This window comes from Epargyreus clarus, unplaced genomic scaffold (assembly GCF_041222505.1).
Source record: "Epargyreus clarus isolate Ecla_fem2 unplaced genomic scaffold, WU_Ecla_fem_2.2 ptg000007l, whole genome shotgun sequence".
NCBI classification, from domain to species: Eukaryota; Metazoa; Arthropoda; class Insecta; order Lepidoptera; family Hesperiidae; genus Epargyreus; species Epargyreus clarus.
In genome coordinates this window covers 17,701,941-17,811,722 of record NW_027332215.1, presented here as the reverse complement: position 1 = coordinate 17,811,722, position 109,782 = coordinate 17,701,941, and the positions used below count along the sequence as shown (strand labels likewise).

At 37.4% G+C, this 109,782-nt stretch overlaps 5 protein-coding genes and 1 long non-coding RNA gene across 8 annotated transcripts; 4 read left to right on the top strand and 2 right to left on the bottom strand.

The window, feature by feature from the left end:
• Window positions 1–679: 679 nt before the first annotated feature.
• Window positions 680–37,843, bottom strand: AcCoAS (acetyl coenzyme A synthase). Its single transcript, XM_073074956.1, has 9 exons — window positions 37,444–37,843; window positions 24,993–25,188; window positions 24,212–24,451; window positions 23,558–23,673; window positions 23,086–23,278; window positions 19,926–20,059; window positions 5,700–5,889; window positions 3,577–3,766; window positions 680–3,351 (listed from the first exon to the last, which is right to left on the bottom strand). Exons 1-9 carry the CDS (start codon window positions 37,743–37,745, stop codon window positions 2,915–2,917), a joined length of 1,998 nt encoding a protein of 665 aa, XP_072931057.1. The 5' UTR covers window positions 37,746–37,843; the 3' UTR covers window positions 680–2,914.
• LOC140743568 (uncharacterized) lies at window positions 8,728–9,188 on the top strand. Its single transcript, XR_012102474.1, has 2 exons — window positions 8,728–8,810; window positions 8,894–9,188. It is a non-coding gene; the product is annotated as an uncharacterized LOC140743568 (long non-coding RNA).
• A 2,978-nt stretch (window positions 37,844–40,821) lies between the features above and the next one.
• On the bottom strand, window positions 40,822–72,105 carry S1P (membrane-bound transcription factor site-1 protease). The gene is made up of 20 exons (XM_073074950.1): window positions 71,629–72,105; window positions 68,192–68,371; window positions 67,680–67,766; window positions 66,984–67,077; window positions 65,005–65,225; window positions 64,394–64,534; window positions 63,702–63,860; window positions 62,798–62,885; window positions 61,870–62,051; window positions 59,544–59,708; window positions 58,154–58,303; window positions 57,456–57,538; window positions 56,702–56,907; window positions 55,545–55,743; window positions 54,071–54,134; window positions 53,505–53,645; window positions 52,953–53,090; window positions 51,182–51,356; window positions 43,400–43,585; window positions 40,822–42,499 (listed from the first exon to the last, which is right to left on the bottom strand). Exons 1-20 carry the CDS (start codon window positions 71,857–71,859, stop codon window positions 42,279–42,281), a joined length of 3,111 nt encoding a protein of 1,036 aa, XP_072931051.1. The 5' UTR covers window positions 71,860–72,105; the 3' UTR covers window positions 40,822–42,278.
• Window positions 72,106–75,359: 3,254 nt separating this feature from the next.
• On the top strand, window positions 75,360–77,473 carry LOC140743565 (uncharacterized). The gene has a single exon (XM_073074951.1). The coding sequence runs from the start codon at window positions 75,496–75,498 to the stop codon at window positions 77,140–77,142; it is 1,647 nt and encodes a 548-aa protein (XP_072931052.1). The 5' UTR covers window positions 75,360–75,495; the 3' UTR covers window positions 77,143–77,473.
• A 40-nt stretch (window positions 77,474–77,513) lies between these two features.
• Window positions 77,514–84,745, top strand: LOC140743566 (lysophospholipase-like protein 1). 3 transcript variants are annotated; one of them, XM_073074953.1, is made up of 5 exons: window positions 77,514–77,604; window positions 82,136–82,295; window positions 82,906–83,172; window positions 83,419–83,559; window positions 83,668–84,745. In XM_073074953.1, the coding sequence occupies exons 2-5, from the start codon at window positions 82,214–82,216 to the stop codon at window positions 83,862–83,864; spliced, it is 687 nt and encodes a 228-aa protein (XP_072931054.1). In that variant the 5' UTR covers window positions 77,514–77,604; window positions 82,136–82,213; the 3' UTR covers window positions 83,865–84,745. The 3 variants fall into 3 exon arrangements, with proteins under 3 accessions (XP_072931054.1, XP_072931056.1, XP_072931055.1); XM_073074955.1 differs by lacking the exon at window positions 82,136–82,295 and having other exon boundaries at window positions 77,514–77,587; XM_073074954.1 differs by lacking the exon at window positions 77,514–77,604 and having other exon boundaries at window positions 82,134–82,295.
• Window positions 84,746–87,286: 2,541 nt separating this feature from the next.
• On the top strand, window positions 87,287–99,511 carry LOC140743562 (uncharacterized). The gene is made up of 7 exons (XM_073074949.1): window positions 87,287–91,670; window positions 91,742–91,901; window positions 92,467–92,645; window positions 93,882–94,073; window positions 94,588–94,706; window positions 97,736–97,877; window positions 99,276–99,511. The coding sequence occupies exons 1-7, from the start codon at window positions 87,343–87,345 to the stop codon at window positions 99,433–99,435; spliced, it is 5,280 nt and encodes a 1,759-aa protein (XP_072931050.1). The 5' UTR covers window positions 87,287–87,342; the 3' UTR covers window positions 99,436–99,511.
• The last annotated feature ends 10,271 nt before the right edge of the window (window positions 99,512–109,782 follow it).

Below are 109,782 nucleotides of genomic sequence, written 5' to 3'. Positions count from 1 at the left end.
CGCCGCTACCCTTGAGGACTAAGCTGGAACGCCTCGGAAAAGTATGTCTCCCTTACCACACCCTTCAAACCGGAACACAGCAACGCCTAACACTGCTGTTACTAGGCAGAAATAGTTGTGGCGGTGGTGCCGCCAGAGTCGAACCACAAAGGGTTCTACCACCTTCAAAATGTTGTAGCATTGAGGTATTTCTGCACGATATTAATACTCGTATAATGAATACGATACAACATACAGGCATACATTACATAAATCCGATACAAAATTAATTAGTAAATGGCTGCATTTTTTATTTTACGTATTTCAAGTACCTATTCCAAATTATATGTTTCAGTTTATATTTATCCACAGATATTATAAAAAATATGGTCAAATCGTATCTCTGAATATATGCTACTTCTACTTATGTGTGCACCGTGTAGGTACTTACTTAAAGCTCCTCGAGGGACCATAATAAATAATCTACAACCAATTGGAATAGTGTACTTTAATGATATGTTTGTTTTGACATACAATCACAATAATATAATGCTTAACATCTAAAGATTATTACTCGTTAATAGTAGTGCCATTATGAATCTAATGGAAATCTACGTGAATAAACTAGAAATCAGGGGAACATTAGCATTTATTTTGATTGCAAACAAACCTTATGATACGAGATAAATTTAAACACAGATTCGAATGTTAATACTTGAACTTTAATCATACATTTCTGTTTATGTCATATTGTTTACATCAACACTCACAAGCATTAGGAAGGTATAATATTTTCGGTAATGATGCTCCTAAGTTTAGTGTGCATTAGCAAAATGAAATGCTGCAAATTATACAACGCAAAAACATTTTCTAAATGGTAAATGAATTAATATAATAATAATATAATCTAATTATAATTAAATTATATCAAATTGACAAATAATATTTTGTTCTTAGGTCAACTTATATCCAGACAGGTATATTGTGAAGACAAATCACTTAATCTTAAATATAAACTTATTTTAAAATAAAAATACATATTCCAAACTATACTAAAGCTGCTGTGTTTGTTTACATTTATATCCTACGAAATCTAAGATTCAAACCAGAGAGTTCCTAACACTAGATCGAAATTAATTAGTTGTGCATCACAAATAGGTGCGCATCGAGTACTACTTCGATAGCCATTTAAAACTACTCGGTTACAATATTAAATCCTATATCGATTGTAAACGTCAATATCATTTCACATTTAACTCTAAACATGTGCAGAATTAGAATAATGAAAAATAATATCACAAAACAACACATCACAACCGCAAAAATATAGTAGCAAAAGTAAAATAAATAGGTACTCACGTCAGTAAACTAAATAAACACACACTTAACTAACAAAAGTCTTCCTGCCCTTCAGGTCATATCAAATCAAATTCGAATTGAAGGAGATACATATTTAAGAAAACTAAACTTCAAGACGTCGAAAGAGTGAGTTTTATATTAATAGGTAACATTTACTTTCCCGTAGGATTTTTTAAAATAAATTCACGACATCACATACACTATATCTACGTCAAGAAATACAATGATTGTATCTGGTATGGAATGACAAATAAAGTCTTGCGCAAAATGTTGTCCTTACAAATTAGGAAATAAATTATTAGAATAAATATTAAGTTATACTCGCTCACTACACGCATCATTGAATGATACCATTTAGTAAAGTTGTATAAGAAATAGACAATCATCATATGAATATCCAGAAATTTTTTAATCAAACTATACGTTGGCTTTACGTAAATATTTAAGAATATCAATGGGAATATCGCTACTACCCACCGTAACACCTTTGAAATTTCATACTCGAAATACAATACAACTTACAAGCGGAAATAGAAATGACGGATGAATGTTTAATATCATTTCTTAGCTAGGAATGCCATTGATTAAGAAAAATGCATCGAAGATACGTATTTGATGTCAAGATGATAAGTTGAATGTTATAATTTTGTATTACGACGGTTTTTTGTGAAAGCGTTGGCCTAAAAACGGACGGATAGAAAAGCCCTTTATTCTTAATGAAAGCTAACAGTTTTTAAATAGGGACGTTATGTAGGAGTAATGTGTGATGATTTTATGTTCTAGGTATAGTGGAAATGGGAGCAAAGGTGACCATGTGTGACCATTGAATTGTTGATTAATGAATATTAAGGTTCCCTCAAGTTTGTGTTAAGTACCTTATATTTCTTTGCGGCAATAGAAATTGAAGGTAAATATGCCTTAGTACCTAAAATGTTCCCAATGCCACACATGACATGCGATTATTTAAGCATGCTTGCAAATTTTGGTAACCTATTTGGAATAAGCATGTAAATATTTGCTTGCATTAGGATTGTTGTAAGACACTTAGATACGGAATATACTAAGAAGGAAAATATAAAAATTCAGACAATTCCTTATTAGAAAGTAAATGTAAGAAATCAAGCAGAAATTGCGCAAAATATAAACGGATTCCGTAAAGATTGTTTACATTTGTCACTTTAGGTGTTTATTGTAGATTATTTAACTTCTACATGTTTCTTTCCATTTTTGTTTCATACAAAGAGAACGAAGACGTTGAATGAGAAAAAAAAACCTCTCTGAATACCTCTGTAACCAATGATTCAGTCATAATTAATCAAGACTAATGTATTCCGGTCATTGTCGTCGCATTTAAACGGCGACCTATCGTAATTATTTCGAACTTGAAATTTTTTCAAATTAATATTTTGAATTTCTACGTATGTAGATACATACACAAACGAATAAAAGTAAAGAAGAAAATCTCTCTTTGGATCACGTGACACGGTGTTATGTATGTTTGAAGTATTCTTCCAGAATCCAAAACTTATCTAGGAACAAAACTTATGGCCATTCGATAGATGATTGTGAAACAGATTTAAGGCTTGCTCTGGAGAAGCTTATCCACCACGGTGGGGTCAGCGAGAGTGGAGGTATCGCCGATGTCCGTGTCCCCCATAGCGATCTTCCTCAGGATCCGCCTCATAATCTTGCCGGAGCGAGTCTTGGGCAGACCGGATGCATTGTGAATGACGTCAGGAGCTGCGAAAGCGCCAATACGGGAGCGCACCCTCTTCTTCAGGCTATCAATCAGCTCCATATCGAATTTCACCCCCTCGTTGAGAATGATGAAGCAGTAGAGAGATTCTCCCTTTATCGGGTGCGGTTTGGAGACCACGGCGGCCTCGGACACCCTTGGCTCCTCGGTCAGCACTCCCTCCACTTCGGATGTGGACATCAAGTGGCCAGACACATTCAACATGTCGTCGATGCGGCCAGTCACCCACAAGAATCCGTCTTCATCACGCTTGGCGCCTATAAAAAATGATCTTAATTAGAATATATCTTCAAAAACTCTGGGATTTAGCTAGGATTTCAAAATTTTACAGATAAAAAAGTCAAAATTGTCTATACTCTGGTTTTGATTTGATTGTATTTAGATAGTCTGAATTTAATTTAACGTAATTACATTCTCAAACAGATGAAATCATTATTCAGCTTCTGAATTTTCAAGATGAGTTGTTTAGTTACAAAACTCACCATCCCCGGTGCAGTAATATCCCGGGAACTTTTCAAAGTAGACCCTCTCGTAGCGTCGGTGGTCACCGAAGAGGGTGCGCATCATGCCAGGCCAGGGTCGCGCGAACACCAAGTTCCCTTCGCCGGGACCTTCGATCTTCCTACCGTTGTCATCCAGGATCCTGGGCTCCACGCCGAAGAATGGGAAACCCTGTTAAAAAAAGGAACGTATATGTAGCTTCAAAAGATCTATATGTACATTTAAGTTGATCAAAAAGTCAATTATTTCAAAATATTAGCAATTCTCTTAATTCAGACTGCGTTACTTTCCATCGTCATACATTTTACAATTAAGTTTGCTTGTATGTATATATGTAGGTAGGTATATGATGAATAAATCTGTTTTAGTCATCTGTTTAGTAGTTTTGTCTGTCTGTCTGACTGTTATTTAAATTTATCTTCGGTTCGGTAAACGGTTGGAACGGAATGTGTAAAGTTACAAAATCTTTAATATTTTGATTGAAAAATCATGGAAAAATCAGGATTATTAAAAATGAAATCTGTACCATTTCTTATTCTTACGTAAAAATCAAGGCATTTTATACGTAGATAACGTTTTCCTTGAAATTCGACGCAAATGTACAGTTTTAAAAGACTCGACCTTCAAGCGGAGAAGTTAAAAAGTATTCTAATCATTGCTATAAATCAATAAGAACATGGAAGAAAATTGGATCAATAGGTCAAAAATATAAATCCTCAAGCCTCATTCAATAGATTGCGAAACGTCTTGCTCAGAGCCGACCTCTGACCTACTTGCTGTTCTAGATTCTACGATAATATTGTATTAATACGTAACAGGCGACAGATCTCGAAGAAAGAATATTTGGTGCCAAATTTTCGAAATGTGAGGTGGAAAAATTTAATGTGTATCTGTTAGCATCATTGAGGCTTATTTAAGAAATTCAAACTGTAGAATTATATTTTTAGTGTAAAAAGTTTAAAAGCTATTGTGTTGTTGTATAGTCTCTGCAAATTCTGAAACAAAGTTTCGCTCCGGCTCTAGAAAGGTCAGTTTTAAATGAACCAAGTCAGTGCATTTGAGTACTTCTTTTTATTTTCCCCGATTTCTTCCAGAGATTTTAAAATATACAAATTTTAAATGTCGGCAAAGTAGGAGGACCAACGCCAACAGTCATTATTCGCCAACACTTCCTGATGATCAAACAAATGTGTTGAACGGTTGAATTATGATGAAAAGCTAAACTTTTGCTCTTGTTAATCATATATTTAAGGATTTTGGGATTTTTGTCATTTAGAAGTTGAATCCACTTAAACTGAATATTTTTTGCTTTACAAGTTTAACTTTACTATGAAAAAGTAAATAATAGATACTTTTGTTATTCAAAGACGCAATCATATACGGTCCATTGGGCTCGTTCTTAGCCTAAGTTTAGCCTTGGTTCATAGTCACGTAGTGACCGTTACGACAATTCTTCTATTTTTTCCCTTAAAACTTGTTTCCGGAAATATTGTAATCTCAAATGTTAGCACTTCTGTTAATAGAAGTCGTCGGCAACCGATTACTGTCCCACAGCTGGGCGCCAGTCTCCTCTCAGAAAGTTTTAGGCCATAATCCATCACGCTTGCCAGGTGCGGTCTGATAGATTTCACACATCTTTGATAACTTTTATAAGGACTCCCAGGTTTCCTCACGATGTTTCCTTCGCTGTTTAAGCAAGTGATAATTAATCGTACTCGTATATCTTGAATTCGGAGCCCTCCTCCCCCTTGACAGTACAAGCTACCTCCACCAAGTTATCACAGCTTTTTATAAGTTATGTACCTAAATACCTGCCTATTTCAAATAATCTTGCTGCTGTATTCTGATTCGATGAATGTAGGTGTGATATGTATACGAGTGATGGATCTGTCATTGACGTCACGTAGGGTAACTATCCTATTTGGTGTTGGTGACAGATGTCCATCTGCGGATGTGACAACACCAGTTGCATATCAAATTCATAATAAACAATAATATTTAGCGAAGCGAAACAAGAATTACCTTCCAGAAATTCGCGTGGTATTGTGGGGAGGTCCATGTCTAACAGCGGGGCATAAAAAGGGCGGAGGGTATGTATACTTACAGCGGCCCCGGGTTTCATCGGGGTTGCGCCGGGGAGGGAGGTCAGCACGTGGCCTCCAGTCTCGGTCTGCCAAAAGGTGTCCACGATGGAGCAGTTGCCCTTCCCAATCAGGTTGTAGTACCACAGCCAAGCCTCCGAATTGATGGGTTCGCCCACGCTGCCCAAGATACGCAGGGACTGCAGCTCGTGCCTGTAAACAAATTTTAATGTAGCTATTAGTAGTAGTAGTAGCAAACGTATGCAGTGGATTTGTTGGTAATTGCGCCCGTTTGTAAATAGGGTTGAAGTACGATTTGTGATCGGCCAAAAGAGACATTTTTCGTAGGCCTCAGAGGCAGCAGTCTGAGCTCTGCCTTAAATGTATTGCTACCATTATCAATTGTCAAATTTTTAAACACGGTAGACAAAAATTGGCTTTACGAGCGTAAGTTTTAGATTATGCCTCGTGTAAAGTACACACAGACGCATTTGCCACTCAATGATGCTTAAGTATATTAAACAAATAGGAAAAGTGAGGACTTGACATGATACAACAAATAATACGAGAAAATAGAGATGGCTAGGATCTTCACCTTACAAGAATTGAGATATTATTTTTGTTTGATACGTTTTAATACTATTATTATAGATAATAAAACTATTTGTCCTACTACCTACTATCTTATTAAAACAGCTTTTATTCTGACACAATAACTTGTTTTTATACATTCATTATATAAAAACATTCATAGTTCTTATGAAGTTCCTGTTGTTGTTCCTGTCGATAACAATGGGCCACCTTCCTGATGGTAGCGCTAATAGAAAGCTTATTGATAGTAATATTGAATTACTAAACTGTAACCTTATACTATTCTAAGGTTCCCATTATCTTATCCATTTCACACGTTGCGTCAAGTGTGATACATTATAAAATTGTATAAGGTGATAGAATCAGTATACTCCGCGCCAAAATTTCTAGTCCGATTTCTATATCTGCAATTTGCTATTGCGACGCGTCTCGTTTCTATATTCCGAGCGGACTAGCAGTTTAGCGCGGACTATACCTTCAAAACAATTTCTACCGTGAACCAGTTCTTGCGTTTCAGTGGAAGGATGTGGATGTCGGCTGATTTACATAGGAGGCGACCATTAAGATGGTCCTCCTAAGGACTAAGGACTAAGGTCCGTTCGTCGTTCGCTGGGACGTCTTACCCTCCGGGCGCACATATATTGCGGCAATGGCAACATAAGGGCGGTGGGCAGGAATTTCGGGTCTCGAGGGTACCCTCTTTGCCCGGGCAGATTCTCAGGTGGTCAAATGCCCCCTGGATTTTTGATATTTATTCATAATAGTATAATGTTATTTAAAACATTATAATATAACGAACAAGTATAAAAATGGACCAACCCCACTGTTTAGTGGGTGGTTCGGTACTTATCGCGTCGTTATACCGAGCGGACGGTCGGCCCCCTGATGGTCGGGGGTCGCCAGCCCTGGGAACTCCCGCGGGAGCGGGCTAAGGTCCATAGGAGTGTATTGTTGATTGGTTACATACTCGTAATTACATATCGTAGAATACGTTTTATTTTCACTTCATTCGAGGCTCCGAAGCGATCAATACTAAGTACTTGTAGGCACAATATCTCTGCACATTTTCCATATCACTGTTATGTCGCATGATAGTTAAAGTCCAGTGATTCGGGTTAACTGAAAACCATACATATACAATGAGTTTTGACAAAGAAACGTTGTAAATTTGTACGTAGGCAACTATTATACAAACCAACATGTTTGAGGGTTCACGGTCATTACTAATAAATAATAAAATAATTATAGTTTTAAAACTAAAAACCACGCTAAAATCGCACAAGAGTAATCGTTAATCCTGATTCTTGACGATCCTGATGAGGAGAAAAATTTAAATTATTTGGACCGTTCCAAGTGGGTAAAAATTGAGTTCAACGATTCCGTTACATACATACATACATACAGATCAAGCTAATAAAAGGGTGGTAATAATTAATTAATCAAATCCGATTAATAATTGTCAGATTTCTAAGTCAGGCATAAATTCCATGCCCTCCAACGTTTGAAATTTGCCAATAATTCTAGGCAGTAATTGTCAAACTTAGATCTTGGGTAGGCAAACATTCATTAAAATTGATTATTAGGTACTACAATCGCCGCACCTGTCTACTGAGGCTGGAAAGAGATCATAGCTATGTCAGCAACGAGTCTTCCCACCTGGCCCCATATAGCTATTTAGCCCATCCAGGCTTCGATAAAATTTGATGGAAGCATCCGGGCAAAGTAATCTTTGCCGAACGTTATGATTTAAAAATTTTACTTGTAGAATGAAATTTCTTAATTTAATGCGAGAATTTAAAAATGTTACTTGTAGAATGAAATTTCTTAATTTAATGCTTTGTAGAGACAAGGAACCATAGTTATCAAATTGTAATTATAGTAATTTAGTAATATTAATTTTAAAACCTTTCTTTATTTACCTAGTAACCGGATTCAATACATCTACAAAATACGAAGATATTGAGATACATGTATGCATAAACAGTTATATAATCCAATAACAATGTAATTTATGTTAGAATTGATAAGGTATTCAGAATATTGATTGGTAATTGTCGTAATTAGAACTGAAGTACCTACTTTACATTGTTGGAAATAAAATTAATTAATTGTATTTACTCACTGTACGTCGTATCGTAATATGAGAAAATGTAAAAACCTAAAGTTATTTAAGTAATAAAATAATGTCAACTTATAAATTTAAATTAATTATTTGCACTTTTTCAAATGCCATTTTAATATATTAAGCAATTATTTTGTTACATATCAGCTTTAGTTGTGATTGTCTAGATGCACGGCAGTGCATAGGTACATTTTCGGAATTTACATTACGGAATACTTTTTTGACAATATTTTTTTAAAAGAAAAGTCAGCGATGTTATGTTATGTATAAGCATGTCATCGTATTTAGAATGCCAAACAATTTTATCAATTATTTGCGGGACATAATTTTGGGAGAGGTACCTATGTGTCGTACCCGTGGGAATAGTGGGAGTATATTTGCAATCGGTTTACGGTTGGAATACGTCCATTTTGGGATATAAGTATGTATTGTACCCGTGGGGATATTGGAATAATGTTTGCAATCGATTTAGGATCAGCGGATAATGGTGGATTTTTAAACTAGGTAAAATTCGAGGAAAACCCGGACGGCAGACTTAGTGTTACACTTAGTCATTCTGTTTGGAAAGTTGCACGTGAACGCCACTCATCAGTGTTAGTAGAACGTGGCGTGCTCGAGATACCTTGACTTGACCTCGTGTGGTCATGAATTCGCACATTACTAGTGCAGTGACGTAACTTGCCGGATTACTTTTAAGGCTTAATCTCGGATTAAGATGCCAATTAGAAAAGACTTGCATTGTATTGGTTTCCTTGGAATCAGCTTGGAGCAATATCAAATTGTATTAGAACCTTAAATATCTAAGGTCTGCCAAATAAATTTGTTTTTGTTGGCAGTAAATGTTGGGAATAGGCCACAGGAGAACGAGAAAATAAACTATGAAATATAATAAAATAAAATTCACTCCAAAAAGATACTTTTTATTATATCGAAACATTGACAGAATGACAAATTAGAAGAAGTAAAATTATATGTTTTTCAGCTGCCAGCTTTATCATATATAACCTACTTGAATATTATACATTATAAGAGGCTTGAGTTTTTGCTATATTCCAACAGCCTCCCTCAAAAATTCAAGTATAAAACAATTTATAAATACGTTCTTTGCAGAACACTTCTTGAATGTCATTACATCTACCACCACTTCACTAGGTGTTTCGTTATGGAGAAGAAGCGGCGAAAGAAACTCCATAACACACATCTTTTTACAATAAATATAAATGTTTTTACAATGGCAAACTTAACCATGGCACATGTGGAGCTGAAGATACTTCAGACCACATCGATTTATCAGTCAAATATACAAAGAAAACTTCAAACAAAACCTTATACTCGTACTCTGCTTTAGCTGATGAGACTGCGACAGTGTCTACATTGTTTTCGTGTGTTTCACGAAATTATGCAGTTTTAATTACTTTGAACAAATAGTTTCTAATACTATGTTTGTGCGTCTCGTCGCGTTCTCAGTTTCTCATTCAGAGTCCACATAAGCAATAATTAACTACTTATAATTACAGCTTTCATTGATTAGGTTTAACTATTTATATCTTTTATATAACATTAAAAGATATATTAAATATTTACACATTTAAGACAAAAAATCTGGATGCTTAAGTACATTTACTTTTACATTTCTATACAATACTACTTTAATTTAACTCTACAATGTGCACCATGGCATAAGTTAGTATTTAATACTGAATAATTTATAAGGAAAGTGATTAGGATAAATTACACTTATAGAATATTTTTAACACATTTTGCACATTAGTAGACTGATTAAGTGATATTGTATTTGCTATTCTTTCAACATCTATATCAAGAAATTATGTTATTTATTTTGTATTTGTAATATAAATTATTTGCATTAAAATGTTTTTGCAAATTTATAATGCTTGTTTTGTTGAAATTATTAAACCATATACATACGTGTGGGACTATACATATATCTTATTATATACATATATATATTCTTATCCGTATTAATTTATCTTATATAGGTATATTTAAACATTTATCTACATGCATCTGCATGAGAATGTACCTTTAAGAGTTTTTAAACCCTATATTTAAGTATAACATGAAGACGTTCAAACCAAAGCCGAGATGTCTGCTTTAAGCCGTTAAAGCTTTTATTTAATTTACTTACTTTATTATCTTTAGGCAACCTTCTTTATCTTTAGCAACCTTTACCTTCTGGTACTACCATATAAATATTCTCTGTATGAAAACCATTATAATATATTTTTCTAATTGTATCAAATGAAATTTACAAAGGTAGTATTTTCGTCCATATGGTGTACATTTAAATCTATCTAAATGTAGTAAATCTGGCTATTGGTGCGAACGTTACATCTTAATCCTGTAAAATTTCTTACTGAAACTGAATTTCTTAGTGAAACTTCGAGCAACTAAACGAGCTTTGTTATTTTTTCTGATTTACCTACTTAGTTCATTATTATTTGTGGTAAATACCCACTTGCAACTAATAATGTTAACATATTTAGGTCTGTAAACAAAATATCAGATTTGATTGCTCCTTTGTGGCTTAATTTCACTTTGTACTGCTTTTCACCATTTAATAGGCACCTTAAAATACCTTTAAATTATTTAGGTAATTATTGCAAAGTACTTAATAAAGATCAGCTATCAGGATTGTGCATCCGTATATAATAATTCAGGGATTGATCAAGTATTTAATAGTTATTGTTGACGCATTATCATTTAAGGAATGTTGTTGTTAGCTTTCAATTAGTTTCGCCGAATCAGAGTCAGGCTTTCTAAATTTTATATTGATATGTAATGCTCAATGTTTGTTGTCATTATTTTCAATATTTAATTCATCAACTACATGATCTGCTTAGCAGCTATGGACATTTCATTACTTTTAATATTTAATAATGTATATCCATTAAAATCTTTACCAACTAGGCTGGATCTAAAATATTTTTATCTTTAATCTTGCTAACTGTGTTACGAACGTAGCAGTAGCACCAAAACATTTTCATATGATCGATTTTGTTTTTACCTTGCCACAATTTACATGGTGTTTTATTTATTTATTATCAGAGCTTTAGTGGGGAATATGTATATTTTTATAAATATAAGTAGGTATATGACTGTTGTAACAGCTTCACCCCAAAAGCTTTATTTAATTTCGCATTTACAACCATTTCGGTTAATATACGATTCATTTGCTCCGTTTCACCATTTTATTGTGTTTTATAAGGTAAATTTTAATGATACATAATTATCTTGCCAACAAAAATTCCTTAAGTTCATTATTTCAGAAATATATTCTCGATCAATATCATAATGTAAATGAATAATGTTACTATAGGATACATTTTCACTTTTAGACTTTTAAAATGATACTATTATTATTTATTACTTATTTCCCATTTAAAATACATGTAACATAAAGACAATTTTTGTCATCAAAGGAAGTCGACGTTATCGAATCGCAAACATCACAGTGAATAATAAAAAAAAATGTTTTTTTTTTACCACTAGCTGGTCAGTCTTGACTTTCAGAAATTCAAGATCACAGATTACATATAAGTATTCAAGATTGTCACATGACGGTCAATAATAAAATCTTTAAAAATATTCAAATTTCATCAACCCATTTATTGTCCCACTGCTGGGCATGAGTCTCCTATCAGAATGAGAAGGTTTAGGTCATAATCCATCGCGTTAGCCAAGTGAGTATTGGTAGACTCACATACCTTTCAGATTTTTTATTATATAAATCTTTCAGGTGTAGAAGATTTCTTCACGATGTTTTCCTTTACCTTTTAAGCAAGTAATAATTAATTTCTAATACACACATAACTTTGAAAAAATTCAGAGGTGATTGCCTGGGATTTGAACCTCGGACCCTTCGTTAGACAGGTTGAGTTTCTTAACCATTAGGCTATCACTGCTATTCAAATTTAATTTCTGTTTATTCAAATGACCGTTTGTGCCATAACGCCCATAACTAATACGATTTCTAACTTTGAATTAAGTTTATTTTATACTGTGATCTATCATTTTATGAAAAAATAATGATACTATCATCCTTTATACTACATATTAGACATTTACTATTTTTATAAATATGCCCTTCATTTTTTAATAACCGGCACATACCTTTTATTATTCAATTCGATTTACTAAGAAGCTGCATAGGTACAGCTTAAGTTCCATAGAACTAAAGTTCCACAGAACTTTTGGTGAACAGTATAGAATTTTAAATTCTTTGTTTTTGACCTTTACCAAATCTTTAGCTCCTCCAATTTTAAACGTAGTCTGTCATTTGACACATATTAATCCTTTGTATTTTCAAAGTGATCAGAGTTTTCAAATCTAAAAGAAAAACAAGTGTCAGGGTTAGAATTGGAACAAAAATCAAATAAATTTCATTTTTAAGACATAAAAGCGAAACTGTCCTTATTTTTATTTGCAGTGTCCAATGCATTTACAGTTATATAGCTACTACTGTCTCCATTTTGTTGCAATTAGGTACTTGATATAATGACAGTTAGCATCAGTAATAGCGACGGGTTCAGATCGCAAAAAATATAATTTTTACACCAACAGTTTCCATGATAAAAATTCATATTAGCTTGTGTATCTGCATGATGTAGTAAGTATTCTTGTAGTAGTTTACACATTTTTCTATATTAAAATTTATATTTTTACAAGCGTGTGATATTTGAAGTTCAGTTGTTTCAGGTCTCAATTTTACTTTGAACATTTTGAATGTATTCATTGAATCTAAAAGATGAGACATTGAATTATATGCATTCCGTCGATTCGTTTCATCCTTTGATCCATAATCCGTCGATCCATTTCATCCATTGATCCATTTAATCAAGTTTAGCACCAAGTTAGTGATCATATTACTCAATCATTAAAATAAGTTGTATCAGCGTTTGATATCTGGTCGCAATTCCAAATTAAGTTGTTTCTTACGCAGTCAAAATAATTGTGTAGCCAAAAAAATTCTCCATTCGTAATTTTATTTAAGTCATCCATTATTGTTTTCGCCGTAGACGGTATTGGTTTAGACACTTATATATTATTGTTTGCCATCGCCGTTCGCCATCAAACATTTTTCATGTGTCTTTTTCTTCCGCGACTCCATGTTTGAAATATTACATAAATTTTATACTTAGTAGATAACTATATTTTTCAATATTTTACGATAGCGTAGCCTGGGCCCATAACCTGTTGGGAATAGGCCACAGGAGAACGAGAAAATAAACTATGAAATATAATAAAATAAAATTCACTCCAAAAAGATACTTTTTATTATATCGAAACATTGACAGAATGACAAATTAGAAGAAGTAAAATTATATGTTTTTCAGCTGCCAGCTTTATCATATATAACCTACTTGAATATTATACATTATAAGAGGCTTGAGTTTTTGCTATATTCCAACAGTAAATATTTGAAAAAAGAAAGTAAAACGTTGCTTGTAATTCAGAAAATAGCAGGGACCTCCACTCGTTCGTTGCCTCAGAGCCACCACATTTGTAAAGATTTGAAGATATCCAACGTATTGCCACCCTACCAAAGACCGGAATTTGTCAATTTTTGCGTACTAGAAATTGTGTAAAATTTCGATTTAAGGCAAAAATTGAATGGATGATATGACTTTATTAATAAAGGGTATATTATTCAGTCCTTCCTAATTAGTAACAAATTGAAGCGTTGAGGTCACACTGACGCGTTATAACTGTTATGCGTGACAAGTAGTTAGATTGGTAGGTACGTATACTGGCTAATTCTATTAGAATCATAATGAAGGTATTCGCTTAGGTCTAATCTTGTTACGCTTATCGGTTTCGTCAATTAAATCTTATTAAAAACTATATCTACCAACATATAATACGAATGTAAGCTTTGCGTGTCTGTCATGGATTAGTAAAGATACTTCGCCGCCTTGAAATTGAATGAAGCCACAAATAGCTTATTATCGTAAGTTCTTTTTTTGATTTCTTGACAAATAAAAACATTTTTAGAGAAAATTTACGAATAAATAACGAATACTGCGTAATTTACATGAATTTACATAATAAATAAATAATTATTTCAAATATTTTAGGGATATTTTAGCACGGAGACGTGGCAAAACTTTTTTACGCAAGTATTTCAATTCTCAAAACTGGGCACATTTTCTAGTTAGGAATGAGTAATCTTTACTAATCTATGGTGTCTGTGCATAGATTATAATCGTAAAAAAAGTAGTAATAAGAAGTGCTAGTAAGTAATAATAGCAATTTCTATCATTTTTATAGTCCGCGTAAAACTGCTAGTCCGCTCTGAATATAGAAATGAATCGCGTCGCCATAGCAAATTGTATGTAGGTACACCTGCTCGCAACAACTTCAGAGCGGACTAGCAGTTTGGCGCGGACTATACCTATCGGAAATCTCACAAGTACGGAATGTACCTAACATTCCATACTTGTGAGGTTCTTAATAGAATAGATAATTTTGCATAGCCAATACAATGATAATGATAATAAGTACACCATAATATCACATTGAATAACGCGATAAATTTATGACAAATATACAAATACTATCTATGTGCGGACAGTAACGACACGCGGTTAATCAGTAGAGATGATATTTCATATTTACATAGTCATAGTGGAATAAGTTTGTGTACACTACATTTAATGTTATAACTAATGCCTCTCATACACACTACGGTGCACCGGAGAAGTCTACCTGCAAATTGTAGGAAAAATGCTATTTTTCGGGATAAAAGATACCCTGAGATACTACTGAACCCCTCATGACGTCAGAACTCACAAAAACTTGACTTTCACATTTATAATATAGTTAGGAAGTTAGGATACTGTACTTACAACTACTTAAAAAATGTCTGCGTTTCTTTTTGTTTTAGTATTTGTTCATTCGCGCACACTAACGAAACTGTTAACCCAGTTTCCATTCTACAAAAATTAGATTGTAAAAGTTATATTGTACAATGAACACACTAAAATATACGTAAAAATTGCAGTAATTACCTACTTCTAATTAAACATCGCTAAAGTTTTGAAGTAACTGTGTAGATGATTGTTATGGTACAATAATGGTACGAATTATATTTCCATGCGCTTGATTCGATAATTTGTATGTAACTTTAAAATGATATTAATTTACTGTTTGTAAAACAGCGTTGACATCTGTAATCAATCCCAGGTAACAAGTCTTACATGAGGTGGGCAGCAAATGCAGAAGCTATCCCTGAGGACTCGAAAACGCCTCTGAAGTAGGTATCTACGCCTCCATTACGACACCCTTCAAACCCAAACAAAGCAGCGCTCAACTCTGCTACTTACTAAAAATAGATGTCTGTCTGTCTGTCGTAACCAAGACGTGACAAAGAAAGTACCAACTTTATTCAAAAAATATCTTCGGACCGATCGATAAGCATAAAAATACATATGGAAGCCTTTCCTTTCAAAGACGAAAATAATTATCGTAGGAACTTCTGCCTACATTGGTACACCTTTTTGGCTGAAAGGAACAAGAAAATAATATTGAATATTTATTATCATTTTATGTAATGACTATTTTTATCACCACTGTACTGATGCCTTCAGCAAACTTAGAGATTACGGTTACAGCATGATGATATAATCACAATAGGGTAATTATGCCTCTTATACAACAAAATCTAAAAGGTCCCTATGATAGATAGATTGTGTGAAAGCAAGCGAGTTCAGTTTTATTTTTTTAAACTGTTCATAAAACGCTAGTCGCCATTTTGATGCCCATGTTACGTCACTTCGGTAATAAACAAAATAATTCTGTGTCTGTGCGTTAATATCTTTATATCACGGCGTGCGTAAATTGACGTTTTACGCACGCTTCGCGTGCGCAAAACCCCCATTTCCGACCCCGTAATATAAAATTTTATACAACACGCGGACGAAAAATGTTTTTCTGACTCGTGTGATTGCAGTCCTCGCCTGCGGCTCGGCCTGCAAACTCACACTTGTCAGAAAAAAATTTTTCGTCCTCGTATCGTAATGTACTATTGGGACACAGACAAAGTAACACGACACATACCTGTGGTAGATACATGACAAATTAAATAAAAAAGAAATCAAATCAAAATGGTTCACCGGGGTAGGTACCACCGCTACACCTATTTTAGGCGTGAAATGATTTGCGTTCCGATGTAAGTGTAACACACACTTGTGTGTGACCTACATATGAGGCGACCTCCTAAGTGCTCAGGAGGAGCCACGCGTCCTTCAGCTTCAGGTAGAACGTTTCCATTTGAAGCATGTTGATCAGGCAGTCCGGGGGTTACAATGATTCAGGTTAACAATATGGTAATTTCCTTTTGAATATATATTATAAAAAAATCAAATGTGAATGTTTTATTCGTAGAACATTCTTGACAGAAGTATGTTTGCACATAGTGACGTACCGCCGTTTTTCAAAGTGTTTCATTCACGAAGAAGAATGACAAAGAGATGGATGGAAACTCCATAAAATAGGAATGAGAGATGGTAATGGGTGTAGATGACATCATAACATTTGTGCCACGTAGTTACATCAATCAATGACAAATGCAAATCTAATGTGTACTATGAAAACATTGCGTTGTTGACAGTTGTAAAGTTATTGATATTCATTAATGTAAGTATGCATACCTATGTTTCAATGAACACAATGATAGCGTTTTAAGCGAACATAATGAACTGGGTGTATTCTCAGTAGATATTGTTAATCAGTACCCTCAGTTTGAGTTCTTACGTGTGCTCGAAAACGGTTAACGGTTACGAATTCGTTCATACAGTGCCCCCGTGAAACGTATTGGAACTATAATTTCGCATTAAAAGTTTAAAAAAACTGAAGGGTCAATTGTAAGGACATTAAATTTTACAAATATAAATAGAACGCATTTATTTTTACATTTTCAATTTAATTTTGATAGCGTTATAGTTCCGTTTTTGAAACTGCGTTATAGTTCCGTTTCTGATACTGCGGAATTTAAATTCCGATACAGTCCACGGGGCGCTGTATGAGCGTATTCGTAAACGACAAAAGTTTTCGGGCAAACGTAAAAACTAAGGGTAGAGGTAGATGAATTACGTTAGGAAACTACTTAAGATTTGATTCTTAGAAGTTATTTGTGTGTAAGAAATTATTTATCTCTCGTTTTGACAAACAAGCGCAACTTGGTGTGGAATCCTTCAAGTGCGTGTGTGTGTGTGTGTGTGTGAACTCTACCAATCCTCACTTGGTCAGCATGGTGGACGCTAGCCTAAACCCTTCTCATTTTGAGAGAAGACCTGTACCTAGAAATGGAACAATAATGGATTAATGATGAGTGACCTAATCTTGATTCATAGCTATTCTTCAACACTGTTCTGTAATAACTTATTAGGATCTTCCTCACACATAGAGTCATCGGGTCATATGTATGTCAATTAGATGATATTTCTAAAAATAATTGTTTCGCCAAACTGGAAACACGTGAAGCAATAAATATCTAAGAATAGACATTCATGATAAAATACTAAAATTGACCGCAACGGGAGAGACATTCGACAAATCGGGATTAATAATTTAGTCCCACGGGAATTTGGGGATGAAAAAGTATAAAATCACTCTTAAAGAGAAATGTAATAACGCAGTTAATGCTTCGAGTTATTTTTCAGTTTGGCGAACAAGCATAGGGGCCGAATTTTTATTACAACGATGGCTCTAAAGCTGCTGCCACACCGAAACATTTAGCTGTAACGTAACAAACGAAAATTCGCTTTTAAGAATTATAATACTGCCTCACTAGTTCATGAACAATTGGTTGTAATGGAAAGTTTAAAAACAATCGACCAAATGTATAACAGATTTTCTCTCGTATATGCAGTGTACACAAATTGCAACATTAGGTACAAGTTATAATACAGTCATACCTCGACTTAGGCTATCCCTACTTACGCGAAACCGGAGTTACGCGATTTTGAAATCTCTTCGATTTGTCTTTTTTCAGGTACATGGTACTCTCGATTACCGATTAACCGATGATAGACTTACTGCTCCCACACTATTGCTTAATTAATGTAAATGTTCGCATCACATGTTAAAACCATACCATACCCCGACTTCGCGAATTCAACTTACGGAGTTAACGCTCGCTTTGATGTAACGGTCAACTCGAAACTGATTATTACAGGCAAATGTTTAGTAAAGGATCACCCTCGGGTACGGTCGTATACATATTGTTTGTGTAGTCTGGACATATTTCATAGGTAGATGAGAACCCCTCGCTTTGAGCACCCCAACAGGGGTGCTTGGCTACAAAACATGTCTAGACGACCAATTAATACTGCGCAAACAAGAATCGATTGATGAGAGCAACGTACCAGGCGATTTAACTAGGCACAGCGTCCCAGACTAAATTGAAATTTGAAATATTATAGCGCATTTGGTTGAAATTCTCCTCATTATTCTGGGGATCTATATTAAAAATTGCTTTAAAGCTGAAGGAAAATATCGTATTGAAACCTGTAGAGTCCTTAAAATGATATCAAAGGTGTATTAAGTCTATACTAACCCAATAAAATATAAAGATTTACAATAATTTAACTAACATCAGACTTTCGTTTTTATAACAAACGAGTTACGTACATATAAAGTAAGTTAGGTAATATAAACAGTAATTAAATAAGAGTGTAAAAGCGTTATTATTATTTTCTGAACTTAATTATTTCTATAACTATAAAAATATTATTTCTTGTGACATTCTATCATTCCACGTTAATTGTAATTGCATAGTAAGTTTCCGATGAGTTTACTTGAGATGGTTACTTAGGTTCTTACTTATCAAGATCACGTGGTCATGTTACATTAGATACGGACCTACATACGTTGTTAAGATAGGTACTCCACTCGGAAATAAATGTATAGGTGTAATATGGTTTATATGCGTGGAGATAACATTGTGAATAATATGTTGTCTTTAGGGGGATTTTTTGCATATTTTGCATTCTCTCGAAGTCCTCTTATTACGTCCATTTCAGTTTTGGCCAATTCGCTGGCCAAGGAAATATATGCCAAGACATCCTTGAAAATATTTTTTTCGAACTCTTTAATCAAGTGATAATTAATTTCTAATACGCACATAACTTTGGAAAATCAGAGGTCATTGATTGATTAGAACCTCGGGCTCCCGGAATGAGAGGCCGAATTTGTGTGGATACAACCACCGCATCGCACTCACAACTCAACCCGTAACGACACTGAGCATGAGAGGTCACTCTATCGGAAAGACATGTTCTAGTAGTTACCACAACGCAAAGACAAGAAGCCACCACGAATTTTCACCCACAACCACGTGTGACGTGGCTAAGATAAATGCAAACAGTTACTTAATCTAATTTTCTAATATATAACGGGTACTCACGGTACGCGGATTTAGTCACATGTTTGTTGATATTAAAAATATAAACCGCGTATATAAGTCCCCATTACATCAAATTGAAAATAAAATATCAAATTGAATACTACTTACTGCTTGATGTGCTCTTCACCAAACTTCATGAGCGACCTGATGGCGGTGGGGGCGGTGTAGAACTGGTTCACCTTGTACTTCTCCACCGTGGACCAGTACCGGCCGTTGTCAGGGTAGAACGGTGTTCCCTCGAACTGTGGAAAGAATATTACGTAAAACCGACGGTCGAAAGTGGCCTTCATATATTTTTACTACAGGAAAAAATGTCTTGGAATGTAGCAACGCTGAATATGTTCAAATTAAACTAGCTTGTTACTAACTCGTTATTCGGTTAATTTTTTAAACTATGCATTCATTTTAATCAGACTTGACGACAGATGGCGATAGAAGATTCACGGCTGAATGAGTCACTTATACTCCGCGTAAAACTGCTAGTCCGCTCTGAATATAGAAATGCATTGCGTCGCTATAGTACATTGTATGACTACACCTGCTCACAACAACGTCAGAGCGGACTAGCAGTTTGGCGCGAACTATACCTATATGCTAATTCATTCACTCTAAATCCTAGTTCTTTTCATTTCGTGCTAAAACCGTTATTCTTTGAATGACACCTTAATAAAATATTCGTCTCCAATTACAAGTTTATTCTTATGTATAAATAAAATACACACGATGAACCTTAAAACAATATAAAATAAGTATTTATAGTGTCCAACGTCCTACATATCATTATTTTAGAATGCCACAAAAAGATAAAAACAGATTTTATAACAGAGCACAAAGTGTTAATATTATCACAGTAGATAATAATTGCGCTTTCGTCCCAGACCCACTTATTTGCACACTTATTGCAAGTCTCTAAGTTACCGCTTAGAATGCTTTAAAAGCCATACTTTTTTGTAATGTGTATGTTATGCGCATAACAAAAAATAATATTGTGAACCTGTGGCCTGGAATAAAATTTCTTTTTATGTCGTCCGGGAATCCTATTTGACTTTTTTTAGGAAATTCTGGAACCTATAGCCCTTTTTATATTTGAAGTCTACTTGAAAGAAGTTACTTTTACGCTTGATAAACCCAACGCACCAATCTTAAAAGTGTACATTTAAGAATCATTTTAAAACTGCTAAATATAACAAGATATTTTTAATAACTTTGTTCTACATTTTAAAAAGTGAAATACATTATTTATTCTGTTAGGAAGTAACGCCAGTTATAATTATGTTAAAAAATATAATACCCATAGACTTATACAACATTTTTTTACTACAGCTACATCAAGGTTGTTAGGAGAATGAATTGAATGTAAGTGAGTAAATTTCCGTGATTCCACTTCATTTCCATTCATTCACTTTTTATTAAATTAACTATTTACTTTTTTGTGTATGTTTGAAACTACTTAAATCGCTTAAAGAAAATAAAAAGTGTGATAAAAAGTTTATGATAAATTAAATTACTGTGAGGACGTAAAATGTTAACGATCACCACATAAACATTCATTAATCTGTCAAAATTACTGTTATTTAGATATTATGTAGGTGGAGGCTGCTAATGACCTTATCACAATATGTAATCACAGTAATATCTCAAATGGTAAACTTGGGAGATAACCAAATCTCGTTACTATGCAGAGATATAAAGTAGGGCACTAAAACGAAAAATATATTAGAAGAGAAATTACTTTTTACATAATAAGTAGAACTACCAAACAGCCATGCAGTCCACCAGACCATCTGGTGGATGTGCAATTATCGGCCATAGACATTTATAATCAACCTACCTACAACTTCTTTGCTAAATCCTAAGCTTTGACACAGCAGCGCCTAAAATTATTATAATAAAGCAGGTAGTGTGGCAACGGCTTTGTCGTTGACCAACTTTCTCGTGAATAATGAACATTTAATGCAGTTATAACATAACTTGTGGATTGTTTTAGTTACTATGAAAGCTTTGTTCGAACAAGGTCAGAGATAAAGCCATATTAATTGTACTAAGGACGCATTTGTTATATTGCATGACAAATGCGTTCTACATTAACCTACAAAAATGTAAATAAACAGAGGAAATGTTTAGTTTACAAAGAACAATTTATTATAAGTATTGCCATCTATCAATTTCATCAACATTTTGAAGTTTAATGGAAGTTTTGAGAATAGGTCAGCAAAAAACACAGGTCTATCCATATACAGTGCAACCTCGATATAACAAATCGGAGGGGAACAAGAAAATATTCGTAATATCAAGTAATTCGTTGAACTGAGGTTTGTTATGTTGAGGTTAGATTGGTCTAAAATTCGTTACAAAGTCTCGGCACTGTTTTAACCACTTTAACACACATTCCTCTACGTCCTTGAACTCGCATGATTTTAATCTTTTACTGTTTACATTCACACCACTTTCTTCTGAAAACTTATATTTAAATTTTAAAATTGTAGCCAATGTACTTGCGGGAATCCCGAACTTATTAGCTATGTCAAATTTTTTCGTCATGGGATTTTGGTCAACATAATTAATGATGTTTCGCTTTTCTGCGACCGATAAGGAACACCTTTTACGTTTCTGAGCCATTTTAACTTAAATCTTTAACAATAGTGACGAGCAGAGGTGTTTACATTACTTTCCATCAAAACAACAATTATTACTTTACAAACAAAAGCGTGTCGAAACATGTCGAGACATGAATCACATTATAAGATTAAGAGTTATATTATTGGTGGAAACTTTATATAAAGGTTTTGGGTTGGCAAAATTCGTTAATTAGAGGTATGAATACTTTTTCTTGATAGTTGAAAATTCGTTATTAAGAGGTTGTACGCAAAGAATGTTCGCAATGTAAAGGTATATTTTATATTGACTCTTATGGACAATTCAAGGGGATTACGAAGAATTTGTTAAATCGAGGAAATCGTTATATTGAGGTACGTTATATTAAGGTTGCACTGTAATATGAAAAAGTCGAAACGTACAATTTGTAAAATTCTCCGAAATAAAGGGTGATAAAGAAGGTTTATTAAAATCATATTATATTAATGGAATTTTGCCGCCCTCAAAATGTGCTGATCGTGGCGCAGGTTAACTTTACCGTCTAAGAAATTAGGTTCCAAAAAAACAAGGGTATCTTTGGCAAAAACAAGTAATAGATTTCAAAAAGCTGATAATTGTAAAACTCCGGAGTCGAATCAAGAAGGGTTCTACCTTTAGACATATTATTACTTACCATGACACAAGTGGCGGCATTGAGAAGGGGCCCGTACACGACGTAGGTGTGTCCAGTGATCCAGCCGACGTCAGCAGTGCACCAGTAGATGTCCTTCTCGCGGTAGTCGAACACGTAGCGGAAGGTGGTGCTGGCGTAGATCATGTAGCCAGCGGTGGTGTGCATCACACCCTTCGGCTTGCCGGTGGAACCGCTAAATATAATACGTAGAATTTTAATGAATATGATGGCAGTGATAGCCTAGTGGTTAAGAAACTCGACCTCTCGATCGAGGAGTCTCAGGTTCAAAGCCTAGACACGCACCTCTGATTTTTATAGTTTCGGATTTAATCCTAATCTAATTCTTATAGTTTCGGATTTGGCCCTGAAAGCTTATTTGAAAAATTCACCCTGTATACTATATACACAAAAAGGGCAACAAATATTACATTAATCTAAAATCTAATTAATAAGTAGTAAATCTATTTCTTACCTGGTATACAACATGAACAGTGGCTCTTCAGCCTCCATCCATTCCGGAGTGCAACAAGTAGATTGCACTTCCATGAGATCATGCCACCACAGGTCTACGCTGTCATTCCAGCGGTACTGCAACAAAATATTACCTAAATTATTTGCCGCCCCACAAAAAAATACGCGACAAAAGCACAGGATGAATTTGCCGCAGGTCGGCTAAAAAATAATCATCTCATATAGGAAATATATTTTTATAAATAATACGATTTATTTAATATGATATTATAATTGCATAGTAGAAAAATGCTGTAATTTATGCAAATAAAAACATGTAAAAAGCGCTGCACCACGGCTTGTGCTCTGCAATTCAATTTTATTTTTTAATTTTATTTATGGCATGTCGGCTTGTTGTTGTTAATAGTCGAACAGAAACACGTACCTAGGACTAAACTTTACCTAAAGGTTTGGTATTTTACCATCAGCATACGGATCCTTAAAAATCCAAGGTATGTATATAGCAAACCTCATTATATTTTAATATCGCTCTGTAGGTAACAGAATGGTACTTGTGGAATATTTTAACCTGTTGTACTGCAGTAAGCTCGTCAATTATAACACATTTAGTAGTGGATATATCTGAACAATACTATTAATAATCGGCCTAACTTACGAGAGATTTGTGATCATCAGGCAGAGTGCCGCAAGGCGTCACCCGGGAGAGGTGGGACACGACGATGCACTTTTCAACCGTGTGCTTGTACTTGATCTTAGCCTTCAACATGGCATCCTCGCAAGTTTTCTTCAGGAGCAGCAGCTTCTCCCCGCGCCAGGCGCCATCAGCGGTCACCAGCACTTTAGCCTCACAGTTGGCAACACGCTCCGCGAGCGAGTCCGATGAGAATCCCGCAAACTAAACAAGGAAAATATGTATAGACGTAATTTTACAGATGAAAAAACAGGAAATAAAGAACGAATATGCAAAAAGTGTGTTAAACTTTGCGAGTGTATCAATTATTCATATGTAAGATTCACGGGTAAGATAGGTCCGGGTATTTAAACTCGATTGTTAATCTGCATCGCTATTAAAGCCACTTGATAGGCGCCAGACTACGACTTATGACGTAGGACGCATCAAAGTTCGTTTCTGTAAACTGGCTTGAATGCTGTGACAAGGTAGATACTTACACGAGGCATTCAGCTTGATCCGCAAAGGAAGCTACGCGTCCGTGGGCCACAGATGCGTTCCTATCGTGTCAGATATGACTCTAATCCTATTTGGGGCTTACTAGAGATGTCCATATGCGGCGTTGATCATGATCATTTTTTTATAATTTAACCTTTTCCTAAGGCAATCGCACTATTTATATTATACTAGCTGAAGAAGAAGAAAAGAAGGTGGACCGCGTATTCGCTTACAATTATCATACTTAACATAATAAATAAAAACTTACAACAACGGAATGTATAGCGCCGATCCTAGCGCACGCCAGCATGCAGACGACAGTCTCCAAAATCATGGGCATGTAGACGGAGACTCGGTCGCCCTTGACCACGCCGATGTCGCGGAGGGCGTTGGAGAACTGGCACACCTCGTCCAGCAGCTTCCTGTACGTGATGCGGCTGTAGTCGTCGGGGTGGTTGCCCTCCCTAAAAAAAACATTGGTTGAGACCAAACAATTTTACAATTACTTATTCCTAAAACGAATTACTGAATGGAGAAAGGTTGATCCGTTTGAACATTTTTTTTATAATTTACTGCATTTTGTATAATCAATCTTATAATTCTACTATAATTCAATCAGGGATTGAATCCAGAAACATTTGGACATAAACTTCTGGTAACCTCATACGGAAAAAATGTGCTTTCTAAAACACGATCAGTCTTTCTTATAATTCTACTAAGTGTAATTCAATCAGGGATTGAATCTAAAAACAATTCGACATAAACATCTGGCAACCCCGTACGGAAAAACGTGATTTCTAAAAAATTACCTGTTCTTTTAGTTTATCCCGGATTTTTTCCCAGAATTTGTACTACTAAATACTATGTAATATTATGATTATGTGTATTGTAGGTATAGGTACAGACTGAAGTCATAAGATCACGCATTGATAACCAGCTCATTGACTTTTACCATTATATAATGTCCTGTGTCATTAGATAACTAGTGCACTACTATTAACTAAACTAAATTAGTGCACAATTTCCAGGCATTCCAATTTAGTCCTTAAATATGATATGTAACTTTTTGGAGAACATAGTTACCACCAGGTAAGAGCTGTGCTAGATATCTCAAGGGAGTGTCCAGAAATGGTGGAATACTTGAGGTCGGCTATGGCCATTGAATAATTGGCCAAGTGCGAGTCGAACTCACACACGGAGGGTTCCGTATCACCAGTTATTTACTATTTAGTTAAGTATTTGTTAACACAGCTGCCTTAAAAATTAATTGTGGACATTTTCAACTGTCTTCCTATTACAGTTCAATAAATAAAGCGAAAAACGCCGAAAAATAGCGGAAATCCTAGAAATGATCCTTCTCTTAGAAGATTTTTTTCTCGTCTTTGCTAAGCGGTGGTTTACCGTCAGGGGGCGTTTGCTTGCTCGCTTGCTAGTTCAATCATATAATAAAGCAAATGTTCTCGTAACGTAATACGATTTTTCGAACAATAATATATAGGTACCTACATATTACTTTTTGTTACCTAATCCTTGTAATGAAACTAAGTGGAAGGCAGGAAAACAATATTTTCCCTCTCAAAACAATTCCGTTTTCTTAATATAGGTTACGAGGAAGGTAAATCAGTCTGCATTGTGTCGAGGTTAGCGACACTCCGTAGACCGTACCTACTACTTGACCTTGTCGATAAGTGTTTAATATTAATTAGAACCAGTTCAAATGTAATAAGATATATCCGTGATATATATGTAATTATTTTGTATTATTTTTATGTCATTTTTATAATAATAATTTCCCATTTATATTGACACTGGCTGGTATGAGTTAGCATAAAAAATAACGCTCTTGACGTTGGAGTTGTATTTTGCGCGGGAATAATAAAGTTTTAAATTGAAACGAGCAATAGTTTCATTCTTTCTTTCTTTGTGTACGAGTATGTAAGTATGTAATTAATTAATTTGATTTGCATAAATATTAAGTAACGATGTCTTGATGACATGTCTGATCTGGCCTGGCTGTAGAGCCAGGAGCTGGCCAGTCGATTTTTTTAGTAGCTACTCGATGACAGTTCTTCGTAGTGTTGAAATTTTGATTAAAATAAATAAGAAAAGATTACCTGTCGTAATAATTATTTCGTTTCATTGTCGAGTACCTACCTATAAGTACCTACTTATTACAAAAACTTCGAAAATTTTAAAGAAGTAGGCATTATCAATCAAAAATGTATACGTGTAACATCTTGTAATGAAATATAATATTATAAGTATATGTAATATAATATAATATAGTTAATAAATTTGTACAAAAGTATCCGGCAGTAGTTTAGTTTCTTACATTTTGTAAAAAAGAACGGATCTGTTATCGTGTTACGTTTATCGTTATAGCTCCTATAGTAATCATTATATGTAGTACATCACTACCTGTCCATGAAGTACAGTATCTGTGTGACATTTTAACGTAAACAACACAAAATTACATGGGCGTCGATCTGTCATCGAGAAAATAAAGAAATGGAAATAGTATAGTAAACTTCTCGAGTTTGGACTCATGTGATTCGTTTTGTCTAGTCTATTAGATTTTGCTTGGTACCAAATGACTGAAAACGGAGCCAAAATGTGGATAGTAGAACACTTCAATGACTAATAAGTAATAAACATTTTTAAAACAAGTCATTTAAAAAATCTCAATTATTCCGTGGCGAGATTCTACACAATAAATATTCTAGATCTAGAGACTAGAGGTAATTATATTATTGTCTAGACAATTACAATAATATAAGAGTTTTATAAGTATATATTGACTTGCAGTTAAGCAGGAACTTAAGTTTATCACAATAACCACACAATGAAATGCGAATAAAAGGGTCTAGTGCCATTTCTGGCTGCGACTGCCATCCAACAATGAAATGTACGTATCACTTTAGTAAGTTGATTGGAAGACACAGAATTGAGTGCTGCATAAGTAGGTACTCGGCAGCACAAATTCTGCTTCATAAGTGACACCTAGTTAAGCACAATAAGCTATTTGATGTTGAGCTTTTTTTTTTATATAATATAGGAGTAGCAGACGAGCATGCAGTCCACCTGATGGTAAGCGGCTACTGCCCCCCCTGGACATCTGCAATCAACCCCAGATAGGATTAGATATTCCTACCTGAGGTCGGCCTCAGATGCGCCGCTACCCCTGAGGACTAAGCTGGAACGCCTCGGAAAAGTCTGTCTCCCTTACCACACCCTTCAAACCGGAACACAGCAGCGCCTAACACTGCTGTTATTAGGTAGAAATAGGTGTGGCGGTGGTGCCGCCGGAGTCGAACCACAAAGTATTCTACCACCATCAGAGCTTTGAATAATTCCGATGTATTTTCAGTTCTCAGGTGGTAGAACTATTTGTCGTTGTACTCCGGAGGGAGCACCACCACATCTATTTCTGCTTTACAGTTATGTACCTATGTGTCAAGTACTGCTATGTTTTAGTTTGAACGATGTGGTAAATGAAAGTCATTTAGACTGGGAATTCTAACTTAGTCTTCAGGGGTAGTAACGCATCTGTAACCGACCTCAGTACGTCCCTAGTCATATCTAGGGCTGATAATACCGAGATGTCCATCGACGAAAGTGACCCCATAGCATACATGTTCATTCTCTTACTTTAATAAAAAAATACACGGTGTTTTCAAAACATCATTTAGATATGTCGACATATCGCCTAAAGGCTAGACGGATAGTATTTGGGGTTCCCTCGAAGCGCCCTTCCCGTCTGGCCCTTTTCGATATTTTTTTCTGTCTATGGGGTAGCAAAATTGGATGGGGTTAGCATGAATTCATGATGGTAGATATCTATATTTATGTTTAACTCTTTTTAGCTTTAGGGGCTTTAGGGAATAGCCGACTGTCGAATGAGGGTAGCTATATAGGTAAGTATTTAGGTATAGTCCGCGTCAAACTGCTAGTCCACTCCCAATATAGAAACGAGTCGCGTCGAAATAGCAAATTGCAGATATTAGCGGGATGAAGACAGCGCGGGTCACTCCCGGTACCGCCCGCTGCACACTCTCGCCCGCGGGTACATACTCTTAGCGGCGTTAGTGTGCCCTTACGTTACCGAGCATAAACTAACTAAACCTGCGCGCAACAACTTCAGAACGGATTAGCAGTTTGGCGCGGACTATACCTAAGTACTAACCTAGCTACCCTCATTCAACAGTCGGCTAGTTTAAAGGCGAAGGAAAATCCGTAAGGCAACCTACATGCTGAAAGTTATTTAAAAAGTGTAAAGTCTACAAATTCTCACTTGTGGAACGCGGTCGACTATGCCCTAATCTGCTCTCACTCTGAGATGAGGCCCGTGCCTAGCAGTAATGGGTCGATGGTAACTCTCGTTCGATAGATGTAAGGAGTTTCGTCGTAAAGAATGGAAACTAAATATTACATACGTGTATATTTAACTACTAGATTGTATTGTACTTAGGAACATCGAGATAAGCACGCCGTCACAGTAACACACAGTACCTGTCATTGAAAAATCAATGCGTAAATTATGCTTACACCCACAAATAGGAACGTTATTGTTTTGTAGGTCGAGTATGTGTACGTAATGCTACTTGAGACTAATACTATAATGCAGCAAGAATATATTTCAAGATAAATGGTGATATTTGACTAGTAATCTATTACTTAAGTAGGGTTTTAAAAGATTTCTGCTTATTTTGCACTTCCTATTAATAGATAGGTAATAGTTGCCTACCTAATATAATGTAACATAATAATTATGTAGATATAGTATTTTTATTCTGTAAACTATTAGTATCAATAGTAACATGTTCGTACGTACATATTATTGTTTTTTACTCGTAACGGTAAAAAATAATAGGGCCGGTCGTGTAAGTACTAGTGCATAAACATGACGTCATTGCTTCCTATTTGACTGACCTGTACCTTTAACTAACATACATAATAAATAAACAGCAGGTTGCCTACCTTGACAAAAAATCGATTGTACTTACATAATTCAAACCCGTAAGCCGATATTTCCGATACAAAAAAGGTTTCTAATGTTTTAGTTAACTAGTCATAATAGCGAGTAAAAATATAGAATTCTCTAAATTACTTTTGCTATTCGATTTGGGAAAACTATCTAAAGGTGGTTTACAATTACATAACATTAAATAACACGTCCGATTTTTTATTATTATTTTGTTTATTTTCCTCAAAATCATAAAAAGTAGATACCTACCTAATTAATAGCGCAAAAATCTAAGCTTTTTGTCTAAATATAAGCTGCTATTTGATACCTTTAACTTAGAAAACTTTTTTTTGTATAAGTAAACGGCCTCAATTTTACAATTTACCACATTTATAAATTTATAAATTACCGTATGTTGAATGAACTTTGATCAGTCTGTTTCAAATGAGACCTTAACAAAATCAATATGTAAATTAAATTAAACGCATAACTACTTATGTAGTTATTTATGTCATTTGAATAATGTTTTAACGTGAACGCATACCCAGATATCACTCAAATATTTATTATTCAAAACTGGTCGGAAATTTTAAATATGTCGTATTTAATCCTTTCTATGATACGACCCCGTTTGATGTAACCTATATATTTTTACGTTATGTTGGCAACACCAACAGGCGCCATCGCAGCATAAGATTTGAGAGGGGGGATTCACATGAGAATTATTTATTTTTAATTTAAAGTGGGATTTTTTCGCTGGGCGAACAGATCATCCCGTACAAACATACTATTAAGCAATTCATCTCATAACATTGTATAATACGAGTATATACTTTTAAAAGATTTTAAATTGCGCACATACGGAGTTTCTTTCGCCACTTCCTCTCCATAACGAACCACTTCCCAAAAGGGTAATAGTTTGTTGATGTATTATTATAACATGAGAACTAGACCTTTTTATTTATTGTAAAGTCCGGCATATTTTTCCGCTAACCCTGTGGCAGATAGGAATCCATGCTGGGTTTCCCTACGAAAAAAAACTGACCAAGTGCGAGTCGGACTCGACGGTTTTGGAGGGAGGACTTCTGAGACCCCTTCCCCCCCTCCCTGGGACGCCGCCTGAACTCCAAGTAATTGGTGATTAGGGACCACCGAGTGAAAATACAAAGTTTGGCATCTGTCAGAAATACGCGGACATGAACTTGTATTCCTGATTGTTATTTAAATATTGAGAAGTTTTTAATTATTGTATAATACGACAGAAGTTATCAGATAACTTCTGTCGTATTATACTAATATATTAGATTCTAATAGTCGTACAATTAAATAGAGAATAAAAGACGGTTAATTACTTAGAATTTATCATTAACACCGGTGGATATGGAAGCTGACAAATACAAAATATGAAATCCGTATAATATCTACTTTTACTTAGGTATATTATTAATAAGCTGGCCGTTTCAAACGCGGTCGTTTATCATCAAACGTTTTAAACAACTGTATTAATTCGTTCAAAGCCACGACTTTATATGGATGTTATATGGATGCATGTAACAAGTTTTTACCACTAAAATGTATAATTTATTTTCATAACAATTGGAAAATAATGAAATAACGCAAATGCATGCGAGACTTGTCAAGAGGCGGTGCTCATGTAATAACAATTTGTATTTAACGACAAATTTTACACAACATTACACTGTCGTGAAATTGCTTGTTTGCGTGTCACTTTTAATTATATTTCTTGTAAGTAATAATTGGCCAAGTTCGAGTCGAACTTGCACACAAAGGGATCCGTACCATCCAAATTTAATTTTTTCAGCAGCCATAGAAAGAAATGTAATAAATTGAGGATTCGACTCGAACTAGGTCAATTATTACATCTCATCTAACAGTTAATAATGATATGATGTTCATTGAAACCCTTTTCTTCTTTTATAGGAAGTCATTTATAGTCTCGTTTTATAGTCTTCTTTTTTATTTAACGATTTTTCATACTTTAGATAGTTAATCGACTCATCTATCTACCTATCGGAACACGCAACATTAACTTAATCCCTTTTCAAGCACCTAGGTCCTATGTACTCTTAATTTGCCAGTTCTTATCGCTTTATCGATTATTGAAGAACTCCGTAAAATCAAATAGCACAGAGTGCGTCGCCGAATTTGAGCCGAAAGCACGCAGTATCTATTGTGATGAAATATGCAAAAATCCGTGAGATATGAAACTTCGGATCTCGATATAATTCTGGATTTATTAATAATATTATTTTGGATTATCGAATACATTCGTTATGGATATTTAGATTACAAGGATTTTATTTTTATAATAGAGGTAGCATGCAGTCCACCTGATGGTGGTTACCGCCGCCAACGTACATCTGTGATTAACTCTTAATACATAAGTGAGGCGGTGGTGCCACCGGAGTCGAATCACGAAATGCTCTACAACCTTAAAGTATCAATAATAAAACTGAATAAAATAACAATAGATGTTGATTTGATTTTATTTGTAATACTGAACAGCGTCAGTTTGGTCAGGCGAAAACGTTAATAATAGTGTGTCATTTACGAGTAGACTCCGCTCTTATCCGCATTTTTCGAAACTTACATCGGATTTGGCTACGGTTTTGAATTTTTTTTTTGCATATCCGAAAATTTCGATTACGGTTACGAAGTACCGCAATTTCCCTAATCAATTACCGTGTGGAAAATCTGACTAGAATCCTAGCGTGTGGGTAATAGGACTGGAAAATTATCATACAAATGAAAATAAAACTACGTAAGTACGCACAAGATTTTTATGCACATCACGAAACATACGAGAATATGTGCATTGTACGCAACTAAACTAGAATTTATTTATGGTGTGGTGGATTCAGGACCTTGGAGAAGGACTACACCTATAAGAGAGTATGCTTCTTCAAATCTTTTTCGCCCTCCATCGGAGTACGACAACGTAAAAGAGTATAAATTTAGAGTATAAATATTATAAGAATGTATGCAGCCACCAAAAGACATAAGACATAGATCTCGTGGATCTCGACTGCAGTTGAATAAACTCAAGGATATAGTGTATTGATTAAAATAAATTTAAAAGTGATGAGATTCCATGTCTGTAAAGACATTTAAAGTTAGGACCTGATACGGGAAATTACCTACAAGTCGTAGTGCAAATCAGACTTCATTGTTCGGGAAGAATATGACCCGTTTAGCATTAGTAGTTTTGGTTCATGCTACGATAAGCATCAAGGTGTTAAATCAGTAACGGAACAAATAACACGTTTAACCTCCTAACCCTTGTATGCAAAATAGCTGTCTTTTGTATGTACCTACTTATGTCATCGATGTCTACAATTCATTATTGTAAAATCATCTACACACGCCGACAAAATTTGAGGAACGTTGTATAAAAGTTAATAATTTTCATTTTTTATTTTGAAGTTGATACGAAAATTATTTAATTACAATATTTTAGACCATTTAAATCGAAGACGTTCAACTAGGTATAGGTACAGTACATAATCATCATCAACCCATTAATGTCCCACTGCTGGGCACAGGTCTCCTCTCAGAATGTGAAGGATTAGTGAGTATTGGTAGACTTCACAAAGTATGTGAAGTCTACCAATACGCACTAATCCTTGCGATTTTTTTTATAAATCTCTCAGGTTTCCTCAGGATGTTTTCCGTCACCGTTTAAGCAAGTGATAATTAATTTTTAATACGCACATAATTTTGAAAAATAGAAAGAGGTGCGTGCGAGGGATTTGAACCGCGGACCCCTCGATCGAGAGGCCCAGTTTATTAACCACTAGACTATCACTGCCTACAGTACATAGTAATAGGACGAACATAGGGAGGAACAGTATCATATATTAAGTATTGTCAATTGGAAATAAGTTGTTCTGAAAAATACATTAAGCGTCAATGAAGTATAGATATACAGGGTGAATCTCCATAAAGTGCACATATTGAAACAGGTAAAATTAAACCGCATTTTGTCGACAAAAAAAATATAAAAAATAATGAAAAAAATTTGTTTTGGGTTTTACGACCTTTTGAAGTTTTTTTTTTGGAATTGTGCACCTAAAGTAAATAAATCGCTATAACTTTTGAACTAAAAGAGTTATCATGTTCAAACAAAAATTACAATGAATGCCAATTATAGGCCGTACTGATCCATGAAAAAAACAAAACAAAAAAGCTTATCTTCCCAGAAAAAAATAGTCAGATTAGTGTGAAAAAAGCCATTTTTTTAGGTTAAATTTCAGTAATCGTGAATTTCCTCAAAATAATCTAGGCTTTTTATTTTATTTTTATTATTTAATGTAATTCTACGTCGTATTAGCTTTCAAACACTAAAAAAAGCATGCCTCTAACTTAAGTATAAAGTTTCCTACGAGCGCTTAAACAAAGGCAGTTTTTAAGGGTGTTGGTAATAAATAACATTTTTAATACAAACTAGTGATTTTTTTTTAATTATTAAAGATTTATTTTATTACAGTTTTATCACTTTAATATCGTCAAAAATAAGAAACTACCATGAATTTACCATTGAAACATATTTTTGATAGTTTTCTTTGTTTATATTTTGGACATCTAATTATGGGTCGGACTATACCAGTTTTATTAGGGCGCACGTGCGTCGCGTCATGAGTATCTTTTTTGAAACGTTCCTAGCAAACTTTATACTTGAGTTAGAGGCGTGGTTTTTTTAGTGTTTGAAAGCTAATACGACGTAGAATTGCATTAAACAATAATAAAAAAATAAAATGCCTAGATTATTTTGAGGAAATTGATGATTACTGAAAGTTTTACCTAAAAAAAGTGCTTTTTTGCACTAATCTGACATTTTTTTCCTGGGAAGATGATTTTTTTTTTGTTTTTTTTTTTCATGGATCAGTACGGCCTATCATTAGCAATCATTGTTATTTTTGTTTGAACCTGATAACCCTCTTAGTTTAAAAGTTATAGCGATTTATTTACTTCAGGTGCACAATTCCCAAAAAAAAATTCAAACGGTCGTAAAACCCAAAAAAAATTTTTTTTAATTTTTTTTATATTTTTTTTGTCGACAAAATGCGGTTTAATTTTACCTGTTTCAATATGTGCACTTTATGGAGATTCACCCTGTATATGATCTAGGTGCGAAGCGCGATGCTTGTTTTAGTATGAAATCTTAACAATGTTTGATCTGTAGTCCTGATGATGATGATGATTAAAATATACCACTTATTGTCCGGTCGAACAAGACAGGCTCTACCATTTCTGTAGTTGGGCTCGTATGAAATAGGTAGGTATCACCGCTACATCTATTTCTAAGGGCTATGAAGAACTTCTGCGTTTCGGTGAAAAACTGTGGCCGAATGACTTACACATAAGGTGACCCGTTCAGTTCTCAGACGTGGCAACGCATCTGTCATCAGCTTCTGATACATTCTCTCTTATATGGATTTGGTCATAAAAACATAAACGCAGTGACCGCTGGCCTTCAGGGGGACTATTCTTGCTTGCCAATACAATCTTATAAAAAGTAGGTATACGAGTACTAATAGTATATAGCAAATTGTCTACTTATAATGTTTTTAACACGCTTTTATGGGTATTATACTTGACCTTCTGCTGTCCGATCGGTCGAAAGTTTTGTTTCAAGAAAATAGGTAGGTAAAATACCTAACTACTTCGTTGTTTTATTTCCCCATGAACGAAACCGCAACAAATGTTTAATTCTGCTTGTAGATACGTGCAGCCAGATTTTTACTCATGAATTTGAGATTTTTATTTTTATTTTGTTTCATGACTTCGGCGAGACTTAGGCCTCATTTATACGTGTCTTGTCAAACAACGTCATATTTTCAATTCTACATATAATATTTTGACTTGACACAGAAGATCCGTGTAGGTATGTGTGGTCGGGTTTCGGAAGAATATATATAAGTTCATGCTCATTATATAGAATTATATTATTTTATCGTGCGATGTCTGTAGGTATAAATGCACCTTACTTTCGCCAATTACTTTCGCAATTTTTGGCTTCCAACTTGAACTTTCCGCTTTCAATTGTTCCTTTCCCATTTTTTCTGTCAGGTATCATAAGCTCATTGGTGTGAACTAAGCTTTATATATTTATTACCATTGCGTCATGCAGTGGCGGGTCCAGGAATTTCGTTTGGAGGCTTAACCCAGCCAAATAAAGGTGTTATTAAAAACAGTTGATGAAAAAATGTCTACCTACCTACGAGGACATAATATATAATTGTGTGGTTTCCTTAACAAGTGGAAAGTCAGATAAAAAAGGTCCTCGTATTTGTGAAAGGCCCGTAAAAGGTTACGGATAATACATGATTGTAGATTTTGTGGGAGAGAGGATTGAGTCTATTATAACCCCCCACTTTCCCCATTGATCCGCCAAAGGCCTCACGACTCATTCCTGTCTGGCTATAAAGATATGTTGATATCGATCTCTAAAAGTTAAAAAAAATATATGATTGTACACGAATAGCACCTTTTTACTTGAGAGTTTGTTAAATAAATTTAATTTTATTATTATTCGAATGTAATAAGAGAAATGAGGCCACGTCTACATCTAAGTAGAGCTGCCCCTTGCGATGTGCCGCATGCAGGTAAAAGGGGTTACATAATGAGAGGGTCCGCGCAGCGAGGTCAAGGTTTTATCTCGATTTAGATGAACATACGAGATTTGGTGGCATGCACATTTTAATACGAATAAAAATTTACTCGAGAATAAGCAAATATTCAACGTAAGTACTTCTGTAATTACGTAAAGACTTGTCTTGATTTAACCTGCCCTGAATCCTTCTCCGACTTATAAATAAGTTATTCGAATGAATTATAATTAATCTTCAAAATTGTATAAAAGTAACAATATATTGTTACGTAACTATTTGGAAGGTATATAATTCAATAAGTATAATGTTGTATTATTCCATTTTATAAATTTAAAATGTTAAAATTATTAACCATTTTCCCTTTATTGAGGTTTAGTAAAATGAGGTTCTTTATTTGACCTGATAGAAGTATAATAAAAATAAGTAGACCAGTCTAGTTTCGAATAATACAAAAAGACACGAGCAATAGGCAAGTTAAGATATTAGTTGACCACCACCGAACGTATTACTGCTGCTCAGACTTTCTTTTTTGATGTCATTCCCAGACTGACCTGTACGAACACATAGCTAGACAATAGGCAAGCCTAATCAATACTCAAGGCTAATGAATGATCTATGACCTGGAAGTATGTCACATACGTGCCTTACCTAAAATAAAAAAGAAAATAAATGAACTCGTAATTCAATGATGATGAAGAAAACCTAATGCCAGCTAACAATACATCCAAAATGATATGAAAAACAAGAACAAAATCATTCGCTATATAACAGAAATAATGTTGCAAAAAAAAAACATAATATTAAAAAATGAGTTTTCCTTAAACATGATTTTTTATGAAAATGCGGTGCAAAACTGCGAAGAAGCGTGTATTATTTTGTATGCACAAGCGACGCTCAGTCATAACGCTCATTTCAGTTGATTAAGTTTATCAAATAAGATGAAGGTTGCTTTGTGCTGTAATATAATATTACGTAATGTATCTAGGTATCTCTCATGTTAGCTGCATCCGGAAAATTGGTATCGGCGGAAAATCAATAAATTCGCGCGCCGTCTCAGAACGGAGCGATGCATCGCCCAGCCGCCTATTGATTCCGTAACACCTAAAACGAGACAAAATTCTTACCAATAAAAGGCGACTTTCTCCCCGTGACCGTTCATCACGTTGCGGTCCAGGATGTTGAAGCAGATGTTGGTGACGGCTCCTTCCATCCATTTCGCAAAAACTTCCCCTTGAGAGCTGTCGAAATTATACGACACGAAGTTGCCCGGCTCGTAAGGGACTTGCCAAAAGAATTCGTTGGCTATTTCGGACCAGAACTCTTCGGGATTCTCGATAGATTTTTTATGCATCTCCTTGTACTTCGCGAAAGATGGCAGACGAGATTTGTCGACGACAAGGGCGGGTGGCTGATAAACGCGCGACATTCTGGCTGCGCTAGATATCGCGCTGCGACTGAAAACGATGTCCTCTCTCTGACGACTTCGCGGCTACTGACTGAACAAATTGTATGGACAGAATAGATTGACTTTTCTGTGTATACTCTGTGCTACAGCGGCGCAGCGCTCGCGAGTGGAATGACGCACGCATGAAACGCGCATGCGCACAGCCGCTTTACACTAACCGCCAATTTTTAATGTTAATTAACCTTAACGTAATATTCCGATCATAAGACATCCTATAATCAGAAGTGTTTTTTTCATTTTATATTAAGTACATTCGAATCAAATATATACGAAATAAAATCTATAAACGTATAAACAGCATTTATCTATTAAATTACTTTTAAAATAAATAGAAGTGACATGATTGACAAGAAGGCTTAATTAGGAGCCTTAACTTTTATGTTTTTACGTTTTCTCGTACGTGATAATTTGGAACATTTATAATTTATCCCTACTACTTTACTTGTAAAATAATAGCTTAAGTTCAAATATGGGCTTTATCGTCTCCCTTTCTTACCTTTCTTAGTGTGGTGAAAAGATTCGTATATTTATCATTGAATCCATTCGCAGGGGCTGAAGCCCTCTGCCAAATATTATGTCATCAGTCTTTAACGAATAAAGTGACATTAATTATAAAAAAATGCGTAATGGATGTATCGAAGAATTTGTTAAGGGTTAGTATGAAGATGTATGAAAGTTTCTTTCATACATCTATTCTATTTCATACATTTTATATTCTTCAAAATGAGTCTTTTCCTGTAGCAGTGTAGTTTGTCATTCATAATTACTTCCTAGAATTTGATCTGAAACTGCTAGTCCGCTTTGAAGTTGTTGCGAGCAAGTGTAGTTATACAATTAGTAGTTTTACGCGGACTATACCGCAGTATGACGTCAACTGACAGAAGGGTTCATCCATACATTACGCCACACGTTAAGGGGGAAAGGTGGGAGTCGACGAAGTGTGACATTGTCGACAAGGGGTGAACAAATTTTCGTGATGTCATTTCAACACGTAATATATCTACAATTATATCACAGGTAAACATAATTTAATTGGAAACAAAAATAAATTCGGAAGTGCTGGTGTAAAATAATAATCTCTACACTAGATGTAGAATTGCAAAATATGTGACGTCGCACTGAGGAGGGGTCCCACAAAATGTTACAAGAAGGGGGAAGGATGAAAGGATTAAGAAATTCATGTAGACGTAATTTATGGATGGTCCCTAAGCAATCGGATGGTCGTCACGCAATGGTTTTATTACGACCAATTTTCCTTATGGACATATACGAGGGTGCGTTTTTAAGTCTGCGGAATGGTGAGGTTGGAGGAAGGATAGCGGGCTCGTTAAGGGCGGTACGTGTTAAGTGACTCATAAATAGTATAGATATAAAGTTTTGTCACAATTGCATCATTACTTTTAAAACTATCGACAATTAAACAAGTCAATGCGGAAGAAAATTTGAAGTATGGAGAAAAGTCTGTGCAAATCATAATGGAAAAATGTCATCGGTTTACGGGGACTCTTGCCCTGGAAAAACGAAGGTTTACAAGTGGAACAACCTTTTTAAGCTAGGCAGGGATTCACTTGAAGACGACCCAAGACGGTCTGTTGAGGTGACCACCGGAAACGATGGCGAAAGTCGAAAAATTAGTACTGGAAGATGCTCGGCTAAGAAGGAACTTCAGCAGAAATGGTTGGAGTATCCGACACAACCATTTTTAAATTTCTGCATGACTTAGGTCAGCGCGCGGTGGGTGCCGAGAATGCTCACGCCGCCTCAAAAACAACAGCGCGTTGAATGTTCCCGTGCGTTTTTGGACCTCTGTGGAGAAGACAAGGGTATTGTACTGAATCGAATTGTTACTGGAGATTAAACTTGGGTTCACCATTATGAACCTGAGTCTAAACAAGACTCCATGCAGTGGCATAAAAAGGGTACAGCACCTCATAAAAAGTTTAAGGTGTCACAATCGGTCGGAAAACTCATGGCGACAGTCTTTTAGGATTCAGAAGGAATTTTGTTAATAGATTATAAACATAAAAGTGTCTCTATAACCGGAGAATATTACGCAACTATCCTGGAGCGGTTAAAAGAAGCCGTCAAAGAAAAAAGGTGAGGAAAATTAACCAGGTGTCCTGCTGTTGCATGACAATGCGCCCGTACACAAGAGCCGTATTGCACTGGCTGCCCTGCATAAGGTGAACTTAGATATTTTAAATCCACCCTATAGGCCAGACCTGGCTCCCAGAGATTACTATCTCTTTCCAAAAATGAAAAAAGAGCTTCGTGGAAATAAATTTTCTACAGACGAAGAAGTTAAGGACGCAATTTTTTCGACAAGGACAAAACATTTTTTATGAGGGTTTAAATAAGTTAATGCAAAGATCTTAAAAATGTATTCGTCTTGCAGGAGAATATGTAGAAAAAGAAAAATAATTTTAACATTTTATTTTCCCTCCTTCTCCCTCATTCCGCGAACTTAAAAACGCCCCCTCGTACATATTAAATTTAACATATCGGTAACGATAACACCATATCCGGTATTCTTTTACCCGGTTATAGAAACTATAATCTATAATATGTAATAATAATAACAATACAAAATCCAGTATATTTAACTTCTATATAGAAAGCTAAAAAAAAAGTGAATTTTGTGAAAGTATAAGGAGTATTATAAAATAAAATGTACTAATAAGTGTATAAATAAATTTTATTATTATTTTTATTATTTCCTAGTAATAGGATATAATGCATAATAAATAACAATGTAAAGTTACGCCAAAGTGAATGCGGGCAGTCTTTTATAATTTGATTATAAAAAGTACAAACTAATATTACCGTAAAAAAATACAGAGTCGATAGTAATAATACACCAATATTAACAGTACGATAATCGGAGATATTTTACGTTTACCTAACGTACTCAAACAGGTCATTAAAAACATTTGTGAAGAACTGTAAATGTTACTGTGCAATCCTTAAAGATGTCAATTTTAAAGTTCATTTTAACATAATTTTAATTAGGGATTGAACCACAGATCTATATGATTGAACAATAACCAAAATCACATCTGGATAATTAAAAAATTGACAATAATAATTAATTTATTATACATATATTTATCGAGTATAGCCGAGTAGGCGCGAGTACGAGTATGTAAATAACTCAGTTGCGGTTACTCGGCACTTGCCGCGACACTCGCCCGTTCTCCTCGAGTTGTAGGTTTTTTAATGCGGCGTTTACATTCTCGTCATTGACCATCGACATACTTGACCGATTATTTGCGAGTATCTAATACCAGAATAAAACTTAATGTTTACTTTTTTGTATTTACAGTAACAAAAACAGTTTTACATAGTTCATTTTATTTCTTAGTGAAAATATTACGGATGTAATAACAATATAAGTGTTCTTTTAGTAACTGAATTGTTCGTAGAAAACTCAAAAACTCACATAACTCAATGAACGGGACTTCCGTCTGAATAATATATTATGCACGATTAACTAAAATTTAAATATAAATATACAATAATATTTAATTTATAAATTATTATGTGAATAAAACTTTTCAATGGAATTGATTCAAAATTAATGACTTAAAATGGAAGTTTATATTTAGCATCAATTTATTGCAATTTGGCAAAAATTAAGCATGTCATATACCATTGAAATCAAGGCAATTGGAGTAGAATAAAGTACCGAGAAGATTGAGGATAATTAGACCCCGCATTGTCGTTTGAAAGCCCAAAACAATAGTAAGTTTGCTGTAGTATGGATGTTGAGTGTGCATAACTACAATCGATGGATGATTTCAGTCTGGTTTGGCGAAATATTCGTACGGGATACCGGAATCCACGCTCTTTATACTTTATGAATCAGACCTGGTCAGCTAAGAAGTTAATCACATAAATCCGAAAATAGACGGTAACTAACTTTAACATACTTAGACGATATTGAACATTCATTTATCAACCTATTAACTACCCCTCCATTCAATGCTAAATTGTTAGCGACGTTCTATCTTAAGACTATTTGTTAATATGAGCCAATTTAATAATTTGTATAAGTTACGCATAATAGGTAAATTGAGGTAACATAAGTACTTTCTACATAACAATTTGGTAAGGACCTAATGATATACATAAATAGTCACTAATATTTATGTAATTATTAATAGATATCGTTGTTGCTGAGTATTTCTTTTTAAACTTAAGAAATTTTTCGAAGCAACCTCGTTCATTAAACATTACTTAGAATGCGTGTCGCTTACAGTCAGGAACGAAGTGCACTTGCACGAATTTACGTAGATAAAACTTGAATGTATATAGTGTTTCGTTCACTTTTTTCACTAGCGCACGTATCGCAGTTATTATTAAGTTCGATACGATCATTCGTTTGTGCCCGCAGACTAGGTCCAGCGTCCGCATGGGCAGCGGTTGCGTATTGTTCTCGCGTCAATATCTATTTTTGCGCGTGTCGGGCCCCGGACGAGGGTCCGGGATCCATCGCTAGGTGGCGAGGGGCATGAGCCGGCGTCTGCGCAGCTTGCGCCCCCAGCGCTTCCAGAAGGTGGCGAGGCAGTAGAGCAGCGCGGCGAGCGCGAGCAGCGTGAGCGCGCGGCTGGCGGTGCTGGCGGGCGCGTCCGCGTCGAGGTGCGAGCGCGAGGGCGCCGCGCCCGCCCCGCGCCACGCGCGCGGCGCCGGCTCCGTCATGTCTATGTCGGGACCACCTGGATTCGTTCAACACATTTGTATATTTATTATCATTTCCTATTCTCTATACATATGGTAGCACGTCATAGAAATGATCGTGATTTCGCTTTTTACCACTACCCTCTTTTAATGAATACCAAACCATTAATGACATCATTACGTAACACGGAGCACTGGAGGGGTCGCCGGATAGTTCTGCTAGCAGTTAAATCGTAGCCTCTTAGTGTTGTGCTGTGAGTACTAAAAGTGTCTAGCGCCGGACAGGTGGGCGGGTGCCGCTCCATGGACCCGTGCCACGTGTGCAGTAAGTGTCATTTGCACATACCGATGCTTCACGGTGCTACGTCATAATACCTACGGCTCATAGTGTGTGAGTGCAGTAAGCATCATATTCTCATATATGAGCATCAGTAATGCTCTTTAGATCGGTAAGCGGGTCGTAGTGGCGTTACATGGCACTCACGACACCTAGTGTGTGCAGAAAGCGTCATGAGCACATACTGATGCTCCTCAAGTCAGCGCGTAAGTCGCGGTGGCGTTCCATGGCACCCACAACACTTAGTGTATGCAGTAAGCATCATACGCACATACCGATGCTCCTGGGGTCGGTGGGCGGATGCCACTCCATGGCGCCATGTCACCTAGCATGGGTATGTGTCTGACCCTCACGACACCTAGTGTGCGTGCAATAAGCGTCATATACAGTACTAGCTGACCCGGCAAACTTTGTACCGCCTCAAAATCTATTTATCAAATATATTTCATATAAAATATAGCCTATGTTACTCGTGGATAATGTAGCTCTCGAACGGTGAAAGAACTTTTAAAATCGGTCCAGTAATTTTTGAACCTATTCATTACAATCAAACAAACAAACAAAGTTTTCCTCTTTATAATATTAGTATAGATACACATACCGATGCTCCTCGGGTCGGTGGGCGGGTGTCGGGGCGCGAGCGTGCGCGCGGGCGGCGCGTGCACGGCGCGGGGCGGCAGCGGCGCGGGCGACGGGCACGCGGGCGCCGGCCGCGGCCCGCTGCCGTCCGCGGCGAGCACGCGCGAGTACGCGTGCAGACGACCGCCCTCGGCGCGCTTCGGTAGATCTGCATGGACGTACAATTACTATGATGACAGTATTAAATAGCGAAAAATAAATGATTTATAGTCGTCACAATTTAATAGGCCCATTTTGACACATGCCATCGCTAGGCTCTAAGCATGTGACACAAATCGATAACCAAATAAAACGATTTTTACTTCAAATCGATTACAACCCCACATCGTATTGTATAGATTACTGAATATTTTATAAACACAATATTTATTTAATATATTTCAAAATCATTTAAATATTTAATAAAAAGGGAAAAAGAAAATAAATTCTAGTATAATTTAAAAATTTAATCATGTTTAGAAGAATATATAAAGCTTCGCTCGTAAACTGTATTTTTTTTTTATTTTATCATTCACTGAGAAACAAACTCTTGATTACTTTATTGTTGTTATGATGAAAAAGGGATAAATAAATAATTATTGGTAAGTCTGAGTTTCGATTATTTGAAAGTTAATCGATTATGATTTCTTTCGAATGCTTTGAAGCCGCAAACTCTAGCCGTCACGTGGTTGTAAACTGCCTACTACTTGAGGACTTGACATTTGGCTGTCAATGTTATCGCGTCTCTCGAACACCCGCGCAAGTTCTAAAATCGCAAAAACTTAGTACCGAGTGTTACAAAGAGTGTCAATCATCAGGATTGCAGAGTTTGGATACCCTTCTATTGGATTGCAGTGCAAACAAGGATTGCAGTGCCCAATTAGAAGTGGAACCAGCCTGCTAAGCCGGACGAAAAGCCTCCGGGGGGTACCCGGGACAACTTTTTGTAAGTACACTCCTAAAGTCTCACTTCGGGGACCGAGCGAAAGAGCACCATAGTGTGTCTCCGTACACCCGTCCCTTTCGTGTGTGAAAGGGTGCGAGTGCCGGAGTGACCGCGCCTATATACAACTGCCGTCATCGCTGGCGCCTTACTGGGCTCCGCACAAGCGCGTTTCCCCCGGTAGGGATGGCCGCACGACGGGAGAAGAGCAAGGAGGGAGCGCGTCGGTCCTCTGGCGCGAACCCGCGAAGCCTCGAAAGGGACGAGGGTAGACGCCTCATGGTGCGCGACATATTTGCGCCCCGGAGTGAACTACCTCGACCAGCAGAGGAACCCCTGCACTCCATGATTGTGGTGAGCAGGGACCAAAGGGGGGCTCGGAGAGGCTCTGCCGTCGCTACCACCAGCCGAGCAAGTTTCCGGCAGGAGGAGGAAGACGACGTGCCCTTGCCCCTAGGACCCAGACAGGACATGCTGGTCCTAGATCTCGACGAGCCGACACCCGTGGCACCACCAACGCCGCCTCGAAGGGCGAGTAAGATGCCCAGACGGGTCTCGCCCTCGGACTCACCCCAAGAGCCACCCGCGAAGTTGTCGGCCGTAGAAGAGAAGATGCCCGCTTCTTCTTCAGAAGAGTTTGAGGATAGCGTGAAGGAAGTGGAGGCCTCGGCGGACACTGCTACTGCTGTCAAGCAGATATCTAGGTCCCCCCGCGCTCCCCCTCCCTATCCCCTCCGCCCCCGAGGGTGCCTTCCGTCGAGACCGGCCTCGACAGCACGTCATACGCGGCGATAGCGTTGCGATCGCTGTCGTCGCCGGGCAACGACGAGATCCCCGTGAACCCAGCCATTCCCGCAACGACCTCACACCCTCCTTCCCCTGTAGGGCACAACTTGCTAGCAGACGGGGACAGGGTTAGTGGCAGCCCAGTCTCACCAGGATCAGTGAGACGGGAACACTCATATGCCGCGGCAGCGTCGATGCAGGCGCCACAGAGAGCCGCTCCTACCCCACCCCGAACGGCGACTGCTGGAGCAGCGCCGCCCTCATCCGTCGTCGGTGAGTCCCGCGGGAATCGAGTCGACGACAGACCCTAAGGGTATCCGCCCATAGTAGTGGAGCGGCTACCCAATTGGGTGCAGCATTTTGAAGAGCTGCACACCCGATTGGGCCGGGCACCTAGCGCTCGGCCCTATGGAAGGGGATACGCTTTTTCCCCTCAACCCCGGAAGAATACAGGATAATCCAGGCCTACCTGACCGCCCTCTCGGAGACTGAGCCGGACCTCTCCTGGTTCTGCTACACCCTGAGGGAATCCCGCCCCACTAAGGTGGCCGTGCGTGGATTACCCGGGGATACGAACCCGGAGAGAGTGTGTGAGGCGCTCAGGGGGCTTGGGTTCCCTGTACGCTTTGGAACCCACATCCCACCACAGAAGGGTATGCCCGGGTGTGTGTTCAACGTACAACTGGACCACATGGGGCAGGAGGAGCTCGCTAGGCTCTATAGGGTCAACGAGCTACTCCACATGCCGGGGGTGGTTGTTGAGGCGTGGACGGGCCGAAGCGGCTTGGCGCAATGCCACAGGTGCCAAGGCTTCAGTCACTCCTCATACAATTGCTTCCGGCGCCTTAAGTGTGTCCGGTGCGCGGAGGCACACGCAACCCGGGAGTGCCCTCTCTCGCGAGACGCTCCAGACAAGTGTGCCAACTGTCAGGGGCCGCATAACGCCAACGATAGGCGATGCCCGGTCCTGAGGAAGGTGGCGCGAGCCAGGAGCGTACAACTACGGTACCCCCATCCCCGGCATACGCCAAGCGCGGAACGCCGCTCCCCCTCCCCAGGTACCCCCTGCCAGAGGACGAGCGTCCACCGCTGCTATAGGACACCAAGTGCGCGTCGTGGAGGATCATGCTGGCACGACTGGGGCCTCTCTGATGGCACCCGCAAACGCGCCAACGCCTGGGCGGCATGCCGCTTTTAACAGGCGCCGTCGCGAAAAGCGTAAGAGATTGAGGGCGGCGGCCCGGCAGGTTCCATTTCCCGAGTCGACCCCCCAGCACATGGAGGCCGACTCAATACCTGAGACGCATCCAGCCGTGGCAGTGGCCCCCACGCCGGCGGAACGGCCGGCGCCGCCGCAGACGCAGCAGTCCGCGGTGGCGCCGGGGCGTCAGCCCGCACCACGCCCCGTCCGTGCCCATCCCCCAGCCCAGGCTGTCGTCGTGGAGGGCACTAGCCGACAGGGACCGCAGAGGCGGCCAAGGGTCGAGGTAACAGAACCCCCTACCCCCCCTGCCCCCGCCACTCCCAGACTCCTATCCCCGCCGCACGGCCCTTTCGGGCTCTCGGGCTGGACACGCCCGCAGATGTGTTCATCACAGCCGCACAGGCAATCTGCGAGGCAGTGGCCCAGCACCCGGACCTTGTTACGGCCGTGCGTCGGATTGTGTCCGACCTCCTTGGGGTCCAGTGCAGCGTCTCTCAGGGCGCTGTAGTGGAATCCAGGGGGGATTCAATCCCACCTGAGCGCGCTGCGACGTCTCGCACAGGAGCAGGACATACATGTCGTGCTCTTTGGCGAGCCTCGATCTGAAACTACCCAACTACTACGTTTACCAGCGAGACGAAACCACATCAGAGGGGCTCCCCTACAGGGGCACCTTGGTGGCGGTCCGTCACAACGTGATACACGAGGAGTTGTCACTACCGCCCTTTAAGTTTACGCGCTCTATAGGGGTTGCACTTAAAGTGGCGGAAAGAGAGCTGCGTCTCTATGCGGCATATCGCCCACCAGGTCCCCAATTTGACCTGCAGGACATCCACAACATCCTGGACGGTGGTGTTCCGACCTTGGTGGCTGGTGACCTCAACGCAAAACATCTGGCGTGGGGTTCTAGAGTCATCAGCCCCGCGGGACGGAAACTGTACTTAGACGCCGAGGCTAAAGGATATGAGGTGCAGGGGCTCGAAGCTCCCACACATATCCTCTCGGTAGAGTCGCACCGTCCCGATGTCCTGGTCATAGTATTTCACAAGAACCTCCCGTGTCCAGTTCACGTGGAGGTGTTGTATGACCTAGACACACAACACCTGCTCATCTTGGTCACGCTTGGTATAGGGCCGTGTGTAGAGCCCCCCAGAACCCACAGTAAAACGGACTGGGAGAAATTTAAGAACTTTTTAGCAACTATTAAATTCAGCGGCCCACTCTCCTCACCCGAGGGGATCGAGGCCGCCACCGAGGTATTACAAACCTCTATACAGAATGCCCTGGCGGCCTCGACCACCCAGATCCCTGTGGAGGCGGGTCGCTACTCAACACCTCTCCCAGCTCGTCTGAGCGAGGCTCTCGCTAAAAAGCGTAGACTGCGTGAGCTCTGGGCGCGCACCCGATGCCCCCGGGTCAAGCGTGACCTCAATGCGATGGCCGAGCGGCTGTCTGTTGAGATGGCGAGGTGCCGCCTGGGAGATGAGGATCGATCAGGCGAGCGAGACGCAGACGTCACTTCACCATTTGAACAGACAGCTGACTCGAGCTAAGGTCCCCGTCACCCTCTTCCTAGATGGCGAGGGGCGGCGGGTCCACGCAGCTAAGGACCGCGCGGAGGTGCTTACGGAGTACATGCAAGTGCAATTCTCACCGCACCCACCCGCACCGTACGTCTCCGCGCACCATGAGCAGGTAGAGGGTAGAGTAAGGGATTTCCTCAGGGGTCCGACATCGGCACTCGAAGGGGTCTACCCAGCCATTTCCCGACTATCTGGAAACTTGGGAAGGTAATTGTCCTCCCGAAACCGGGGAAAGACCGCCATCTCCCGGGTAGCTACCGCCCCATAACCCTACTGTCAACCACAGCCAAGCTGTTTGAGAGGCTGGCGTTGAAACGACTGCGCCCGTTCCTTAATATAAGGGACGAGCAGTTCGGGTTCCGCGCTGGCCACTCTACAACGCTACAGCTTACGCAGGTTATCCATCACTTGGCATCCGAGCTTAATTACGGCCGTCACACCGTCGGCGTCTTTCTCGATATCGAGAAGGCGTTCGACCGTGTAATACACCTGCCCCGGCGGGGCTGACACGGTTGATAGCATCGTTTCTAAGTGAGCGGCAGTTCTATATTTCGGTCGAGGACGTCGCCTCAAACCCTAGGCCCATAAGTGCGGGGGTGCCGCAGGGAAGCTGCCTCTCGCCGTGGCTCTACTCGTTATACACCAACGACGTTCTCACCCTTCACGGTCATCTGGAGGAGTGGGAACGGGACATTATGCTCGCATTGTTCGCAGACGACAGTGCTTGTGCACAGTGTACTTCGCATCATCCCACCGAGCTGAACTAACTGCCGCCAGGATGCAGTGCCTGCTCGACCTACTACCTTTGTGGCTGGATAAGTGGCGCATGGCTGTCAATGTTGGTAAGACAGTCGCAATACTTTTCAGCCGCAAGCGTATTATGCTGTCGCCGCTACGTCTCCGGGGAACGGAAGAAGCTTGGCAGACGCATGTTAAATACCTAGGATGTAACATCGATCGCTCGTTGCGTATGACCCCGCAGGTGAAGCACTCGATCCACCAGGCCCGAGTGGCCCGAGCGATGCTCCGACCGGTGCTTACATCCAGGTTACCGTTACGAACGAAACTAGGTATCTACAAGACCTACATTCGTTCCCGACTCACCTACGCGAAGCCGGCATGGTACACGTTGGTCTCTAGGTCGAATCGGCAGCGTCGCCAGGCGCAGCAGAACCTGGCCTTGCGAGTGATCGTGGGGGCTGGTCGCTACGTCAGGAACGACGTGTTGGAGCGCGACCTTAAAATGCAGTCCGTGGAGGAATTTGTGGTTCGCCTCGCTCGCTCGATGTACGAGCGGGCTGAGGCCGGACCACACTCCCACCTAAAGGGGTTCGCGCCCCTTCACGATCGACCACCTGAGGGGCGGCCGCTTCCGCGGGAGCTCCCAGGGTTGGTTCCTCCCTCCGACCATCAGGAGGGGGACTGCCAGCTTGGTAATTTGACCGAGTCCCGTACCCCCCGCTAAACAGCGGGTTTGGTATAATTTTAATGTTGTCTCATTATATTATGATATTATTATTAATATTATATTATTATGAAAGAATATTAAAAAATCCGGGGGGTATTCACCCCCTTGAGAATTTGTCCGGGCAAAGAGGGTACCCTCGAGACCCTAATAATCCCTACCCACCCCCATATTGCAAACGCAGACGCGGCATATGAGAGACCGGTGGGTATGAAGTCCCATCTTGCTTGGCTACTAAAAAGATAGCTTAAGACATTAATGACGTTAGGATGGCATGTGTCAAAATGGGCCTATTAAATTGTAACAACTGTAAGTAAAAATAATATTGTTCAGTATTTAGGACTGGTTGAAATACTGATATTAAAAAGTAAATTCATAATTTAAAATGCTGACGTTTTTGTCATTACATACAAAATCAGGCTGTCACAATTTAATTCGGAGTTCGTCACAGGACGAGATATAATTATATTTTATAACGGAGATCCTGAGGACCTATTCGGGTGTCGCGGGAGTGAGTATGTTGTAACAAGGACAACCAAAGGGTGCAGAGTACTACTTATCGGCATCTATTTATTACTAGTTTTTGCCCGCGGCTTCGCCCGCGTTTAAAAGAAAATATACCATACTAACATACATAAAACTGGAAATTGGTACCTTCAACTTTGCTAAAGATCATCACATGTACAAATGCATAGTTTACGATTCTCAATCCTTACTAATATCGATTAAAATAATCGAGGTTTTGGGTCCAAAAGATCGATTGTCCCATTAATCGATCTTAGATTCCCATTCCTAGTTCCCGTGGGATTTCCGGGATAAAAACTATTCTATGTCCTTTCTCGGGTCTCAGACTATATTTATACAAAATTTCATTAAAATCGGTTCAGTGGTTTGGGCGTGAAGAAGAGACAACCAGACAGACAGACAGACAGACAGAGTTACTTTCGGATTTATAATATTAGTAAGGAATAAGGATTTACATCTGCTCTTATTGGCAGTAGCGCACAAAGATTCTAAATTACATCGGATTAAAAACCAGCGATCTAAAATTCATTCAAATATGTTGAAAGGATTCTCAAAACTGACCCATGTTTAAGATAAACTTTAAGATGTATTATATTTTCAATAAAATAAAAATATAAAATACAGCAGTCTGCCATCTTGTCTGAAACGTTAATTGGAGCAAAATTACGTTATTTTTTTAGCGTGTCACCGTAATGCTTGAACTTTTCTATGGGATATCGAAGCGTGAAGTCACTTACGGACGCCATGACCTTTTTTTTTCGGAGCATTTTTGAGCTGATTTCGAAATTTGTTTTAAAAATGCTATTATATTCGTAAATACTGAATTTATTACCGAAATAATACGATTTCTGGAATCAGTAGACATGTACCTACATTATAGAAGAGTAGGTTTTCAAAATTTGTCATCATGCCCAGTATCAACTTTGTTATTCTAGTAAATAATAATTGGTCAAGTGCAAGACGCACTCGAACCACGTGTGTGTACCACCAAATTTTGATTTTTTAACAGACTCCAAAAAAGGAGGTTCTGTATTCGACTGCTATTCATGTATGTATGTATGTTTCTATTTAAACTTCTTTATCAACGATTTCTTCCAAAACGACTTATTCAATTCGAACGGGATTTTGGTTATTTTTGACAGCTCTATAAATGTATTTAAAGAAAAATCACTCTGAGGTTGACGCCGTAAAAATCCTCCTAAATTGGATACCCATTAAAAGTTTCCCCCTCATCACTCATACTTTTACTCCTTAATTACCTGAGGGTATGATATGCACATCCCTTCTTTTCCTGGGGGCGGCTGCTTCCTTTAGAGTAGAGGGCAGGTGGCCGACCAGAGCGTACTGCAACGCAGCCAACAGCAACCAATGACAGGGTCGAACTGAACCACCTTCGAGGCACGACGAATCCCCGTACACCACCAGACGCCCCGCCTGGAATCATAATGATTAAATTACGTAATTAAAGGGAAAACACACTGCAACGTTTCGAGCACATCACGTGCGTCCCCGGAATTTGTGCGTGCGTGACTGCGTGTACATAATGGTCTAAATCAGGGGTTCCCAACCAGTGGTCCGTGGACCACCAGTGGTCCACAGAAGCCAAATTATGACCCGCGAACGATTCTAAATTTACCGGACAATGAACCGTTTGAAAGTAAGTGATGATTTGCGTGTAACTTTGAGTAACAATGTTAGTCCAATCAAGTCAATGTTTTATTGTACCTATATAGTGGTCCCTGACCAAGAAAAGGTTGGGAACCTCTGGTCTTAATAATTTACAAGAAAGTAACGCAGTTAATTTAACCAATTTTGTGTACATTCATTGATAGTTGTGCAGTTTTAATTTTTGTTATCCGTAGTGATTTCTGTTGAAATAGAATGTTCCGAAATAAGAAATACAATGTTTGTTGAGATATTCGGTATTGAAAATTTGCATCCTTTAGTAACAGCCTATTTGTGCTCGATTTTGTGTGACAACCATGACTGTTTGTAAACGAGGTATATTGAAAACATATCTTTATCTACGGCTGAATGTAGTAATACTTACATAACTACACTTTTGTAAATCTTAAGTAATATTAAAAATGCAAATGTGAGTTTGTGTGTTTGTTTGCGATACTTACACGTCTTAGGTACACAACCGTTGTCAGGGGTTCAGAAAATGACTTACCCTCCCACAAAAACAACCCTTAAGCTGCCACTCACCAATCATGTCATCGACCTCGGACGGTGAGCGAAACCGCTGATAAAAGCTAGTATTTATAAAGTTAATTCACAAGAAACCATGCAAAATGGCAATAAAACCACTGGATACTAAAACAGTATTAATTTTACAGCATTTGATAGTAACGAATACAATTACTATTCAGAGTAATGGGTAATACAAGGTTGTTCCAATGTTTGCATACTTTGTAATGTAACGAAAACGGATGCACACTCATTTATTGCACAACAACTGTAACTGTACTGTAACTAATTACTCATAGAAATACAGTTAATAGAAATATGTCTATTTCTATTCATAGAATTTGAAAACAATGTGTATATTTTGAGCTATCACGCAAAGATTATTGCAGAACGTTTGAATATTACACCGCTGTTTATAAATGCGAATGTCAGTTTGTTTGTTTGCTACATTTTCGAACCTTAATACATAACATTGTCATGAAATTTTGTACACACTTTGTTAGGGATTCAGATAACAACTTAGGGTACCTTTCATCTCGAAAAAGTATCGTTCCCAAGTTATAAGATAAAACCCTCTGACCGCGAGCGAAACCGCGGGTAAAAGCTAGTTAATTACACCGCTTCGGTAGTTATTTTATGGACAATTTTCACATAGAGTTTGAATTTACCTTACCTCTTACGTCTTACCCTTTGATTTTCTTATTGACGCATGTATTTTATTACAGTTCGACGAAGAAAGATGTTTCAATCTTCAATTTGCTTTCTAAAACGCGGTCCGGATTTTAAGATAAGTAGATATAGTCTAAACCATCCTTATTCTGAAAAAATACTGAAAGTGACCTTAGGCATAGAATCCATGGTGTCGTTGGTGTAGTCGCGCGTTTCGCCATCAGTTTGCAGTAGCCCCAGTATGGGCACGTCGACCGTTTCGCCCTGATCCCCATCTTTATATACCACCGGTTTGTCGCCTGCCATTATCTGAAAATAAAAAATATTAATATTAAAATAATAGTAGTGGTCGAAATTTGACCATACTCAAATAAAAAATAACAATAGTCTTATAAAATAACAATATTTGACATTTACAAGAGTATAAAATAATTGTTTTCAATTCTAATCTTATTTTTAGTAAAATTCGAAAATTGTTTGGATCTATTATGTGTTACAAGTGTATTTATCTTTATTATTTTTATATGATGCATGACTTGTAAACTACAAACAATAAACAACGCCAGGATTCGTCGTTCGTATTATTCATATAATATGAATGTGTTACATCGCACGCATTTAAGACCCAACATTATGTGTTACACCGGTTCGCACATCCACGCTCCACGCTAAAAACACGCTTTAATCTGTTTTCAAATACGAGCCATAAGAAAAGATACATACCTGTTCTCCCTGGTCGGATAGTTTCGCAGTAACTAGAACGCCGTGCTCCGGGAAGCTGTGGATGTGGGTGCCGCTCGCGTAGTACATTTGGTGGCCACCCAACTTGAAGCTACCTTCGAACACTCTGTCACCAAGCGCAACCTAGACAACACGAACAATTTGTCGATTATGTAATACTAGCTGTACCCCGCGGTTTCACTCGCGTTAAAAAGAAATAACGCGGCTAGCTACCTGTCAATAAAAGTCCCGTCAAAACCGGTTCAGCCATTTCAGAGATTAGCCAGAACAAACAGACAGACAGACAAAAATTGTAAAAAATGTTATTTTGTGTATGTACCGGATGTATATTCATATGCATGAAGTAAAAAGCGGTTATTTCAATATTAAAAACAGACACTCCAATTTTAATAATATGTATAGATAATTTACAATCGTTTGTCTTATTAAAGACACTCTTGACTCATTTTCGATCATTGATAAAAGCCTTCTTGTGTAATAGCTATAGGCATATGTATGTAAGTATGTGTGTGTGTGTGAATGTAGAAAATATTTCAATGGATACTCACTTGATACATGCCGAGTAAATCATTTAACGCGGGCACATTGCTTCCACCGGTTTCCGGTATCCACCTGCAGGTAAGGTTCAAAGTAGAAAATAAAGTTAATTCAAAAATAATATATTTGGACGCAAAACTGCAGTAGCATTAGAAATTTCGCGTGTCAGGACAAATTTATCGCATGTGCATGATTATAATGATTTTGTAATGATAAAGCGACACTATAAATAATGAACTTATGTATAATGCATAGAGCTATAGCATAATAGTATTTTTTTTTGATGTGAAACATCTATAGCCGGACGTAAAACCGATTTCTGGCGTGGCGACGCATGCCGTGGCGCCACGCTATACGATGGTATATATATAGTCACAGTCACACTACTGCATACAGTATATGCAGTAGTGTGTACGATGTGGCGACGCGTCGCCATGCGCAATCGAATTCAATAAATAGTCATCGTTATCTGGAAAAAAATCGTAATATTTTATTATTATGACATATTTAGTTTCTATCACAATATGTTCTTTTCTGCATATTACTTATACAAAATAATGTCGATGTTTCACATCTGCCAGGCGTCCCGTGACGACTCACATTTTTTTTTATGATTATACCTAAACGATGAGGCAGACGGCAGCCAGAAAGTAGTCACCGTCGCCTATAGACATTTGCAACACCAGGGGAGTGTGTCGAATCGAACCACTGAGAGCTCAACCACTTTTAAAACCACTTTACACTTACACACTTTACAAGTAAATCTAGTCTATAAAGGTGGTAGAACCCGTTGTCGTTCGACTCCGGCAACACCACCGCCACACCTATTTCTGCCTCATAACAGCAGCGTTAAGCGCTGCTGTGTTCTGGTTTGGAGGATGTAATAAGGGAGACATAGTTTTTCGAAGCGTCCCACCTTAGTCCTCAGGGGTAGCGGCGCATCTGTGGCCGACTTCAGGTACGAATATCTAATCCTATCTGGGGTTGATTACAAATGTCCATGGGCGGCAGTAGCCACTTACCATCAGGTGGACTGCATACTCGTCTCCTACTCCCTATATTACATAAAAACAAACTTTTCACTTTACTAGTAAACCATAGATATCTAGATAATAAATCATAGATAGTATAGATATCTCACTGCCTTGTAATTGAAGGAAGCCATTAAAAGCCTTAAACGGCTGAAAATTCTGTCAGCCGTTTAATGGCTGTCATGGTGTAATTTACGCGGAACAATGCCGACATGCGCAGTTAAGTAGTGCAAAAACACGAAATCGAAGTAAAAGTGCGGAGAAATATCGTTTCATTCGTAAATGATCTAAAAACTACATTTTTTAATATTTTTCAAACACGAAAATAGATGACAGTAACAATTTCAATTGTCAAAACTGGTTACATTTTGTTTTTAGGAGTGAGTAATCTTTACTAATCTATGACTTTACTAGTAAACCTATAAGTATAATCAGCCATTACGTGTCACATTACCATTGCCTGGTGTTTTCATCGTAGAACTTGACGTGTCTGAGCAGCGTGGCGTTGTACCACTCCGCGAACACGATGAGGGACATTCCACCGTCGATAGCCTTCTTCAGCGTCGCCATCTCCTCAGGGAAATACTCGTCCTCAGGGTCCACTAGCAACAGTGCGCCGTACAGGGACGTGTTGATGCAAGTTAGGGGTGTACCTAGAGGTGGGGGATGATGTTCTTATTTTAAACAATTTTATCTTAAGTTGTATTTGGGTAGCAGAACGTAGGTGCACGTCAGAGGTGTACCTAGAGGTGGGGGATGATATTCTGTTTAAACAATTTTATCGTAAGTTGCATTTGGGTAGCAGAACGTAGAGGCACGTCAGAGGTGTACCTAGAGGTGGGGGATGATATGCCTCGTTTAAACGATTTTATCGTAAGTTACATTTGGGTAGTAGGATATATGCGAAAACGTCTGACAATCAACACAGAGTCCATTATAAAAATATATGTTATTAATTGTCAGAATGGTCAAAAATTGTACAGCGTACTGCATAATGTGAAGTGTATTATTTCAGCCTCATTTAAGTTCGTTCAAAAATAGATCCATAGGTGTTGGAAAGTGCGTTATTTTAGAAAACAAATTATAAGACAGCATGTATAATTATCAATGTCATCCTATGACCAAATTATTTAGTGCTTCGATGAAAACTAGTTTTCCAATATCTATACACTCTGATTAATGGTGGTTAATCTAAACCACTTAAACATAACTTTGAATAGAACGAGTAGGGGGGTATTCAAGTATTACATAAGCGCAAGAGGGGGATAGCAGTCTTAGATTTGGAACCAGAAGGTCAGGATGATGATAGCATCTCCAATATTTATTAATTTTATCTGTGTCTGTTTCTGTTTTGTTGCAAATTTTTGTAATTAATTATTCTATAGATTACAAGACTGCACCACTACTTATGTAAGACTTAAAACAACCTTTAAATTCGAACACAATAACGCATCCACACCCACTACGAGGTTTATACCGTTGCAGATCCCCGCCCCCCTTTGTTAATCTCATACTAAGCCTATTAATTCGGGAGGTAATTAGAAGTTTAGCGAACCTAAACTCCCCTCCCGACACCAGCCCGTTGCACCCACGTACAACAAACCCACTCACCCATAACCTCCAGGTAGAAGCCGTGTTCGCGCAGCCGGCGGTACATGTCGCGGAAGTTGGTGTGCACGTGGTCCGCGTGCCAGTCGAGCGGGTCGTGCTTGGCGCGCAGGTCGTCCCGCGGGAAGTAGCCGCCGGGGTACCGCAGGCTGTGGAACTGGTCCCACAGGAGGCGGCGGGAGCGCACGGGTACGGGGATCACGCGCGCGCTGCAAAACATCGACAACACGTTATAGTCCGCGTGAAACTGCTAGTCCGCTCTGATTATAGAAATGAATCGCGTCGGCATAGCAAACTGTACGACTACACCTGCTCGCAACTAGTTTAGAGCGGACTAGCAGTTTGGCGCGGACTATACTTTGCTATTGCTAGGCATGAGTCTCCTTTCAGAATGAAAAAGTCCAGTGCGCTGGCCAAGTGCATAACATAACTTTCAGAAATCTGAGGTGCCGGGGATTTGAACCTTGGACCTCGAACCCTTTGTGGTCCAACTCCGGAGGTACTACCGCTACACCTATTTCTGCTAAATTACACAGAAGTGTTCAGAGCTTTTGTGTTCCGATCTGAAGGATTAAGAATCTCCCTTATCAATATGAGACATTTCAACTTAGTCCACAAAGCTAGCAACTCATTTGTGACCGATCTCAGAAAGAATTATCTAGGGTTGATTACAGATACAGATGCGGAGGACAGAGGCAAACGAGCATGTACTAATTCACAGTTTTATTGAACCCTATCATCTACAATAAACACTCACCGTATAGGCAACATCAGTGTTGCATTCCGCATTGCCCCATCGCCGTTCTCTTGGTGACTTTCAATCGTGACGTTAACGTGACCCTGTCGACAAAATTATTTATTCAACATGATCCACAGAATAATAGAGTCATAGACCGTAGATAACCATAGATAAAGCATAGAAATATAATGCTAATGTACAAATAAACCATTGCGACATGTGGAGTCAGATCTTCATTATTACAATAATATTCATAAGCCGAAATTACAAAAGATCTATTTGACTGTTTTAGAATAATAATAAAATATGACATTTAATACATTTATTTAGTTTTCCCAATCTTGGGCATAGGTTTAAGTAAAGCTTAAGGTTAAGCGGAATCTTAACGATGAAAATAAAGTATACATTCAAAATTTCAAATGTTGACGTTAGAAAAAGTGCAGTCATAACTCAGAAGTCGTCACGGGATGACTTATTTATTGTTATATACTAACGGAGGTCACGGAAGACCTTTTTGGAAGTGTGGTGGAGGTTGCATCACGGCTGAGCGGCCGTCAAGGGAAGCATACGGCACCATTCCACGGTATTTATATGTTTCACCTGCATTATTAGTACTAGTACACAAGGGTACAACATTATTATTCGGGCTAAAATCAACAACTTAAAATCATACAATATTGTTCTAAGAATTCTATATATTTTTGTGCAGGTCATACCTCAATAACCCCATCGAAATCAGCACCTTCCTCGAGCACAATGATACTAAGGGCCAGCCATCCGGACCACGGCCATAGCACTTGGCTGTAGTCCGCTGTGACGGCCATCAAAGGTCCGTGGGGTAGATGCGGGTGCCACGTGACTGATTTCTGAAAGAGATTTCAATTTAGTTCATATTTTTAGAATAAGTGTAAAACATGTCAAATTTAGTGCCATAACCTTTGTAGATCGACAAAGTTCATATGCGTGTTGTGGTTTTCGGAAACTCAACCATTTGTTGTTAGATGAGTGATTTTTTTCAATTACGCCAAGAAGTTTTTTACTTTTTACGCTAATTTCATATAATTACGATCTTAAAAACTAGAACTAACGTTATTTGACATTAAAATGACTAGTTTTTGACATTATTATAAGGGATTTGTGATATGTTAAATATTGAAATATATGTATAACCGTTAAAATTTTCCACTACTTGCGTAGTTTTGCCAACCTAGCAACAATATGGATAGTGGCACCCCTGCCACAGAACATTTTTACGGGCCAAGGCATAGCACCCACTACGATTAAACGTACGCGTTTACCCGCAAGACTGAAACCACAATAAAAGTGTAACACATTGCTTTCTATACAAGTGAACGCATTAGTGACTTTTTTCAGTGACTGATTTAAAAAACGTAAATTGTTATATTTCAATCGCGGCTTGTTTAAGCGCGGCTGTGTCCCATAGTAATAGTAATCCATGATGTACTGAAAGAAAATTAAGCCGAAAGCTAACTGCGGTGCGTGTTCGTAAGCGTTTTGGCGTTTTCAGCCATTTATATTTCGCTCGCGTTTATTAATCGTAGAGCGTGCCTCTAGCGGCTTAAGGGGGGGGGGGGGAGGGCGGAAATGGCGGTTCGCCCCGGGCTTCCGATCCTGTGATCCTGTCATCAACCAAATAATCTATGAAATGTGTATCACTCAGCGATAAAAAACTTTTTACTATTTTGGGGGCCTGCATTAAACTTTCCGCCCCGGGTCTTTATCGACCTTAGTCCGCCACTGGTGCATGCTAATTCTATAGATTAGTAAACATTACTCACTCCTAACAAGAAAATGTAACCATTTTTGACAATTGCAATTGTCACTGTCATCTATTTTCGTGTTTGAAAAGTATTGTAGTTTTTAGAGCATTTACGAATGAAACGATATTTCTCCGCACTTTTTCTTTGATTTCGCACCACTTAAATGCGCATATCGGCATTGTTTCGCGTAAATTACACCATGACGGTCATTAAACGGCTGACAGAATTGTCAGCCGTTTAAGCCATTTAATGGCTTCCTTCAATTACAAGGCAGTGAGATATCTATACTTATCTATGGCTAAGCGTAAAATAATGCGTCACTCACCACGTCCCCAACGACGCCGAGCCCGTTAATGACGGTGACGTTCGCGATGGTCGGCTGCCCGCTGTAGTAGATCGGCTGCGTACAGTACGGCCACATGTACTGGCACTCCGTCAGGTCGATGTACGGCGGGCTCAGGCTCGCTTGAGGTTCGTACTCCTTCAGGTACTGTGGCAAACATTATATTCTACTTTAGAATTGTGCAAGAACGGCGACTTCACTTATAGGGGGCTGAGAGTCACTTCCGGGCAATGAGCTTACCGAGTAAGTATTGGATATTACGAAGATTGAACTCGTTATCTATGTCCAAACTTGTAAATGGTTTCTTTGTTAGCCCAAACTTATTTATCATTTGTCATTTAAATTTTTCATTGTGACTACCAAAATCTTCAAAATTTAAACTTTTTTCGTAGTACCATGAATCAAATCTCAGGCCGCAAGCGCCTATTTACAGGTTCAATAACATAGGTCAACAATTTTTTATTTTTTTTTTGTGCATGAGTTTTACTTAATATATTCTGATTATATAAGCAAATACATATAAAAAAATGAAATTACAAATCGATAATATTTGCTTTTATAGAAATTAGAGCAATTTAACATTTTTTTTATTTTCGAGTCCAATAAAGTCAGTCTTCTTGGCGCACTAACGTTGACAAAAGAGTGGCAAGGGGGCGGAGTGTAGTGTTTCTTGCATCGCTCCTTGTGTACAAAAGTAAGTGATTGCTTATTTCAGTGGAATAACGTAATTCATTTTTTTTTTCGTTGTATCAGTCTGTACAAAATGACTTCGAGAAGTTGTAAACGAGACGCCGACTCATTTTATTATATTTGCGGCGAATTTATGAAAGTAAGAGAGAAATAGGACGATTTATGTACAAATTTAAAGATTTCCAAGGCATACCAACTTACTTCCATCTGTATACTGTATACCTGTTAAAAATCAAGATAAAAAATGGGCCTCACATATTGTGTCAGGTAACACTTGCAGAAATATTCTGGACGGTGAGTTTATATTCATTTTTTTATCTTTATAACTATTTTATAATTACGTTATGTAGTTATAATACGGTACGTTTTATTGTAGGTTGGTACCGAGGTGAAAAAAGAGCAATGAAGTTTGCAGTTCCAAGAATTTGGAGGATAGGTACTCAGTAATCATCGCATAGATTGTTATTTTTGTATTGTGAATCCACTCAAAGATAAAAAATCAAAGAAAACATATTATCCGGATCTACCAACGACTGTTTAGTGTTCATTAATAAATACTTGCATTCTATTTTGAAATTTCTATTATAAGAATGTATCATTAATTAATGTTTGTGTATCTTTTAATAAATGAACTGTGTCCATTTTTCATGTATAGGGTCTTTCATTGAGCGTTTCCTATCTTTAAAATTATATAAAACAAATTGTGTGTGATATTTTATCGATTTTTTTTAATTGATTAAAGGACCTATTGCTGCCATTATGTGTAGAATATAACATCGTTCAAATTTCCGCACGGCTTTTATGGTTATGGTCTGCAAAAGGCAGAGTTCTTATGGGCGACGGGAAATCGACTGTCTCAGATTCTAGTGCACACTCTCACGGACAGCGGCGATGTTTTCGGCAAATCTTCCGTTTCGTTGATATACGGAAGTTAGTCAATCATTTAATGACCCAGTAGACTTCAACTTATCCACCAGATTGCGAATAGTCCTCTCGGAAGGACGATTATGGCGACCACGCGGTAGCGGACGATTGTAGCACGCGTTGCCCGAACAGTATAGCTTTTTGATACAATAATTTTATTATTTGTTCGTGTTGTTGAATGCTATAATCATCCATGGTAATTTGGCAAAACAAACTGAATAAATTAAAACTAATTTGACAGATGTAGCTTCAGTAAGATGACCGTTATCAACTTTCAAAGTTCGGAAGTACTTGTTAGAAGACCCTATATTTTCATTAATTTGAATTTTCCAATTTGTACACATAAAAGTAAATTCAGAACTGTTTTTTGTTCTTTTTCTTATTTCTAGGTATAAAAGGAATAAAAATAACGTATGTATAACCCATGCTCAAAAATTCTGTAGACCGGTGAATGAATGCAACAATGTTTCCAGGATCTCAATATTGTCTATTGCTCCGAATTTTTAAATTTAGATTTACCTCAAGTCATACAAATTTTACAAACATATAACCGAATTGTGACCCTCCTCTATTTTTGAAGTAAACTAAAATAATCAACACAAATCACTTACAGCGGACAAGAGACTAAATTTTTCCAACGTTTAAATACACACCACAATAATAACATAGACATTTAAAATTACACAAAACTCACCTTATAAGCGCTAATAAGATCGAGCTTGCCGTGCCCCTGTTCGAACATGTTGAACCCGGGCAGCCTGCGCGCCGTGACGCAGAGCGCCTGCTTCACGGCGGCCGGCGTCAGGTTCTGCCGCGGCACGCCGCTAGCCAACAACGCTATCGCACCGGCCACCACCGGGGACGCCACTGATGTACCTTCACAGAACATCGACATTATTTTGTAAAAGTAATATGCAGAAAAGAACATATTGTGATAGGAACTAAATATGTCATAATGATAAAATAAAATATTACGATCGCACAGTCGATTGCGCATGGCGACGCGTCGCCACACCGTACACACTACTGCATATAGACTGTATATATATACCATCGTATAGCGAGGCGACGTCGCCACGGCATGCGTCGCCACGCCAGAAATCGGTTTTACGTGCGGCTATAGATGTTTCACACCAAAAGGGGGATTTTTTTATGTAGGTATAGTCCGCGCCAAACTGCTAGTCCTCTCTAAAGTTGTTGCGAGCAGGTGTAGTCATACAATTTGCTATGGCGACGCGACTCATTTCTATATTCAGAGCGGACTAGCAGTTTTACGCGGACTATAACGCATGTAAGTTTTTACAGAAAAAGGGGGGTTCTTATGTACGTTGTTAGACGTTCTTAATGTAACTCAGCTTAAGCTTGTTTGGCGTAATAAATAAATAATTTGCCGAGTTCGAGTTTTGCGCGAGAGCGAGCAACAAATAAAGCGAAAAACGTCGAAAGATAGCGATTTCTTGAATAATGACCCCCATACTAGATTCTTTTTGAGCTTTTTTCTTAGTTTTGGTATTGTTTTAATTTCTTCGTGCAGTATTTGTTGTTATAGCGACCACCGATAAGAACTGTAATTTATTTTAATAATCATATAAAAAATAAATATTATTTTACTATGATCTTACCACTGAGAGACCTGCATCCACCCGTCACGCTCGAACCCTGGACACCGCTGCCGTAGGTCACTATGTCCGGTTTCATGCGCCCATATCCCTAAAATAATACAAATACTTTAGAGCGATGTGGACTTATAAAATTTCATACCTTTCATCTCTTCATTTAATACGAGTAAATAAATATTGTAGATGAATTATCAGTCAGGGGGTTTATAACTTTAATATTCATTTTGCATTAACACACGAATTTAATTCTTAATACAGGGTGGCAAAATTAATCACCCTATTTTGTTTTTGAATAACTTTTGTACTGAATAAAAAATAAGTGATTTTGAGTAATAGAAATCTTTATCAGGGCATATGTAACTTTTTTTTGCTACTTAGAAAATATGATATCTGTCAAGTGTCTTCCACCAGCGTTGATACAAATTTGGGCCGTTTTACCATATTTTTCACGACTTTCCTTAATATTTCCGCCGGTAACATTTCGCATTCCAGTTGAATATTCTCCTCGATTATCTTCTCGAAATCTTAAGGAAAGTCGTGGAAAATCAAGCGTAAATTTGTGTCAAGATGGTGGAAGACATCTGACAGATATCATATATTCTAATTGGCAAAAAAAAATTTTACAAAAACATACAACCGACTTCTATGTCATTACAAAGTAAAAAATAATTCAAATAAATGTTGGTTTAGTACATATTTCTGAAGTCGGCGCTCAATATATTTCGTTGGATAACGATGTAAACAGCGTATCTAATCACACACATTTTGCTAAGGCTGCATCCGGAACTCCCTTGTTCCCCCACTTACTCCGACCCCTTACTTACCCCCAGACCTATAGGTAAATGGGTGAAGGGGGGAGCACCGAAGACACACAACACTACACACACATTACACTTAACAATCTTACATGCGGCAACTCCCAAGTGGTCATGCCTCGCGACGAGAACTTAGCGATACGATCGTCGAATCCGATCCCGCCCACGCCGATCACGTCCATCTGATCCGCGGGATTGTTCAACGTGCCGTACAGTGGGCCGTCGTTGCCGATCGCAGATACCATTATCACCTAGAATTTATTATAATGCTGTTAAAACTATATAAGACTAGCTGTGTCCCGCGGTTTCACCCGCCTTAAAAGAAATCTAACAATATACATAACATAAAATATAAGTAGCCTAAGTTACTCCTTATTACATAAGCTACCTGTCAATTAAAGTCCCTTCAAAATCGGTCCAGCCATTTTAGATGCCTTAGCCTTTGTGGTTCGACTCCGGCGGCACCACCGCCTACCTACTTCTGCCTCATAACAGCAGTGGTAATCGCTGCTGTGTTCTGGTTTTGTAGGGAGGCATACTTTTTCGAGGCGTTCCAGCTTAATCCTCAGGGGTAGCGGCGCATCTGTGGCCGACGTCAGGAAGGAATATCTAATCCTATTCGGGGTTGATTACAGATGTCCATGGGCGGCAGTAGTCACTTACCATCAGGCGGATTGCATGCTCGTCTGCTATTAAAAAAAAAGAAAATCTAAGCACTGTAGGTACAATAGTTCAAGCGATATTAGCCAAGGGTGACCAGCGTACTCACAGTAAGCAAGCTCACCTTGTTAGCACTAAGTTCCCATACTTTATCGACGAAGGGATGATCCATGAAATCCGGCCCTCCTATACTCAAGTTAAGTACATCTATCTTCTTCATGATCGCATAGTTGAATGCATCCAGGAACCAAGATGTGTATGAAACCTGAAAAATGTATTATTATTTCAGCACATTACATAAATATTTTATACTGTAGTGTACCTTGTTTACCTCAATATTGCAATGGAAAGGGACATAATAATAAATAAGTAAGACATTGTAATTAAGTGTTTATATACGAGAGTTTAATCTTTCCACTCAAGAAATACGTCTCGCCTCAACTAATAGAAATAGTTTCGTTTATGAATATTTATTCTTACCTATATTGACTACTAAAATAATTTATAATATATTCAAAATTGCACTTCACGTAATATTTACATAAATATAGATTTATCCATGTTATTATCATAAATAGAAAACTACAATTATTGTCGAATAACCTAATATTAGAATCATAAAGTAACGCCCCAGCGTAACAGTTTCCGTTTCAAAAATCACAACACCAATTCTTTGTCTCCCTAAAGATAATTTCACTCTAAAAGTACTACAGATTACTAACACGAGCTACCCACCTGGTTATTGGTGAACACCCTGAAGATATGGAGGTCAGCGTCAGGCGCGAAGCCGAGGCAGTCCGCGCGCGAGGCGATGACCCCAGCGACGAAGGTCCCGTGGCCCAGGGCATCGTCCAGCGTGTTCTCGCCCGTCCAGTCAGTGCGCTCCTTCACCCGACCAAAGTGAGGATGGTGGCGGGCCAAGCCGGTGTCGAATACCGCCACCCTGACGCCTTCGCCTGATACAAGCAAGTTATAAAAGTAAATAATTATCATCTGTTCTAACGGCGAAGGAAAACGTGAGGAAACCTGCGTACTTCAAAGAGCTAAATCTATATATATAAAAATCAATTGCAGTTCGTTAGTCTCCAACCGATTTGGCTAATTTTAGTTTAGAATGATATTCTATTCATAAATAGATTCTGAAGCGGTACAAAGTTTGCCGGATCAGGTAGTAATATTTTTTTTTCAGGTATTCTCTGAGGCTGTAGAGAAAGCATCTAAAATTCGAAGTTGTATCACCATCACACACCGCTTTTCCACCATTAAGGATACGGATTTGAAGTGTTTTAGAGAACGGTATGTTCCATTTTATAAAACTATACGAATACAAAGGAATAAAGCAACTGTCACCTAAGGCGCTGCGCAAACGGGGACACTTTTGTGTCTTGTGTCAGACACAAGCTACCGATGAATATTTGATTTCTATAGAATCAGTATGAAGTTATTCAACTCCCTGCGCATACGTGTGTCCAGTTGCTTCCACTTAACACTATATTCATAACGATCAAGAAGTGTTCGGTGTCGGTAACTGGAAACTAAAAGTCGTCAGTTGAAGACACAAGCAACATTAACAAATTTCCTTACAATTACGGTTTCTTACAGCTACGGTTTCTAATGGTGTCCCGTGTCGGTGACAGGACATCGGCAACTGTGTCCGATTGCCGACACGGGACACAGTGAGCACGGTTGCTTGTGATGGTGTGCTGTGTCAGTAACAGAAAGTGTCCCCATTTGCGCAGCGCCTAAGTGATAACCTTTTTTTTTTGTTGACGAAGGGGAAACCTTCAAAAGGTACCCGACGCCATGGGAGTGACGCCGGGTTATGTGGGATTTTTACCGCACTAAAACCCACCCGGTGGCCGTCCTCAGCGTTTGGTGGAGAACTCCGGGATCTCCAATGGAACACAACCGGAGTCCTCCTAACGCGATGCCCTTCTATCGGGCTCTGCCCTGGGGGAGCAATTTGCGCTCCTCTCAAATCCCCTGGTGATTGCAGCGATATGCGGCCACACAAACCGCTGTTCTTCCCGGGCTCCCACTCCCATGAGCTCCCACTCTTGCCGCCCGCAACCCCGGAAGCCCCCTTTTAGTCGCCTTTTACGACAGGCAGGGGTTACCATAGCCCTATTCTGGTCCCGGTACTACAGGGACACCTAAGTGATAACCTACTAAATAAAAAATTAATTTGTGCCCAGCAATGGGTCAGTAGTGGGTTTGCGACGTCTGTCCTAACCATATTCTATCTAAATTCGGAAAAAGATATAGCTGCTATGTATATATCTGCAAACTTAGAATGGCTCCAGACAAAATTGAATAGATATCACGAGATTTATTTTTATATAATAACATTAAAACTAAACGCAATCGTCCAAAGCGACACATTTAAAAGTCTTCCGATAAGGTGATAACCCTTTTAGTTTCGTATGTTGTCCTACTTATTCATATTTTAGATCTTTGAATCACCAACCCATATAATTATGTAGGAAGAAGTGTGACGTTTTTGTCGAAATTGATTAACGGTTATTTTGTTTATGTTAAATACAAATTCTTATTTATCTAATCGTTACTAAAAAGTATTTAACGAATTTAATTATAATAATAAAATAGATAATGGTCCTAATGGCGACTATGTAGGTAGCTATGCTTATTTCTAACGTTAAGCAGTCGAATTAAGGAAAGGAAAAGTATTTTATTTGTATTATTCATACACCAACCTGTTACTCCAAGTGACCATAACAAGTCAGCCTTTAGGACGGACGTAATCTGCCGCGGGACCGTCCGCAGAAGTTTCCTCGACGTGTAGCCATCCTAAAATAATTGTAATGTTAATATACTGTCTTATCAACTCACATGTGTATGCAAATGATAGAGCTAAAAATATTAGCACGCATTCAAATATTTCTTAGACACATTTATGGTACGATGCCAATTTGTCGCAAGCAAATACACCTTATTTTGTACTATTGCTACAAATTGTATCTGCTATCTTTCTATACTTTGTAATGAGTTATCGTTACACTTGTATCGTCTGTGACACGGGGGTCAGATGCCTCCATAGATTCTATGGTACACAATAGCGTCATTAGACTGTAATATGTACTAGCGGACAACTTTTTCCCTCGTATATTACTAGCAAAATAAAGTAGTTCGATAACCACAATTATAACTATCATGGAGGTTCACAGAAATACTGATTGGCCCGTCATCTTGTGACCTCCGCCATATTGGATTTAGAATAACGTCACTAACCTATTTATGAATCCAAAGTAAATTACAGTTAATCGGTTAGGGTTAAATGGGTTAAAATACACTACAAGGCAACTTAATAAGATTTGGAAAAAAAAATCTTCAAACTCAATAGTTTTTGCCCGCTATTATCAAACCTAAAAAACTATGTGGTATAACTTTACCTCCTTTGGCTGCCTAAGAGATCTCAACGAGCGTGCCCGGTGGTTCCTCCATCCGGAATATAAGCACCCGTTTGAACCACAGTCGTCCTGGAAAGTATTTTGTTTTTATATGTAATATGCAACATTGGAAAAATTAACACACATGATATGTAATCTAGATGAAGTATTAATCATAATTTAAAATAATATGTGTGTATTATACCTGCATAGTATATGATTATGCCGCTTGAAGCATTTATGAACGTCGAAGGGTAGATATAGGAGACAAAAATCATTTATAGGGGTTATTAACAAAGTTATTGATAGTTAAAGTTATCTATATTATAGTTACACTTATAACCCACACCAGAATTTCCTAAGACGTGGGTTGACTGGACACCCAGAACAGAAATTTAAAATTAATCCTTTAGATCCTTGAATGGGCGCGGATCGAACCCGGAACCCTCTACGTGTCAAACTGGTATGGTGATGGTAATGATGGTCAATATAAAGGTAGCCTGTACGTAACGTACCTCCCGCACGTATTTGATCGTGCGCTGCACTATTCGCTGCGCCGTGACCCGCAGGACGGCCGGATGGTCCAGCAGCGCCTCTAGCGCGCTTTTGCCCTTATCACCCAATAATATTACGTCGAAATCACTCGGGTACTCCTTGGCGGGATTGTTACGTTGCAAAATCGTCCAGTTTGTTACCTATTGACAATAATAACAATAAATTTCCAGCACTATATTTGAAGGTGGTAGAACCCTTTGTGGTTTGACTCCGGCGGCACCACCGCGACACCTATTTCTACCTCTTTTTTTTTACATCAGTGTTAAGCGCTGCTGTGTTCCGTTTTGAAGGGTGTGGTAAGGGAGACATACTTTTCCGAGGCGTTCCAGCTTAGTCCTCAGGGGTAGCGGCGCATCTGTGGCCAACCTCAGGTAAGAATATCTAATCCTATCTGGGGTTGATTACAGATGTCCATGGGCGGCAGTAGCCACTTACCTTCCGGAGGACTGCACGCTCGTCTGGTACTCCTATGTTATAAAAAAAAACGAAGAATAACACGGTAACTAATCAAACACCTGACAGTTCTTTAAAACAGGTTAATATATTTATGATTGAGAATAATGTTAACCTACTTATACAAAGTCAATATTTAAATTTGTGTCTAATCTCATGTTTTAATATATGGACGACATATTTTAAAAAAATGATAGCTTGTTCATTAGGTACATAGATAAGTAACTCAACATTCTATACATATCATATTCACTATACTGTGTTACACATTAATAAACTTTTTATAATATACAGTTAAATTGCATGTCATTGTGTCTATATTATGACATTTATTAGTGCATGTAAATATACTGAAGTTTCTTTGGTTTATCTAATAAACCCAGACCCCAATTTCAACATTATTACACTCTTTTTAGCAGAAGAGCATTTAATAAGAGAACACCTCATCATTAGAAATCACAAAACAGTAAACACATACAAAAAAAAGTCAGTCAAACTGTTACAATAGATCAATTTTCTAAGAAAACCACTTGCGTCTACCATCATGTCATCGTGTGACCTCAATTGATAATCAGTTGTAGTGCTTTTGTTCATTGTAATTGCTACATATGTGCCAGTTCCCACTGATTATTTCTTAAACAGCTTGGTCTAATATATCAAGCACATTGGTAACAGTCATTGGCTAACTCTAAAACTCTAGAGCAAAAAGTATTTTGTGTTGAAGTCTGATTTTTTTTATTCTGATCTGATTCTGATATGATGGAAACATCTGAAAGTAACGACAAATAAATATCTCTGAAAAAAATTGTTACACAAACTTTACAGCATACTGTAATAGCTTTTTTTTATAATATAGGACTAGCAGACGAGGACGATGCCGCCCATGGACATCTGTAATCAACCCCAGATAGGATTAGTTATTCCCACCTGAGGTCGGCCACAGATGCGCCACTACCCCTGAGGACTAAGCTGAAACGCCTCGGAAAAGTCTGTCTCCCTTAACCCTTCAAACCGGAACACAGCAGCGCCTAACATTGCTGTTATTAGGTAGAAATAGGTGTGGCGGTGGTGCCGCCGGAGTCAAAGCACAAAGGGTTCTACTACCTTCAAAGCTATTAGGGTGCTTCTCCTCCTATTATTCTGAGTTCGACATTAGCTCAGACCATACTGTGGTCTTCATGGAAATGTTTAAAGATGGCACACGGACACCCAAACCGCATCATATAAATGTCAGTTTGGCTGGGGAACAACCCAGAACCTTGTGCTTATGTCCCTCTTTACTAGTTTGATTACCATTTAGCCACATGCAATGATATGTTAACAGTGTTTAATTTAGCAATGATATGTTAACAGTGTTTAATTTCTGCTCATTCGAACCTGTATATAACACAGTTATCTAAGACTTCTTAGAGATTGTTAGTGACATAGTACAGTTGTTGTACCATAGGGAAAGAATCATAAAAATGACTTCCAATACATATGAATGTTTTAGAACCAAGCCTACCCTATAGGTTATAAACTCCTAAACAGAGGTTGTTGGCAATACAGGCAGGCCTAGATCTAAGGGCAGGGGCAAGCAGGGGATTATGCCCCGGGCGGCAAATTCAGAGGGTGGCCAAATCAACTCTTTACAAACGAATGGGCCACTCATCATTTACTTAACTTTGACCTTCACGCATGAACATTATTATTTGTGAAGCGCGTAGGCGTGGTTCGGTAAAAATAAATATAAGTGGTTGGAGGTGCCATTTTTCAGTTTTGGCCCCCGCCAAATATAATTGAAGATCTGCGACTGAATACAAGCAGGCAATATCAAAAAAGGTTTTATATATATTTACCTTTTGCTATAATATAAAATACAACAGACTTCTTTTCAAAATAAAAATTTATCATCATATAAGTTCAACTGAAGTGAGAAAAAATTAAATGTACAATTTACTCACTAGGGATTATGTTTATATGCGACTGATTGTTTACAATGAGTCATGTTGTTTGCAACATGTGTGTAGATGTAGCCAAAATGCTATTTGTGGGAAAATAGTGGTAATGTTGTTATGGAGCCAACAACGAAACTAACTACTAAATGAAAATTATCTCACAGAATCCAATATCTAGTTTTGAACAGTATTTTTTCCCATAGGGACAGAATTTAAATGAAATGTAGATACAGTAATTGTAAACGATCCTTTGTATATGAAACCAAATTATTACCTATTTTAATTTTATTTACTTTTGTTTGCTTTCTTGAAAACTTAATATTTGCAAATCTGATAGTCCAAAATAATGTTTATATTGTGAAACATATATACATATATTTCATTTATCCATATTCATATGCAGATACAAAACTTCAAATCCTTAACTAGGGATTAGTTTGTAGTTATTTGTAGAGGTGTCCCTCCTATCTTTTTTACTATAGTCGGGTTAAATAAGTGAAAAAATACAAGTTGACATCAGAATGAAAGAAACAGCTGTGACTGCTGTGTTCTGCTTTGAAGGGTGTGGACAAGGAGGCATACTTTTATGAAGCATTCCAGGTTTATCCTCAGGGGTAGCTGCGCATCTGTAGCCGACCTCAGTTAGGAATATCTAATCCTCTCTGGGGTTGATTACAGATGTCCATGGGTGGCAGAGGCTACTTACCATCAAGTGGATTGTATGCTAATCTGCTACTCCCATATTGTAAAAAAAAGACATGGTATGAAAGGTAGCTAAACGCCACCACAGATGACACTTGTTTGTTTAAAATATACAATGATGTGACCAAATAAATAAACACTGATGCATACTAATGATATCCAGTATCAGAATAGTAAAGTTATGCAAAAACAGTCCAAATCCTGAATTTAGATAATAATGATATACTTTTTTAGGTAAATGATAATTGCGCGGTCAGGATATGCAGGTAATAATTGAGTTACATAGATGAACATAAAAATAATACCTTGGCATTGTTGAGCGCCGCAGTCACGTAGTTCTGTCTGGTGCTTTTTGAAAAATACCCCTTGAAAGTGATGATATGTTCGTTGCCGACAGTATCAGAACTGAATTCGTATTCAACCCGCGCTGCATTTGTTGCATTACACAATTTATCAACGTCAACTACGTTTTCACCAGAAAATAACGGTAACGTAAAACACAATAAAAACACTAATACTAAATGGGTAAACCCCATATTTTTAATGAACTCTCGTCACACCATTTTGTTTACTATGAAAGTAAGCAATAATTTCATTCTCTCTACTTTATTCATCATTATTACTCATATTTCCCCCATTTACTGACATAAAAATCAAATAAAAATTAACTATTGATGTTTCAAAGTTCGACGTGCGAATTTTGCGGCAGAAGATTAGACGTTCATTTAGATTTAACTATTCAATAAAAATATTGTAAACAGACAGATAACATACGCTAAAGTCCACTTGACATTTTAAACGAGTCCGGTGTCACAGATTACTTATCATTTGTGTCACTGATTGTCTTCAGTTGTTCACGAGACCAAAGAATATACAATACAATATAGTAACTATGTGCTCGACTAATTTAGGATCATTTAAAATTTTACCATGAATAAACATGATACCTATTATCATGATACTACAGACGCCTTCTGCTCAGGAATTCTAATTCGTATAATAACTTTTCATATACAAATCATGGTATATTGAACTCTAGTATCAAAGAGTATAGTAACCTATATAGAAATCTAGTATGTTCTAGAATCACGGGAAAAATAAAAAGAAAAAAATCTGTACTTAAAAATATAGTAGTTAACCGATGTGTTGTACGTGGAACATTGGGACTCACTTATGAAACTTTTGTAACATCGACGTTCCGTATATGGAACATTCGTTTCCAAAGTGTTAAATATTTTACTTAAAATGCAAGTTAAAAGGCGTAAATTAGAGAAAAATGATAAATAATGAGAAATATAAATAAAATCTCGTACCATGACCTAAACCAAACGCATTTTTTTAAATATTAACAAGCAAAATTGTATTATTATGTAATGTATACAACTACGTTTAGGTTTCGTTCAACGGCCTACGAGCTTTATTGCTAGTTTAACTAAATAAAATCATCAGTTTAATTAATGGTTTACGACACGTGCCACAACAATTTCTAATCGTAATTAAATAAAAAACCCATCATTTCTCAGGCACTGCGAAATAAAAATTGACTCTACCGCCGTTATTTGGATATGGTTGCAAATTATTATTTTTATTTTTGACGTAGAAGGAGCTAGATTGATTCTCTTCTGTCTCTTTGGTTGTACTGTCATTGGAGGATTTCTCTTAATTTTAAAATTAGTTAAAATACCCTCCCATTCGTTTAGACACACTTTTTTTTGTTTACACTCCTATGTCAGTAAAATCTTCCTTCGAGCAACTTGCATTCTTTTAAATGAGGATTTCTGTAAAATTCGATCGTGATTTCTTAGTTTTATAAGAGAACTTTTCTTTTCACGACATTAATCATTAGTCAGCCATAGAATATAGGAATCTTGTTGCCCATTTTCGAGTAAGAAGTCTTGGCAGGCACAAGGTGAAAATTTGGTCCGCAAAATCAACTATGCTTTGCTTACAGTTTTTTTATGATCTCTGGTATGACCTATTGTAGGTATAAATCGTTTTACAATTTCAATGTAAACTGAACGTAATTTGACCGCATGTATATTAGAGATAGATTTTCTACGGAATTTATCATTAATTAACCACCAAACGTACTTTGTATCTTCATTGGATTCGCGTATTGTCCTATTCGCCGTCCTATGATCTCCCTTGTCTCTCTTATATTCCTAGGTTTTTCTCAAACTATAGTACACAAACTCTTTTACTTTATTTTGCTTTAGTTAATCACATTTCATGAAATTAACACAGAAAACAATAGTACGGGAGAAGAGATACCATCAAAATTATACAAAGTACCATATCATATCATAGAGCTTGTGCTGAGGGACACAGCTAATGCCAAATGTGGCGTTCTAGTGGTCTGGCAGGTGAAGAGAGCACCCCAGCGTTTCTCGCGTCGCCGACCAATTGTTACATACATCAGTCCGAAATAGTGAATCGCTGCGCAGGTGAAGGGATGCTGATGATGTGCTAGTCGCTCCTGTGGCAGGTCACCTGGTGGTGGAATTTGCGGCTTGGTTCTTCGCATCTTACACCACTGGCATTTGAAGTCGATCATCCTAACAGCCTCTCGAAACGATAAAATCCAGTACTTCTGTCGCAGCTCGTTGATGACCGTGGCGTGACTGCTATGAAACTAATGTCGGTGATAATGTTCTATGATAAGCTGAGTCGTGTGCTCCCTTCCATCTAGGATCGGCAGTCCTTGCTTATTTGCTTCGATCTTCGATGTCCGGCACCGGAGTCGAAGAATTCTATCTTCACTTAGTGCGACGTCCACATTAACTCGTCTTAATCGACTCGAATGCTCGATCGGTTTATTTCGTCTTATGCTATTTATTTCACGTTCAAATGGCTCATCTTGACTATTTCTTATTAATGTTTCTTCTGCCTTCTTTAAATACTTGCCGTCGATACACAGGTGAGTTTCATTAGCCTTCTTGTCAGAACTTGTGAACTCTGGCCGTCGTCCTCAGTAGGCGCCACCAGGTACTGAACTTGCGGGGGTCGAGCAACTTCTCTTCGTTATCAATAATCAATCTATACAACGTTTTGCCTACCAAAAATCGCCATACTTATATAGATGTATATTAGCCAATAATATTATCTTTATACATTATATCTATGGCATAATCGGAATAAAATTTTAATTACTTACTATTTATTTACTAAAATTATTAAGTATTTGGCGGCCTTTGTCCATAGATGTACTTTATTAGTAGTATATCTATGCCTTTGTCCTAAAGTCACTCAGTTGAAATTGTAGGTAGGTAGGTTTGTAGGTTGTCCCTGTAGTTCCGGGACTAGAATAGGGCTACGGTATCCCCTGCCTGTCGTAGGAGGCGACTAAAAGGGGGCTTCCGGGGTTGCGGACGGCAAGAGTGGGAGCTCGAACCGCCCAGCAAGTGACCCCGGGAAGGACGGCGGTATGTGTGGTCGCATACCGTCGTAAACATACATGGTGTGGGAGGAGCGAAAACTGCTCCCCCAGGGTAGAGCCCGTTGGGCATCGCGCTTGGAGGGCTCCGATTGTGTTCCGTTGGAGATCCCGGAGTTCTCCAACAAGCGTTGAGGACGGCCACCGGGGGGGTTTTAGTGCGGTAAAAATCCCACATAACCCGGCGTTGCTCCCACGTCGTCGGGTACCTTTTGAAGGTTTCCCCCTCGAGAAGAAAAAAAAAAAAAAAAAGGTAGGTTTGTAGGCAGGAAACCGATGGTATTTCATGGTAGGTACTTATTGTCCCGAGGTATGTTTGTACAGTCAGCTACATTAGTAGATAAAAAGATTAAGATAAAGTAGAAGCTATATTTGAAGCTAACGATGTTAATCTATTTTTACAGGTATAGGTGTTAAGGTACTTTTGACGCGCTAGTGTATACCTACTTTTGACACATTACGATGTTAATTTAATTATGACTCTATTGGTGTTAACCTATTTATAAACGCTTGGGTGTATACCTATTTTTGAAACCTTCATCTGCTTACCTACTGTACAGCTGACTGTACATCTTCAATCAAAAATGAACATAGATTTTTGAATTGACGTGGACTTTAAATTTCATTTTGACGTTTTATCTGATTTTACACATATTTGCATTTGCGATATATTATTTGTTTTTATTATATAAGTATAAATATTTCAAAAAATTGTAAGTAAATAAAAGGAATTTTCAAAATGGCTTTTGGTTTGAGTGATAGATTCCCATCACCACCACCATACAAAAGAATTTTTGACCCAGGAGCTTATCAAAAAGTTAGTGGACCAATTACACAAATAAATAAAGTTCCATTTCTGTCAAAGGCCCCTAGAACTACGCAACCAGGCAACAAATTATGGACCCACGCAATATATAATACCGATATTAAGGCCAAAATTTTGAATTGTACTGCTCTTAAGTCTAAGGTACCACGATTTCCGTATGAAGCTATGACCGAAGAAGAGTTTGAAAAATTGTTATGTCAGTGTGGAATCCAGAGCACTTGTGAATGCTCTACGAGCGAACATGATGATGAAGAAATTGTATGTCAGGGTAAAATATATAGGCGCTTATTCAAAGGCCCAGCTCCACGAGTAATGTTAGACGTTGAAGAAGGATTTAACACTAATAAGGATACTGATACTCAACCTCCGTTTTATAATGCAAGAGTAAATGAATCAACGGCTTATTATCAAGGATGTAAATGGAGTCAATGGACCTCTAAAAGGTCCAGCAATTTTATGGTTTCGGGACCAGGTCCAGCTGATTATACAATAGAAAATGAACCTACTTACGAAACTATATGTGCTGAAAAAGTTCGTGCTCATAAGCGGAAGACTTCTAAGCAGTTACGTTATATTGAAATGGTTCAGCGGAGAAACATAAGAGAACAACTTCCTGGACCAGGTAGTTATAGTCCAAAGGAACCGAAAGGTACCGATTTAAATTATTTGGGCCCAAAAGCTGAAAGATTCATAACGTCCAAATACGATGAGCGTCCAGGTCCTGCAGATTATTGGGTTAAACGAGATTTCCAACCACCTGAATTTCCTGATCGAGTTTGCCAAGCGAAGTTACCAGATCCAGCTCCTTTTGGAAGTAAAGCTGTCAGATTAAAGCCTAAACGTGAAGAAGGTCCTAGTCCGGCTAGTTATAATTACAAAACAATATCTTGTAAGTTTATGAAATGCTCAAAAGTACCATTTGGAACGTCATCTGTAAGATTTAAATTATCCGAAGACGACCAAGGCGAAGGCGATGAATATGATGATGATGGAATTGCCAATGGAGACACTCAGAGTAAAAGTGAACCTGAAAAAGAAAATTGTTTGTTGCCAACATGGGAATTTAGATCAAACACCATTAGAATGAAACCACTTTTAAAGAAGCTTTATGAACCTAGTCCGGCGGACCTTCCCCAGCGTAATTACAAAATAATGAGATCTTTTCAATTGCAAAGTGCAGCTCCATTTTTTACATCAGATGAGAGATTTCGACCGTGGTATAATTGGATTCCTGTGCATGGCGCTGGTAACACTCCAGGGCCCTGTTATTATTCTTTAGAAAAGCCTAAATGTTTTCCCGCTGTGCACCGAGGCCCGTTGTCACGATCGCCGCGTTTTAAACTAATAATATCACAGACACCATGTCCCAATGAATATAAAGTTGGTGGTGGAATAGAAACTATTTTATCTACTCACAACGAGAGGTTAAAAAGTAATATGGAAAAACAACATAAATTTATTTGGAAACCTAAAAATAAAGGAAATATAATATTAAGTCCTGCAGAGAGAGAAAATGTTATTTTAACAAAATCTATCGAATTGTTGAATGTAATGAAATGAACAGTAATATAAAATAAATTAGGGGGATAAGAAAGACATAACATATACATTTTCGAAAAATATTGAAGTTTTGAGGATTGTTTTTTATTGTTTACTATAAAAATAAACTGCTACTTTCGGATGTTTTAAAATTATTTACAAAAAAAATTTGGATAAAATTGTGTGCATCAAATGAACATCAAAGGTGATCTCCACTTTACATAGGATTATTACATGACGATGATGATAACTTACAACGATATGCGATAAAACCTAAAAGCATACATTTGAATATGAATGATAATTGGTTTATTATCATCTATGCTAATTTAATCTATGTATTGTACAGATTACAGCATTGTCAACTGTCATTGTCAGTTTGTCACTTTTGAGTGACTTTTGTAAATTTAAATTGTTATCACATTTAAAACTCGCGTTGAAGTGTTGCTGTTGACTGATTCAACTGGTTGGTAATCATTTGACCATGGGGATGAAACAATAGTACAAATTTACTTATTAAAAAAATCATATAAACTACTGCCATCTATTATTGGTGGAGATAAAACTTCGGCATGAATTGCTAAATACCTTCACTAGATGGCAATAATAGAAAAGTAAAAAAACTTTCAATAAAAATAGAAAGTTATAAAAATGAGACCATTTGTTTATTATAAATTATTCCTTTTATTTTAAATTATATTATGACAAAATTAGTTATTTTATTTATTTTACATTTTTTTTATCTATTCGATCATCGTACAATTTGCGACTTTATAATCTGTGTCATGTCATCCCATAAAAAGTTTTCAAATGTTTTAAAAGTTTTCGCACCCGCGCGACTCGTAACGATTTTGTGATTGTGTGAACTTATTAAAAACAACTTTGACTGCTTACTGGACTTTGTGATTTCTTGCTCTACGATTCGACCCGGCTTACGTTTTGGATTTCGTTTCTTGCAAATACGACAATACCTGGCTTAGTTATAACGGACGCAGATTACTGATTTTCTATCAGAATGCCCAAGAAATCTGAATTAAAGTGTTACTTTGGATGTGTCGTGGATGGTAAGTAATATTAATATGTTAGATTACAAAACTCTAATAGCTCCACAGACAACTTGGCTAATGGTTTTTAACAATTTAAGTGTTAGAAATATGTTAGAAATGTGAATGCTTCTAAAATTTAATGCACGTATATTTCGTCTGGTATGTAGGTAGTTGTCAACATTTTAAACTATCCAGTGTTTTGATTATTTATATTTTTGTTTTTCAGGGCCACTACATCGACTACCTAAATGGGCGTATCCTCACGAAGAGAGGTTTCACTCATGGAAAGCTGTTTTAAATTTGGTGACTCAAGAAAAAGGCAATGAATACATTTATAACAATGTCCGGTTATGCTACAGGCATTTTGAAAATTGTTATCAGCTACCAAGTCACCGGTTAACTGCAAATGCAATTCCTACTTTGAATTTAAGTAAGGGAAACATTTAATTTTGTTATCATTTCTATGTACTTCTCGAAGCCTCAAAGATAGAGTTCCTTACTCCACATCTAATTCTCCTACTACGCATTTGGCTATTCTTTTTTTTATTAACCCTAAGTTACCACTTGATTAAGGTTTCGTCTGATGTTGATTTTTCTTTATATAATTTGTAAAAAACAAAGAAAAGGAAAAAAAAATCTTCTGAAAAGTTAAAGAATTAAAAGAAGTCTTTTTAAAACTGGCAATGTCTTGCAGTGACCACCTATCATCAGTTTACCTGTCATTTGTTACAAAAAATAAATAAGTTTATATTATTTTGCTTCCAGCATCAAATGTGCAACTTGAAACTGAAGTTCAAGTAGTTTCTGAAGAAGTTCCTTCTACATCCAAGCAAACACTGTCATCATCCCTAGAAGTGATACCGACTACTACGAAATCAGAATCTGCTCCTTCTGCTAAGACTGGTAAGTAAATGTTGAGATAGTTACATTACTTTTTGTTCCTTATATATACTGGTGGAGAGAGACACAGAGAGAAAAACAGTGCTTCGAAATGTCTAAAATTTCCCTTTTTGTGCCTCCCAAATGTTTACATGGCATTGCTATAATTAAATCAACTTTTTAGAGTGGGGCCTCTTTTAACTTTCTGCCCTGGGCCTCATTCAACATGTCTGCCCTGGGCATCCAACCATCTTAGTCCGACTGTTTATATCCTATTAATGTTCTTATTTTTATTTCAGAATTAGTTAAAAGGAAATATCGTAAACAGATTGACCTTATGCGTAAAAGAATTTTGACTTTAAGAAATAAGTGCAAAAGTCAAGCATCAAGAATTCGCATGGCAGAGAAAGTATCCAAATCAAAAAATATTTTGAAATACTTGGAAAAATTACCTGAACCGTCGAGGATATTTACCAAACTCCAAATAAGGAATTTAAAAATAAAGCCAAGGGGAAGAAAGTACAATTTAAAAGAAAAAATACTCTCACTCACTATATTTAAACAAAGCCCGAAGGCATATAACTTACTGCAAAAGCTGTTTGCATTACCGTCAAAGCGGACGCTTCAAAAATTGTTAAACACTTTTGTTGTGAAACCCGGTATTAATGCCCATATACTGGATAATTTAAAAAAATCTGTGGAGAAGCTGCCCACTGAGAAAAGGCTATGTAGTCTAATTTTTGATGAGGTCTCCCTAGCACCGGGCCTTTATTACAATAAAACTTTAAAAGAAATAGTTGGGTTTGAAGATTTCGGATATTTGAAAAAAAAATATATAGCTGATCACGCTTTGGTATTGATGGTCAAAAGTATTAAGGGAAAATTTAAGCAGCCCGTTTGCTTTACGTTTTGCAGAAGCACAACAAAAAAAGAGGATTTAAAAATAATTTTGAAAGAAACTATCAAAGCCATTACAGGTACTGGTTTGAAAATTATATGCACAATTTGTGATCAATCAACAACTAATATGAGTACTATTAACAGTCTGTATGAGGATACAAAAGAAAAATATTTAAGGAAAGGCGAGGAATACAAAAGTTTGGCTTTTGAAATTGATTCCAATAAAATTTTCTCCATTTATGACCCACCACATCTTTTAAAAGGAATGCGCAATAATTTATTAACAAAAAAATTACGATACATAGACAATGGGATCGTTAAGATAGCCAATTGGGAACATTTAAAATTATTTATGGAGAAGGATGTGGAAGAAGATGAATTAAAACTAGTTAGTAAATTAACTGATACACACGTAAATAAAGACAAGATACCAAAGATGAAGGTGAAATACGCAGCTCAAGTATTTAGCCAACAGTTGGCAGCAGCCATGAAATTTTGTACAAGTGAGTTAATAATTAATTACATGTTTTTTTTACATTTAAAAGGCCATATCATCTTATGTGCATAAAAGTGCTAGCAACTGATTGGTGGAATTATATTAGACTATTCTGAGTTACCTTCAGGTGTCGACAATAATAATTATTTGTTTGAAGTAACTTCAGGTCCATTATATAGAAAGTACATCTGCCAATTCCTGACCTATGTTTAAATGCCTAAATTCTTTGTCAATAAATATCTACATACATTTTTTTCTTTTCAGGACATAACATATTGCCAAAGGAATGCAACGACACGGCAGATATATTATATAAGATGGATAACTTATTCGATACATTTAACGGGCATTCTTATAATAACCATAGTAAAAAATATAGGGGTTGTTTAAAAAAGAATTCACCCCATTTCAATTTATGGAATGAGATGCTCCCAATTTTAAAATCGATGGGTTTTGAAAAAAAACAGAGAGATGGTACAGTATGTTACCAGAAAGTACCATCAATAAATAATTTTATAAAAAATATTCAAACATATAAAGAGATGTGGCAGTACATAAATAGAGAATTTAATGTGACAAGTCTCCTTACTAGGAATTTGAATCAAGACCCGCTAGAAAATTTTTTTTGTAAAATAAGAAGTAGTGGGGTACGAAATGTAAACCCCACTTGTGATCAATTCATAAATTTTTATAAAACATTGATAATTAACAACTTATCAACCCCTCATTCTGTAAATGCAAACTGTGAAGATGATGACACTTCATTATTACAAACTTATGAATATTTATTAACTGAAACCATACCTACAGACCAGGAGGAAACCACATGTGAAGATCTTTTACCAATAAATGTATTAATAGAAGATCTTACATCTGCTTCTACCAGTCAAAGCAGAGATTCTTTTATAAATATTGAAAAGAAAAGCTATGTAGCTGGATATATAATAAAAAAAGTAAAAAGTAAAATCTTTAAAAGGTGTCCTGTATGCAACAATTTAATTATTAGTAATAAAACAGATCCAAATTCATTTACATATCATAGAGATTACACAAAGAACGCTCTCCTTTATCCCTCAGACGAGTTTAAACATTTAATAAATGATTTACTTTATATAGTTTCAAGTAGCATACAGGAATCACCGGAATCTCGGTTTTTACCACAAAAAATTGCATTTAATGTAGATCTATTTTGTAATTTTGACAAAATTTTGTCCTGCAATGAACATGGTCAGTCAATAAAGAAATTTGTTATAATGTTATCGATGAACATAATTCTCCACAGTTGGTGTAAAGGGGTTAATAAGATATTAAAAGGAAGACTGGTCACATTCAATGAGAATGATGAGATAAAAAAACAAGCTCATAAATATTATAAAGACCATATAAAATATAAAAACAAATAAACATATAAAATTGCAAATATATTGTTTTTTTTTTGCTCTCTGTATATTTGATCGAATTTGATGTATAAAAATCATGTGGATGTAAAACATCCTCATGATTTTTATGAATAAAATAAAAAAGTAAATAGGAATCAAGGATATTGATTATTTAAAGTTAAACGCCATCTATTGAAGATTATCTGTAAGTTAAAATTAGCGCCATCTAGTGCTGGTGGTGGGTAAAGCTTTCATTTAAAACACGGTGTGGCGTATCTATTCCCTATATTAAGTGTATCATCTATGCATTTGACTTTAAGCGCTTGTACGTTACAAACGTACTGCAATTAGAGAAAATTAAAACTTTATATGAATTGTTAAAATAAAACAAGATGTCTAAATTGTGTGCAATTCATTTAACAAAACATACAGGACCAAAACATAGTGCAACTGTAATATTTTTTCATGGCTCTGGTAAGTTAAGGTTAATTATAAACATTGTGTTATTATAAAGTCACTCCTAGTTGTTAGATAATAAGTGTAATAATGAGAAAAATATATTAAAAAGAATCTGTTTGCCCGAATATAAATTGTAGTCTATTTTTCTGTTAATTGGTAAAGAAATTAATTTATTGAAATGGAGCACATGGCTCCAGAAACACTTGCAATTTAAAAAAAATCACATTTAATAATTTTTTATAATTTATTTTATACTTACCCCTTTATGTGCTAAGTGAGTAAAGCTTAGAATAACATAATTATTATCTGTATGGCCATGGTTCAGTCTACAATAAATTAATTTACTTTTTAGTCTCAATAAACTTAATTTTAGTGAATCGATAGGTAGAAACAATATAGTTTGAGTTAAGTGCCACTACCACATAAATTGCTAGCACGAAGCAGTTCTTGTCTTTTGATGGATGTGTGTGGATCTTGGTTGACCTACAAAATGAGGAGACCGTCTGGTCCTTATGAGTTATGCATCCATGATCGCTTTAGATAGAACCCCTAGAAGCTGGTTACAGATAAATAGCAATGATCACTTATTATCATTATAATAATTTTATATGTTCATGTGTTTCAGGTGCGGCTGGAGACCACATGAGGGAGTGGGTTAGTTTGATGTCCAAGAATTTCAGTTTTCCCCACATTAAAATAGCATATCCCACTGCACCTCTTCAGGCTTACACACCAGCAGGGGGCTTGAAGAGCAATGTATGGTTTGACAGAGCAGACATATCTCCACATGTACCTGAAAAGCTTGATTCCCTAAACATGATAAGAGCAGAGGTACATAACCTAATAAAGCGAGAAAATGAGGCAGGAATTCCGACTAATAGGATTATTTTAGGTAAGTCAATATGTCCAAGTGTTCGTGGCCATGTTTTATGTGTGCTTTTTTGCCTTGGAGGCAGTTCATAGAGTTGGTTAAAATAGAATAGCAGTTGCCAAAAGTCATTTGAAACAGTTTGACAACATCTAATACAATTTGCCCTCCAAAACCCCTCTCATTCTAAGAGGGCCATATATAAACAGGTTGACATGATGATCATGAGTTATAATATTATATTTCTTTATTTATTCTATAAAACTTCAGGTGGATTCTCAATGGGTGGAGCCCTGGCACTACACGCTGCGTACCGCTGGGAGCGTAATGTTGCTGGGGCGTTCGCATTCAGCTCTTTTCTGAATGATAAGTCAGTTGTCTATCAAGAACTTAAAACTACTGCTGACAAGTGTAAGTAAAAAATATGAATAATGAATATTTTAAATAAGATATACAAATTACATACTAATGTCAATGTTTTACAGTAACATTTAATAGAAATGTCGTATTTATTTTCAGTGCCACCCTTATTACAAATTCATGGTGATAGTGATGAACTCGTAGACTTGTCATGGGGGCAAACCACCTTCAATGAGCTAAAAGCTTGTGGCGTACAAGGAGAATTTCACATCATGGAGCGCTTGGGGCATTCTATAAACAAGAGAGGCATGAATATTATTAAGGAGTGGCTGGAAAAGCGTCTGCCAGATTTATAACCTGAACAGTTATAAAGAAGCTGTGTTAATAGATTTAAGATATAAGACAGTTTAGAGTGAGAACTCATAGAGCTTTTATCTCCACCTCCATAAATCTGTATTTCTCTTTGAAGATAACAGTAGCACTATGTTTTACCTATGCCTTCATAGGTTCAGGTGTGCATTTAAAAAAAAAACAGCTATTCCTCGGATGTATGTGGAGGAGGAAGAAAAACGCTCCGTGAGTTGTTGGTATTGTAGTTTTATTATTTGAACAAAGTAAATACCAAAGTAATATTTTCTTTTGTTTTCACTTAGGGATTATATGGTGTATGGGTGATTAAGGTAAACTAGCACTTACCACTTGCAACTGTTGTTTCTGGCATATATTGTCAATGAGTTATTTGTCTAAAACACTGATCTGATATGAGTATTACTTAGTTAAAATTTAAACTGTTGTTTTTAACACTAGCATGACAAAGTATCTATGAGGTACTAATAAAAGTACTGGTATAGGTGCTATCGATAGAGTGAATATAAAATGCGCTGCTTCGATAATTTGTATAATATCGTAAAGGTTGTGAATCTTCATTTTGTTAATTAATAATATATATGTGATTGTGAGGGTCCACAAATATTTTCAAGTGTACGAGTATCTTGGAAAAATGTTATGCTTAATAACATGCCATTGCAAAATGAGTCTGCATTGCATTTTAGTATTTTGCACAATATGTTATGCTGGGCAAACCAATTCGATATAATTGCGCAATAGCAAGCAAACAGGCGAAAACGTACATTTTTCACAATTTGCCCACTAGTAATTATGTACTATTACTTTATGTAAGATGTTATCCTATTAAATTGTATAATTTATAGAATGTTTAAATATACTGTTAAAAATACCTTTCTTATGTTCTTTCCAAAATATTACCTATAAATATAATGCTGCGCAAAAATACTAACTGTATTAAGACATAGACATTAATATAGCGACTATGGTATAATAATTGCAGATAAAAATGCAGTCCATTTGATGTTTAATGACTGATTAATTTTTACTTTACTTTTTTATATAAAAAAGGAGTAGCAGATTAGCATGCAGCCCACCTGATGGTAAGTGGCCACTGCCGCCCCTGGACACCTGTAATCAACCCCAGATAGGATTAGATATTGCTACAGTAGGTCAGCCACAGATGCGCCGCTACCCCTGAGGACTAATATGGAACGCCTCGGAAAGTATGTCTACTAATGTTAAGCAGAACACAGCAGCGCTTAACACTGCTGCTATAGGCAGACATAGGTGTGGCGGTGGTGCCGCCGTAGTCGAACTACAAAGCGTTCTACCACCTTTAAATACATAATGCTTTTGGTAAGATTGTTATCAATGTATTTTATTTTTCCATTTGAAACTCGATTTCCAGAGGGACTGTAGCTGTAAAAATTGTGGTGGTAAATAATTATTAGTCACCACCCTCTTACAATACCATAATATTTTATCAATTTAGCTATGCTACGCCCTGCAGCTTTTATAAGCGTGTAATTTTTAGATTAATATGTATTAATAGGTATGTTTATGCAACGCTAGAGCAATATTTTTTTATAATATTAGCGTCAAATGAGCATGCAGTCCATCTGGTAGTAAAAGTGGCTACCGCCGCCCATGGTTTTCTGTAATCAACATCAGCTAAGCCCTACCTGACGTAGACCACAGATGTATTCTTACCCTCGAGGACTTTGAACGCCTCAGATAAGTGTTTTTCGTTGGTCAAACTCTACAAATTGGAAAACAGCAGCATGGCGGTGGTCCGTCCGAAATCGAACCCCAAATAATATATATTTCATACCTATAAGATGAAAGTTTATTTGAAAGCCAAATTATCCACCGATGTTGAAGCAAGCGCTTTGAGTGTATGACCGTAAATATGTATAATCGATAATTGTTTCGATAACCGACTCTACTGACTAAGAGTTGGAAGCTCGTAATTAATTTTAATACCAAAAAAAAGAAAATGCAGTAAAGCTTATTGTTTCTCCTTTTAAATATAAAAGTAGCTAACATTTTATTGAACCTGATCCATGTATCTAGTCTCCACGTCATATAGACACTAATAATGATATCCTCATAGATAAGGGTACCACGGTCAGAGACGTAATTACCTCCGTATCAATTACAGATAACCAAGGGCAGTAGAGACGGGCTCTTTAAGCATATATTCCAATGTTATCCATACTTAATAGTATCCTAAAAGTTAGGTAATCCTAACTTTTAGGAGTTAGGTTTCCGAGGAAAAAATATCATAAAAAGTGCCCAAGGTGCTTAAAGAAGTTAATACTTCAAACATGAAGGAAACTATTTGTTTTGGCTCTAAAAATTTGATACAGGGACACTTATTCTTCTAATAATCATAACCTACTTCCTACTCACTCTCCAATCCAATGAGAAACCCGTAGACCAAAAATCTATTTAGACTAGTTCTAGAAATACTCTTTTACCGAGAATATACCCGGACGTTCCCGATTATGTAGCAAGCGCCTGATATATTATTACAAACTTGTAGCATAACATCTTTTTTATCTAGATTTGGTTGGTTGCCAGGTAGACAGTATCCTGGCCTAGAGTTCCTCTAATTACGCGTCCCTGTATCGTATGTGGGATTAAATCTGAATATATTCTGGGATAGGGACGATACCTTCGTTGACATTGTACAATTTAACCACCACAGTACAAATACATGCAACTAAAAGGCGTTGCTTAGACTCGCTTGAGGGACAACAATAAAGGTATAGGCGTTGATATCAGTGGCGGACTAAGGTCGTCGGATGCCCGGACGGAAAGTTGAATGGAGGCTCTCAAGTCTAAAAAGTTCATATAAAATTACAGAGTAAAGTCTCATAGACTTATTCGCCGACAAATAAGTATTTCAGTGATGAAGGGTCCGGCAATCTTTTTTTATCAACTGTTTGGGGGCCCCAAAAAGTTAGTTCTCTAGAGTTGATATTTATTTGTTAATTTTCCCAAAAGCATTAGCATATCTAGTCGAAATTTGCTTAAAATGTCGGCTGGTTTAAATTGTATTTCGCCGTAACGTTGAATTGTGATTTCACCCAAATACCGCTGATTCCGTTGTGAACATAGATATTTTATACTAACAGGATAATCTATGGTTGTGAATGCGTGAACTGCATTATTAGTCGGTTAATGGTAAAACTTTTGGTAAGCCTAATTATAACAGCATGCAACAATAAAAAACTCAAAAAAGGCCATGATTCATATAGACTGGTTCGAATTGGATAGGTAGGCATTTGTAGGTGGTTTTCGTCCCAAACGTAACAGTTACGAGTATAGGTATACAATAAAGGTTGTTATAAAATAGTCCTACTTTGTGGTGTCTGATGCTGGCCACCATATCGATGACGTTACAATAAAAAGATATAAACAATAACTTTGTGTCAATAAAATTACACATATAATTACAGAAAACCATAAATTAATAAAAATATGGCACCCAAAAAACCAAAAGATACTACTCTTGATGAGAATTATTGGCGTACCTGTATTGAGGAGGCGCCGTTAAATGAAGAAATATGGAATGTGAAAGTTATTCTTATAGAAGCGGCCGGTAGTGACCAAGATCGTATTTATTTAAATAAGTTTGAAATATTCGCAGCGGAAGAGAGAAGATTTGTGATAAAGAATATATGTAAGACAGAAACGATATTCATGGTGAATCAACTTGGCGGAGAAAAAAAAGTTAAAGACGACAACCTGCGCGTTTTTGAAGAAGGTCAAGCATTTTTAAAAGACAAGAAAGAAATACCTCCGGATATACTGGCACTTATTATCAAACACCTAATCCTAAAAATGAAAGATGAATACCTTTTTATTAAACATCAGAAATTAGAAGTTAGGGAGGGTATGAGAAAAGAATCAGCCACGATGATTAATAGAGCAGAAGTTAGAGGCACGGTCAATGTTAAGCCGCCAGAAGAGGAAAAGCCACCAGCCCCACCACCACCACCAAAAGATAAGAACAAGAAAGATCAATCGGAACCAATACAAGAAACGCCAGAACTTTCTGAAGGAAAGAAATATAATACCATGTTACGCGTAAGGGGAGAAGAATGGAGGGATAAGATTTATGTAGATGATTTTCCAATTGATGGACCTAACCTGTACGTAGCCATAACAGGCTTCGTTGAGCCTTTCTTAGCGGGATGTTTAATACGTATTGGTGTACCTTTGACAGCTGTAGTTCAAATTCGTATAGATCCAACTACAATTAAGGTACCGTCCAGTTTATTTAGAACAAGTAAAAGAGGCCAGAGCCAAACCGAAATATTAACTGCGAAAAGTCAAAAATTTTGGGAAGACTTACAACAACTACGCATAAATAACAATACGTGTGATGATTACAAAAACACGGCTTTTATAATATTTTCACCTCCTTATTGGGAAACAGACAGTTTATCAGGGAGTCCCGAAAACATATATGACGAAATGTGTTATCTTATGTATGATATTCAAGATTTAACTAGACAACATAATCATTTTTTGGATAATATGGATGTAATAGACATACCACAAGAGATGGGAGATGTACACAGTCAAAATATTTATAATCAACATATGGCGGGGCTACCATTAGAATGCGTGACCATATACTCTATTCTAGATAGTATTCTCCAAGCAGTCAGCACCATTCAGCAGATGGAAGAGAATAGTAGTAAAACTTCCTTATCAACAGCCCTGACAATAAATCAAACTCGTCAAAGCTTCAAAGATGAAGACAAGTTTCAAAAAGCGGAAACGTTAGTAAAGGAAGTTTTTAAAACTCTTTGTAATGCTGACTCTAACAAAAAAAATTACCGTGTTACTTACGGCGAAGAATATGAAACTCACAAAGACCCAATAGTAATAAATTATGGCGATTTAGCAAAATACACTATTTTCCAGTTAGGCAACATAAACATGAATAATATAATTGGGTCCATGTTATATGGTATACCGATATTTAAGTTATGGCAAAATCAAAATCGACAAAGTGGAGAGTTAGAAGCTAAAATAAACTTTCACGTTAATGTTCTTTTATCCTGTTTTGACAGAAAGGACGTAGAAACTATGGAACTTAACAGGCTTATACATATTCTGGCTTGTAGGAAAATGTACAATAACCGCAGTTCGTTAAAACTGCCACATTTGCAACCGTCATCATTGTCTGAATTTAAAAAAGTGTATCTGAAACGTACCGTCCTTGCTGAGCCACTTCCAGCGTATTCACCTTTATATCGATCTTGGAGTTCTATAACTACCCCATTTACTTCCCTGGTCAAAAACGACAATAAATCGAATGATAGTGATGGAAATTCTGAAAGTTGTCGAATTAAATTTTTATTCGATTGCCCTGATATTAGTGAATTAGTGTCTGCTGCCGAGATAGCGTCTGATAAGCCTATAAGTCATATGATTGATGACTTTGAGTTTTTTGAGGAATACTATGACGTAAGTGCCTTTCAAACAATGGCTCATGCTTTTAATTCATTTAATTGTGTTGATTATAAATACTGTGAGGTAACGGATTGTTTGATACTGATGTTTTATAATAGTCACGATAAGGACGGTGTGGCTCGTGAAGAATGGCGGTGTCATCTTCCTACACCATTATGTTTGCAAGATTTTTTCGATTTCATTTTAGAAGAGCATTACGATTGGATTAAAAAAGAGGAGGATCTTTATACAGAAAATACAATTCAGAGAGTACAATCCGAATATAAAAATTGTTTTAATCATTTTGCTGAAAGAACTTGTCTCGAAAACACAGAAGTAAGTATGGATCTACTTATGGAAGGTTCTCTTAAATATGAAGAAATGGCTAATGTAGAAGAAGCAAGCCCAGAATCCGACGAAATGAAGACTAAAACCGCGACTATATCGCCTTCTTCTGTCACTACAGACATGGCTTCAAAGAGTAGTAAGAAAACAAAATCGCAAGTTTCTTCACCTAAAACTTTAAAGCAAACATTCATAGACGATGTCTCAAGTAGCACCGTTAACATGCTCAGGAAACCTTTCTCTGGTTATAATTTAAGTGACCGAAGAGTAGAAATATTTGGAAAAAATTCATGTTTTTTCTCAAAAGATGGAACTAGTGTTTTAACAAAATATACAATTATGATACCGGGAAATGCCGAGTATATCATATTAAGAGTTGCACCAGGTAATAATAACATTGAATTTTGGATGCATAAAGCTTTAGGTGACGTCGAGACTCACATTCTCGACACATGTGAATCATTCCGGATAAGCAGCAAAAATAATCTGATGATTTATATTAAAAAACAATCATATATGGTACCTCTGCCCACAGTAGAAGTATCCTTTACTCGTCCAGTAGTTGAAAAGGACAAACCTACCAAGTCATCGCCCCATTACTTTAGTTCATCAAAACTTCAAATAATGGAAACTAAATCATTTTATTCATTGAACGTAACTTGGCCGAATGGACTTATAACAGAAACCGTGCATGAAGATAATTCTGCTAATATTTCTCATATCAAACAACACTATATTGCACCATTGACTAATTCAGACGAAGATATGCGATGCATCAGTTTGAATGGTGAAGTAATTATTTTCAAAAAGTCTGGTCTCATAGAAACACTTCGGCCAAACGGTTCCTATATTAAGATTACGAAATGTGAAAAAAGGATCAATCCAGCTACGTTACTTGAAGACTTGCATAGCGACACTAGTTCTGATAAAAGCAAGAAAGGAAAAGGGAAAGAAAAAAGTAAACCTAGCAAAGCTTCTTCAAAATCATCTAAAAATGTAATTGATAATGATGAAAAAATATCTGATATTAAAGCACCTGAATATGAGCTTTTTATTGACGAGTTTGAAACAATAGAAGCGGATGGCTTAAAACAAAAATGGGTTAATGATACACCTATAGATACGAAGAAGCTACTTATACGAACTGCTACCGATTATTGTTCTGGCGAGGTATTTTCGAGGCGTATGGATGGTACAAGTATATTATTAAATAAAGATGGGATTCAAATTGTAACTTTTCCTGATAATACGAGAATTATTACAACATTTATAGTCGAAGAAACTGAAATTTACCCAGAATGGACAAACGAGGAAATAGATTATTTTACAATGTTCGATTCTGATATTGTAGAAAATGGGACCTTAAAATCAAAGAGTTCGTCATCGCAACGTAGTTATGTAGAAACTTATAGGCAAAGTAACAGTGTGCCAAGTTTGGAAGAGGTAGAGGCCCCTGCTGAAATTAAACCAAAAGAACGTAAGGATGGTTACATTTCTATTCAAATTATTTTTATAATTGAGCATAAAAATTTTGCTACTGTGACTCTTAATAAAGCAGATGGAAAAATTACTGTAACGTCCCCTAATGATGTTAGCGTTACACTGAGTCCGGAAAACGATTACAATTTTACATTGGACAATTTAACAAAGGCAGAATTTAATGGCCAAGATCTGAATATAACCTATAAAGCATGTCTACAATGTGAAGCTTATACAACTTGTAAGGTTAAAATCAAATACGACGAAATACCAAGTGCAACAAACTTCCACAAGTGTTGGCTTAGGATGGAAGATTCTTTTAATAAGAATATTTCAGTTAACGACGAAGGAAGTATTAATATAATTGAAGATTGTGTTTCCGATGAAGTACCGTTTGAAGAAGACAGTAATATAGACAAGGTTGAACGTAAAGGTCGTAAAGTAAAATCTGAAACTTCTTTGGGAAAATGTAGGGAAGTATATGATGCAAAGGCTATGAGATTTTTTATATTGCGCAGGTAAGATCCATGTTTTGGTTTTTCTATAATTTAGTACACATAAATTGTTTGAAAATCGCTTGTTATTTCAGAGAGCTTACCTGTTCAGAACTAGTACATCGAGCCTTGGTGGATTTATACAAACAGAACTGTCGTTGGCAACCTTGGTGCTCTATCAACCAATACGACACATTTGGTGACAATCGTAGCATTTTATCCATACTCACTCCAGTACATCTCACTGAAACTGAGGTTAAAATATTATTTACTATGTAGAATTATAGATTCATATCCAACTTTACAGATCTAAAAGGGGAAGGGGCGGTCAGAATGTATGAAATGTGGATAAGTCAACAAAATAAAAAGGTCACCGAATCACAGGCGAACTTTTTACACTTTGGGCCTCTATTAGTCCGCCACTGGCTACAGCCCCTAGGTTTCCATAAGAGGGGCTCGTGAAAATAAAAAGAAATAACAATGAGTCATCAACTTTTTCAAATAGTATTTTTTACACTTTTACCAACAATGCATTATCTTATTTAATAAGTACATTTTTTCTTTTAATTATTTTATTTCTCGACAATAAATTTTTGAAAGGCCATACGATAAAATATTACACATTTTATTCGGAGAATAATCAGGGTCTGCGCTCCATCGTTGTCTCAGAGCCTCGAGACCTCCAAATGTGGCTCTGTGAACAGCAGTTGCCGATTGCATGCAGGTGGACTACAAGTGCACGTCAATTAACTTCTTCAGTAATGCAAAAAGTATATACTAGTAGTAGTTCAGTTATTTTATGCGATTGCTTATTTTATAGAAATGGTTAATGGAATCCCAGTTTGCTGATAAGCCCAAGTACCTCACTTACAAAGATCTTAAAGAGGATACTGGCAAAGGTTTCTACCACTGGATGCGACCATCTGGAAGATTTAAGCCGACGTACAGGAAACCGGAGAACGTTGTGCCAGATAGACTGCCCAGAGCTTTCGTGTTAAGGTTTTCCGTCTATATTTTTAATATATGAGTTGAAGGTGGGAGAATTCTTTGTGGGTCGACTTCCACGGTACCACCGTTTCAACTGAAGGTTTTAAGGGTTTGGTAGGAAAGATATACTTTTCAGAGGCGATTCTATATCTTGAATGCAGGAACCATTCTTATCTTATCAGGGGTTGATTACAGATGTCTTTTTTTTTTTTTTTATAATATAAGAGTAGCAGACGAGCATGCAGTCCACCTGATGGTAAGTGGCTACTGCCGCCCATGGACATCTGTAATCAACCCCAGATAGGATTAGATATTCCTACCTGATGTCGGCCACAGATGCGCCGCTACCCCTGAGGACTAAGCTGGAACGCCTCGGAAAAGTCTGTCTCCCTTACCACACCCTTCAAACCGGAACACAGCAACGCCTAACACTGCTGTTATTAGGTAGAAATAGGTGTGCCGGTGGTGCCGCCGGAGTCGAACCACAAAGGGTTCTACCACCTTCAAAACAGATGTCTGTAGGCCAGTAGTAGTAGCCACGTACCGTCGGGTGGACTGTATGCACATTTAATAACTGTATGTAAAATACATTTAAGTAATATTATGATTATCTTTGTGGGAAGCAGATTTTTTTGTCACATCTACGCTCCATGTGAACTCGTGGAATGATGACTTAAGTCCTGGTTATACATTTTCAAAAGCAATGGAAGATATCGTTAAGAATTATTCCACTTTACCTATTATCAAAATTTAATCATTTGGTCTTACCTTACACATATATCTGGATTCTTACCGCACTAAAACCGCCCCCGGTGAGCGTCTTCGGACGCTGCGTTGAGGACTCCGGGATCTCGAAAAGAACGCAACCAGAGTCCTCTAAGCGTGTTGTCCCGTCGGGCTCTACCCTGATGAGCATAAAACTCAATATTTTTCAAGAAGATAACGGGGTTTTCAACAACTCATGTTCGCCAACGAATTACGCTTGATGTTAATAATAATCCTGTGTATGAAATGAAATGTTTTGACTTCCTACCAAATATCGAAATTTTACTATTTTGGCCAATCTACTTAAAAGATCGAAGATTGAATTTTAACAATATCGTTTCCGTGCGAAAATTCAAAATTATAAATTAAATGTCGTTTTGGTTAAATCAAATTTCTGGTAGGTAGGTAGGTAAGTACACTATTACGACTTCATAAAGAATTTGAAAAAAATTTCACCGTTATACCCCAATAGTCGTTCCACAGAAACCTAGAGCAACAATGGGGTGATTCTAAACGACAAAAACTGAAAGGTGCGAAGGAGCTCCTAAAAGCCATACTGCGCTACCGTCGCCTCATGGAGGCCGACAGCGACACCATCTTGTACGTGCCCATACGAGATCTCCGTCCAGAGGACGAACGCAAAATAGATGACATTATACAAGCAATTGCTAATAGGTAGGTTCTATGCTTATATTGCTTGAGATTTTGTAAGATAGCTGAACACGGGTCTTTGGGTTGGGTCTGGTGTGCCAACTCCAGATTGGTAGACTTTCGACTAGATTAAGGCTTAATCACAACTTCGAATCAGTCGTACTTAGGTAGGTAGGCACTTGTGGTTAGTATTCTGGAAATCTGGACACCCTTAGAACGGGGCGTATTTCTAACCACTTCCATAATTGCCGAAGTCTAAAACCTACTTCATTTTTCTCTCTAACATCGCTCATAGATTGAAAGCAATACTTAAAGATTTAACGAGTTACGTATGAACTTATCCAAAAAATATTTTAAAATACCTAACATAAAATAAAAAAGGAAATACACAGCGATACAGCAAAAAGTACCTACCGTCTTACTTAACGAATTGAACCAACAATCAGTGTTAATATTCGTACCTAAGCCAGGTCTTAGAAAATGATTCTAATTTATAATCTAATATGTATTACCTATAACATTTTTTTTTATAAATTAGAACTTACGAAGATTTGAAATATCGACTGGCTGAAGATGTGCAAAAAAGAGCAAAACCCACTATTACCACCAAGCCGCTCAGTCGCTCTGAAGATTTGTCCTTAGAAGGAGAATCAGAAGGTGACATTCAATTACTTATCTATATTACATTTAAAATCCGTTTTTAGTTCGAACGCGTTTTCCCTAGTAAAACTAGTTATTACTCGCTCCGGAAAAACTCAAACCTAGTTAGAGCTACCTAGTTTTACCTGATATTCAAATTTCGGAATTACTTAATTCTAGTTTTAAAGAAAGGCTATTACTAAATGTAATAACTAAGGAAAGCGCGTTCTAACTAAAAACGAGTTTTAACTGTAACATCTACTATACCTACATATAGGTACTTACTTAAAGTTAGCTCATATTCCTAACTGGCACAAATCTGTAGATAAAGTATCGAATTAAAATCTGTCAAAATAAGTAGTAACTTATAATTATTTAAAACAAACTACTAATTTTATGTGATAAAATGCTTTAACATTTTGCACTCTGGTAAGCGCCACCCTCGTGAGTCTCGTCTTATCATTTAGATTAAAGGAATGTAGAGGTAAAGAGAATCTCTGTCTACCTACACACCCAAAAATGTCCGTCGAAACTTTCGACTCGAAAGTCCTTAAATTAAATATTTGTAGATAATCTTGTAGATAAACTTATTTACCTACAAATATTCTTCGCGCTAATAAGTTGAGGTCCTGTATACAATATACTGCAGTTCTATTAAGACCTACCTACACGAGTTAATTAATATTTTTTTCAACTCCGCACACCTCACTATGCCTACAACGGCAAAGTTCATTTCTTACTCCTGCTATACATTCTTCCTTTTTGGAGATTTTTACCTGTAACTTACTGCTTAGGTACAGTTGGACACTTAACAGATTCCACATTGGAGACCGTCACTTATCTCTACACCACTATTTAGATTATTTTTCCTGTCGTGTACCTAAGTCACTCGCAGGAAGTGGAGAAATAGAACCAGCATAACTTACGCATGCGGACGTGATGTGCTCGCGTGACAAGAAAGGGATTCTAAGATTTTCTTTTTTGAGAATAATACTTTCGTTTTAGAAATAATCCACCATGACATATATTGTACGATAGTAAAATGGATGATATGATGATAGAAAAATAAAGGTAAAATCTGCCTATGTGTTTAAGCTGCACAGGAAACGGCGCGTCGCCGCAAGGTTATTCCGTGGTTGTTACACCGCAACAGTAGGTCCATACGGTTGCAGATTATTAGTTAAAATTGCCATAATTAATATAAACCCCTCTCAACCTCACACTGGAACTCACCGTATGGCGTATAATGTTTATAGAACGTAAACACTTGTATAAAACGCCAGAGCCACAATATAAAAAGTAGGTACAGAAGTCAATCTCATGAAGTACCTACCTCATAGCTTATACCTACGTTCGGCGGTCACGCTAGGGTTGTAACCTTAAGCCTATGCACCCACACTCCATATCCAAAGGTACATAGGAAAAAAACTTATTCTACAATATTAAAACAAAGCAATAAACATAGTTTTAAAATACAAATAGTTTACACAACAAAAACAAAAGACACAACATTTTGCATTTTACAATATTCACAATGGAAAATCCCTAATTACTTCTAAACGGATTAACATAATTACACGATTCCATTTGCAAAATAGGACAATCTTATTTAAATCGAGTTTAGATAGCCACTTTACAACATATTCATACCATGGTCACCAAAACAATCAACTCCTAGTGGTTCAGTTCAACAATAAATACCGAATTTCCTCTCTGAAAGAATTGGTAGCTTAAAAAACGACAATTCACAGGTTAATGTTGAATTTAACCGTCCATTGAACAATATTAAACAACACTAATTTCTTTTTTGTTGGTTCATTTTTGCACAAAACAGTTAACTGACACGTGTCACAAGCGGACCGACAGTCGCGCACGTATTCGACTGAATCCGACCGAGATAACGTGTCGGTGAGCAATGTCTATGTGTGCTTTGCTCGGACATGCTTTGTATGAAGATTGACTTCTGTAGGTACCTTTTTATTTTGTGTCAGAGCGACAACGCTCCGACCATAGTAAAGAAAGAGTAGTAGGTTAGTTAAGGCCTCTCGGCGAGATAATTACCTATTCTTCCTCTCGTGATGCATAGGGTTTGCACTTTTATTTTTAGTAATTTATTTATGAAATATATTTCATATTTACTCACCTTTTAAACCTTCCCTGGACTTCCACAATTATTCTAAACTAGAATTAGCCAAATCGATCCAGCCGTTCTCGAGTTTTAGCGAGCAAGATTATTTTCGTATTACAGCACTAGGGTTTAAATACCGTAGTATAATGAAATGTTGTACCAATTCATAAATGGGTTGTGAATAAAATACACCTTAAATATAAAATACATATTTAAATAATTATAAATTGGGAACAGAAAAAAAATCTTCGATTCCTGAAAGTGCGGAACGCTTTATTGTTCGCGGTTAAAGTAAAATAGATTCTCATCCTTGTATACAATTTACGCAAAAAAGCTTTTACGGAAACATGGGCAGGGCATTAAAAATAAATTAAGCTTAAATAGCTTTTTTTTTTAAGTACTGAGCAAGCATTATTGCGATACTACTAATATCGCAATAAACCTATCTAAACACCTTGTATTACCTTGTATTGCTGTCGTGTAACACATATAGTAAATATATAATATAACTTGTACGAAGTAAACACACCCATAATCGCAACAATTACATATCTGTGAACTCAAATCGTAAATTCAGAAAACGGAATGCGCGCGATCATACGCGTGGTGCAGCCCGGGCCCCGTACTGAGGCAACTCTCGGCCACTCTCCTATTTTGATTGTGTGCGTAAAAAGTGCGTGCTTACATGGCGTCCGCTACTTACGCACACATTCAAACCGGCGGAGGCCGAATTGTATGAAGCTGTGCTACTACTCTTTCTTTACTGTGCTCCGACGCCGCGCCGTCGCATCGCCTCCGCAGGTCCTTGAAATCATTGACTCTGGCATTATTTATGAGCAATTATGCGAATAAGCGTAGTGTTTTACTTATGACAGTCTTTTATTAGTGTTAATGACGCTATATTACTATATTTAATAAGAAATACCCGACGAATTGGTCGTGATGGAGGAGAAGCGTGCCAGCGTGGTGAAGGAGGTGGAGGCGGTGGTGGAAATCAGCCCCAATCTCAAGCGGTACTGGCGCCGACGCGCTGAAGAGTATAAGGAGGAACAGTTTTACAAGTGCGTTTGTATAGCTTTAATTATAATCCCGCCGCTGTAACAAGTAGTCTGTCAGGAATGCGTTCCCTTAGCGGCCAAACTATTATAAGGACAGGCATGTACAAATAAACGACCTATTTAGGTACTTAGTCTGTATTAGGTACAATAAATTGGTGAAAAAAGGTCGTAAACATTTTTCAAACTGGATTGATAAGGGTAATTCTATTTCTGAAATAAAATATCTGGGGGCGCAAAATTCGAATCGTTAACTGTGTTCATGATCGTATTGACTTTACGTTTCTGCTTATTTATTCGATTTGGTCGACTTGTGCTTGATTGTTTACTGAACCGGTAATACGCAGAGGACTTTGGGTTCATTATGTCACTGATATATGGGATATTTAGATCACGTCTACCTGTTTCTGTCTATGTTTCAAGGAATCCTAACGGAAGGCTATGTGTAAAAAGCGTTTGAAAGGTGGTAGAGCCAGTACTGTCCGCTCGATTCTATTCTTAGGTGAGGCAACTGAGAACGGCTTTAGGTAGAACCTCTGTTTTATATGGAGTTTACCCGTTCAGTGCCAACGACTCTCCTTGCGAGTCGATATAAATTTCGTTCATGTGCTGGCGATACGCCGGGCGAGTCCAATATAATACAGGTATGTAAATATAGGCGGTACTACAGAAGGAATTAATGAAATCGCATTGGCATTGAACGTGTTAATTACAGATGTTCATGGATAACAGTGAACACTCATGGAAATCAGGGAAGTTGCATTCTTGTTTTCTACGTCAGTCCTAAGGATTAAGGTGCACGTTTCACATATGTATAGGTATCTATCTATTTAACTAAGATGGCCGGCATCCACATCCCCGCCAAAATGCATGACCTACTTCACGCTACAAATAGATATGGCGGTGGTACCTCCCCGGTCGAAACAAACTAAGCATTTCAACCACATTTCAACTTATTTAGCATTTTACAAATAAGCTAATTTTAAACTGCTATAATACTTAAATCTGTCTACGATTTGCAACAAGGTATAGGCGACATGACCGCATTCTAATTTCTATGCTGAATTACTGTGAAATGCGAATACTGAATTTAAAGGTAAGTATCCTCTCTTGATTGACTCTAGCAGCACCACCGTCACACCTATTTCTGAATAATAACAACAGCGTGGAGACATACTTCTCCAAGGCATTCCAGCTTAGTCCTCATGGGTGGCTTTTGTGGCCGACCTCAGGTAGGAATCCAATTTTATCGGGGGTTGATCCATGGGCGGCACTACTGCCGGTAGTGGGTAGCCACTTGATGGCAAGTGGCTACCCACTTGCCATCAAGTGGACTGCATATAGGTGTTATAAAAAAGCTTTCGTACTTATCTAACAGACATCTTTTCCGATCCACCCATCCAGATACCTTCTCAGAGAGGGTAGTGTGCCTCCTTACTTCCGTAACGTGCTCGGAGGTGCCATCTGGTGGGAGATGAACAATATCACCGACGAAGCTGCCACTAAAGCGGAGCGGAGGAAAATGAAGTGTGTTTGCGAAGAGCAGGAGGATACCACCGCATGATGTCACGGAACCCCCTGAAGCTATATAATGATTTTTATTATATACTTGAAATGTTGAAATAAATGATTTGCTGTTATATATCTACTTAATACCTAATTTGGTAGGTATTATACCTTTTTTGTGTACTACGGGGAAAACTTCAAAAGTTAGGTAGGTACCCGACGACGTGGGAGCAACGCCGGGTTATGTGGGATTTTACCACAATAAACTCGCCCTGAGGACGGCCACTCCTCAACGCTTGTTGGAGAACTCCGCGATCTCCGATGGAATACAACCGGAGTCCTCCAAGCGCGATGCCCAGATCGGGCTCTGCCCTGGGGGAACATTTTTCACTCCTCCCACACATTATCACAGCCAACGCTATTTGTATATCCCTGTTTTCATGTTCTAAGCAAAAAAAAGATTTTAATTTAGTGTTTAATACGTAACCGTAACTGTTATGTATCTCAATCAAAGCATTTGACTCAAATCAGGCTCACTCAGTCAGTCATCACACACTCGCGAGCGAGTATAACACTTGAGTTGAAGAAGATCTTATATCCGGAATCGTTTGAACCTATGAACTCAACCATGTGACGCGGATATAAAGATATAATTCAAAACCGTCGGAGTTGATGAGTGATTAGCTCTTTGGTGAAGATATGTATCTTTTATATCACTCACTCGCGAGCTACGCAATTCTAGGTCGCACAAATATAGTAGGTATACTTTTGAAGCACCAGAGATCGCTTTTTGTATAGATGAGACCAGTCATTGCTGTGGTACAATTAAGGCGTTAGTACGACTTAAGCAGCCTCCCCTACTTACCTTCTTAGCTATTATAAAGAATGATTACCTACCTACATTTAAATTTATCTAGGCACTAACCTATCTACGAGTAGTAGGTCTATACCTACGTACGTAGGTATATCGTACCTTTAGGAAATTAAGCAAAACATGTTCCTAGGTACCTACAAATTAGTGATAAATGCATAAATAACTATTGGGTATCTTTAGCTTAATGAGGCTTAAAGTTTTCAATACCCTTTTCAAAATCGTAATCGTAATCGTTTCAAAATCTTAGGTAGTTGTTATTCCTCCTATCCGTAGCTTTATCTTAACAAATCGTTTAATAGTACTATAGTAGATTATAGGTATAAGTACCTAGGTTCCCACATGCGTATCCTATGAGGCAGGTAATTAAATATTTTTTAACTGGATGGTACCCTTCGGGGTTCGACTCCGGGAGCATCACCCCTACATCTATTTCTCCCTAATAACAGAAGGATTAAGCGCTTCTGTGTTCTTGTTTGAACGATGCGGTAGGGGAGACATACGAGTAGGTACTTTACCGAGACGTCCCTACTTAGTCCTCAATGCTAGCAACACATCTGTGGCCGATCATAGGTACCTTAGATCATATGTCTTATTTGCGATTCATTACACATTTCCGTGGGAGGCAGTAGGTACCTAACCACTTAGGCCCCATCAGGTGGACTGCATATTCGTTTGTCAGTTCCATAACATAAAAAAAACTAAAAAAGAAGGTAGTACCTGAGAATAGTTATGTTAGTCAACCTACATGTTTCGTAGTGTGATAAACACGCCGTTCTCTAATGGATTAGGTACCCACGTGCAAAATGATATGAAATGAATATCTGTCCAGCACCTTTTGTTATTAAACTTAATAGATAATGGATCCCCATTACCTGGCCGGATAGTGTTTCATGTCGCGACAACAAGATAATACGTCTGGAGTTGTTGTCCACGAGGCGGATAATTATATCTTATGAGTAGGTTTGTACCTACATAGCTAAGTTTGTGTACCAACTAGGTACCTATATCTATGTAAGTGCGCCCACACAGGTAGGAAGGTATTCGCAAACCATCGAACTATTTTTTTACATAGTGCTAAAGCTCTGACGTAGGTTACCTACTATACTCTTTGGCTCTGACTTTTAAAAAGTATTTCGGCACACTTATTTCTAGCCGGACACGGTTCTTGCATTTCGGTGGACAGTTGTGAAATATATATTCCTAACTCAGGCCAGTAGGTCAATTAGAACAGTGCTATTTAAAACTAGCATCGGCGACATTTAGGTACCTTTTGCCCCAGTAAAAACTGTTGGTCCAATATTCTCGGACATTCTTCAGCCGATTATATTTTGTGATTGTGTGTTATTGTGTGATTAGTGTGTACAACTGACACGTGATAAGTCCTTAGAAGCGGCAACGCATCTGTGATCGACTTTAGGTAGGATTTATATTCTTTACAGAATGTTTTATTTATTTACGCATTTTTTTTTTATAATATAAGAGTAGCAGACGAGCATGCAGTCCACCTGATGGTAAGTGGCTACTGCCGCCCATGGATATCTGTAATAAATCCCAGATAGGATTAGATATTCCTACCTGAGGTCGGCCACAGATAGGTAGAAATAGGTGTGGCGGTGGTGCCGCCGGAGTCGAACCACAAAGGGTTCTACCACCTTCAAAATGCATTCGCATGTTATCAGATGGACTTGACCGCCTAAACGTTTCACTCTAGGTATTTTAGAAAAGAAGTTCAAATCCATATTCTTGATTGTATCTAGGTACATTTAAATATACCTACTTAGCTACCTACCTATACTTGCAGTTCGTCTGCGCATCTGCATGACTTCAAGTAATAGTAGTAGGTAGTATTAGATAAGTTATGTATTTCTATGAAATTATTAATATGATAGGTTCATAGTCAGGTTGCTATTTGTAAGGTTGTAAGTTTTTTTGTAATGATGATGGAGGAAGTCGCGAAGAAACCTACCTACTTACATAGCCGAGAGAAACTAGGTACCTACTTAGGTAGCTGCCTAATTCTAGCAGGTGGTTATCTAATTTCCCGGTGGACATTTAAATATATTTTATTGTGGTAGGGACGAACAAATTAAATAGAAGTCCGATGTTGGGGAAGCATCACCAGGTTCTGTGGCATTTTACCCACTAGGGGAGACCTAGGTGAGTTGTGACAAAGACGATTTCTTCCTGCCTACAATAGTTAGCGAGCTGGCAACTACATTTATTTGTCGCTTTAGAGACGCGCTACTTGACTTAGTACCTGCCGACAGCGTACCTACTCAAATCAAATCAAATCAATTTTTTTTATTCAAAATAGGTTCTTTACAGAGCACTTTTTGAATGTCAATACAACTACCACCACTTCACAAGGTGTTTCGTTACGTACTACAAGGTACTAGAAACAGTTGCGAAGTTATGACGTGTAGGTGCAAAAAAACGATTTAATATTGATCCTGTCCTATTTCGTGTGTATTGCTGTGTTATTTTTTGTTAAGTTGAATGGTTATCCATGTTTTAAAGCGTGGCATTGATATTTTGTCTTGGCGATTGTTTTTTAAAAAAATAATTGTTATTCCAATTTTTTGCCAATTCAAGTCACTGATCGTCCAAATCCAGGACAAGAGCAATCAGTTTCATAAATTTTGGATAATACAGCAAAATTCTAATACCTGCGCAGACGATGATGACGAAGTAAGAGTTGCTGCAGGTACATATATAGATCTGAATATACCATCTAACAATAGATTAGTTATGAACAATGAACCAGTTGCCTCCAGGTCTGCAGGTCTTACTCCAGTTTTAAACAATAATGCCATTGAATTTGTTGCATCAACGTCTACTGCCCATAGTCGAGATAGATAGATAGATAGTTGTTTGTCTTGAAGTCTACGAAAACAGTAGATTGAATGAGAAGTGGAGCCCAATGCTTTGAATGCAAAGGCTGGTCACATGTAGTTTATGCTGGAAATATGTTTGCCATAATTTTCTATCAGATTAGATAAGATTTTTGACTGATTCTTTTATTTTGATCTCAAAACGATGCCATAATTACTCGTAAGATATAATTACTTATTTTATGTTGTTTTTGTTGGCGATGAAAGTGCTAAAAGATGATAAAAATACTTTTTTGAAAAAAACAATATGTTTCATATATTTGTAATATACCTATTTAATGTTTTTAATGAACAAACAGTGTAAATACAATGCCGTCACAACTCACCTCGGTATCTACCTGTCACAATTTACCTCGGTGATGGGAGAATTGTGACAGATGGAGTTGTCTTTGTTTTTGTTGAATTTCTCAGAAACCGTAATATTTTAATAAATTTTAAAAAGGTACCTAATGAATGATACTATATTAACTCACAAAAGTCATAACTGTAAAATGATTTTTCAGCGAGATATGCCCCTTAAAGTGAAAATTGTCACAACTCTCCTAGGTCTCCCCTATATGTTATAACCTCATCGTTGGCCGTCCACACTGCTTAGATGACTCCAGGACTTTAGTAGTAACATTGCATAGATACGCAATTGGAATTAGGTACTTAAAAAGTAGTAAGTAGATTAGTATGAAGTGGGTACCTAGGTAAAATAAATAATGAAGAAGGGTTAGTTGGGGTACAGTCGGACCTGAGGTAAAACAGTAGGTAGGTACTTAGGTACAAATGAAATTATAGAAATCAATCTATTTATCTAACATTTTTCACAACAAAAATTTTAATTAGACAATTTGAACCTGTTCTCGTTGTTAATAACCTGTCTTTCTAATATTTTACCAACAATCGACATTAGACGATGTCTGGATATCTACAAGAAATTGGTAATTTTCAACGTACCTATAGTAGATGAAACTTAGATCAATTCAATAATAATTACGGGCTTTAGAAGGAATTGTCAAATTTCCATATTTGGCAGATAAGAATTGGATAGATTGATTATCTATTAATAACTAAATTCGTCACATTTTAACAAGGTTTGATTTAGTCTTTTAAGTTGGCGTCATCGGATACCACGCCATGAAAATACATTATTTTTAGACCTACCTATCTATGTGTATGAATTAATAATAACTTGGTAATGAGAACCAACTGAGTTAAAAAAGAGACATGATTAGTTAATTTTGTTTAATCATTTTTGGCGGTTCTTCATAAGGCTTTCAGGGACATTCTCATTGGCTGGTGTGCTGCAGGACAATTCAAGTGATTTTGATCGGAGTTCTTAACGTCGACCAACTTATCGGCCGTAGCCGATTGGTGTCTACTCATAGAGCGGCGTGGCCTCACATGCCAATTTATGCTGAAGACGAATGGCGGGAGAAGTGCTAGCCAGCGTAGGCGAATTCGTTTATCGTTTTCCCCACCGCTTTTTCCGCGATGACGCCAAGCCAGTGGCGAAGGAGTGCAGCGAGCGCCGCGATTGGTGCGCCGCGCAGCCAATGTGGGCGACGACCGCGTGTCGGCCCTAAGCACGAAAGGGACCGAGCCGATGTCCGGGCATCGAGCAGTCCGTCCCGGGCCCTTGCTAGGATTGTGTCGCCGACGCGATTTGCATGAGTCGTTCGTCTATCGACAAATGTCTGTACTGTTCGTGCGTGCATGTGCAATCTATGGGAATATCGCGAATGCGTCATAAACTGAAGGCTGGCTTTTAACGTGAGTAGTTAGCCAGTAATATAATTAATGTTGTCTAACTGTGATAACAGATGGCGTTGCACGTTCCGTTGCTGCAGTCGCCTGGCAGTGTCATTGAACTGAGGTATTATGCGGTCACACTGTATGACGACCTTTATCGGAGTGCATGCACTCTTGTTTATTTAATATTGTCGGTTCACAAAATTGAGTTATTAGGATAATGTAACTGCAATAAACGTTCGATATTTGATTATCATTGTAGTTAGATCCTTAGTACTCTGTAGTTCGATAGTTACTTAGATAATAATAATAATGTACGGTGGATTTACGTTTTTAAGTAATTTGAGAGCGTCGTCACGGCGACATTCCTGACCCTGACTAGCCGCGGCGAGCGGCGAGCCGGCTGGCGAGTGCTAGTGACGAGACTCCGCGTAATGCTCGATGACGTCAAAACTTTTGCACTTGGTACCTCTAATTGGTACTTCTAATTTGATGCACGTTCGTAAGTGTATAGCCGACATGCTCAGTTATCACTGAATTCATTATAAATACAGATTATGTCATCATTTAGGTACAATAGGTAGGTGTGGGTATGTTGTGGTTACAATCAGTAGGTACAGAAAATCAGATAATATTTAGGTGATTAATATAATTGCCGATTAACAATATTTACCTAATGAGGTATTCTCTAATTGCTTATAAGTCACCGAGTACATAGGAAGTTCATTAGAACAGTATGATTAAAAGTGGAATAAATAAAATTATTATTTTTGTATACAAATTAAATAATAAGACAAAGAGATTAAGAATATTGGTATCTCTTAGTTGATTCGGTTAGGAGATCAGAAATTGAGCAATGCACTACGAGTAAGTATCTACTTACATTGAGGTATACATATGATCTATCTAACTAGAAAGCATACAGTTTATTACGAGTACATATAAAATCTGTCGAATAAACACCTATTTATTACGTATAAGTATTATAAAAAATTTAATACATATATTTGCACTAATGCTTCATTACAACATTATACTTACATGTAACTCACGTTTTAAGTTAAAAAATACTTTTAAATCTCTTTATCGGTAACTGTTATCATTATCTTTTTCTTATCAAAAATCGCATTTACTCAATAATCATTTACATGATATTTCCTTATTTGTTTATGATATAGATATTTTTACATGGTCCTATTCTGATTAAGTTGAAATTGTCCTAAATTTGTAATAGAATTAAATATTTAGTTACGTAACTACCTAACGGTTTTAATGATCACGTTAATAGGTAATACTTAAAGACTATAAGTGAACGTGTGACTTTGATCCACATAGGGCCGTTAATAAAAAATAAAGTTAACTAAACTATTTGCCAACTAAACTTGTAACAAACAAATAACTTACAAGTTGTAGCTTTAAAAACAAACACCTTTACCATCATTAAGAATCTATGTCAGAGTACAAAAACAAAACAGTTAAAACATTACGACTTAAAATGTTTGGCCTTTATTTACACAAATAGTACAATGACTAGTACAATTTTTTACATTGTTTATAGTCCAATTTAAATTGCAACAGTAGACAGTTATTGTCCCAGTTTCCTCTAAACTTCCCTTGAAAATAATTTAATAAGTACTGTTACCATTCGTATTACTCGTATCATCATCCTAATGTTCCACTTCTGGGCACGTCCATAGTCCATTTCGATAGACGAACTGTTTTTTAACCTCTCTGTGTAAATTTTTTCTCATCAGAAATCGAAATTCAAATCAATTTATCTGTTACTGTTATTACTACAAATTACTTTTAATTTCATTTAAAATGACCACTTGGCTCAGCTGGATTTTATGTTTGAAGTTGCATTCCACAGCATGTAGGTAGGAAATGCGTGGGCGAATCTAGTTCTAAGCTAGTCTAGGTATATCTAGGGTTGTCACCACCATGTTCTTTTAAATAGACCACCCGTGTGGTGGAGCAGTCACCATACCGGTCTGACGCGCAGAGGGCCCTGGGTTCGATCCCCAGCCAGACAGATTTCTAAATGATGAATTTAGATTTATGTTTATGGGTCTGGGTGTTTGTGTATTTGTCTGTGTGTGTGTCCATAACACCCACGATTCAGATAATCCTACTTTAGGGCTGTGAGTATAGAAGCGATTTTTGCACGACTCATGATGCGAAGCATCAGAGAGTGCTTTACGATAGAAAAATTTTTTTCGCTTCATTTTGGCGGCTATTTTTATTATTATAGCCTTGATAGTTCACGGAATCAAGAATTTTTTGCATACTATTGTCGAGATAATTTAATGGAGATTAATTCCATACTTTTTAAAAATTGATTTACTGCAATAGAATTGAAAAAAAACACCAAAATAGGTCAAAAAATTTTCCTGTCCGTCATGTGTGAAACCTGAAAACACTGTAACTTGTGAAAAAATCCATCATTTGAGTTATTATTTTTTTTTTAAATTCTAATCGACGATTGTAGGTCACTGAATGCGAATGATTAATTCATTCAGTGTCGTTTAATTGCAATTAATAAAAAACAAAAACTACAAGACTATATCTATAGATATTATGTACATTTATTCCACCAGGGGCGCTTGTGCAGTACTTTCTTCCTACTACAGCTGTTTTTTCGGCAATTAATTTTGCACGACTTAAGTTTTATTTTTATATATTTCATAATTAAATGAGCATTATGAGTCGTGCACTTTTGGATTTTCCAAACTTTTTTAAATAATATTTTTTATTTTTCTAAATATTCATAGCGTCATAGCTCATGATACGATTCCAGGGATACGGGGGAGTTATCTGAAGTAACTGTAATTGCGACGAAAATGGAATATTTTTGTACTATAACACCTAAATATCTATACAAAGTACAGTATTGTGCTATATTTTATCTATTATTAAATGTATAATACGCAACCCTAGGCCTTTTACGGTCTTTGTAACTATGTAAATGAACTGATATTATAATTATCAACCACCTAGGCCTCTAGTCGGCATGATTCTTCTCTCAGAATGAAAAGAGTTTAGGCTAAAGGTTCTTCTACCACACTGACCAAGTACCGTGGTAACTATACACACTTAAGTATACGGATTATTATGAAGAGACACCTAGGTATACAAGGCGTTCCAACTTATTCCTTAGTGGAAGCGAGGCGTCTGTGTCATGTACCTTTTTTTTTTTTGTTGACGAGGGGGAAACCTTCAAAAGGTACCCTATGCCGTGGGAGCGGCACGGGGTTATGTGGGATTCTTACCGCACTAAAACCCCCCCGGTGGCCGTCCTCGGCGCTGCGTAGAGGACTCCGGGATCTCCAACGGAACGCAACCGGAGTCCACTTGGCGCGTTGCCCCGTCGGGCTCCGCCCACGTGAGCTTGAAACTCACCACACCATCTGGTGTTCACGACGGTATGCGACCACACATACCGCCGTCCATCCCGGGGTTGCTGGCCGGGCGGTTCGAGCTCCCACTCTTGCCGTCCGCAACCCCGGAAGCCCCTTTTAGCCGCCTCTTACGACAGGCAGGGGATACCGTAGCCCTATTCTGGTCCCGGAACTACAGGGACACCGCGCCGGTCTGTGTCATGTACCTAGGCGAGGCGTATGTGTCATGTTACATGAAGGACAACCATTATATCTGGTATCGATAACAGATGTCAGAAGGCAACAATGGCTACGTCAGGTGAACTATTTGCAGACGCCTGTTACTTCAATATTATAAACAAATATCAAATATCAATAGAGCTAGGAGTGAATTATTTGTGTGCAAGCCACCAGGTGGCGCTGCTCGTGCAACGCTATAGCCAAAAAGGAGTGACGAGTGTTCGTTTTCACAGGGAACGAAGCTTAAAGCTGTATGAAATTAAAAGAAAATATCGCTTAAATAACCATCAATGCAGAAAAACACTACAGCGTCAAAACGCTGCTGTAAAACAAAATGCATTTTGGTATGCTTCCGTGGGACTATGGAGAACTGACTTACCTAAATTTAAAGTCAATAATGGACTATTATAGCCTAATCCTTATTGTAATGCTAACGATGAATGAAGAATAAGCATAGGCCTCGGTCACAACGCCTGTAAATGTAGTTCTGTATTCATATTTCATACCAAACAGAGTGAGAGTACGTATAGATATAGACATATAGATATAGAGGCCTAAGTTGAGCTTTGCATTTGTGTGAGTGCATATGGATAGTGTAGGTGTTAAGTCAAATTAAAGTTTAAACAGGTTTATACTGCTTTTTGGCAATCGTGCATCTTCTTCAGTTCTTGTACCGGTAGCAGAATTGTTGAATTTTTAATATTTTGTATTTGTGTTCGATTTATTAGTAAAATGGCATCCAATAAAATAACGTAATGGTGGGTTGAAATACTACAAAGTTTATTTACACAATTTTACTGCATAGATACTTATTGTAAAAATATTTTTTACTATCAATTTTTTAATCAAAATACCTCTTCAACTTATGTAGTACCTACCTAACTAAAAAATAATAATATATTTTTTAAGTTTTTTTTTATCTGACACTACTTTTGTGTTCTGTTCACTCACACTAATGCAAAGCTCAGCTTAGACCTCGCGGACTATACCCACCTAATTATTGTTGCACATTTTGTTTTCCTTTCCGGGACACATAATAATAATAATAATAATAATATTCGCTAATCAGCGATCTCTTCCAGGCAACCTACAGGGTGCGGAGTTAAAGTAACAAGAAATATAATAAGAGGTAGGGTGCAAATAACAGTTGTAAGGAATAAAATACAAATTTTGGAACAAATTAATGAAAGACATATGTATTTAAAAGAAGAAGCTAGATTTAACAGAGTTGTGACAGATAAAACAAACAAAGAAATAAAATTACACATAGCAAGAGCATATGGGAG

Excerpts from the sequence above, each read along its gene's own strand:
- AcCoAS (XM_073074956.1), bottom strand. The coding sequence starts at position 37,745 with ATGTCGCGCGTTTATCAGCCACCCGCCCTTGTCGTCGACAAATCTCGT. Across the intron at positions 20,060-23,085 it reads ATGCCGCCACTTGTGTCATG|TTCGAGGGAACACCGTTCTA; the intron begins GTAAGTAATAAT and ends TTCTTTCCACAG. Across the intron at positions 3,352-3,576 it reads ATATTACTGCACCGGGGATG|GCGCCAAGCGTGATGAAGAC; the intron begins GTGAGTTTTGTA and ends CATTTTTTATAG.
- LOC140743566 (XM_073074953.1), top strand. The coding sequence starts at position 82,214 with ATGTCTAAATTGTGTGCAATTCATTTAACAAAACATACAGGACCAAAA. Across the intron at positions 83,173-83,418 it reads GACTAATAGGATTATTTTAG|GTGGATTCTCAATGGGTGGA; the intron begins GTAAGTCAATAT and ends ATAAAACTTCAG. Across the intron at positions 83,560-83,667 it reads TAAAACTACTGCTGACAAGT|TGCCACCCTTATTACAAATT; the intron begins GTAAGTAAAAAA and ends ATTTATTTTCAG.
- LOC140743562 (XM_073074949.1), top strand. The coding sequence starts at position 87,343 with ATGGCACCCAAAAAACCAAAAGATACTACTCTTGATGAGAATTATTGG. Across the intron at positions 91,671-91,741 it reads AGATTTTTTATATTGCGCAG|AGAGCTTACCTGTTCAGAAC; the intron begins GTAAGATCCATG and ends TTGTTATTTCAG. Across the intron at positions 97,878-99,275 it reads AAGGAGGAACAGTTTTACAA|ATACCTTCTCAGAGAGGGTA; the intron begins GTGCGTTTGTAT and ends CCACCCATCCAG.
- S1P (XM_073074950.1), bottom strand. The coding sequence starts at position 71,859 with ATGGGGTTTACCCATTTAGTATTAGTGTTTTTATTGTGTTTTACGTTA. Across the intron at positions 59,709-61,869 it reads ATCTTATTAGCGCTTATAAG|TACCTGAAGGAGTACGAACC; the intron begins GTGAGTTTTGTG and ends TGTTTGCCACAG. Across the intron at positions 53,091-53,504 it reads TATCCGACCAGGGAGAACAG|ATAATGGCAGGCGACAAACC; the intron begins GTATGTATCTTT and ends TTTTATTTTCAG.
- LOC140743565 (XM_073074951.1), top strand. The coding sequence starts at position 75,496 with ATGGCTTTTGGTTTGAGTGATAGATTCCCATCACCACCACCATACAAA.